Below are 144179 nucleotides of genomic sequence, written 5' to 3'. Positions count from 1 at the left end.
AAAGAAAGTATCCGACGTAGATTATATTGATTAATTATCATTGAAGGGTCATGGGCGTAGCGGACATGACTATTCTGCGAAAGATCCTGCTCTTTTCATTGCGCTTGAGCGTTTTTCAGACTACTCGTTACAATGGGCTTCTAAATTGATTAATTGTGTATACATTGCACGAGTATGGAAACATAATGAATTGCGAAGAAGCACCATTACACTCACCTGCTGCGGGAAAATAATCAAATGATTATATAAAATGAAATGAAATTACTTGAATTCTTTTGCATCAAATATTATGGCATAAAATCACAAATTTAGTAATTTGAACCATCAAATTAATGGCAAGGTGAATTGTATCATTCTAAAACAGGAACAAGCGATTATCGTGCATTGGTGGAAGAAATAGTTAAGTTTTAAGCAGGGTTAATTAGATATATATGAATTCTTCCACCTTGAAACGTACTAGAAGTATTTATAAAATCATTTATTAGACAGTTTTTGGCTAAATATTTCGTACATTTATGCCTTTATTTCGTGTCGGAGCAGAAATAAACACAAGCGATAATCGTACATTGTTTGAAAATACCGTAGATTATTGCGAAAGGCAGTCAGATGCTTTCCGCCTCATAACTATTTAGAAATCTAGGCCTATTTTATCTATTAACATGCCAAATATTTTGCGTCATTTCATGTCGGGTCGGATTCAAGAACAAGCTATCATCGTACATTGTGCGAAGAAAAGAAAGGTTATTTTATTTCCGCCTTAAAACTATTTTCAAATAATCTAGGACACATGTTATCTGTCAATGTTCCATATATTTTGTTTTCTGGTCGAATTCAAGAACAAGCGATTATCGTACATTGTTCAAAGAAATACGTAATTATTTCGCAAGTTTTATTATATGAACACGAATCTTTCCACCTAGAAACGTACCAGAAATATTTTCAAAACCATTTAAGACACTTTTTAGCCCAATATGTCATTTTTTATACCTTCATTTCTCGGTTCATTTCGTGCCAGAGCGGAAACAAACACGCAAGCGATAATCGTACATTGTTGGAAAATGCCGTAGATTACAACGAAAGGTAATTGGATTCTTTCCGCCTTAAAACTATTTAAAAGTATATTTCGAATAATCTACGACCCATATCTATTAATATTCCATATATTTTGTTTTATCAAATGTCTGGTCGAATTCAAGAACAAGCGATCGTCGGACATCGTTCAAAGAAATGCATAATTATTTCGCAAGTTTAATTATATGAACACGAATCTTTCCACCTTGAAACGTACCAGAAATATTTTTAACACAATTAAAAACACTTTTTAGCTCAATATTTCATTCTTTTATACCTTCATTTCGTGCCAGAGTGGAAACAAACACACAAGCGATAATCGTACATTGTTGTCAAATATCGTAGATTATTACTAAAGGTAATTAGATTCTTTCCGCCTTAAAACCATTTTGAAAGTATATTTCGAATAATCTAGGATCCGTGTAATCTATTAATATTTCATACATTTTGTTTTATTACATATCTGTTCGAATTGCGACGATTATCGTACATTGTTCAAAGAAATACATAATTATTTCGTAAAGTTTAGATACATGAATACAAATCTTTCCACATTGAAACGTACCAGAAATATTTTTAAAACCTCTTATGACACTTTTTAGCTCAATATTTCATTCTTTTATACTTTCATTTCGTGCCGGAACGGACCTAAAACTATTTAAAAGTAGGCCTATATTTTGAATAATCTACGACCCATTTATATATTTCATATATTTTATTTTATTAAATGTCTGGTCGAATTCAAGAACAAGCGATCATCGGACATTGTTCAAAAAAATGCATAATTATTTCACAAGTTTGATTATATGAATACGAATCCTTCCACCTTAAACGTACCAGAAATATCTTTATAACCATTAAAAACACTTTTTAGCTCAATATTTCCTTAATTTCCCCGTTCATTTCGTGCCGGAGCGGAAACAAACAGGCAAGCGATAATCATACATTTGGGAAAATACAGTAGATTACTATACGAAGGGTAATTAGATTCATTCCGCCTTCAAACTATTTAAAAGTATTTACGACCCATTTATCTTTTAATATTCCATATCTTGTATTATTGATTGTCTGGTCGAATTCAAGAACAAGCGATTATCGTACATTGTTCTAAGAAATACATAATTATTTCGTAAAGTTTAGTTACATGAATACAAATCTTTCCACAATGAAACGTACCAGAAATATTTTTAAAACCTCTTAAGACACTTTTTAGCTCAATATTTCATTCTTTTATACTTTCATTTCGTGCCGGAACGGACCTAAACAAACACGCAAGCGATGATCTTACATTGCTAGAAGTTACTATGTCCTATTTCATGTCGGGGTCGGATTAAGAATAAGTGATGATCGTACTTTGTTGGAAGAAATAGATCATTATTACGCAACGGAAATAATATAAAACTAATATCAATATGAATCTTTCCACCTCGAAATGTATAAGAATTATTTTGCTAAAGATCTAAGACACTTTTCAGCTCAATATTTCATACTTTAATACCTTCATTTCGTGTCGGGCAGACAAGAAAATCGCCTCATCGGTCGCGCACATTTCACCAACGGATTTAGAAAGCACATCATTTTGAGTACGAGTATTCGCCTGCAAGTTGACCGCGTGCAAGCTGCGAGAAGCGGCGAGAAGCTGCAATGATAAAATCTAGGATTAATGGGGCTGTTAATCTGCTTTAATCTGAGCAGCGCGCCGCCGCTAGCTGCGTCTAGCGGGGAGATACATCCTGTTCACTAATTACCGCAGCGGGGGTGTGCTCGCGGGGTGCACGCTGCCAATACAATATGGATGCGGTCCCTAATTGTAAGAGTGTACCTTGAATGATGCAGGGTCAACCTTTTCCTCAAGGAAGTTAGTATAGACACTCATGTACTGTCTGATCAAACCAATCCGTTCTGAGATAAACTTGGGTGATCTTCTCTTACTCCGATCCTTGATGCTATGCAGGATACTGTCAATGGCAAACTGCCACCTACTCCTCATACTGTATGAAAAGAAATAGAAATAGAAATTTCAATATTTCCTTTGTCATTATATAGAGACAGAGTGCATTAAGGAGAGATTGGTAAGGGGTTTTGTAGCACGGTTAAACTTCAGATATACTTTACTGATGTCTACATTGCGAGATGAATTTGAATAAATTTGCCTTTAAAATGATTCATGTAATGGGTTCTTATGATCATATTAATGGTAATGTTTACATTTGGTTAATCAAGATATGTAATACATATATGCAGACCTGCCAACCTCTGGGAATGAAAAACTGTATTCTGTGATAAAAAAAACTGTATTTTTCCCCAAAAAAGTGTATTTTGTAATACAGGCCTGTGAGTGGGGTTTCAAAAAAGTAGCGGAAAAATCTGAAAATTTACCTTACTATTTACTATCGCCAAGCCCCTGCATTTGCCCATCACGATTCACGGTGCTTCAGTCTCTGTATTTTGGTTGTTCCGCTGAACTGCGTTGGCTCACTCACCAATACATAGACTGAAGAGCTTGGAGGCCCGTACGTACAGACAACGTATTTTAGCAGTAACGTTAGATCTAACAGTGGAAACCCGATTTTCCGATCGTTTTTTTTTTAACATAAAATGTCACATTATGAAAAAGAAATCACATCCATATTTACGAAAAAATGTTTAAAATTCAGAAATATCGTACCTTAGACCGCAGTTACCGCTAATTCCTTTGAAATAATGATCGAAACATCGTCATCTTCGATCCTTTCGTTGGTCAACGTAAGTTGCCATCTTGGATGACGTCATCATCCTTACAGACGTATTTACCAGTCGCAAAATATCGCGATTTGAGCCGCTGCTTTGCGCTTGTATGCCAACAACGGCAACGGTGCACGGTGTGATCCGCAGCAGTTTCATAGTTACATAACTAAAAATTCGAAACTTCGCGAAGGCAAAATACAAGGCCCCGTAACGTGTATATTCACAACACACACATTCTGCTCGCATCCATTTACCTAGACTTGTTTTCCAGCCGTTTTGGATAAAATAGCGGAATTTTGACTTAGAAAAAACGGAAATGGAACACAGGAAAAAAGCGGAAATTGAAATCGGTCTTAAAAATGAAAATAGCGGATTTCCGCTAAATAGCGGAGATTTCACAGGCCTGGTAATAAAATGCTTGACGCACTCACTCATTGCGGCGCTCAAGCTGCATGCAAGCTAAAATGTGCACTGCTGTTGCAGAAGAAAAAAAAACATGGAAACATGTGTATATCTTCACCCTGGTTTTAATAAAATGATTGAAAAAAAAAAGAACAACCTGAAATCACATTGATCTTATAACCATATTTGTGTAAGTTTTATGAAATAGAGACATATAGAGATGATTTTCTCAATAAAATAGGACTTTTTTACAAAAAACATTTTTTAAAGAAAAAACGTACTGCCGTATTTTGGTTGCAGAAACGTACTAAATACACCTAAAACGTACTGGTTGGCAGGTCTGTATTATTGCATTAAAAATAAAATACCAACCCCTCCTTGCCATCAGGCCATGATTCAGGCCTCCATTTCTTGTAATGCCTTGCTTTCTCATTCCGTTCAAACTCCTTCATCAAGACTGTGATGCCTCTGTACTGATTCTCTGAGAGTGATAACGGAATCTTCTGCAGCGTCAGGTCACAGACGAAGCGTGGCGTGGTGCGGGATCGTAGAGGTAGGGCCGAGCCATTCCGCTGCAGTCTGGCTTCGGCACTCACAGGTTCTATGATGTAGTCATGTTCCTAAATATATATGAATAATACAGGTGAGTTCATCTATGTCACATTTATTGGGGCCACAAATTGTCTGTATGACTTTACAAGGGTAAATTTTGACGTGATAGAAATGAATATCTTGGGTTTTACATAGAGGCTTAGTAACTGATAATAAAACCACAAGACTCCAATCAATTAACCGTAAATTGATCACAATGTATAAATCAATTGTGAAAATGAATATGATTAGTCGTAAGCTTTGTTATGGGAGCTTAAAAATAAACACTGACTTTTTGTCAAATGGACGTCAGTTTACACGGAAGTTGACACTTATTTTTTATTTTTTTTTAAATGATTTTGCAGTGTACCAAACACTTATTCAAAATACACAATATTCTCCCTTAAGCAATTATTTCACTTAAGGAAGGCAAACCTACAAAATCCTTAATTGTCAAACAAAAATAAGCTTTCAATTAAAATATGGGGATCATAGTTTCAAGAAAGAAAACAGAATACATTGGTTGTTACATCAAGATTTTACAAATTAAAGCATTGAAATGTATTAATCGAATCTGAGATGAAATGTAACTTACCTTGATCAGGTTATTCGTTGTGCGGCATTTTTCACTCATCAACGCATCCTGAAAACAAACATAACAATGTAATCACTTGCTAGATCAATTTTTGCTATAGTGAAACAAGACTTTGCATTACAGGAACAGACCCGTCTTACAAAGATTTACCATTGATCCGATCAATCGTAACTCTATGGAAATCCATCAGTGTAATAATTTTTATACTGGAAATTTGCAAAATGTCCTTTGTAAACAAAGAAGAACACACCAAATTGTCAAGAAATCAATGAATTTATGGATATACATTCATATCTAGAAAATCTTATGAACAAACATGTATTTTATATGTTGACTGTGCTGGCTTTCCATAGCTGCGATTGATCGGATCAATCACAACTCTTTGTCAGATGGGGCCAAGTGCTCTGTCTTACAAAGAGTTATGATTGATCTAATCAATCTTAACTCTATGGAAATCCATCAGTATATTTTTTTTACAAGAAATATGCAGAATGTCCTTTGAAAACAAAGAGAAGCACAGTGAATTTTCCAGAAAACAATGAAATGCATGAATATACATAATAGAAAATATTTTGAACATGCATAACAAATGTTGACATTGCTGTCCGTCCATAGTTGTGATGATCCAATCAACCTTAACTGTATGGAAAACCAACAATGTCATAATTCATTCTACCGGAAATATGCTCAACGCTGTTCGTAAACAAATCGAAGCACAAGAAAAGAATGAGTGTATGAATATACAGCATATCTAGAAAATATTTTGAACAGATGTTGATGTTGCTGGCTTTCCATAGATCAATCGTAACTCTTTATAAGACAGGCCCAGTAATCAAGTACGAATATGCAATTGATTACAGGATCTATGATTGATCTGACTTTTTGAAACTCAAACAAATGAAATTTCTTCCTATGCCCCGTAGGAATAACATTGATACTTATAAAATATTTATTTATACTTAAACTATTGTAAATATGTGAGTAACGTTTTTTTTTTTTAAGGCTTGTTAAGCCATGTTTAGACAGGATTTTACAATGCCTCATTGATTTGGGAATAGGAAAGTGTAATTTATTGAGATCACTTACCCTCAGATCTGTAAGATCAAAATCCGAGACAGGGGCAGAGTCTGTATCCCAATAGACAGCAAAGTTCTCTAGACCAACAAGCTTGAACTTCATACCTCCAGAGGCTTTCTCCCCACCTGTCTGCCTTGGCGACTGTATGCATAATGACGCATAAAAATGAAATAGATCTTCATTGTGGAAGAATTTAAAGACATTTATTCAATCAAATTGGAATTGAATGAATGAGGCTAACAAGCTTGACTGCTGCTGCTGCTGATGATAAGCTTATAAAAAAAAAATGTCTGATCAGCACACTTTTAGCATTTCTCAGATCATCCCAAGTACAACTGAAACTTGAATTGCAATCTGCCTACCCCTTTTTTCTTATTCAGTTAACAGGATCACAGCCGAGGTGCCATAGCGGAGTGGTCTAAAGGCTCCTCACAAATCACATGAAAGTCTGGGGTTCAATCCCCGGTCACTGAACCTATATCCATAAGCATGGCATTCAATCAACTACTGGTATACTCTTTTATCATACATCAAAAAAGGGGAATGATATTGGCACTAAAGATACCTATGTGCGCACATGTTCAGGTTAAAAGAAAAAAGATCACATTCAAACATTCACTTCAAGGATCACTTACATAGTTCTCATCAGTACTGACTGCAGAGATGCTCTTGATAGTGATCCCAAAGGCAAGGGACATGCCAGGAAGAATGGTAGAATCTTCATATCGGATGTGAACATCTTTAATCTTCAACTGTAGAAAGTAAATAAATAATAACCAAAGATAATTAAAGGAGAATTAAACCTTTGGAACAAGATAACTTGTGTGAAAACAGAAAAATCAAAGAAACTGATTAACGAAAGTTTCAGAAAAATCAGACAAATAATGAGAAAGTTATGAGCATTTGAATATTGCGATCACTAATGCTATGGAGATCATCACATTGGCAATGCGTCAAAGATGTGTGATGTCACTTGTGAACGACTCTCCCCATTACTTTAGTATATATTTCACTTAAACTGCCTCTTTTATCACATCTATCAGTAGATCATGTGTTCTTTCTATAGGAGGACATTTACATTAATACAGATCTTCAAAGAATACACCATGGATAAAAAGTTTGTATCACCATAAGAAAAAGCAAAAAGATACATTTGGGGGTATTTTATAGTCCATCAAAGGGAAAGTTGTTTACACGTAAAATCACACATCCTTGTCGCATTGCCAATGGGAGGATCTCCATGGCATTAGTGATTGTAATATTCTTTCTCATTATTTGTCCGATTTTTCTCAAACTTTCTTTGTTCTTATTCCTTGATTTTTCTGTTTCGATACAAGCCTACCTGCACCAAATGTTTCCATTCCCTTTAAGTATGTATTAAAAATTTTATCCATGAAAATTTTGAATAGTAAAATAGTTGACTATTAAAATGACACTGCAAAATCTTGCTTCAGATCCCATGTTCAGAATGGTTATTTTAAATTCGAGCCATGGAGTGGCTAAAAAATATAAGAAGAATTTTTTCTAAATATTTTATGTGAAAGAAATATATAAAAAATACCACAGCATCATTCAGATATGATGTGACTTTAAACAATACAATGCCTTTGCATATGCTAAACATCAATGAAACAGCACTTAAAAAATCAATGAAACAATTAATATAAATCAAAATTTATCATGTCTAAATGTAATTCATGTGCATTGCATAAAATTAAACTGTTTTCATCCATCTGAACAAGACATAAGCTGGATACCATTTGTTATCAATTTCACAGAAATACAAATATTTACTTCTGCCTTTTTCTTGATTTGAATATCAAGGCAAAGGCTTATCTTGACCTTATCTAAACTTGATTTGAACTTAATCTTTGAACTACCTGGACTTTACAATAACTAACCTACATACAGCTGATACGAGATAAAGATATAGAAGTTTACACATTCTAGCATGCTCTAATTGATTTTCCTCCTACGTATCATGACACATGACCCATAGGGGCCTGAAACAGCAGGAGACCAACGCATTCATTTCAGTATACTGTAACTTGTAATTTTCAGTCTTAAATTCTAAAATTACAACTCTTACATCAATCAATGAACATTTAAGTTGTGCAATAATATAAATATATAAACATTTTATCATCATGGGAACCCCCCCCACTCCCCCAAAAAGGGGACTATTCAGATAATTACGGTAGTTTTAATGATGTCATCTTTACAACTGCAAATATTGATCAGTACTTGCAATATTCAGAGGAAATGTTTTTCTATCAAAACAACTTAGATTGTCGGAGTTAACCACATTAATTTTGATGCTTATCATCCTCATAAGAACATTTTACTTGTTTATGCATGATATATCAGGATGGTACATAAGCACTTGCCCGATTGCCTGGGGCAAGTTAAAGTTAGAGTCGGGCAAGTGTTTTGAAGTAAAGACCAAAACTACTTGCCCAAATTGGGCAAGCAAAATTCACAGTAGAAAGCAAAGTTCTCACAGTAGAATGACCAAATTAAGGTCGATATGATATGATATTTACCCTAATTTTGGTCATGGCAGGCAAGATAAAATCACTTTGGAAAAACAAATGCAATAACAAGGTAGATCAGTTCATGTCAATTGAGAGAAAAAGGTCAATGGTTTATAAAACCGCAAAACTTTCTTTTGAAGAGGTAAAACTTCTCTTTTTCAAAGATCTTTTTGGGCAAGTGAAATACATTTTTGGGCAATTGTATTCCAATTATTTAAAAATTTACTTGCCCGACCGGGCAAGCGCTTCTAAAAAGTTATGTAGCACCCTGGATATATGCAAAATACCATTTGTTGCAAATTTTCATTTCCAGGCAACAGCCTTGTAACATAGGCAATGTGAAGACTGTGCGAGCACATTTACTAATCTTATAAGAGAGGAGGAAATGTCTGTAAACAAAAACGACTTTCTTGTATCCCTTTTTTTGGGGGGTTTGTTTCGGTAACCAGAGCATGAGCATGGTCTCCATAGCTGTGCTAATTTCTGCCATTTTATCCATTGGAAACTGTTATTCTTCGCCATTGCTGATGTCTTACTTGCATGTGTTATGAGGATAAGATTTTTTATTGTTTTAATACTGAGCAAGTGGTGATTTAGTGGATATTTCATGGCTACTTCTCAAGGACATTAGACTAAAGGTTATCTACAGTCCCGTGTATTCAATTACATGTTTGCAGTGTTGCTGCTCACATTATAGTTAACTACATTGTTGCTGTCTGGTTTTGCTGCTCTTTGCCCCTGTTAACTACACTTCATTCATCATGGCCAGTTTGAACAGGTATGCTGCACTAGAGGTCGAAGGAGAGGAACCGGATATTACGGCTAAAATTGAGGAGGTGGTTCACAGTGCCATGGGCCTTATCCCCGATCGTAAGGGTGATGGTGGCAATCGTCGACTTGTTGGTGATATCGTGAAAGCAGTGGTGGCGGCTATGCTGCCCATGGTCCATGATTTGGCTTTAAAGATGGATCGTGGAGTGGCAATATCGGTAGTGAAAGCCCAAACTGTTGTCCAGAAGCATGACGACAGGTTGGATGACTTGGAACAGTATTCCAGGCGGGACAATGTTGTACTTAGGGGTGTTCCTGAGAGTGAAGGTGAGGCAACAAACTCCCTGGTCATCAATGTAGCCAAGTCGGTAGGTGTCGAGATGTCTGAGAAGGATCTCAGCACTAGTCATCGGTTGGGGAAGCCGCAGCCAAACAAAACAAGGCCAATTGTTGCTCGATTTATACGTCGAGATCAACGCACCCTCCTACTGCGCAACAAAAAAAAGCTGAAGGATGCATCAGATGAGGTCATGAAGAACGTCATGATTGGTGAACATTTGTCTCCTGGTCGTGCTAAGCTCTTGCAGGTCATCAAAAAAGATGAGTCAATTGATAAGGTGTGGACTATCGATGGCAACATTCACTGCATGACACGAGCTGATGGAAAAAAGCATGTCATCGGTAATCCACATGATCTCTTCAAGCGTCTAGATTGGAGCGAGGATAAGCTGAAAAATTCGGGTCTGTTTGTCGACATCTCAGAATAGGAAAAAACCGGCTCCCTTTCAGCATCAGCAGAACTAGCCATTGTGAGTCTGAACGTTAATGGTTTGAACAGTAAACTGAACTTAGGTATTTTAGATCTATACCTAAAGAACTTTGATGTTATTTGTCTTTCGGAAACTAAAAGTGATATTCCTGACCTATCTCAATCTATTCTACATGATTACGAGTGTTATAGTATGCAGAAAAATATACACGCTCAATTCAAATATGGGGGATTTCATGGTATGTGTATACTTATGAAAAAAGAGATTTTTGCATTTTCTGAAAGAATCCAAGGTACAGTGTCTGAATCGATAATTTGGATTAAAATTGATAGCAATGTTCTTGGTTACGATTTCGTTTTGGCTGCAGTTTATTTACCTTGTGAAGGGTCTATACATCACTCTAATGAGGTTTTTGATAATTTTGTCCATGATGTAATTGACATAAGAAGTAGATTTGATTTACCTTTTTGTTTTCTGGGCGACTTTAATGCACGGACTGGTACACTCAATGACTTTTTAGATTCGAAAGACAAGGTTTTGAACTTGACTGGATTTGACTTTTTTGATGATGATGATGATGATGACAACAGTATTCTTAAGGCATTGCAGGAATTTGGTATAAATACCAATCGCTATAATTATGATAAGCATGTGAACAATAACGGTAGTAAGCTTATTGACATTTGCCAGAGCTTTGATTTCAAAATAGTAAATGGAAGGTTTGGAGATGACAGGAATTTGGGGAACTACACATGCTTTAATAAAAACGGTGGTTGTAGTACAATTGACTATGCTTTGGTATCTTACCCACTCCTTTATCATGTAAGTGATTTTCGAATTGATACTTTTGATAAATGTTTATCTGATGTGCATTCTCCCATTATGATAACTCTGCAGTCAACTAGTTTTCAGGCTCATTCGTCTGGGAGTGAATTAGAGTCTGTACTTGCAAGTGATGAAGGTGTAAGTATGCCTGCAATGACTTTCAAATGGTCAAACAATGTCAAAAAAGATTTTTCACAAAATATTAATGATTCAGTTGGTACTCTTAAAAATAGTTTGGACTGCCTTATGGAAAATGTTAACCAAGAGGAACTTGACTTATTTTACTCGCAAGTCTGTAAGGTTTTCACGGATGCTGCTCAAGATGTTGGGGTATCTAAATGGAAACATCTCAAATCTAAAAATCAAAGAAAGAGAAGTGTTGAGAATAAACCGTGGTTTGATGCAGAATGTAATGCAGCAAGGAGTGAGTATTTAAACATTAAGAACCGCATAAGAAGAAGAAGGAAATTGAACCCTGAAATACACACTGATCTTGATAACGCCAGTAGACATTATAAAAGGTTTTTAAGAGGTAAAAAAAGACAATATGAGAAGAACTTAAATGACTCTCTTCGTTCTTTGAAGACAGATGATCCAAAGGCGTACTGGAAAAAGTTGAATGCTAGTGAGAATAAGAAACACTCTGGCATGTCTGGTGACAAAGTTTTGTTATCTGATTTTGCAAGACACTTTTGCTCCTTAGGTAATAGCCTGTCTGAAAACGATATAACTTTAGTAGACCTTGTAACTAATTCAGGTGATTCAAATGACGTATTGAATGCACCAATTACAATAAACGAAGTTGAAAAAATGATAATGAACTTGAAGAATGCTAAAGCCTGTGGAAAGGATTTTGTTACGAAATGAATTTTTGAAAAGTTGTCCACGAAGCATGCTTAAAATTTTAGTGAAATTTTTCAATGTTGTTTTGAATAGTGGCTATGTCCCCACAGAATGGTGTATTGGAATAATTGTCCCCATCTATAAAAACAAGGGGCAAGATACCAACCCAGATAATTATAGGGGAATCACACTGTTAAGCTGTTTAGGTAAGCTATTTACATCTATTTTGAATCAAAGGATTACGCAGTTCCTCGATGCTGAACAAATAATTGGGGAAGAGCAGGCTGGTTTTCGTTCAGGCTATTCAACGACTGACCATGTGTTTGCTTTGAAGTCTATAATTGATTTTTATGTTAAAAAAAAGAAACGTCTATACTGTGCTTTTATCGATTATAAAAAAGCTTTTGATCTAATTGATAGAACAAGTTTATGGCTTAAACTGTTGAAGTTAGGCGTTAATGGCAAAATATTTACTATTATCAACAACATTTACAAATATGCAAAGTCTTGTGTTACTGTAAATGGTAAATGTTCTGAATTTTTTACATGTAACATTGGCGTTCGCCAGGGGGAAAACCTTTCCCCCTTGTTATTTGCAATATACTTGAATGATTTTCAAGAACATCTGAGCAGATTCTACAGTGGTCTTAGCTCTTTGGTAAATGACGTACGTGGCTACCTAGATGATGAAGATGTAGAAACCTTTGTTAAACTTCACTGTCTATTGTATGCTGATGATACCATAATTTTAGCAGAAAGTCCAGAAGAATTGCAAAAAGCATTAGACGGAGTAGAAAATTATTGTAATACTTGGCAGTTGACTGTCAATACAAGCAAAACCAAGATTGTTATTTTCTCTAAAGGAAAAGTTAGAAATGTACCTAGTTTCACTCTAAGTGGTGATGTGATTGATGTTGTAGATGATTTGGTATACCTTGGAATTCGATTCAATTATAATGGTAGTTTTAAGAAAGCAATATCAAAGCAAGTGACACAGGCCAGAAAGGCTTTATATTGTATGCTGGTAAAAGCAAAAAGATTACAACTTTCAGTAGATACACAGTGCCACTTATTTGATCATATGGTATTGCCGGTATTACTGTATGGTTGTGAAGTGTGGGGATTTGAGTGCATAAAGCAGATTGAAATTTTCCATAGGAAATTCTTAAGGACAATGCTACATGTAAATAGATGTACACCAGACTGCATGGTGTACGGTGAAACAGGACGTGGACCGATATTGAACCAAGTCAAATGTAGAATGGTTGGATATTGGTTAAGAATAATTAAGGGAAAACAACAGAAGTATTCAAATATTTTATATAACCTGCTTAATCACATGCACACTGTCAATGAATCATCCTTCACATCACTCTGGCTAAAATGTATCAAAGATATTTTTCAAAATGCAGGGTTAGGTAACATTTGGTTGCATCACGGTAATGGACGTAGCAGTCAATGGATTCTCAATGTTCTGAAAACACGTCTTTCTGACATGTGTCAACAAGATTGGAAATCGTCAACCTGGTCTAACCGTATTTGTACGAATTATAGGATGTTTAAAAATGATCCTCATATGGAAACATACTTTTTAGTATTAAGCAAGAAAGATATTGTTACTCTGAGCAAATTTCGTTGTCGGTCACATGCACTACCTGTAAATAATAGTAGGTATGATTTAAGTTTATTGAAAGATACAAATTGTCCACTTTGTTTATCCTCAAACTCAGGTGATGAATTTCATTACCTTTTTGAATGTCCTTTCTTCCAGAAGGAGAGAAACTTGTATATACCAAGACATATCAATAACATCAGGTCAAGTGCACTTAAAATATCGAAGTTATTTAATTCTGCTGATACTTGCCAGCTTAAAAAAATAGCAAAATTTGCCAGAACTATCATGTTGCAATTCCACCAGTCTCCCAGGTCAAGTATTGAGGACGATGTGCCTAGTAACAAAAGTAATACCAATATAATTGTACGTACCCGTAGCGGTAGGATAATCAAACGGCCAGACAGGCTAGTCTTGTAAAACGTTTTCAAAATACAAACAAATACAAACTCGAAGAAAAAAAATGAAATAAAACTATACAAAAAAAAAAATAGCTCAAGTATGATACTAGTTTTGTTTATTTAATCTATACAATCCATATTAAACTCTTAATGCTCTGTGTTATATCATTCATGTACATTACATGTTGTATTTACTCTGTATTCTATATAGGCTGAATATTTTCATATACTATTATGTTCACATCTATTATGCTTGTATATCTTTTGTAAATATGTTTATATGTTTGTACTCTCATACCCCGAGAGGGGGTCGATAGAGTCAATAAATCTTATCTTATCTTATAAAGGAGCTGATCTAATATAAAGCAGTAAGATCTAACAACTTGCCATTTATCCGAAAATTACAGTCAGATTTTTAAAGAATGAAATCTTTGAAACAAGATAGCTTAATGTGAAAACAGAAAAATCAAAGAAACAGATCAACGAAACTATGAGAAAAATCGGACAATGAGAAAGTAATGGGCATTTGAATATTGCGATCACTAATGACATGGAGATCCTCACATTGGCAATGCGACGAAGATGTATGATCTCACTTGTGAACAACTCTCCCAATTACTTTAGTATAAATTTCACTTAAACTGCCTCTTTTATCACATCTATCAGTAGATCATGTGTTCTTTCTATAGGAGGGCATGTAATACAGGTAAAAAAAAATACATCATGGATAGAGTTTGTATCACCATGAGAAAAAGCAAAGAGACATTTTGGGGTATTTCATAGTCAATCAAAGGGAAAGTTGTTCACATGTGACATCACACATCCTTGTCGCATTGCCAATGGGAGGATCTCCATATAGCATTAGTGATTGCAATATTCAAATGCTCATAACTTTCTCATTATTTGTCCTGTTTTCTGTATCGACACAAGCCTATTTGTTCCAAAGGTTTCATTCCCCTTTAAGTATAGTTGCCAGATCTGAGTTCTTTTTAGACAACAAATGTTGACGAAACTCAACCCAGGGCCCCGTCTTGCAAAGAGTTGCAATTGATCCGATTAACCACAACTATGGATGGCCAGCAACGCCAACATCTAAAATTCAAATTTGTTCAAAATATTTTCTAGATATGACGTGTACTCATACATTCGTCCCTCATGTTGTCTTGGCAATTTGATGTGCTCCTCCTTGTTCACAAAAGGACTTTGTGCAAAATTTCGATTGGAAAATTATGACAATGACGGATATTTTCATATAGTTGAGATTAATCAAATCAAACGCAACTCGATGTACATGTAAGACAGGGTCAAGGTTTCATCTTTATGGTTGAAAGATAGAAGAAACTTACTTGAAGATTTTCCAGGACATTGTAGAAGATATTAGTAGAGTATGCGTACCAAGATGAATCCTCGTTAGGACCAGATGCTTCTATCTTTCTCTATCAAAATCATAAGTTAAAAGCATGCAGAAAAAATTATAATTAAAGCATTAAGTAAGATAACAAATGGAATAAAAAAGAACATTGAAATGATGCTTCAATCTATCTTTATCATAACAAGTCAACATCGATAAAGAACAAATATCTTAACTAACAATGATTCAGATACCAAAATAAGAAATATTTCAAATGATAGCAAAAATCTAGAATCTCTCCCCCCTACCCCCCCCCAAAAAAAAATGTATACTATTGTATCAGTCTAGCTACTAAATTAAGAAAATAAAATCAGGAGCAATGAGGGTTACTTATTGGTATATACAGATAATGCAGCAGCACAGAATGAAAGATTCAATCTCCGACCAGTTCAATGGAGCCTTCATGCAATACAGTTGTAAACCATCTAGAATTAACAACTTACATGTACCTACATTACACAGCACAAGACATAAGGATTAAGTAGCAACAAACATGAAAATAAAATGCTTGCCGGATAAAGAGAGTATACAAGATACATGTATAATGATACAAGATGTTGTACAGCTGATAGTCACGATTAACCGCAATATCATCAATGACTAGCCCTAGTTCGATAATCTTCTTACCTTCCATTGTGACTCCATAGCATCCAGCTGCTGCTGCTTTCTCTCCTGCTCCTGTTCTTCCTCCTTCTCGTCATACTTAGTCCTCAATGCAGGACCAGCTACCAGGTACAGGTTCTCTATAGATATCACCCATGGTTCTGTCTTGAGATGTCTGACTGGGATCTGAAGACAGATCTTACCGATGAAACCTGTGAGTCAATGTCAAAAGGATTCATGGTTAATAGTGAGAATTATCTTCTTCAGTAACAACGTCAAAGTAGATGAGTTACAGAGTCTCTGTAGTGATTGGCAGATAAAATACGGCATCTTGACAGGCAGTCAGAGCATTGAGGCTCATCATCTCATCTACTCTTCTATGCCAAGGTCCTTCTTATCATCTACCTATCGCTTCCAAGACTCAACTCATCTACTCTACTCCTTCCAATTCCTGTTCTTCCTCTTTCTCATATTTACTTCTGCAAGATTGTTCTTGAAATGGTATTAGTGGTATAGGAGTACTCTGTTTTATGTTAATAGTACTGATAGTCACCAAAGGTTCAATATGCCAAAGAAGCTTTAATGATAACAAGTCCCCTTCCCCCAAAGTGATATAGAAGTAAAGAATTCAAATTTTCTGCATAGGACATTGAAATATTGTTCACATGGAAAAGGTATTTGCTTCGTTAAATCAAGTAAAGCAATTTAGCAAAGCAGTCCTAGGCCCTGTGCCATCAAAGTAACGTGATGGTAACTCCACCATCCAATGGTGACCTACATGAAATCCTTGCTTTTGATTGGCTAGTTCCCATTTAATGGCAAAGTTACTAAACCAGCAAACATTATGCAACAGGGCCCAGAACGGATTTTCATAGAGCTTTATGCCCCATGGCTGTAATATATAGCAAGATTCAAGTTAAATCATACCAGCTTTGACTTCTACAGGAAGGTCCAATTCTCTTAAGGCATCTTTCCTCAATGGAAGATTCTCCAACTCAACTGCACCTGTATTCAAATAGAATTTTTTTAAGGGGAATGATTAGTGAGTAATCTTGGAATCAGGACTGCTACCATAATTTTATGAGTATGACATGTTTGCATCATTACAATTCAATTCCAGTAAATGAGCTGAAAGCTTTTGTAAAATGTTTGCTCATTGCAAGTGACTTACAGGTAATTACACTCACACCATTTTACACTGATAAACATCCTACCTCTTCATCTAATATGAGAGATCATGTAATTATAAACTTTTGCCAATATTTTTTTGTATGCAATATCACAGACAATCTTGAGTGAGTGGTGAATGAGTGAGTGAACGAACGAACGAGTGAATGAACGAACGAACAAATTAACAAATGAACATACCGGTGAGAAGTCCAATTGAGAGCTGATCCGTGTTGAGATTCTCCACATACTCTCCCAGGTATGTATTGAGAACCCATGCTGCCAGCCGTTCTAACATCACAGTTTGATTCTAATCTTCTGCACTGGACGATCTCTGATGCATCACTGGTAGACGATGGTCTGCGTATTTCATTTGCAAATATCTGTTATGAATAGGCCTAGTTATGAACACAAAAATATGATAGTGAATCTCAGGAGAAGAAAAAACAAACAGATGGATTCTCAACTGCACATAATCAATAACAGGATGGAACATGTGATGGACGGACGACTCAAGAACATGCCTCCGGCAACCACTTACAGTGGACTTGCAAGGGTAAAGTGATATAATCAGGAAAAGGAGCATTTGCAGTCATGTCTTGATTTCATACTCAGAAATTATCTTACAGGTCAAGCCCACAATATCAAAACAGATCTAAAACAAAACATTGCAATCGCAAGAATGTGTGGCCGGTGGCCGCAGCGATACTCGTGATTGCAGAAATGATGTCTTCAAATTGGCTGTGAATTTATAACTTGCAAAGGTATAGGTATGGGTTTTTAAATCACCAATTTTGATACTGATAGAAGTATGGACATGGAGTGAGTTTTTCATATTTTCATTACCTTATTACCTTACTACCGGATGTACTGGCAAAATGTAGAAAGCTGCAGCCAAGTTTCATCGTATTTTTTTCATATTTTTGTATCAACTTTTCAACATGACCCCCAAAATCCCACCTTTGTGAATCGATGGGTCAGTTCCTATGGACTGACCCTGGTGGTACGTGTAGTGTGGCCGTACTAGTGAAGTGTAGTAGAGCACACCCGAACCAACACATGAGGTAGGTCTGAAGGGCCACCTGAGAAAAATTTTGATTTGAACCGATGAAGAAAAATGCATAATGTTGTAGCATAATGCTACAAATTTCATCCCAATCGGATGTTGAATAAGAAAGTTATGATATTCTAAATTTTGCATATATATCACAAAACAGTTATATGCACAAATCAGTGACATGCACCTGAGAGTTGATGATGTCCCTAACATACTATTTCTTTTGTTTTTTCAATGTTTGAATTATACAATATTTCATTTTTTACAAATATTACCATGACAACCAACTTGACTGATTCATAAAATGTTGAAATAATGGTAATTCCAAATGTTCAGGGAGCAATAAAACTTTGTTTCATATGACAATGAGAAAATTAGAACGTTTCATATAATAACATTCAAAGGAAATAGTGATGTCATCAGTCCCCTCATTTGCATATCGACCAGGATGTGCATATACATGTATTGTAACTGTTTTGTGAAATTAAACAAAACTTTCAAATGTCATGATTTTCTTATTTTCGAAATTTGTTGTTAAGATTTTCTAGAGAAATGGTATGATGGCAATGTTCTTCACTTTCTATCACTTTTTTTTACGCTGAAATAAAAAAAAGTGTAATTTTACGCATTTTTCGACAGCTCGCGATTCCCATAGGTGCGCGTGTATTAACTGTGTTAGTGCTCGGCTTAGCCCCGCTCAACAACTGACTTGATTTTGTGATCATTTATCCTCAAGTTACCACTTTATCGCAGAAGATGGACTTTCTTGTAGTTGTATTCCATTAACTCCATTTTCTCATCACAAAATTTGGTGTATTTGCACAATTTTGTTTAAGTTTTTCACCTTTTCTCTCTGGTCGTAAGAAGCAAACAACCGATGAACGGTCCAATGCTCTTCATCGCAATTCTACGTAGCTCAGCCGTGCGATGCGCGGACTTGCCACAGGTATCGTAATATAAACATGATAAAATGATTTTATCATATTCATAATTTTCATATTTGGAATAGCAAGTGCGATTTCTTTCTTGATAATGTTTCCTCTAGTTGTCATTTTTAAAAAAAGAACTGAAATAAAGGTGTCCGGCAATAGGATATAGTGAGTGATCGTATTACCGACCGGCCTTGTATTACCGAACGCGCGCATCATATGCGTCAGAAAATAATCAAATACGCTCAAACCTTTGCAACTTCAATAGAAAAATGATGAAAAATTATCAAAAACACAATTTCGAAGTCTTTATACATGTTATATCCTCAAAACAATAAAATATGGTCAAAATAGCTCATAAGTGACTTTGTTGTTTTCCCAACTTTTCCCATAGAAAACACACGTTCGGTAATACGAGACCTTTTCAAGTGACCAAAATATTTCACTTGCGAAGAGGGGTCCGATTGGAAGCTGATGTCGTAAAAATGAAAAACAATTTCGGCAAAATTTCTGCATATTTATATTTTGTAGGTATTTGTGTATTTATGGTGAAAGTGTGGTGAATTTTATTGGAATAATGTGTTTGATATGATCAAATTCATGAAAAGTGTTCGGTAATACGATCCACTACCATTGTCATTGACCATACACTGCCATGATATAATTAAACGTAACGCTAAAACAGGACACACAAAATAACGGATGGGACCGAAAGCATATTTTGACAATTCGGCAAGATTTTCTCCAATCAAGAAATGGTAATATTCAGTATTGGTATGAACGGAAATTCTCATAATCAGTCGAAAAAATCTACATATACTCATATATATCTATTTAATATAAAAAGTGAACAAAGTGCTAACTTTACCCCCTAAATTAAATGTTACAGTCACCTACATGTAATTCAGCAAGGGAGCGCCGCTGCGTTATCTCTCGGTACGAAGAAGCTAATATAGAAGATACCCAACTGATGTACAGCCTGTATAGAGCCAGGCGAATCAAGCTCACAAAGTACATTCGCACGAAAGAAAATTTTCAAACTTAACACTGCATTAAAAACATAAAAAGCAATGCACAACTTTCATTTAGTCCAGGGGCAGATCCAGCTTTCGCCAATAAGGGGGGGGCCTAAAATATTTTCATCAACATTTTTCTTGATTGACCGCTATAATCTGATTTTTGGGTTTTTTTTCTGGGGGTAGTCCTAATTATAAAGACTAAAGTTTTAAGTTTATGTTGTTTTATTGTTATAAACAAGATAAGGTATCTCGTGTGGTCTTATTATAATTTTTGTCCTTACACCTGAAGATTCTGAGGAGATTTTATAATCATGAAAAAAGGATAAGTATCCAGCTAAACAATGCGAGCGCGAAGCGCGAGCCGAAATTTTACTATAACAACGTGAAAAGGGACTCAATTAGGACTGTTTTTAGTATTAATGAAGAGGATACAAGTATCACCAATTAAATAATGAGAGTGTGAAACGCGAGCTCAATATATTATGATATTCCGACCTGAAAACTGGACAGTCTAAGTGCGTTTTTATTCAATAAAGAAAAAGCTGCGTGTCTCAAAATATTAAATGCGAGCGCGAAGCACGAGCTTAATTTTTTGATGTACTGACATGATAAAGGAGCATTTTGACAAATTTTGGCAAGAATTTCCAAAGAGGATAAGTAACTCATAAATCAAACAAAAAATTTTACATATAAACAATTTGTGTAAATCAAATAAAATAATGAAAGCTTGATGTGCGAGCTAAAATATTGTGTGAAAATTGATTTCAGAACTGAATATATAAGTGCCATTTAATCCTCTTGAATGGGATTCATTAAACAGGCAATGCGAGCGCGAGCGAAAATTTTGATATAAAGTATATTTTCCAATTCTTCCCCTCACCTTTTTCTTGTTTCCTTTCGGGGTCGGGCCGGCCGTTACGAGATTGTAAATTACACATCATGGGTATGATATTCTTTCTTACTATTCTTTTTTTTCATAGTTTCTATCAAGTTAAAGAGTACACTTTTTTCTGCAGGTTGTCAAAAAAAGGGGGCCGGGGCCGGCTCGGCCCCCTCCTGGATCCGCGCCTGTAGTCAAAATGAAAAACTATTTTTACACAGGCTGGCTTCTCATGGCCGGGAAGTGGGGGTGGAGCTGAAGCACCCCCAAGATTTTCCCACAATATGTTGGTCATTTCTTCGTACATTTCTCCTGTGACACACCTACCAGAATTCCAGGGATGCAGCTGCCTATGGAAAATAATACTCGCAGCACCCATGGAATCATGGTAGGTCTGTCACATAGGTATGAAAAAATGACCAACACTTTTGTGTTAAATTCCTTTTGGGGGGGCGCCAAAGCGACATTCATTTAGCAGTCAAACCCTTTTTTTATTTTCAAATTCACATAGGCGGATCCAGGGGGTGGGTGACCCGGGTCCCATATTGGTGGAGAAAAAAAGAAGAGGAAGATGAATGAATAAAAAAGTGGAAGACTTGGAAAATAAAATTAAAAAATCGTTCATGTCATTATGAAAAAAAAAAAATCGCTCATGCTTAAATTTAAAACGCACGCACGCGTGTTCATTGAGATACACAGCTCACGCTTCTTTATTTAAAACATGCTTAATTTATAAAGTTTCAGATTAGAATAACAAAAAAATATTCTGCTTGCGCTTTGCGCTCACATAATACCCAATCCCCCATCCTGATCGTTATTTACAAAACATAAATAGAGTGGGACCCGTTTTGAGGTCTAAATCTCATTTTTTCCGCTCGCGCTTCGCGCTCGCATGTTTAGTTATATTACTGATCCTGTTCATGATTACAAAAAGTGCTTAGATTGTTTTTTTAGAACGGAATGTAAACACTTTTCAGCTCGCGCTTCGCACTCGCTTTATTCAATTAGCGAAATATGTATCGTCTTTATGGCTACCTACAAACTACATGTCCCTTTTCGAATAGTTACATACGCATCTTGTTCAGGATCTCAAATATTGCACGGAATATTACATTTTCAGGAAAAAAATGAAATTTTCAAAAGAATTTAGCTCGCGCTCGCACAATTTAAATAGAGCTTATGAGATTATAATTTGATGCTTTTATAAGAATATATATGACTGTTACCCTTCAAAGAAACAAGTTTTGCCCCCCCCCCCTCATTTGGCGAAATCAGGCCTACTTCAGCACCCCCAGCCAAAAATTTGTTCCCATGCAGGGCCCTGCAGTATATGTTCTTAAGTGTTCCCTTTTGGGGTCAGTTTCAAATGTTCGGCTCGTGCTTGCATTGCAATCTGATCCATTTTCCAAGCTGGATATTGATCATGGGAAGCGTAAACACATTTTGACCCGGCAACGTTGTTGACGCTTAATTGCCGACGATAGAAGGGCACGTTTTTAATTAGATTATGTCTCAATTAAGATAAGTCCACCTCAGAAAAATGTTGATTTGAATCAATAGAGAAAAATCAGACAAGCACAATGCTGAAAATTTCATCAAAATCGGATGTAAAATAAGAAAGTTATGACATTTCAAACTTTTGCTTATTTTTACAAAATAGTTATGTGAACGAGTCAGTTCAAATGAGAGAGTCGATGAGGTCACTCACTATTTCTTTTGTTTTTAATTGTTTGAATGATACAATATTTCAATATTTACGAATTTGACAATTAGGACCTCCTTGCCTGAACCACAAAATGTTAAAATAATGGAATTCCACATGTTCAGGGAGGAATGAAACTTCATTTCACATGACAATGACGAGAAAATAACAATATTTCATAATTCATAATGAAATACAAAAGAAATAGTGAGTGATGTCGTCAGTTCCCTCTATACCGACCGAGATGTGCATGTTTTATGAAATGAAGCGAAACTTTGAAATGTGATAAGTTTCTTGTTTTACATCCGATTTTGATGAAATTTTCAGCGTTATGCTTGTTGGATTTTCTTTTTTTATTCAAATTAAGTTTTTGTTGAGGTGGACTTGTTCTTAAATATTGAAAGTGAGGTGACTTAGGGAAATATTTTGAGGGTTTTTTCGGAAAATTTGCGTTGATCAGAGCACTTATATGTTTGCTTTAAAATGATGACTAAGGGGGGGGGGCCATGCCCCCATTTCCAGGTCCTTTTTTTATGATGGTGCTGATTTTAGGGGTAGGCCGTTTTTTCGTTACTCAATCACTGACCTTTCACATGCACGTACAGACACAGGGAGTGCTCAATATCATGATGTGTTCAAGCAATTTTGCGCCATCATTTAAAGGACAAGTCCACTCCAACAAAAAGTTGATTTGAATAAAAAGAGAAAAATCCAACAAACATAACACTGAATATTTCATCAAAATCGGATGTAAAATAAGAAAGTTATGACATTTTAAAGTTTCACTTAATTTCAGAAAATAGTTATATGCACATCCTGGTCTGTATGCAAATGAGGAGACTGATGACGTCATCCACTCACTATTTCTTTTGTATTTTATTACATAAAATATTCTAATTTTCTCCTCATTGCCAAGTAAAACAACAATTCATATCCTCCCGAACATGTGGAATTAGCATTGTTTAATACTGTATGGTTCAGGCAAATTGGTCCTTATTGTCAAATTTGTAACACATGAAATATTGTATAAGTCAAACAATAAAAAACAAAAGAAATAGTGAGTGATGGTCTGATGGACATCACATCACCAAGTTGTGCACATCACTGTTTTGTGAAAAATAAGTAAAAGTTTAAAATGTCATAACTTTCTTGTTTTTAATCTGATTTTGATGAAATTTTCAGCACTATGCTAGTTTGATTTTTTTTCTGTTTATTCAAGTCAGCATTTTCCTGGGGTGGACTTGTCTTTTAAACAATTGTTTCAACCTAAGAATAGATGGAAGCATCATAAAAGCGGGGCATATAGGCGGGGGGCGAAGGGTTGACTGTCAGGTTCAGGGGTCGTGGACCCCCGCCCCTTTCCCCCCAAAAAATATTGTACTAAAACGTAAAATTTGCAATCTGATTGTGATTTTTTGCATGGTCATGCAGGCCCCCAGGGGGGGGCAAGGATTTTCCACAGGGGGCAAATTCGTCCGCCCAAAAATTTGACAAGCAAAAAAATAAAAAAAAATGTCTTCATCCAAAAATAATGGTTTTCGCATCAGAAAAAAAATTGACAAGCCAAAAAAAAAGAAAAACAAGAAAAGGTCTTCAAGCTTGTCGGGGGGGGGGGGGGGGGCAGGGATACGTCCTTTGCATGGGTTGTCACTCGTCAGGGGGCAGACTACCCCCTCCCCCCGTAGGTACGCTAGTGTCCCCCACGACCCACCTAAATTTTTAGTTGATAACTTTGTTTTTTTTCTTATCATTTTTTTCCTGTGTCCCCCCTAAATTTTTTTGTTGATAACCTTTTTTTTTCTTCCGCCACCAATGTAAAGCCCCCCCCAAAAAAAATGGGGGTGCTGCGTGTATCATTCTCCATAGGTAGCACCCCCAGGTATTCTGGAAGATGTCTAGATGAATAAAAAATTGGGAAAAATACATATAGAGAGAGCAGGCCCTATAGCCTATATGTTTTTTTTTTCATTTATCAAATTTCTCAGGCTAATTTGACCTCAATTTTTTTTACTAAAAACCTTTTTTTCTTTGCTTTTCAAATTTGCATTCGTACCCCAGTACAAAAAAAAAATGTTCTCAGGGGGCCCTCGATATTATGGATTTTATTTTCAGAAAAGAAATTCGAGATTGCTATGCTCTGGCGTTTGGCGACACATAGCTAGGTCACTACAATACGGTAAATGCAGATTTTCACGAGTGAGCAATCTTCTTAATCATTTCTCTTACAATACATATTCTGCAACTGCAGTGCACAGGATCGGAGACGTGAAACACTTGCCTTCTGCCTGGATTTGGCGAACAATCAGAAATAAACCATTTGGTCCCATTTGGTATAACTTTGTCGATCCTGCTCGATAAACGAAGATGAGAGCATTCGTATTTTACTCAACCCTTACCTGTGTGATGCTTGTATCGATGTCCCATGCCTTATCTAAAGATGAAGTTCCTGCCGGTAAGTTTTATCGGAACCCTCCGTGTGATGCTCGCCGTCTCGCCGGCGAAGTGGACCTGGGGATGGACCGTATCTTTGCTTACCTGTCCGGCCTGGGTGCTAATGCTCTTTCGTATCCAGTCCATTCCACTGTACTCCCACTCTCCCATGCTAGGCGCGGTTCCAGGGCAGGGGACGAGATGGTTTGACGGAGCGGTTGCACTGAGTATAATAAAATGGTCCTCCCTTTAAAGGCTCTAAGATAATTTTTGGAAATTGGTTGCGCAACCTGTAAAATAGTGGGGTTTTTTTACGGCTTTCATGCCATTTACTTTTAACTTACGACTAAATTAGTAAATTATAAGAAGACCAATTTTAGCTCAGTTTTTTCCACAGATTTTATACCCTCATAAGTCATATGATAACATAAATGAATGGGTTAAGAGGAGCAATTTTTTCATGAGGAATCCGGGAAGCATTTGATATTTTTTTTGTCTTGTCAAGTCTAGTGGAACATTTGTTGTGTTCTGCTTGTTAAATTTGATTGATTGGCTGCTGTGATAATCCTATTGCCAGGGCTTAGGGGAGGGGGGGGGGGTGATTTACCTTGGAACAAACCTTGGAAGTAGACATAAAGTTAATTATCATAAAAGAATTAATATAAAAGAATTAATATGAAAAAAACTGAGGTACACAGCTATTTTTGAAACATTACCTACAATAGACTCTGTAGACCAAATCTCTGGTTTTATTCTCTGTTTTTTGTAGGTAACAGACAGTGATAAAAGATATGTGTATGATAGGGTGTCCAAACTTCACACACTTTTCAAAAATATTCATCACGCTTCATTTTTGAAGTATGGACACGCGTAAAGTTTGGACTTGATGGCAGTGTAAGATTGAGGGAGGGGAAAGCCTGAAAATACCCTTAGATTTGACCTGAGATTGAAAGATGATACTATTACATTAAATCATACATGTAGTTGTTAAATAATTAGGGTCTATTTTGTTTTGTAATTCCATCATCAAAGGACCATGGCCTGGGCCCATGGATGAGCATCGGACCCTGTCTGTAAATGACAATTTATAACGTTTAACAGCCACAAATTTTGCTTTCCTTCTCCTTTACTGTGTTCTGTGTTCAAAAAGATTGTAAGAAAAGAAATTCCCAAGAAAGAGAATACCACTTGATATTTAGAAACAAATTTAAGCCATGTTGAAACTTTCAAGATACATATCTGTGGCTTAAAAAAAATCCCATCAAAACAAACTATATAGCCTACTATGGAACTAAAATTTAGATGTTGTTTCTGGTCTCTCACATTTTCAGATATTAAAGTGAGCACTAAATAATTCATTTTTATTAAAATATCACACACCTGTAGGTGACAATTGGAACTTTAGAGCTAAGATTTTTAGAAGTTGAATCAACGACCCAAAAACCAATGCATTTACTGCCATTGAAAGATAATGATTTTTGTTTGATGTATTACAAATTTTTATTGAATTTTCCATTCTGACATTCATGTATCATAAGGTTTTGGCCTAGATATGAGACTCACTTTATCTATGAATTAACCCAACTAGCAAGGCACATTTAATTCCTATTTAGAGAAATGTTCATCTATTGAAGAGCAATCAACCATTCCTAAGAAACATTTGGACGCAGCCAGGCATACAATCTGATCCTTTTCAGTGAAAGTCTTACAGAGCCACGTCAGCAAAGAGCCACAGACAAGCTATTCTGCTATTCACTAGAATGGCCTTGGACAATAGAACTTAATACCCTTGCTTTTAATCCACTACAAGGTCTTGGAATAAGAATCTGAAGTCAATTTACATGTGTGTCATTGATGAAAATAATGGGTTAAAATATTTATGATCAGAATTTATGAAAATAATGACATAATAATGATAATTTAATTTTCATAATGATATCATTTTGATAGCAAATAGTAAATGCATTTGTAACCAAATTATGATTTGAAGGCTGCTTGTTCATGCATCATGTGCACACAGCAGAAGCTACATGTACAGTGTATGATAATAAATTTTATACAGTTAGTGTACTTAATGAAGAAACCGTCTCAAATACATGTGAAAGGTGAGAATCAGAATGTAAAAGCATTGAAATAAGCCTGTGGTCTAGCATTATCAGTTGTCATCATTGTGTAACCAGGCATTTTAAGACCAATTTTTAAGCACATTCTTTCAAAAGTACATTACATGTAGAAAGAGTATATGATATCTCACACAGGGAGCCTGTTTCATAAAACTTGTTATAATAACCAACTTTTGATATCAATTTAAAGCTACATGTATGTACCGAGATTGGTGGATTGATTGGCTGATGGTAAACTTGTTATAGAAATCGTGCATAATTTGTTATTATAACAAGTTTATGAAACAGGTGTCAGTGTATATCTGTCTTTCCCATAACTGTAACCTCTAAAATACTTGTCAATTTTAAGAAAAATACAAATTCCACATTCCATTTCTACATTCTCTAATACTCTGAAATGCCTTGATCATCTCATTAAGATGTTACGTGCAATGTAAGTCTTATTGTTATTCTTTCACTTTATTAATTATCTGTGTAGATCCTGTGTATGATAAGTATGAAGATATGATTGAATTGCCTGGAGGAAAGTTCACGATGGGGTCATCGAAAGCAGATGGTAAAGATGGAGAAGGTGTCCAGAGAAAGGTCACTGTGAAACCTTTTAAAATCAACAAGTATCCTATCACTTCTGCATCATTTAGGTAAATGTTAACAATATTTCTCATCTCATTTAATACTTTCATGTTCTTTAATTTTCATCACAACTTCTTAAAGGTGAAATTCACCCTGATTAATTCAAATATTTTTTAAAATCTCGCCTTTTAATTCTTTGTTTTTTCCTGTTGGTCTGTCTGAAAATGTTAAAGTTTTTTGTTCAACTAACTTGCTCTCATTTCTTTATTTTTAAATCAATTAAATTCATATTTGTTACGTAATCCTTGGTTAACTTATTACCACATGTGTGTTGTTGAGGATAAGGTTGAAGGTCATTTGGGGTCAAAGATCAACTTATTTCTTCATATCTGCATAAATATCTTGGGTGCAAATGATCTTTGGGTAATACCACATGTGTGTTTCTGAGGACGGTAAGGTCAAAAGGTCATCTAGGGGTCAAAAGATAATATTGCATACAAAAAATATTGATTGCAAAATCAGGCTCCTAAATCAATTTGATAAATGAAATGCACCATTGAGAAGCCAATCCCTGGTTGTCAATGAATTAATAAATGAATGGATAAATTGGTTGATGGATGGATTGGTGGATGGATAGGTGGATGGATAGGTGGATGGATGGGGGATGGATGGATGGATAGATGGGGGGATGGATGGATCCATAGATGAATGGATTGGGGGATGGATAAATAGATGGATGAATGGATGGATTGGTAGATTAGTGGATGAATAGATGGATGGATGGGGGATGGATGGATGACTTAATGGATGGATGGCTCGATTAGGGAATAAATGGATGGATGGGTGGATGAATGGATGGATTGGTGGATGGATGGATGGATTGGTGGATGGATGGATAGTTGGGTGGATGGATGAATGGATGAATGGATGGATTGGTGGATGGATGGATTGGTAGATTAGTGGATGAATAGATATATGGATGGTTGGATGAATTGGTGGATTGATAAATGGATGGATGAATGGATAGATTGGTGGATGAATAGGTGGATGGATGGGGGATGGATGGCTCGATTAGGGAATAAATGGATGGATGGGTGGATGAATGGATGGATTGGTGGATGGATGGATTGGTAGATGGATGGATGAATGGATGGATGAATGGATGGATTGGTGGATGGATGGATGGATGGGTGGATGGATGGATGGTTGGATGGATGGGTGGATGATAGTTAGGTGGATGGATGGGCGGGTGGATTAATGAATGGATGGATAGTTGGGTGGATGGATGGATGGATGGGAGGATAGATGGATTGATGGATTGAGGGATATATGGGCGGGTAGATGGAAGGATTGATGGATGAAGCGATGGATGGGTGGATGGAGGGATGGATGGGTGGATAGATGGATAGATGAATAGATGGGTGGGTTGGTGGATGGATGGATGAATGGATTGATGTTTGGATCAATCAATCAATCTATTTTCTAAACCCTCATTTATATGATCTACATACACTGCATACATACAATATTTCCTTTTAAAGTAGACAACCGAAGAATCAAAAGTATTTTATAATGACTTTTTTTGGTCATCATTGTAAAGGGGAAGTATTACTAATCAGATATATAACTTCACCTTTTAAAATAGTGATTAGAGTTTGCAGAAATCAGCTCTCAAAAATGACTTTTTTTCATGGCATATTTCTGCCTTCGTCCGTCCTCTGGCGAGCTCCAGCTGAGTGACGTCACACCACGAGCAGTGAGCAGCTGAGCTGACAGCAGCCCATTGAAGACGATCTTTCCAATCAGCGTTTTTTGCTCTTAGAATAGTTTATTCCTCTCAAGATTGGTCTTATTACATAGATAAAAGTTTGAATTTTCTGAACAGTAAAATGAAATGCACATTTAACATATTTTGGTAACCGATATTTAGCTTAGAAAAAATTATTTGTTTTCAAGAAATATACGTGAATAAACAAAGCATATTTTCACTTAGAAATCATGCTTGCACCACATTGATATTATTATCAATATAAAGCATAGACATTCGTCTTCACAACTGAATAAAAATTATGAAATTTAATTACGTAGCAAGTTCAGGAACCACAAAAAAACACGGCAATATATGATCGCGAAATGATTGGAATTGCACTTGGATTGCCGAAGCATTGCGAGGCAACTGCAGCGAACGCACTTTGTTCATATATCGTTATGAACACGGTCCATATAATAACATGGTCTGTGGACAAATCTGTACGCACGTAGGTTTTTTTTTTTTATGAGTGCGGGGATCCTGGTTCGAAACTCTTTGATTTTTTTGGTTCTGGATTTTTTTAAAATTATGTTCCTTCCCCATTCCTATCAGCTCTTTTTTCTCTTTTTATTTTCATGTGAGATTCTATTCAGTCCTGTATTTATTAAATCTTACTTCTTAATTGCTGCTTTTGATTTTCAAGTTCTTGATTAGATTCTCTACTTATATTATTTGGGCAGCGACTCACTCACTGACTGGAGTGGAGCAACACAATGACGACTGCAGTGGACAAAATTGGTCTTTACAGTCCACAATTCAATAAAAACGGGCAAAGGAACACAGTTCTGAATCACGTTTGGTCTGAAGTTGTCGAAAACAGAAATTGAATATCACATTACATGAAGAAAACGGTAAATTCGGAAGATATTGAACAGGTCAGTAAGGTAGGTCAGTAAGGTGATTCAGTGCATGATGCACAGAGAGATGATGAGCACGTCGATTGTGTGACGTCATAATTCTCGACCGTTTTCGGCTGCGTGATTGTCGGTCTGGGGGGCTGAGAAGGGTGTCTAATAATTTCATTTCTTGCATTTCCACGACATCTATAAGACTTTTTAGTGACATATTTGTGTATAAAAAGACAATACCTTTCCATCCATGTATAATTTGTCTATAATCATCACTTTCGTGAAATTTTCTTCGTGTGTCTCCTTTAAGAAATATTTTTTTACTTGTATTCACAAGTATTAAAGGAAGACCAGCTTAGAGTTGATCTCCAGATATGAAATTTCCAGATATCCAGATAGTGAAATATAATATCACTTTAATGATATGCTGGTAATTCTGTTTCTCTATTACAGGAAAAAAAATATTGAAAAAACTTATTTCTGTGATGAGTAAGAAAGAAACATATTTATGCAGGTATATGCTTTGTTCATTATCATACATCCTGGATAGACATGAAATGATTAATCCTTTTTGCATTTTAGACTGAAATTAAAATGCAAATACTTCATATGAATGTAGCCTTGTTTTAGATACATTAGATACATGCAGAAAGATAAGAATGTTCTGTGTTTATTAATATTTTGTATGATTTGGTAATTGGTAATATGATTTTGTTATTCACAAATAGCATGTAGACATGAGTGTGATGTTATAAAATTTTGCATTGGGATGAAAGATACGTGTAGGTTGCACTTCTTCAGTGATTAGGATGTCTTTTTTTTCACCAAATGTTTTTTAGGGGGTATATTGCAAGAATACATTCATGTAATGTTTTTCCATCCATTGAGGAGTTTGAGAAATTCATGAAAATACAGATTGGTGGTGATATTTTACCTGACTGCTAAAGCATGAATGCGTGTAAGCAAGCAAACAGAGGAGCGACAGCTTTAGGTCCTCTCCGAAGGACCTGGTACTGAGGATTTACCAAAGGTCACTAGCGCACCACGTGGGAATCGAACCCGGGTCACCGGAATATGAATCCCCGCTCTACCGACTGAGCTATCGCACCTCCTAGTTTTAACATGAAATGGGGAAAGAATTCCTAAATTCCATGTAATGAAATTGCTGAAGCATGTATCTGTTGATTTTGTGAATTGCATCCTGGATTGATAATCATTCAACAAGCTGTTACCATTCTACGGTTCTTTGAGATTTATAGTGAAAATGTGTGCAAACAAAACACCCTCTAATTAGATAATGTAGGTTTGCTTTATTCCCCCAAACAGTGAATATCAAATTTGCTGTGCAAACTGTTTTATTTATTAAAGGGAAGTGGTCTTTACCTGCTGGGCTGAGTTGTAAATGGAAGGACCCTCATGTACTTTGAAATTGAAACATCCTTTTACTCCTTCTTTTCTTTTTATGTGGCAGTCAGCCATAATTGACTCGTTTTACCATAAGCACTTGCTTTATTTAATTCCAAATTTTTATTTTCTTTAATGATATGATAAGATAAATTTGGCTAGATTTCTTCTAAGACCAGGGCCCCATTGCATGCAAATTACTATTATGTTAACTGCCATGGTAACTCTGATCAACAGCCAATCAGAACCAAGGATTCCATGCAATTTACTGGAATGGTAAACTTTCATGCAACAGGGCCCTGCTTGTTCAGTGAGGATCATTGAATCAATGAGGATCAGTGTCTGCAGACGAGAATAGGCCAATGTCCAGTTTCTATTATCCTTTTTTTGTCTTGCTACGTACAAATTTACAAATTCTAGATTGACATGAATATAATTTTCGTACATTTTGTTCATTATTTCTTTGTTATAGGAAATTTGTGAGAGCAAAGAAATACAAGACTGACGCTGAGAAATACACATGGAGTTTTGCATTTGATGCCTTTGTCCCTGAGGATATTAAGAATACAATTGAACAAAGGTTACCTGTAAGTAAAGGTTATCCAATTTTATTCTTGTAAAATTACGAATGAGATTGGTCCCTCAATTAATGGCAGTTGCCAAAATGAATTACATTGAATGGGTGCGTCGTGGTCTGGTGGTTCTGACTCTCGCCTGTCAAACAGAGGGTTGTGGGTTTGAATCCTAGCCATGGTGTGTTTTCCTTCAGCAAGAAATTTATCCACACTGTGCTGCACTCGACCCAGGTGAGGTGAATGGGTACCCGGCAGGATTCATTCCTTGAATGCACCAAGCGCCTTTAGCAGCTGGAGCTACAGCCGGGGTAATATATAGTGAATAGGCAACTAGATAGATCATTGCCTCATTAATGCTATATATCATTATTATTAATGGCAATAAACAAAAATTGTTTCTATTTTGTTTGTTCATCTTTGCCCGCCATGGATATTATCAATCTTGTGCACATTAAGTTTAGGGTGCAACATTAACAAGGGGTTTTGGATTGACTAAATCACCTTTAACTCTCTATAACTTTTGATAGTATTAATTTTGGGGTAAAAAGAAAGTCTTTGTGTGTACACTGAAATATGCAATGCACACATCACTACTGTGTTTGGGTGTGTGTACTATAGACCAAATGCACTCTGTGTGCATTGGGAATGAAATGAGACTAGAATCAAAGGTGGCTGAACTTCCACTAAGTGGGCAAGGAGTATAGCCCTAAAAGGACTAGGCTATTAGAGATGTATATTCTTTACCATGCAAACTACAAGCCAGTATAAAATTCCCGAAAATACATGTAATTATCTAAATTTATTATCAATAAAATACATGTATGCAAATTTATTAGTGAAAAACATTATTTGCATATTTAACACCCAATTTTACTTTTTTTCCAGTTGCATCTTTGTAATCTTATTTAAAGGTTTTCACAAAGAAAAATTTTGAAATCTAAATTTTTCCTTATGTATTTCTTTATTTTTCCATCTTTTGTTTTAATTTTTTTCAATGGAAATCATTATAGCCCATTTAACAACTAAATTGATTGAGTAAACCGATTAGAATGAAAAATTATCACCATTTCATGAATTTCATCTCCCATAGACTTTGTGCATCGAGTATGGAAATGAGCTATTTTCGGCATGACATTGTCTCATAAAGGGTCATGTGGCACTGCGATGCCAAACGTCGCAAATTTTGTCTCAAAAGTTGCACGAGACTTCAAAGAAAAAAGTACAAAGATTTTGCGGAGCTATCTTTTTTGTGTTCCGGAAATATCCAAAGCGTTTAGGGGGGCATTATGGCCCCCCAGTCAGGGGTGTGTGAGTTCAGATTTTTATCTGATTTCAGAATTTTTTTATGATTTTCAGCTTAATTTCAGCTTATTTTTGGCTTTCCTCTGTACAAAAACAATGGGAGCTCTTTTTATTTCAGACTTTTTCAACACTCTTCAGCTTTTCTCAGATCTTTCTATTTGTGACCACTCACACCCCTGCCCCCAGTCCTTTTAGGGTTATTGAAGCAGCCATTTATTTTTCCCCTTTTTATTTAGATTGGGACTTTTGTTTCTCCAGAATAAATGCACATTATGAAGAAGCAAAAAACAGAAACAAACAAAGAACATGATTGTCTAGTTCCTTTTTATTGATATGTAATTGATACACTGCGTTTTGTATTTTTGTACCAAGACACTCCATGAAATCTGACATTTTTCTTTTAATTTATTTTGAAATTTAGAGCACACCTTGGTGGATTCCTGTTCAAAATGCTTATTGGAGACAGGTGAGTCGTAATTAGGAATTGATTGTTTTCTATTGTGATCCTAGGCATACATGTAATCATTCATGTTCACTATTGAGCAGTATTTTTAGAATGTTTTATACTCTTGGTACAAACTAACTATCCATTTTCTTTTCTTAAAATATTGTCATGTTTAATATACATGTATTCCTTCTATTATCATGATGTATATGTACTATATGTACTGAACTATGATAAGTATGTCATTAATTTTGAATATGTTTAATTTATAGATTGAGTGCTTTTTATCTATGAGATAAAGGGATTGTGATTATAAAGACCGATGATCAGAATATTTAATAGCAAAAAGGATCATTGCAATGATTCTTTGTCCCAAGCTCGAAGTTTAACATTACTATCATTATTCTTATTTATTATCATTTGTTGAAATATTTGTAAATAAAATATGAGATTGTTTCAATTGTTATTAGCCAGAAGGTAAAGGAAGTGGGATTGAGAAGCGATTGAACTATCCGGCCGTTCATATCAGCCAAGTCGATGCAAGAACATTCTGTCAGTGGCATGGATGGAGACTACCTACTGAAGCAGAATGGGAGTTTGCTGCACGAGGGGGTCTGGAAGGTATGCATGTATAGACTAGCTAGTAAACCATTCAAGGGATGGTTCGGGCTAAAAATATTTTTATCTTAATACATAGAAGAGAATTCACTGAGCAAAATGCTGAAAATTTCATCAAAATTGGATATCAAAATATATGTAGTATTAAACAATGCTAATTCCACATGCTCAGGGAGGAATTAATTGTTGTATCACTTGACAATGAGGAGAAAATTAGAATATTTCATATTTCACATAATGAAATACAAAAGAAATAGTGAGTGGGTGATGTCATGGTCTCCTCATATATAACTGTTTTGTGAAATCAAGCGAAATTTTGAAATGTCATAACTTTCTTATTTTACATCCGATTTTGATGAAATTTCCAGCGTTTTGCTTGTTAGAGTTTACTCTTTTTATTCAAATCAACTTTTTGTTGGGGTGGACTTGTCCTGTAAAGACTTAGCCCATGTATAGGACAGGATCTATGGAAAACATAATATACAATGTATGTGTAGTTATACACCCAGTTTTGTGCTGATTAAATTTAGACATAACAATTGATAAATCAAAACTACGTAGCTTAGGCAATTTAGAAAATTGACGAAGATAATACTACTATTCTGTCCGTGACTCTTTTGAAAATTTAAAAACAATAGAGGCATGGGGGGTACATGTACATGTTTTTTTTGTACATGAAGCACTGATTATAACTCTGATTAAGTAAAGACAGAAAATTTTAAATGATTATTCTACCTAATTTGAGATACATTGAAGTCAAATAGGAAATGATGATATTTTGATGTTTGTTTGTATCTCAGCGAAATTTAACTTTTTATGTTTATGTTATCACCTCTCTCCCTCTTCTCGACCCCACTCTGACGTTCATGTATCTCTCTCCATTTCTCTCTCTATATATACCACAGGAAAAGAATATCCATGGGGGAACAAATATGAAAAGAATAGGATGAACATATGGCAGGTAATAGTCTATCATTCAGTCATTAATATTGTAACCAAACGTTAATTGAAATAATTAATAATGATGATAATAATATAGGATTTCTATAGCGCACGTACATGTATCCACCTTGCTTCATGTAGGTGCTGCTCAAGGCCACCGATATGTATATATTACCCAGGCTAAGCTAGTCTACCGATTCTGGAGCGCACAGCTTTTGAGGAATTACTTCCTGCCGGTACCCGTTCACCTCACCTGGGTCGAGTGCAGCACATTGTGGATAAATTTCTTGCTGGAGGAAAACATGCCTTGGATAGGATTCAAACCCACGACCCTCTGCTTGAAAAGCGAGAGTCAGAACCACTAGAGCACAACGCACCCCATTAATATTCGAAAATTAGTACATGTATTTGAAAAAAAGGGGGAAAAAAGAAATAGATTGTGATGTGCGATATAAAAAAATCTTCAACTCAATATCTACATACATATGTAATACTGAAAGAATTACCAGAATTGAAGTAGCATGTAGATTGAAGAATTAATGTAATATCTAATCCTTGCAATAATGTGATCCACTGCTATCTTTTTTAAAGCTGTTAGATGATAACCACAGTTCAGACAAGAATTTTAGTTTTAAAAAGTTATGTTTTTGGTATTTATGTTTTGTAGATTGTACCACTTTTCCTAATGGCCTTGGTGTGGTAGGAATTATTGGATGCAAAATTATCATTGAGAGAGTAACTCCTTTCAGATGAGTATGAAAGTACTTGTATCTTTAATATATGATACAATATTGTGGGTAGGATGCATTGATGAAAGCTGTTTTTTGCGAGTCCCGATGCACTTGTATTGATATGCCATTTCAATAGAATTGACAGGCCGTTGGGTCTGAATGATTCTGTAATAGTGATTGCACAATGAATCATTGCATCTTGATGGTCATCCATACATGTAAATATTCCCTTATCATTTCATATTGTACAACGCCTACTTTAATAGCTTGTTGTACGCGAGCAAATGGGAGGTTGAATGTCAAACATTCGTACCGTTGCACAGAAGACGTACTATCCAATATGTACCGTTGCACGGCTTTAGGATGTGACGTTACAATACCATTTAATTCATTGCACTCAGTAAAAATGAAGGTGAAATGCGCGTGTAAGCCTGCTGGCTAAATGCACAATTAATGCTGCCCAAGGTCATGTGCGCCTGTGGGATTTTGCTTTTCGCTTTCAGTATTTTTGCTCCCTTTTCATAGATTATTATAGAGACAAACTCTTGTTTTTTTTCATATTTTTGCTAAATTCCGAGGCGTTGTACAACACAAATAGCGAATATTCTTATTCGTGCAATGGTGCGAGATTTCGCATTCGGTGATAGAAAGAAACGCTCTATTCAACTTGGCTAATGCCTCTTTGAATAGAGCATCTTTCTTTCACCTCGTGCGAAATATCGCACTCATGCCTATTCGCTATTTGTAAACTGTAGGTATCATTTCTCATATTCTCTCTGAATATTCCTCAAAGCTGATGCTTCTTATAATGTGAGGTTAGAACTTTCATGCCTCCCCTTTACCTTATTTTACAGATGTTTTTTCCACAGACTTATATTGATATTTTTGTGCATCATTTCCATGTGTTTGTTTTTGTATTTTTATTATAAAGGGCAAATTTCCCGAAGAAAATACCAAAGCTGATGGTTATCATGGCGTTGCTCCTGTAGATGCTTTCGAACCTCAAAATGAGTATGGTGAGTGAAGCCTTTGATAAGAGGTAGAAGTAAATGTTGACCTGTACAGGGTGTCTCAGAAATTCAAATTTTTTCTTTATTTTCACTTCACCAAAATCAATGATAATAATAACACATTGCTTATATCGCGCATATAGCAATGATATAATCATGTCTCTATGCGCTTTAGAAAGAAGAATAGAAAGAATGGAGAAGAAAGAAAAGCCTGTTCACAGAGGAGCAAATATATTATCAATTAATTAGTACACGTACAGTGTATATCTTATTTTACAAAATGGAATGTCTTCAAAAGGGATTTAAAGGATTTTACATTATTATCTTGTTTTATTCCAAAGTTCACAGAGGACATTTTGAATGCATGAGCGCCATAGAATTGAGTATTAATTTTGGGAACTACTACATGTAGGAGAGATTTGTTGTTTGACCTTAATTTTCTGTGGGGTACATACTGTTAAATGAGTTCTTTGAGATAGAATGACGATTGACCTTGTAAGCATTGGTATCATGCCTAGTGTTCTGAGACATGCTGTATCACTTTTGATTAGAAGAAAAATTTATTTTTAAGTGGACCTTCTTTTGCTTCTCAAAATAGAAAGCTGAACAATTTCCATATTGGTAAACTGTTTCTTGATTTGACATTATTTGCCATGCAACAATAACAAGTATTGTGGAATGATAGATACCAAATTTTTAAAAGTTTAACTGAGAGTGACCTCAACTTGTATAAGTGTGGAGATCCATCTCGATGTGAGTTTGATCTGAAGCTACATGTGGGCGCGTCGTGGTCTAGTGGTTCTGACTCTCGCCTTTCAAACAGAGGGTCGTGGGTTCAAATCCTAGCCAAGGCGTGTTTTCCTTCAGCAAGAAATTTATCCGCACTGTACTGCACTCGACCCAGGTGAGGTAAATGGGTACCGGCAGGAAGTAATTCCTCAAAAAGCTGTGCGCACCAGAATCGGTAGACTAGCTTAGCCGGGGTAATATAGGAGCACCTAGCAAGGTGGATACGTGCGCTATACAAATACTATATTATCAATATTTAGAACTCTTAGAAAGTCAGGGTGGCACTACATACATGTATACAGCGCTTCTCGCCAGTGTATAATACGCATGGTGCAAACACCATGCGTGCGGAAATGGAGACCAAGTGGAACCATGCGTAAAATTTCAGCGACATGCGTGGAAAAATTAAATTGAAATATTCAGAAAAAAAATAATACACTCCATGAACTCATCTTAGAAATATCAACTTCATTTATCGGGTTGCACCAAAGTCCCACCAACTTAAGACCACTTACAGGCCTACTACGGCTAGGAAAGTGGCAAGGCGCCCAGCTAGCTCGCGGCTGCTATTGCGGGCATATGACGGCACGGTACGGTCGTTCCGTTGCCTATTCCCCTGTCTGCCCCGCACATCACACCGGCTATGCTCCATGACCTACCGGTAGCTGCGCTTACTGATATGATGGGAGTGCATTGTATATACAAGGATACTTGTACTGTATTTGTCATTTATCTCGCCCTCTATACACACAATGAACGAATAGCAAAGGAGTTGTACTGTGTTTGTCATTTTATCCCGCCCTCTCTGCACACAATGAACGAATAGCAAAGGAGTTTGAGAACTGTGCGTGACCGCTATGGTGCATGGATGTAAGGCCTGGGACGATTGTCATTTTTACCATTCAATTATTTCCTGAAAAAATAATCGAATGATTCGATTGTTCGTCGGGAATCAGGTCTTTTAAGTCACAATAGTTGACCTACTTTATGGTGAAATCTCCATCAAAGTCACATGTTTAGAATAAATGAAAGTAGGACCTTTTTCCCCTTCTCCATGATATTTATATCAAAAGAAACTACATGAAATGAGATTAAAACTTTCAGTTTATTGTTCCAATGAAAATCCTTCCTAAATCCATGCTGGTACTCTGGTATTATGCATGCATCCCTCCAAGTGCCACACCCCTGCATATGAATGAATCAGCCCAGATCAAAGTCCAAAGCCCAAAGATGTAAACAACTCATTCATGAACTATTCTTTGAGACTGACCCCAGGTGGAGCATTTCTTGAACAATTTCATCCCTTGCCCACACCATGTCCCCATGCCCCCACTTGTGGCACTGGCCACGATTCTACACATGTATTTCAAAAAAATATTTTGCAAAATATTTAGTTTGAAATACCTTTTAAAATTACGATTTTTTTATCATTTGAACCTACATGTATAACTGGGTCTATTTCTGGAGACTAGTCGAGAAAGTACCGGTGAAGACGGGCGCATGTTGGAATGTAGTTTTCATTGTGTGAAGGGGATAGAAAAAAGGTTGCATTATTGCATGTTTTGAAACATGAAAGGAATTGTCCGGCTCCCACCCTTATCTTTCTCTCTCCCTCACACACACACAGATGGGGGAGGGGTCAATTTATTTCTGAAGTCATGACCTCTCCTGATAAGGGAACCACTGCCTTCTTCTTTGTTTCCCCAAAAGTTTCATTGGCTATCCGAAGGTCCAATCAGCTCAAGTGAGATTGGTTGTGTGTTTTCTTATTGTTTTGTGCACGCAGACAATGAACTCATTTTGTGAATCGAGGGCAAGGTTGGGTGGGATTAAAAAGAATTCGGAGCGCTTTCATGTTGGTGTGTAACTGTGAATGTAATACAATCATTGATTATTTTTGAAAAATTATCTCGGTAACATAATTTTTAAACCTGTATGAAGTGTCATCATTGTTTTCTTGTCATTTTGTTATTATTACTTGGGTATTCGAGTTCTCCCAATGTCATAATCGGGATCTGCCGAACATTCGATTTGTGTAAATTTTGCTAATCGATTGGTGATTGGCGGCATGCCAATCGAACCATTCGATCAATCGATGTTTACTCCCAGGCCTAGCATTTATGTGCATTTGTGTGGGCTTAAAAATACGCCACAATGGGGCTTCCTTGGCGTCTCTATTTGATGAAAAGGCCGTCGCTTCCGCGCTCCGCACCCACCCCCCGGGAGTGGCAGCACAAGTCCCCGACATGGGTGAATTTTTTTCTGGCGAGAACGCTGCATGTTTACAGTGCTTATGAGAAAAGTTTCATTTTGGGGAATTTTTTTTCAAAAATTTGTTTTCAAATATGAAGGAGATTTTATCTTTGTGATTGATAAAAGCTCCCAACCCTTCTCTCTCTGATAGGTTTTGTCAGCATTTCTAACAAAATTTATATTTTTGAATTGATACTTATATTGTACTATTGATTGTATTATTTCCTCATTTTCACAACATCTTTCAGATGACATAGTTTGTTGACAGCATTCCAAAAATTGAGACATTTTATCAATACTCATTGTATAACTTCCTCATTTTCATCCTTCATTATCAGGTCTATATGATATGATTGGTAATGTTTGGGAGTGGACATCAACTAAATTCAGTGCCAATCCCAGTTCAAAAGATGACGCCCCTTCACCAGGAGACGAGGACCCCTCCAAGACTCGCTACGTCCTGAGAGGGGGGTCTTATATCGACTCAAAGAACGGGAAGTTTAACCATGCTGCTAGAGTCACTACAAGGTTTGTATGATGTATGAGCTGTGGGGCATGTTGAAGAAAGGGTTAGGATTGAATTTCCCTTTTTTCAAGCCTTTGAGGCTTTTTGGGATACCTTTTTCTTTCATTATTTTTTTTTTTTTAATCTCAATGTTTCATGATTATATTTGTATATTTATGTTCAAAATAATATATGATATTTGTATGTTTTTACTTGTATGATATTGAAAGAAATAAATGAGAGTATTTCCGCTCTCCCACAATCAATCAATCAATTACAAAATATATTATGACATTTTTATCGCAACTGCAAAAAATAAATCACAATTAAAAAATCGTTTGCAACATCATTTTCAACTGAGGAGATGCAGCACACATTTTCAACTTGCATTTGATCTTTGTTTAGATTTGCATTTAATCACAAGTATTCTGTAAATGGCTTTAGGGAGGGGTTGGGTGAGGTGGGGGGAGACATGGGGAGGAGGCATTTTTCTGGTGTATTAATGAAGTGGGACTGAATGTCTTAACTCCAATAAAATTTGATTAAGGATCAAAATTGATAGATGATAAATTTTTCAGTCAGATAGTTTAATACCAAGAATGTTTATCTACAGACACCAAATTTAAACTTTAGCTTGATGGCAGTCAAAATGATTAAGAAACTGATTTCTTAGTGCAGAAGATGGTGATCATCACGTAGTATAAATTGCTGATAAGTTAATTTGATCTCAAATTAAGGAGCGAACCAGAGTTGATTTCTTCTCTTGTTGATATCAAATATTGTAATCTTTATCTATCATGGCTTTAGTAGGTCATAAAATGAAGTTAAATTAAGATTTAGAAAATTATTATCCTTAATCTATTGTTTTGAACTTTTCTCATTGCCAGGATGGGTAATGAAGCAGATGCCGGCTCAGATAATTTAGGATTCCGCTGCGCCGTTTCATTACCGACTGGTACGAGTGAGAAGAAGCCAAAGGGAAAGAAGAAGAATGTGGATAAAATTCCGAAAGAGCAGACAGTTACAGAGCTTCCTGAAGGTGCAAAGGTTGTACGACCAAACCCAGCAGATTTAAATGGCAAAGGCAAAAAGAAGCAGAATCGAAATGAACTATAATGAAACTTTATTTTAGTAGATTTGTTATTAACTAATTCAATTTTTTTAGCAATAAGTTTAGAGAAAGAGGTTTTCAGTACTGTCTTTTTCAAAGATTTGTTTCTATTTCATTTAAAAATTATTTCAAAATCTGGGGATGTATAGAGATAACTAACAATTTTCATGATGCATTGAATAAAAAAAACAATCCATTAATTGTCCAAAGTATGAGGCACTTCTTATGGTAAAAGCTGTGCCCGATTGCTTGACTTTTATTCAGTCTATGTTCATTTTTCCTTTTGCACAACTACTTCACAAAGAAAAAGAGTAAAAGTTATGCTACGTTGAGAATCCTCAAATCCCTGTATCTTCTCACAAATATGATAGTTCTTGGAATTTGAAAATATTCAGAATTTGAATTGAAAGTTCAACCATTTTCATATGGACCAATGTTATTAAAAGGAGGAGGGAAAATTCATGTTTTTTTTCCAGTTTAAATTGAAGGAATTCATGTAGTTTATATTTATTACTTAAAGTCAAGTACATGTACATGCAGATTAATAAACAGAAACCTCCCATGAAACTTCATCTGTTAGACAGTTATTTATTTCTCTTTTGTGTTGTTTTTGTGGCAAATGCCACTCTTATTTTACATTTTGTCTTCTAATGGTGCCTTTAACATTTTACCAAAGTGAAACGGGTTTGTCTGGTAAATTTGTTAAAATTTGAAATACACCTGTGTATTAAATGTCTATTATTGTGAAAAGTATATTATCATATAATATTCTTTCCTAATTCAAATTTTAAACATGAAAGTGAGGATAGGAAAACTGGCCATTAGCACATTTTGACATAGTAGGTTGAATACCATGCTGTCTAAAAAGGTTTTTTTTTTCATTGTGCTTTTGTTTCCTATTTTGGAATGGCCATGCCCATATATGGTGATAAAATCTCAGCAACATTTTTTTAATGCCTTTTATCCCATTAACTTTGTACGCAAAATATTTTTGAGCTTTATTCAACCATATGTGAAGGAGGAAATACGAAAAAAATGTATCCCTTGTCCTCTGAGAATCTTACAAACTTGCCTTTATTTTCAAAAGTTCTGATTAGCGTTTTAATAAATCGCTTTTATGGTATGTGTAGCAGTATTTTCTGGTCCATTCCAGCGCAGTATAATGTATTTATATACTAGCTACGCTATAGAATTTTTTTGATTTTTATTGTTTTATTATACAGTGCGTATCACAAAAAACTTTACACTTTGAAAAAGCCCTGGGAATCGAAAAATATACAACATGTGGGTAATTTTTTGTCTCACCTGCGAAGCAAAGTGAGACTATAGGCGCCGCTTTTCCGACGGCGACGGCGGCGGCGGCGGCGTCAACATCAAATCTTAACCTGAGGTTAAGTTTTTGAAATGACATCATAACTTAGAAAGTATATGGACCTAGTTAATAAAACTTGGCCATAAGGTTAATCAAGTATTACTGAACATCCTATTAGAGTTTCATGTCACATGACCAAGGTCAAAGGTCATTTAGGGTCAATGAACTTAGACCATGTTGGAGGAATCAACATCGAAATCTTAACCTGAGGTTAAGTTTTTGAAATGTCATAACTTAGAAAATATATGGACCTAGTTCATGAAACTTGGACATAAGGTTAATCAAGTATCAATGAACATCCTGCATGAGTTTCACGTCACATGACCAAGGTCAAAGGTCATTTAGGGTCAATGAATATTGGACGAATTGGGGATATCTGTTGAATTCCCATCATAACTTTGAAAGTTTATGGATCTGATTCATGAAACTTGGACATAATAGTAATCAAGCATCACTGAACATTTTGTGCAAGTTTCAGGTCACATGATCAAGGTCAAAGGTCATTTAGGGTCAATGAACTTTGGCCGAATTGGGGATATCTGTTGAATTCCCATCATAACTTTGAAAGTTTATGGATCTGATTCATGAAACTTGGACATAATAGTAATCAAGCATCACTGAACATTTTGTGCAAGTTTCAGGTCTCATGATTAAGGTCAAAGGTCATTTAGGGTCAATGAACTTTGGCCGAATCGGGGGTATCTGTTGAATTACCATCATAACTTTGAAAGTTTATTGGTCTAGTTCGTTAAACTTGGACATTAGAGTAACCAAGTATCACTGAACATCCTGTGCGTGTTTCAGGTCACATGTCCAAGGTCAAAGGTCAATGAAATTTAGCCGAATTGGGTGTATCTGTTGAATTACCATCATAACTTTGAAAGTTTATGGATCTGATTCATGAAACTTGTACATAAGAGTAATCAAGTATCACTGAACATCCTGTTCCAGTTTCAGGTCACATGATCAAGGTCAAAGGTCATGTAAGGTCAATGAACTTTGGCCATGTTGGGGTTTTTTGTTGAATAACCATCATATCTCTGTAAGTTTATTGGTCTAGTTCATAAAAAGAGGACATAAGAGTAACCATGTATCACTGAACATCTTGTGCGAGTTAGAGTAGTATGCAAAGTTAGCACTGCTGCTATATTGAACCGCGTGATGCAGGTGAGACGGCCAGAGGCATTCCACTTGTTCACATATTATCTTGGGTTTGGGTCTCATCTATCCAATGAAAGTAAAAGTTTTGACAGAATGTTACGCTTGAGTGAGCACTGTCCATTTTTGTAAAGCTCGCAGAAATCTGTTTGCGCAGAAATGCTCATTTTCATACTGTGTCAAGGGGAAAGGGTGAAATCAAACTTACCCTGCAAAACATTTCTCTTACATTTCCCTTGCATTTTTAGTCACCTGAAATAAAACGGATACATTCAAGCATTTTGTAACAATTTTGCCACCCAAATTGAAATTTCAACACTTAGTAAGCACAACCTTTACCCTATTTGTGCCAGCTGGATCTGGGGGCATAACTGAATCTGAACAAAAGTTTACATCAGACATCTCCAGCAATTTTTCACTAAGTTCTTATCATTTAAAGTGGGTTTACATTTCATTTTTCATTTGATACTCGTTTCTCCACACTTTTCCCAAGCTTGACAATGATAAAATAAAATCAAGCCTAAGCCATTTCATGTAAATCACAGCTCTGTGTAAGCAAATATCGTCACAATGGCCTCGGTGTGTGGGGCGCAATGCACTCTTTGAAGTATTTTGCGCAAGGAAACAATTTACAAAAAGGTAAAAGATATTCTCAAATCAATTTTACTAGCTAAATTCCAAGTGTTCTTCATGATTAAGGTCTACTTTGATTCGCATAACTATTTCAAAGTTCTGCGCAAATCATTTTTCACTAACTTTTCAAAAATAAGTGGTGCTCACTCAAGCGGAAATATTTTTTGACAATTATAACGTCATTTGCTTAAATGGATCTGTACCAATGTTAAAATTTTGAAAAATCTACCCGATATTACAAATGCATAATTTTACAGGATTTTTTCTAAGTGTAAACTTTTTTTTGATACGCACTGTATATGTCATTAATTTAATGACCACAATTTTATTTCTGAATGTACATTATATGTGTTGTTAACAAAAAGTATACTTCTATGAAGGTGTTGGTTTAGAAAGTGTCTGTTTCTTGCAAATAATCCAATATTTGTATTTGCCCATGATTTTTTTGTTGTGAGGAATTGGGAAGGGATGGTTCTGTTACCCGTCTAATAAATGCTTAGCTAAAGCTGTACCCCTTATGAGGTTCAAAACTGGTATCCACTTGCTTGGCTGCATGTGGGATTTCACAGCTGTTTAGTATCCCCATTGTTTTGTAAACGTCCAATGGGAAGTGGAAGGAATCTGGGGGATTTTTGTGAAGGGAAATCCAACCCAAATGGATATTGTTAAAAAAAAACAGAAAATTGATAAGAATTAGAGAAGCAGATAGCTGAAACTAAATAGGACTGCAATAAGAAAGTCAAGAATTTTGGAAAGTTTGAATGAAAATTTGAAATTTGGGACCATGTTTCCTTTTGCTCAGTACACAAAATCTTTGAAATTATATCCTCTTAAAATATGTTACTCAGAATGATATTTTTATTTTATGAGGATACAACATGCTATCTAGATGTATGTGATATTTGATCACTTGGCTAGGTACCAGGTATAAATCCAATGATTCCTTTTGCTTTATACAAACTGCTTTATACTACATCAGTGCAATTCTGTAATGTGTTCTAAAGTGATTTTCACTGTATTTTCATTCATTCGCTCATTTCATTTATTTCTTTTTCCAACTATTACAGTAAAGTATGATTTGTTTTGGAATGTACATGTAGAATAGTTTCACTCTAACTTTACATTTGGTATGTACACCAGACAACTCCAAATCCAGAATACTTTGCCAGCAGGGAAGGTTCTCTCTAATGAGCCAGTGAAGAAGTCCCTCATAACCTGGTTCTGTGTAATAAAGCACTTGATAATACTCTTGTGAAACCCCCTTGTCTCCAGCTTTGCGTCACAGATCTAAAGCTGCCCATTTTGATGCAAAGAGATTATTTCTACATAAAACAAAAACTAAATAATTTTAATTATAGGGCTATCTCGAGCTAGGTTTTCAGGTAACGGTATTAGATTCTTGCCTTTTATAAATTTGTAGTTTGTTTTCTGGTAATACAAGTGGAGAGTCAAAGTCATATGTAAATCATCACCTTGAATATTTGATGGATGTGCATGTAATGAGGTACTGTCTACATCTTTTTTTTCTCCTTTTTTAATATTACAAATTGAATCATGAATTCACATGCAATATGGAAGTGACAATATGCGCCCACGACTCCCTGTGCGTGCGTTCATGTGAATTGTAATCATGTGATATAAAAATAATATGGATGAGCCCTGGTATACTTGTACATGTAGGTGCTGGAAATATTCCCTCAGGCCATATTCTGAAGTCAGGTTTAACTTAGACCATGGTCTAACCCTGTGCTAAAATTATGGTAAGCTATAAGTGTCAAAATGTTTATTAAGTTGTATGTTTCTTATGTTTACTGTGCTCATTCCTGATTCTTAAATGGTGAAGACAATCATCTACATGTATTCATGCTTCCTAGACAATTATAAATGATTTGAGGGCTAAGTGAGCTGAAATATGATGTCTCTGCTTTTAGTGATTAATGTAACAATTGGCTATCCATACTTAAACTGCAACTTTAAACCCGAGTTTAAGTTTAACCCGACTTCAGAATACGGGCCTAAGAAACGTTTGCCTAACAGAGCGCTTACAGTTTTCCCAGTCACATCTTTCAGATAGTCATTGTGATGTCATAACATCTATTTCAGTGTGCAAGCAATGCATTGTAGCATCGCCACCAAAATAAGCAGTTGTAACAGGGCCTCTGTTAGCGCATTGTTAGTGCTAACAGCGTTTCTATGCGGTCGGTACAGACTACATGTATTACTAAATGCAGTATGAATCTAGTGAAGGCATAAAAGTCATGTGGGTGTTTCATAGAGTTCGGAAGTTACAAGCAACTTCACGAAAGACTGGTGATCCTTTCTTGTGATAAATGATACATGTACACTCCAGATCTACATTGGTGTTGATTTAGCTCTTAAGAAAGGGTCACCAGCCGATCGTAAAGTCACTCTTAACTTACGAACAGCTTTATGATTTATGACATACCCACTTGACTTCCAAATAAAATTCATTTGTTACATGTAGATGCGAGAGGACATTGAAAATCACATTGCAAACTGCCCATTATGCATTCATGCTTTTATAGAATCTTGTGGTCTGCTCAAAATTTATCACATGAAAAAGAGTGTGTGATATGGGTACCAATGACCTGGGGCCCATCTTACATAGAGTTGGATTCATCCGATCAATCGCAACTATTGAAAGCCAGCAAAGTCAACATATAAAATGCATGTTTGTTCAGAAAAATTTCTAGATATGAATGTATATATCCATAAATTCATTGATTTCCTGACAATTTGGTGTGTACTCCTTTGTTAACAATTGACATTTTTCAAATTTCCTGCAGAAAAATTTGACACCGATGGATTTCCATTGAGTTACGATTGATTGGATCAATCATTAGACGGGGCCCAGGGGTTCATTTCAAAATGACTTCGAATCCTTCATGCTAACTTTCATTTAAATCATGATTTTGATTGTCTGCTGAGCCGTTATCATGGCAATGGCCAGTATGGCAAAGTTAACTTAAGGCACCTTGTCAAAAGTCTACGCCTTATCTTTTACGCAGGAATCTTGCATGCAGCTTTTCATTATAAACCATCATTTTCATTATAAACCATCGCAGTCAACAAAATGTGGACTGCAGGAAAGCTACAATGAAAAGATGCTGGATTTCTAGTAGACACTACACAGACCTCTGACAAGTGGCCTTGTTGTAAGATCTTTATGCTATTGGCATCTGATTTGTCTAAGAATTTACCTGTTTAGATGTTTTCATTTGAATATCAGTATTGAAATATATATGTATTATCGTAAGATATATATACAAGTACCAGAGGCCCATTGCAGAAAGAGTTTCAATCAATCACAACTCCAAAAATCATACGCAATTTTCAACCAATCAACAGCGTGCATTTTTGACTTGCGATTGATTTTTTGACTTGCGTTTAAACGCAACTCTTTGTGAAACACCCACCAGAAGAGGCTTCGCCGATATAATCATGTTATTTTGTACAACCAACAAATAAATATTAATTTTCATTCTTATATGTTCCTGTCCTCCCTTGTCAGTCTCTCAGCTCTTTATGAGAAAGTTTCTCTAGATGATAATGCTGATTCCGTGGGTCCATTGAGGTTCCGCTTTTGCCACAGGACGCCAAATTGAATGCTGACAAAAGCTTTATTAAGTCACATAAATAGTGGACTGGTTAATACTGCTACATGTACCTTAGTAACAAGTGTACATTTAGCTTTCTGAGGCAGTAGCGTACATTCAAAAATTTGGAGGACATCTCAATATACGTACACGCTGAATTAAAGTGGCACTCCAGGCTGAGAGTAGTAGGATTTGAAGATATAAAGTAAAATCAAATGAAACACTGAAAATTTCATCAGAATCGGACAAGGAATAACAAACATTTGACATAAAAAAATTTGCATTGTTTTGGTGGAACAGTATTAATGCATGTCTTCATGAATATTCAATGTGCAAGCTGATGTCATATCCCCACTTTTTCTCTTGTATTTCAATGTACAAAATTTATTTGAAATTTAACTTCAAAGAATGGGAAAATGAATTGACAATTGATTTAATTCATTCATTGCTGTAACTTATTTTATTACAAGGGACACGTTCAGGTGTATCATACATATTCAATAATCGTGATTACAGGCGACAGCATAAGAAACAGGAAAGTGGTGACGTCATCAGCTCACCTATTACATATTCATGAGGCAGTGCATATCACTGTTTTCACAAAATGTTTCTTTGTAATTTTGATGAAATTTTCAGTATTTTTGCTCAGGGAATTTTAGTCAATTTCTTTGAATATAATTATTTTCAACTCTGAGTAATCATCGAAGCATAATTGCGGGTGTAATCGTGATTCATGGTTTGAAATCTCGGATTCAAAACCATCTTTGCGAGTTTGGGCAATAGTTTATTAGCAGACACGTAGAAAGAAAGAGAATGATTCAAAGAATACAAAATATCAAGTTTTGATTTCTCAAGAACACATGCATATCTTGATTTTATTAGTATGATCATGGACCTACTAGCCTTCGTCATGCGCACACCACACTTATGTCGTAAGACAGTAGTAGGTCCATGGTATGGTTGAAATTCAGCATGATTTTATCCCAATACAAAGATTAAATGCAAACAACAAAAAAAAACCTTCATGCTAAAACAGAGAAAATAATTACATGCAGTCACTTTTTAACTGATACCCATTATCATAAGAACAATATTATTGTCTTACATGACAAAACACACCCAAGGTTGACATAAAGATATATTAAAATAGAAATTCAAATATAAACTCATCAATAAAAATTATAAACAAAGATACAAATATGAAATAATGATCTAGAGAAATATAAAAATTTCAGATGCCTTACAATGCCTCATCTTCATGTATTTAAAGAACCACCAATATAAAACAAGCAAGATATACAACATATATACATACTGAATCTCCATAAAGATCTTATCATATATAAAACCTGTTACATCAATTCTAAAAATGATACGCAGGCAAGCACATTTCAGATGATAAAACCATCATGGACAAGACAAGCATCATTGCATATTAATTCTAGGATAAAAATTAAACTATTCAATCTATTTCTAAATTCTTGAAGGCACATACGATTTCTATAATCATGAAAGACTATTCTTATTTATTCATTTTCTTCAATGAAAGTTTGATTTATCACTAGACTATAATTACTGGAATGAAAATCAAATGTAATACATAAAATAATACAGTCCCATAATTGTAAAATGGTCAAAAGCTACATGTTGGGCTATTATTCAGTGGAAGGAATGCCATTTATCCAGGGAAACATAAAAAGGTATGAGGGCTTGGCTAAAAATGTTCTCTTTAAAACATAGATACAGTATACAGTGTATGTGTTTTTTCAAATATGAAATTAGTTATGGAGATCAAAACATTTTTAGGTCTACGTAATAAATTCATTTTGTTTGTAAGTAATGACACAATATATAGGAGTACAAATATAATAACGGTCAAGTCCACCTCAGAAAAATGTGGATTTGAATCAATAGCGAAAAATCAAACGAGACTTACGGTGAAAATTTTATCAAAATCGTATGTAAAATGTACAGTGTAGGTACGTTACTACATGTAGAATGCCAATTTAAACTTTCACTTATTTTTCACAAAACGGTTATATGCATACCTTAGTGATATGCAAATGAGAGTTGACAAGGTCACTCACTCTTTTGCTTTTTATTGTTTGAATTATACATTATTTAATTTTTTTTTACAAATATGCCCATTAAGGACCAACTTGATTGAATCATGAAATATTAAAATAATTCCAAATGTTCAGGGAGCAATAAAACTTTGGTTCATATGACGAGAAAAGAAGAATCGTTCATATTTCATATAATAAAATACAAAGGAAATACTCATGTCATCAGTCCTCTCATTTACATACCGGCCAGGATGCACATGTACCTGTTTGTGAAGTTAAACAAACCTTAAAAATGTCGTGATTTTCTCATTTTACATCCGATTTTGATGAAATTTTCAGTGTTACTGTATGCTTGTTGTAATTTCCCTCTTTTTATTCAAATAAGTTTGGTGTTGGGATGGACTTGTCCTTAAAAATGTCTAAATATTGGTCATACATGTAGCATGGCTTCAAGTGATATACATATAAGACAGTAAATAGGACACACGAGGAGTACAGTACATGTATACAATCATGTAGCAGTAAATATTTTTCACTTGGTAATACAAAGTAGCTCTTCATTCATAACTGACATACAGTACAAATAATCCATAAACATGCAAAGGCTGAGTTAAAAAAAACGCCTCAAATTCAACCTCATATTGTGCTTTATCTCAAAATAATGAAAATGATACTTCTCTTTTCTTATAGAATAAGAGCGATTCTATTAAAATAATTCTATAACTTGAATCTAAGAAAAATTAAACAACTGACATTTTTCATTCAATCATATAAACATCAACATTATGTTATATGCATTGATCTTAAAACAATATATTTTAGACAACCTTGCAGATTTTATATAATTCTAATAGTTCATTCCCTCTTAATGTCAAATAGAGTGATCCCAGCTGAGCTGTGAATAATGTCTTTTAATTTCTTGCAGTTTACACCTCAGTCTTCTGCTCTATTTCTGACCCCCGTAATACAAAATGTGACGATTGATTCGATCAATCGCAACTATGGACGGCCAGCAACATGTTTGTAGTTTTCTTACTTTAATCTTCACATATGAAAGTGAATACATTAAATCCAACATCTTGATTTCATCTCCCGTATATTGAAAATGAAAAATCATATTTCATTGTTCAAAATAGAAATATTCCAAAAATATTCATTTTGCCAAATTGGTTGTGGGCCCGGCAGCCACTATCATTGAGTACACAATGGGTGCTTGGTGAGTTGCATTATTATTAATATTTCATCTATTATCACAAGAAAAATTATTTCAATTCCTAAAACTTGTTATAATTACATTTACAGTGATGCTTAAAAGTTAGCGAACCCCACCAGGAAATGAACATATTCAAAGTATTCAAATTCTGCCATCTTTTAGATATTCAATTGTGAAGTCAGGTGATAGAATATAACATTCAATCAAGTTTGTTTTTCTAGGTTTGCTGAACATTGAATTGTTGTTGTCTAGATTCAACACTCGGCAAGAGGGAGTGCATATTCTGGTGGGGTTCATTAACTGTTTAGCAACACCGTAACCCCTGAGTTTTATGGTTAGTCAACATAATGAACCTTTAAATATACATTTGTTTTTACAGCAATACCATGACTACATGTACATTCATTAGTTTTGAAAAACATTTACAACTTAGTACGAACAAACACTTATCTCTAGAACAAGATTGAATTGTTTCTTAAGAATATGAGGTATTTTTAGCCCAAGAACAGGCCACTAGTTGCACGTAAAGCTTGCATAACTTACAGTTTTATGAAATGACCCTTGGTCCATACTGAATCCAATATTCATTTCATAAGAGTTCACGTTCCTTGTGAGAGGGGTTGCGACAGGAAACAGGTGTGGGCCCATCACTGGTCCCATAAGATTGTGTTGTTCACGGAATGTGTTAGGAAGCTTGTCAAACTGGATCCCATCAAAGAAACCCTCGCCCTCACGATTCTGTTGTAGCGGTTCATGATCCTACATGTACTGGGAGGGGTTGTGACAGGGGGAAAGGGCGGAGCCCATCTCTGGTCCTTAAAAACTGAGTTGTCATTGGAATGGTTAGAAGCTGGTCTTACGGGATCCAATCAAAGAAACCCTCGGCATCAAGATTCTGTCGTATGGGTTCATGATCCCACTGGGAGGGGCCGTGACAAGGGAATGGGCGGGGCCCATCTCTGGTCCTAACAGATTGAGTTGCTCTTATGAATATTTTAGGAAACCGGTCTTACTGGATCCAGTCAAAGAAACCTTCTGCTTCAAGATCTTTGCGTATAAGCTCGCGTTCCTCTGGTGAGGGGTTATGGAGAGGGGAACGGGCGGGGCCCATCTCTGGTCCTACCAGTGACATGATGGCCTTGTTCACACCGGTATGACCACCTGCACAAACAATATGAAAAGATGGATAAGAGAGTAAAACAAAAAACAATTCTTTTCTTAAAAATCATTTATTCCTTTGCGCGATAATGATGCAATTTTGCACATTCGTACAATTAAATTCAACAATCGTAAAAATCGAATTTCTCTCCTACATTGGAATTCAATATTAGCAAGGCATTAGTTCTTGGATAACATCTATACAATAATAACAATTGTGATATGTGCTAAACAAGAACTAGTTATTATTATCATTATTAACGATCAATGGTGCAATATGGAAATCTTGAATCAAAGAAAGTAACATGGAAACAGTTGTCATCATTATCCCCCAAAATTAATTCAGCGTACAGAGTCCCATATCATAAAAAAAATTGATGCATCTTCATGGGATCTTGCTGGAATGACAAGATTCATTGGAAGATCCCATCAAGATGCATCGATTACACTGTTGTCATGGTAGTCGACATACCAGCAATAAGCTTTCTTTGAAATTGGGCCCTGGTGGCATCATAGTATGATACATGTACATATCAATTTGATCATTTTTTGATGGTACAATATTTATTACACTGAACATGGATTCATGAGTAAACCTCTCACATTGTAATGTATGCTGGACAGCACAAACGATAATGGCTTTAACCCTATCTAGGCCGGGGGGGGGGGGGGCCTCGGAGGCCTCGGAGCGCGCGATATTTTCGCCGTGCGAAATTTTTTGACCGCGCCGCTCGCTGACTTTTTACTTTCAAGTCTTGCGCAACTTTTGAGACCAATTTTGCGTCACCCGGGTACGTGGTTCCAAAATTACGCAACATTATGTAAGTGCATGTCAGACCGAAAATTGCTCAAAAACGTGATTTCGTGTACAAAGTCAATGCAAATTGTGTTTTCAACCAAAATTCATAAATGTATGATTATTTTTAGTTTTTCTAGTCTAAATATATTCATTTTATGCTTTTTATGATCACAGAAGAGTCCCCAACAAATTTCATTGAAAAAACAATGAAAAACAAAAGGTCAAAAAACAAAGAAATACATAAGAAATTGCAAAAACAATATAATACATAAGAAAATGATTTGATATCACAATTTTTTTCATGTACACTTGCTAAGGACACCACAAAGAGTGTCTATACCAAAAATTAGTACATTTAGAGCTTTATTTAGGGAGTTAGAGGGAAAAGTATGATTTCGCATACTAATTACGCATAAATTAGCATAATCGCTTAATAGCGATTCGCATGAAATAAATTACTATACAATCTTGTAGATTATGCCCCAGGCAACCCGCGTGCCGATTTTCGGCGCGATCGCGCTGTCGACGGCCGAGATCTTAGGGGGGGGGGCCGGCCATAGGAACTCCCAAAATACCCCGGCCTAGATAGGGTTAAACCCAAATAACATCCTTAACACAGAGCTACCAAGTCTCACGCATTTTGGACTCTTGTTCATCCCCTCAAATCTCTGTCTCACGCAACTATCACAGCCTATCCCCATATACATTGTACACAATGTCTGTGATCTCACTCAGATTCACAAAAAATCTCACGCATAGCTGGTCTTTGAACTTGGCATCTCTGTTAACAACCCAGAGTAATATATGTGAAACACAGCCAAAAATCACCAAATTGTTATTTCAGCTTTAGAGCTCTCCTGAAAGTACAGATTTCCAATGATATATGAGCCATTCCAATTAAATCTGGTATGATCCACTTGTAATCTAAATTGGATGTCCCATGAAATGTCAAGACAGACTAAACTATAAAGACCTACCGTATTTCTTAAGTACAGCCACAAGTGCTTGAATTCGGAACTGGATGAAACAAAGGAAAGAAAAATAAATACATTTATGTAAAAAAAAAACCTGCAAAGAAAATTGTTTAACAGATACATCATGCATTTTCCTTTCTAAAATCATTGAGATAACTAGCAGTAGATTAACCCTAAATCTCCCGGGGTATTTTGATTCTTGTCATTCCCGGGGGGGGGGGGGGGGGGGGGCCACTATGGCCCCCCCTTAAGATCTCGGCCGCCGATCGCGCGAGCGACGCAAAAATTTGCACGCTGGTAGTGTGCGATGTAATCTACAAGGCTGTATGGTAAAATTTTCCAAAATAATGAGATTTTATTTTATATGAATTAATTATACTAATTTATGCATAAATCATACTTTTTGCTTTAATTCACTAAATAAAGCTCCTAGAATGCTAATTTTTGGTAAAAATTTTCTTTGTAGCATTCTTAACAATCGTAATTCAAAAAAACTTTGGTTTGGAAATAAATTTCTTATGTATTTTATTGTTTTATGTATTTCTTTGTTTTTTTTACTTTTTGTTTTTTATTGTTTTTTCAATGGAAATTGTTCCAGACATAATTCTGATCATAAACAAGGCAAAATTAATTAAGTTTAATCAGTAAAAGTAGAAATAATGATACATTTATGAATTTTGGCTAAATACGCAATTTGCATTGGATTTGTACATGAAATCACGTTTATGAGCAATTTTGGGTCTGACATGCACTTGCATAATGTTGCGTAATGTCGTAACCGCGTACCCGGGCGTCACAACTTTGGTCTCAAAATTTGCGCGAGACTTGAATGTAAAAAGTCAGTGAGCTGCAAGGTGAAAAAATTTCGCGCAGCAGATATATCGCGAAAATTGTTGAGGGGGGGGCCATTATGGCCCCCCCCCCCCCCGGAGAATTAGGGTTAATATTATGAGCATTCTGGAACTTAAAGGAAAAATATTTTCATTTTTAATGAAAAAATAAATTTGAAGTTAGAAATGGATTGGCCAATAATAATAATAGGCATTTACATAGCGCCATCTATCTAGAAATATTCGATTCCGAGGCGCGTTGTTACTATTATTATCATTACCCTGGCTAATAAAATGTAAATAGATGAAATCTGATTCAAACATGAGAAAATGTTTGCTCTCCTATTCTGCTTACACAGCATTTCATATTATATTTCAAATTTAAATTTACATTACAAAATCTGATGGCAAAGAAGTTGGAGCCTTGCTGAGTCAGGGTAATACACATGTAAGAGCGTTATGAGCACCCGACAAGGTCGACAGGTGCAGAATAGTATACAAATAATGCACATAAGTGCATGCATGCAGGGCCAAATAATGAACAATGTGCGAGAAGAGCCAACGGATATACATGTACTGCATCGAGGTCCACAGGACCGATTGCGGTATATCCATTTGGTGAGTCAAGCACAGAGTTCATTATTTAGGTCCTCCATGCACAAGAATGTGTGCATTGTTTGATTTATACAACTCCCCTCCTACCCCATGTTACTGAGTTTCCCTGAATGCTATATTTGATCTAAATTTTAGATGATTCTAGATGATACCAGACCTCGCACTATCCTGCACTCTGACGTCAGAGTGCAGGATAGTACTTTTGGTATGCCGTAGAGTGCAGGATAGTGCATTTTGGATACGATTGTGCATTTCGCTGAATATCATGTGATCCGATTTGGACCAATCAGATTACAGAACATTCTTGGGAGTTGTATAAAAATAAACAGTACCCTATAAGATATCATTATCGTCATTTAACCAAAGTTCAATCTAGTAGATACTTACTTGTTCTTTTCTTGCAACAGTTATATCACCATCATTAAAGGCAGTATATAATCTATTGGCAACTCTGCCTAGATAGTTATAAGTACTATGAATGAAGATAAAAAAAAAATGGGAAGGTTAAACAAATGAAGGTGTTTCTCCTTTCTGCACAACTATCCCCACTGAGATGTTCAACAACAAAATTTGGCTGTTTTATTTTCTCCTGCACTCATGAATGGTACATGTATACATGTATAAGTATCAATAATAGATAGAGCACTGTAGTGAAATGAATATGATATAAAATATACATCAAAATGCTATAAAAAGATAGTAACATGTAGGCCTATACATAATCAACATTACAGGTGAAATGACAGGGAGAAGTGTAAAGTGCAAACTATGCGATTCGTTGCGATCCAAATTATCATTCCAATCAGAGTTCAGAATTGTGGTAGGACTAAGGAAATCAAAATTAAGTCTAGTTCTAACCTCCTTGTAGGAATAAAAACATATTCAAATTCATATCCAAATCATGATGACGAATTTGGAAGATTCATTAAAGAATCGTGTCGCAACGAATCGCATAGTGCAATTCAGGTTTAGGAGAGAGGGGAATGGAAGAGAGAATGAAGGGTTAGAAGGTAGAAAGGAGAGGAGTGGCGAGATGGGAGAAGCGGAAGAAGAAGAGAAGGAAAGAGAGAGAAAGGACAAAACAGAAAAAAAAAGATGGGAGAGAAAAGTTAGGGGGATGGAGGAAAGGCAAGAAACAGGAGATAAGATCGGGGAGAGGGGGAGAACTTTTAGAAGCAAAACAAAAGTTTGGAGATGGGGAGGGGGTTGCATGAGCAAAAAAAAATAGGGGAGGAAAGGGGGTTCCAGAAACAATGGATAAGTTAGGGGAGGATGGGGGGTAGCCAGAAACAATGGATAAGTTAGGGGATGAGGGGTAGCCAGAAACAATGGATAAGTTTGGGGAGGTTGGGGGTGGCCAGAAACAATGGATAAGTTAGGGGAAGATGGTGGGGGGGGGGTAGCCAGAAACAATGGATAAGTTAGGGGAGGATAGGGGTGGCTAGAATCAAAAGAATTCTTAGAGAGAGAGAGAGAGAGAATAAAGTAAAATAAGAAAAAATGTGATTCTAACCTTCCAATGAATGCCTCAACACCAACTGATATTCCTGGCAAGAGTTGCTGCTCAAAGAAAAATGAAATAACCAAAGGTCATTCTAATATTACCTGTTTGTAAACTTACACATGACCTCACAAATGACTGGAAAATTATTCTTAGGCTTACAATACAGGTGGTAAATCACTACATATTAAAACATGTTATAATAATAAATGTTCATATACATAAGATAAGATATTTATTCGTCTTTCTGTCTGCACATACATTTATCTTACAAGTGTGATTTCACATTCTACAAATGAAAATCAATTAACCATAAATCATTGTTACAGTAGAGAAAAAAAAGAAACACAGCAAATAACTAATTACGTATTGAGAGAAAGACAAGGAGAACCCCTGAAAAAGCAAGGCTTGTAAGGCTAGGGTCTCCTTTGTTTCAAGTACATGACTAAATAGTATTCAGTGTGTACATGTAATATCCTTAAAAATACAAGAGAAACAAAACAACTAAAAAAAAAGCAACAACAATAAAACACACACAAAAAAGAAAAACTAAAACTAATCAATGACAAAAACACACTAAAAAATAGAATACATTGCTTGAATGTACAATTATGAAGTCTAATAAACTAACAACAATATGATATAATTAAGGTATATATGATGGAACAAGGAATAAGTATGGATAACATGGCATGAAAAAAAGGAAGATCGTATGTAAAATAGTAAAGTAAAAAACAAAACATGACAAAGGTAAAAGATACACAAGAAAAAAAAAATCAATCAATCAATGTACATGTATATATAATAAATAAAAGATTCTGAAACCCTTTAATCTGATCGCAATAGACATTGTGCATTTGTTACTACTACAAGCCACACACATTCTAATTCATTTCAATTCCCATCAGCTAACAGTGAAATAGGATGTTCTTGGAATAAAACTCTAACTGTCAACTAGCATTTAAAAGGAAAGATTATTTCTTGAAAATCAGTTAGGTAATAATACCAAGAAAATGAATTATTGAATTGGATTGAATTTATTTTTCATACTTCACAAGATAACAAAATACTAACATAATACATTTGATTACATAGAAAATACAAAGATAATGGCAGTAAATAAAGTGAAATATGAAGGAACCTGCATGAAAAGCAGGTTATGGATATCAAGAAATTTAATTATAGGATTAAATAATAAAATGACTCAGCAGGCATATATTGCCATATTGGTACTTAATCATTGATGCCTTTAATAGAAATTGAGCAAGGGCAATAATAAGAACTGGGATTGTCAGAAACTCGATATGTAACATCATGATTACCTCATCACACCCGTACATGAATTGACAAGAGTCGGCATGGAGAGCGTAACATCGTCCATACTGGAAAAGGTCCGGGGATGAATACTTCATACCGCATAGGGTTGGTATCCGGCTGGATGAGAAGATTTCTTTCACAAGACTTTCCATGGTAACTTAAATTAAAGAAATGAAAAAGATATTTATTCATATACCAAGGCTCCACACTAACTTTTTATCTTGGTGGCCCGATCGGTCTACCAAACTCATCAATTTCATATTCTTGATGGCCCGAAAAGCAAATTTGGTGGCCCTAAAACAATAAAAAATTACAATTCATAAAAACTTTGGTAGCCTGACTGGGCCACCAATTGCAGGCTTTTAAAGAATTTTGGTGGCCCAACTCTCATTTTTGGTTGCCCCAGGCCACCGGACCACTGCTAATGTCGAGCCCTGCATTACAGTAGCGTAGCTAGGATTTTCCACAGGGGAGCAAAACCGCCTGCCGAAAAATTGACTAGCCAAAAAATAAAAAAACAAAAAAGAATTAAAAAAAAGGTCTTCAATCATAAAGGAAAATATATTGACAAGCAAAAAAAAAAGGGTCTTCAAGCTCATCAGGGGGGGGGGGGGGGTAGGGATACGTCCTTTGCATGGGTTGAGACTCGTCAGGGGGGGGCAGACTGCCCCCGCCCCGTAGGTATGCTAGATTTCATATATGTACATCCTTGCTATTGAATTCCACACTTGTATGATAAACAAAGACAAGATAATCTCAAATGGCAATTAATTCACTTTCATATTTGTTTTTCAAATTTGGCACGATTGAAGTTAGAAAATCATTGAACTAGCTCTGACAAGCACTTATTTTCTCTCTTCTGGAACACGCTGTGTATCGTTACATCGTAACAGTGTTTCTAAAGGTCAAGTCCTCCTCAGAAAAATGTTGATTTGAATCAATAGAGAAAATTCAGACAAGCACAATGCTATAAATTTCATCAAAACCGGATGTAAAATAAAAAAGTTATGACATTTCAAAGTTTCGCTTATTTTTAACAAAATAGTTATATGAACGAGCCAATTACATCCAAATGAGGGAGTCGATGATGTCACTCACTCACTATTTCTTTTGTTTGTTATTGTTTGAATTATACAATATTTCAATTTTTACGAATTCGATGATTAGGACCTCCTTGCCTGAGGCACAAAATGTTAAAATAATGGAATTCTACGTGTTCAGGGAGGAATGAAACTTTATTTCACATGACAATGACGATAAAATAAAAATATTTCATATTTCATATAATAAAATACAACAGAAATAGTGAGTGAGTGATGTCATCAGTTCCCTCATTTGCATACCGACCGAGATGTGCATATAACTGTTTTGTGAAATGAAGCGAAACTTTAAAATGTCATAACTTTCTTATTTTACATCCGATTTTGATGAAATTTTCAGTGTTATGCTTGTTGATTTTTTCTCTTTTTATTCAAATCAAGTTTTTGTTGGGGTGGACTTGTCCTTTAAGTACTTCACAGACCTCGGTCTAACTTGCTTGCATGCAATGTATGCACTTTCTCCATTCCCTGAGGAACATTTCATCAAGAGTTTCTGAGATCAACTGCTGAGGATAATACATTTCCATTTTGCATTACACAGGGTATTAACCTAACAATTTCTACAATGACATTATTCCTATAAAATAGCATCAGAACAATTTGAAAAACTCATAGGCCCGTATTCTGAAGTCAGGTTTAACTTAAACTCAGGTTTAAAGTTGTGGTTTAAGTATGGATAGCCAATTGTTACATAAATCACTAACAGTAGAGATATCATACTTCAGCTCATTTTGCTCTCAAATCATTAATAATTGTATTGGAGGTATAAATGGATGATTGTCTGCCCCATCGATGAATCAGGAAAGAACACAGTAAACATAATAAAAGACATACAACTTAATAAAAATTTTGATACTCTTGGCTTCCCATACTTAAACCACAACTTTAAACCTGAGTTTAAGTTCAACCCGACTTCAGAATATTGGCCATAGGGAGGTATTCTAATAGGTTTAACAACATTATTATTATAGGTCAAATCGGGTCACTTTGGTCATCGCTGAAGAAGGCAGCAGTTAGCAGCCGAAAATTTCGAGGTAATTCTCCCGATTTTTCTTTCTGTTGTGAAGAAAATTTCAAATTTTATTTATTTTCAACCAACACAGATGAGCTTTCATGACTGTAACATTATTAAACTTACATGCATCACTGCCAACCATGGTTGGATTGTGGTAATAGAAGAAAGGAGTTTTAGGAGCAGAAGCAGCTACTTCCTCCAAGAAATTCACCATACCCTCTGAAAAACAAACAAAAACAAGAATAAATATTCTGAATGAAAGAAAGAAGAATGCTTTACTACTAGAAATCTTAAACAGGAGGTGTACAGTATCTTTGGTCCACGGTATCTTGCAGGTGGGGTCACTCAGCCGCAGAGGGGGACACGTATGACCGTTACCACAAATGCAAGTGACCCCCTATTGCAGTCAATTTCAAGGACATTTTGTGAAATTTACCCCCCTATTTTCACGCAAAACAAGGACAAAATAGCGGGAAAATGGTACCTTGAAACAGCCCTAATTATAAGATTGTAAGGACACTTTTGCCCATTTCGCAAATTTACCCCTATTTACCGTATTTCAAGGACAGGGCATTTACACCCTTTCCTCATTAGAGGAAATTGCAACACAGGCGCCAGAGTGCTCAGTCCTTAAAGATGACCAAGAGCCATGTCATACTGATACAATAATCCAAAAGAACTTTATTTTTCTTGAAAAATAAGAAAAGTAGAATTCTTTGTAAAAATAAATGTAGAGTTGTCCATATAAAGATACAGACTAACAGAGCATGATGTGACTCGGCGATGGATTTTACTTCCCGTAATCGTTCTCCCCTTTTTCCTGACCCCTATTTCCATCAGATCGAGGACGGTGAGCACCCCTATTTTCACTACTTCGAGGAGTGTTCTGTCCGCGGACGTTCCGTGAAATTGACCCCTTTTCCCGCGATTTTGGTAACGGTCATGCGGTCCCCAAGTCATATTGAGTGACCCCACCGGGGGTATTTTATGCACAGTTCACATAATTTTCAAGAAAATTGCATATAGCATTGATACTATACATGTATATGGCATATTTCATAAAAGAATCACAATTGTAGAATGTCATAAAATATCCATGGTTTTAATTATTTGTGGCATTCTACATTTAATAATTGTGATTCTTGTATTTTTTTAGATGACAAACAAACCAAATTTCTATTTTATTAACATATTCCATACAGGCCTGAATATGACATCTCATTATGTTATTCTTTGATCTTTTGTAATTGTTATATTCTTTGATGGATTATCCATGTAATATCTAAATGTATATATTTAATAAAAATTCCAATATATGAAAATGAATAGAATACATTTTTGCCAATTTGAGAAGCAATAGCAGACTAAATTTTTCCTCATGAAAAAAATATCGCAATTTGAAAATCAAATTGTCAACTTAAAGAGAAATTCCAGTAGTTGCAGTTAACACTGATTTCATGAGAAAGTCTGTAAAACAAGGCTTAATTGCCAGTATATCATCGAGGATCTAGATCTGGTACAGTTACATTAACTGGACTTTGTGAAATCTTGAAATCTACGCTGAAAAATGTTCACACCGAAAATCCCCAACACAGATAAGCGCACGTGGGACAATGTATAATTATTGCTTAGGGCGTCGGGCCCGACGCCCTACCCGAATCCCGTGCTTATTTGCTGATTTCTCAGCAATTACACAATTTCTTCCAGAATCCTTTGGCACATGCGTTTTATTTATACAAACAGACACTTTAGTGGTCATTTCATTGGATTCTGTACGAACTCATTTTGATATCGTTACCAAAACTAGCATTTACCTTTAATGTTGAAACCTTGCCCTTTTTAATATCTACCTTTAGTTTTCAAATACATGAAAACCCATAGAATTAATTATATTGACAATTGTTGACAATTTGAGGAGCAAAATAAGATTAAGTGTTACCAATTTGAAGAGTGAAAGCAGATTAATTTTTTCTCATGAAAACTGTGTATCTCTATGAGTTCTTGCAGTATAAAAGCCTACTTACCTATACTAGATGGTTTGAAGAAAAGAGGAGGTAAGGTTGATATAGCACTGGCCCCTTGCTCTTCTGCATGCCTTCCCTTAATAAACAAAAGAGAAAGATAGGCGCCTGTTACACAAAGCTTAGCAATGATCGTAGAACATTTTTCTACAATTTTTTCAAACGATGTTTACATTGCAATAACTTTTTTTTGCATCCCTTAAGTCCCTAAATCTCCCGGGGTATTTTGATTCTTGTCATTCCCGGGGGGGGGCATTATGGCCCCCCTTAAGATCTCGGCCGCCGATCGCGCGAGCGACGCAAAAATTTGCACGCTGGTAGTGTGCGATGTAATCTACAAGGCTGTATGGTAAAATTTTCCAAAATAATGAGATTTTATTTTATATGAATTAATTATGCTAATTTATGCATAAATCATACTTTTTGCTCTAATTCACTAAATAAAGCTCCTAGAATGCTAATTTTTGGTTAAAATTTTCTTTGTAGCATTCTTAACAATCGTAATTAAAAAAAAACTTTGGTTTGGAAATAAATTTCTTATGTATTTTATTGTTTTATGAATTTCTTATGTATTTCTTTGTTTTTTTACTTTTTGTTTTTTATTGTTTTTTCAATGGAAATTGTTCCAGACATAATTCTGATCATAAACAAGGCAAAATTAATGAAGTTTAATCAGTAAAAGTAGAAATAATGATACATTTATGAATTTTGGCTAAATACGCAATTTGCATTGGATTTGTACATGAAATCACGTTTATGAGCAATTTTGGGTCTGACATGCACTTGCATAATGTCGTAACCGCGTACCCGGGCGTCACAAATTTGGTCTTAAAATTTGCGCGAGACTTGAATGTAAAAAGTCAGTGAGTTGCGAGGTGAAAAAATTTCGCGCAGCAGATATATCGCGAAAATTGTTGAGGGGGGGCATTATGGCCCCCCCGGGAGAATTAGGGTTAACAAGCATTGGCGTATGAAACCCTACCCTTAACAGGTTTTGGAAACAAAACGATACCCTTGGCTAGTACTCCCTGAATTGATCCCTAAACAAGTACAGCGATATTTTACTTGTTATATGTCACGGACGTCAGTTTTACTTTTACCTACATCATTGGGTTTAGAGTACGGCTCACCTCCCACACCTTGCGCAAATCGGACTCTAAACGCGTTGACTATGGGGGCAAAAAGTACATCCTTTATAAAACATTTTAGTCTTTTTTACACCCTCGCAAATATGACCCTAAATTCGTAGCTATCCTAGTGAAATAGATACCCTTTTTTCATTATTTGAGGGTTTTTGACACCCTTATCACGTACGTAACATGCCCTATCTTAAAAAAAGGTCGCTCATGGTATCCACTTGTCAATATATGTGGCCCCTCCCCCCCCCCCCCCCGGGCCATTTCCATGCACTCCAATGTATTTCACATAACAAGGAATCACTTTGTTTTTTGCTCCCCCCCCTCGACACATCCTCATTCCTATGGCTCCCACAAGCACTCATATTGGAAAATTGACAATAAAAACATGGGCATCAAATTGTGATATATACATTATATCATGGTATTGTGGTCTAACGCACACATCCTATTCTGTTCTATTCCATAATGATGAAATGTGTACAAGAACCTTCTATACAAAAACATATTGACAATGCGAATGGCCTTGAGTGCAATATTGTGTATTTGATTCATACACTAATGTGCATTTTATTAAAAGTTTCTACTCTACACAATGGCAATCAAGACGGAATGGGAATACTAATGGGGTTTTGTAATATTGTTGACTTTGATGAATGAGGCCCATGATGTATACTGTACGCAGTAGAATCATATTATCTTTGCATGAGGTTAGTGCATCAAGCTATTAAAATGCATGATTGGCCCTGTTGTACAGCATCTGCAGATGAATAAAATACTAACAATAATTACACTTGCTTAATACATTATCGTGCCTAACACTCAATTTATCATTTATATCTAAGTGGTCTACAGTAATGCAGTTAGCAGAGCAGCTGTGTTCAAGCATTTCAAGGGATGAATTCACACCACTTAGTCATTTACCTCAGCTTGGTTGAGTGCAGCTACACCATGGATCAATTTCTAGCTGAAGGAAACTATGTCATGGATGGGATTTGAACCCTTGACCCTCTGTTTCAAAATCTGGAGCTAATCCACTAGGCCACAGAGCGCTCTAAAATAAATTGCATCTTTATTTATTTTGATCGAGGATGTTCACATTCAATGGTTTACATCTACAATGCATCTCTAAAACAGGTTTCCTTTTTCTTTATATGCACTGTATACCTAGGCTATAATAGTATATGAGTTTGATATTATTGTTAATTGCACGTTTCATCAAGCTGGTCACGTTTGGATTGCCTATTGATTCAAGAATCAAAGCCTTGAACTTTTGATAATCAATACTCACTAATTCCTGAGTGTCCTTCAAATTTGCAGCTCCAACATGGACAATAACTGCTTGAAATCTGTTTCAAATTATGAACAATAAAAATGCAATAGAAAAAATAAACAAATAGGATGACTAATGGGGTTTTTCAAGAAAATATTTGCAAATATTCTATTTCAATTTTATCTCAGTGAACTCCTTAAATTAAAATCACCCACCCAATCTTACAGGCTTCGTAGTTCCCATGACACAATGATCCTCAGTCTCCCACCACGTAAAACAAAGATCACACTAGGTGACCGTGCCTTTTTCAGTGCTGCACCCAAACTCTGGAATAGTCTCCCTTCCTCAATAAGAAATGCATCCTCTGTCAACTTATTTAAAACTAAATTGAAATCCCTCCTCTTTCAAGAGAGTTTTTAATAAATAAGTCACTTTTTTGTCACATGTATGTATTTTGTAGAAATGATTCATCTTTGCTTATTTTTCTTCGATCAATTTAGCGAACTTAAATTTACTTCTAAAATTTTTGCGTATCCTGTTAATTGTTTTCCTGCTTATCTGTTATGTATTGTAATGCGTAGTTGATATCCAAATAGAAATTGCGCAATATAAATTTACAATTATTACTATTTTACAACTGATAGATCAACATTAGCTTTAGCAAATCAGATTACACTTCTTGTTTCAAGGAGCAGATTAGCAATCAATCACAAATCTGCAATAACTACAAAACATGTGATTGATTTAGGGACCGAAAACAGACTTGCAATTGGTCGCATTTTTTTTGCAACACCCCATTAGTGCATTGCCTGCCAGGGTATTTAATGGGGGGGGGGGGGGTACGTGGGCAAACGATGACCTATTATAGTGACATCATCATAGTGCTCAAATTCTATCCCAGCACATACATGTACATTACATGTTACACAATGTCTACAGCACCATCCCAGGAATTAATTCAAGTTTTAAGAGTGGCTGAAGAATGGATTAATGTTGTATAACAGTCAGGTTACACAAAAACAGGGAGGTGTGATATTCCATCCATGTGAGATGAATCGGTACCCAACAGGACGAATTCCCTGAACGCATCAAGCGCTGGAAGCAGCAGCTGGAGCCAAAGCCGGAGTAATGTGTGGTGTAATTGAATGGACAACAATTATTGATAACTTATGCTACACTATGATTCAGGATGCATGTACAATCACTGAGAATTACCAAAACAAACTAGACCAAAAATTTATGTCAGTTCTTTTAGTTTTGAGAATGCACTCTCATTTTCTCCATAAATGTGGGGGATTATTAAAAAAATGCATCAACAAGGTAGAGAAAAAAAAAATTACAAGCCTATGTGAGGCTGTAAGTTATAAAAAAAAACACTTTGGACTTCCAATTTAGTTGATTCTTTCTTCAACCTTCTACAGTTGATTTCCAGTGTATTTAAAGTGAGCTTGTTATCTTTTGTCTGAATCATGTGTCCATGTACGGTCATAGTGCGAGACAATGTGTGCTTCTCTAGGAGACAATAGAAAGATTTTTTTGAAACTAACAAAACAGACAAAACATCTTGGTTCAGAGTAAAATCTCTTTGCGTATAATAATAATTAATGATATTAATGATAATAGTGGTGATGTCTTACTGAGCAGTGCACTTAATATCATTCAGACACTCATGGCAGAAGCCCAGTGTAGTGCGACATACCTTGTCTTTCCTAGAGCTATCCATTTTTCAGCTGCTGCCTTTCTCTCCCGTACTGTCATGGATATGCCTTCACCCGTAGTCCCATTAACTGCAATACACAAGTGTTACACAGTTTTCAGTATCATGGATAGTTCTTCATTTTGAAATCAAAGAAACATTTCATAAAAAGACCCATCAGAAACAATGAAGGGTGCAAATACGGCAAAAACACAAAAATAATATCATGGTATTCTATATTCAACGTTCTGAAAGGACCTCACTCTTGCCTGTTGATAAACCAAGGAGATTGAAAATAACATAAAATAATACTTCCACATCATATTTTAACATTTACCAGAATGTAAAGTATCTAAAACTAACACCATACATTCATTCAACATTTATTCAATATTGGAATAGAATTTTAAGGCAACTTGTACAAAGTCTATGCCATCCCTCTTTCCCTTTTTTCCCCCACTCTTATGCACCAGTTTATTATGCCTTTCTTTGTTACCTGTTTGACCCACCTCTCACTAATTCTCTTGTTATTCTTCTCTTCCTCATACCCTCTATCACTGTTTTGTTCTAGATCCTGTTTGATGTTGCCTGCCTCATATCTTAATCCCTCCCTGCTTGAGGTCTTTCTTTGGCCTTACTCACACTAACTTCCCTTTGTGTCTGCCTACTCCTTTTCTTTCATCCCCTTCATTAACCTGATTGGTCATCTCTTCTCACTAATGCCCCTTTTGTCTCCTTGTTTCCAGTGTTGCTGTTGAATGTCTGTGGTCTATATTATGGTTGTTCCACCTTATATGTTTGTCATTTTGCCTCCGAAGAAGATTCTGCTAGGATCAAAAGCTTAGGCCCCTTTTGACTCTCCATGTCTTTTTCAGCAGGAATCTTGCTAAAATGACGATTCTATGGCCCGTATACTGAAGTCATGTTTCATTCAAACTCTGGTCAAAAGTTGTGGGTTAATAACTATGGATAGCCAATTGTGCAACAAATCTTGAATAGTACAGGTTTGATTTATCAACAGTTTTAACCTTCAAATCATTCTTAACTGTCGGAGGTGGATAAATTAAGGTAGTTGTCTTCACCATAAAAGAGGAAAGAAATTGGTAATCATAAGATAAATACTACATGACAATTTTATTGAAATTTTGGCTCCCCATAACTTTAGCACATATATTTAGACCAGTCTATTAAAGTTAAACTAGACTTCAGAAGACGGGCCTAGATGCATTTCTAAATTAAGTTTTCCTGTGTTCCCATTGTACATGTACCGTAAGTAACGGTGTATTAACCGCACCTTTTTCTCGGCGGGGTAGAAGCAAAAGTCGGGGGTGCGGTTTATACACGGTGACGGGTCTGAGCCAGCCCGCCGTAACCCCTCCCGTACATGTACGATGTCTGCCAGTTCACAACACATCGAGTGGCCGGGCGTAGCCGCCCAGGCAATGTCGTTTAGAGGGGTATGAGCCGCGGGTAATGGGAAGCGATTGTTGCAATATTCATTAAATGTTGTCCATAACAAACGCACCCACCTTCATGACACTAATTTTGACTTTATTCTCGATTCAAAGTAGTGAAGTTCCCTGGCTAATTTAAAAGAGACGCCACGCATACTCGGTAATATTTTGTCACCGCTGAGCGAGAGTTGAGCTTAGAGATTGCGTTGTAATGTGGTTGTAGTGCGACTTAAGCTGGCGCTATTCAAAGTCCCGTTTCGTGCCAGCTTGTTTTTTTTTCCTTCCTGTTTGCTTTTCATAAGATACCATGTCTTTGTTTCTTGAACCTTCCTATAATCCCGTATCCAAAATTCATGCTAAGACATCAAATTTCTGAAAGTGATTGTGAGATTGTGATGCAAGAAATGTGAATGTTTCTTCCTCCTACGCTGGGAAAGACACAGATCATAATTTGATAAGATGTACTGGCATGACTTGTACTGTATCGTAGTTTGCAATGTAATGGCAGTGCTGTGTGTGTACACTTACTGTGAGGTGAGCGAGTGTGTAAGTTGCCAATATTGTCGGGACCGTTCTTTCTTTCTAGCATTTGTAGATGAATTGATCAAGAACAGCATATTTCTGCATACCGGTAATCTCTTTGGATACTTTGGAAATCTGAAAAACTTAGATTTTGTTTCTTCGTACCTCAAATATGCATGTAAATGTGAGAAGATTTTTTTTTTTTTTTTTTTTTTAGTCCAAAGTTGGGGGTGCGGTTAATACACGGGTGCGGTTAATACACCGTTACTTACGGTAGTCTATGTTGAATGCGAATGCAGTTTAACACCAATGCTTGTACAGTGCAACTTACCAAACACATTATTAACACCACCAGCAGCTATCTTATCTGCATATTCTTCCATGATATCAAAGTTAATCTCCCTTTCAAAATAAAAACAAGAAAATAAAGAGAACACAATAGGAGAAATAAGAAATTAAATCACTTCATTTTGTGACTTATCCAGCCAATCTGAGACATGTACCCTGCAAGGCACCCTGCATATGGCACCTTGACAGAAGGCCTCCTTTACGATTTTTGCTCACTCTCCTGAAGACGACAAGAATACAACCTGTCGAAACGTCGAGTTTGGGTGGCCGTTTTCAGGACCAACAATCGCACAAGAAAGATGCATGAGAGCTACCATGAAAACCTACATGTGCACTGTACTACACTGGATCACTTATACATAAGTTATTTAGACGAACAACTATCATGCAAAAGATGAAAAAAAATAGTCTCATTTTCAAAACATGAATTTATAACTTTCAATTATACTTTTTGATTTTCCTCCATTCATAATCGCTATGAGTATACATGTAGATGGTACTGTGTAATTGCCATTTGGCCTACTTTCCATTTGGCCTAACCCCACATGGCCTTCCTCCAGTTCATCTACGACCAGTTTGTCTAAATGCCATTTGGCATATTTAGTTTAATGACTTCATCTAAACATCACTAAGTCTATTCGAGTCTGTCGATGAACTGTTCATGATCCAAATCTTTGTTTTTAAAGTGGAAAAAATTCTTTAGAAAAGTGGAAATGAGACCTTCTGGGAATTTGAATGATTTATCGATTGATTGACTGATTCATTTAGTTAGTTATTAATTCATTCATCAATTTCTTCATTTATTTATCTATTTATTCATTTATTAATCTATTTATTCATTCAATAATCTATTCATTTATTTAAAGATCTATCTATTTATTAATTTATTTTGTCATTTATATATCTATTTATTCATTTATTAATGTATTTTTTCACATATCGACAAGTGGAATAAATCTGTTGAAATTCTTACCCATCCTGCTTGAATGGAGTGAAGGGAGCTGCTATTGGTCCTTTAAGCCGAAGCTGGCTGATTCTTCCCTATAAAAATATCAAACAAACGATAACAGCATCGTGTGAATATCATCAAATACCACACAAGGGGGGAAAGATAACCGGCAGGATGATTGTAATAATATCTAATTATCTGTTAATAATTCTCTCAATAAATTGTGACCTCCCTTAAGTACACATGGCTGCATTACATTGAAAACCCTCTTCACCCAATAAACATGTTTTTCATAAATTCAAATCAAGCCATATCATGTTGGTCATAAAACAAGAGCTCTCAAAATGCAAATTAACATGAAGCATTGAAACAAGTGTGTTAGCTAGAAATTAAGCAAATTCCACAGTAGTGACTTAAAGGACAAGTCCACCCCAACAAAAATTTGATTTGAATAAAAAGAGAAAAATTCAACAAGCAAAACACTGAAAATTTCATCAAAATCGGATGTAAAATGAGATTAAAGTTATGACATTTTAAAGTTTCGCTTCATTTCACAAAACAGTTATATGCACATCTCGGTCGGTATGCAAATGAGGGAACTGATGACATCACTCACTCACTATTTCTTTTGTATTTTATTATATGATTATTTTTATATTTATTTCTATTTTCTCGTCATTGTCATGTGAAATGAAGTTTTATTCCTCCCCGAACACGTGGAATTCCATTATTTTAACATTCTGTGCTTCAGGCAAGGAGGTCTTAATCGTCAAATTCATAAAAATTGAAATATTGTATAATTCAAACAATAAAAAACAAAAGAAATAGTGAGTGAGTGACATCATCGACTCTCTCATTAGGATGTAACTGGCTCGTTCATATAAATATTTTGTTAAAAATAAGCGAAACTTTGAAATGTCATAACTTTCTTATTTACATCCGATTTTGATGAAATTTTCAGCATTGTGCTTGTCTGATTTTTCTCTATTGATTCAAATCAACATTTTTCTGAGGTGGACTTGACACTGGCTCGTTCATATAACTATTTTGTTAAAAATAAGCGAAACTTTGAAATGTCATAATTTCTTATTTTACATCCAATTTTAGTAAAATTTTCAGCATTGTGCTTGTCTGATTTTTTCTCTATTGATTCAAATCAACATTTTTCTGAGGTGAACTTGACCTATAATGGAAAACACAACAGAGATCTGACTCAAGATTCTTCTATGAGCCTTTGGAGAGTTAAGACCTGTACTGTATTGCATAAACTCAAAGTTGACCTACAGTGTAGATTGAGTAGATTCCCGAGTCAAACTCGCAGTGGGTGGGCTTGAAAAGGAAAAATGTGATTGAATGCTCTCTCGAAGTAAGCTGATTGATGTTTGAAAACTTGTGATTATGTCTGTGCGATTGTAGCTTTAAAATGAGATTATGGTGCATTTCATGACAAATTTGACACCATTCTGATATATATCACCAAGAGTAGAATAAGATTTATGATCAACATATGTTCATGTACTGCCATTGGAAATTGCCTTATGGTACACTTATCATTGGACACACCGCTGTGTGGCATTGTGAGTCTCCATGTGAAGTGCCAGGCCAGATTTGGAGGGTTGAGTGGAAAGATTACCTATTTTAATAGAAGGGTACTGCAGACCCATGCAAGGAAATAAAAGGATCATGAGCAGCTCTTTATTCAATTCAAGAGGAATGATGTGCATGGTCAAACCATGGTCAAACATTCATGGAGATTTAGAATGGCTGACCATAAATCAAAGAAATCTAAAACCAGGCTTTCAATGTATAAAATGGAGATATATATCTATAGGATTTATCCATTTTCTTCTTTTTATACTGGTAATCCAATAATCTGTTTCATTATTGTTGTGAAGCAGTGGCGTACCTAGGATTTTTCCCAGGGGGGGTGGCAAATTCGTCCGCCCTAAAAATGACAAGCAAAAAAAAGAGAAAGTCTTCAAGCTCGTCAGGGGAGGGGGTGGGCGGGGGCAGGGATAGGTCTTTTGCATGGGTTGTGACTCATCAGGGGGCGGGCAGACTGCCCCCCCCCCCCCCGGCCTAGGTAAGCTATTGTTGTGAAGGCTGCATGTATACAAATATAAAAAAGTTCAATTTTCACTCGATTGTCCTATGGAAAATAATACAAAGCTAATGTGGTTGAGTGGGTCAATCGCTTTCCTACTTCTACTATTGTATTTTAAATCATACATGTAAGTCCATGTACGAGTGAATAATAGTTTTAAGGAACTCTTTAAGAAAGGGTTGAAAAAAATCATAGGGATGTTAACTCAGAATTGGAACCTATTAGCTTTTCCTGAAATTTATTTGTTGTGTGTTCTTGTTTGAGTTATCTAAAACATTTTGGCCCATATTCTGAAGTCTGGTTTAGCTAAATTTTATAGGCTGGCCATGGTCTAACTCTGTGTTAAAACTACGGGAAGAGAAAACTTTTTAAATTGCATAAAATATACATGTTGGCTCTTTTCTTATGTTTCAATGATAAAGAGAAACTATTTCAGTAGTCCAGTCAGTACAGTAATATGAATAATATCAGAGCAAAATATTTTGTAAATGAACTTTACTGTTAGAGATTACATGTATCCGTCACAATTTGCTATTCATATTCGAAGTTCAAACCACAACTTTAGACCATATTTTAAATTAAACCGAAATTCAGAATATCGGCCATTATCTTTCTATTATTCACAGTTCAAGTCTGAAGTTTGAGTGTACTGGTAATAAGAAATCATTTCATACACCCACGAATCATCATAATGTTATACTGCAACATTCTGGTAATAAAGAACATGTAGATATATAGTCACATAAAAACCAGATACTATGATATTCAAAAGCTACCAGAACGTATGAATACATATATCAACAAAGTAATATTCTAGTCTGTGTACTTACGTTTCCATTGGAGGACATGATGTCTTTGGCAAGCTTTCTTTTCAGGTACCAAAATGAAAACTGTGATGTGGCAACTCTATCTCCGTCAGACCATCAATAGCTTCTACTGCTACCAGCACGCACAGATAAATACCTGCATGGATGATCAGCCGATAGATAATTCTAATCAAATGGATATGACATTGAATTTCGTACAGCATGAGTGACCTTGATAAAAGAAAGCACACAATAGGCAGGAATCCAACAAAAGAGTCCAGTCAATGAGCCATACGAAAAAATGGCCTCAAAGGAGAGGTGCAAGCAATTTCTGTAGATTTTGGAGTGTTTGTTTTTTAAGCATCAGTCCACTATCGAGTGAACAAAATCTGTTTGAAGAGTAATAGTGAGAGAGTGAAAGTGATTCAAACTGCCACTGTTCACCATGCATCCCTCTCAATAAATTGAAAAGGGAAAAAGTATTATTGCCTTCAGTATTACTGTATCTAATTAATCAGCCTTTATATTTTTTTTCAAAGGGAAGTTGCATGCACCCAGACAATAAGTAGATTTTAATAAAAGCAGAAAAAATTGAGAAAAATAATGGTGAACTACATGTACAGGTAGGTTTTAATGAATATCTTTTAATCAATGAAAAACAACATTTCTAAAGTTTTTATTGTGTGAAGTCAGATGAGCAGATCCTTGGTATGCTGTATGATCAATATTTTGGTAATTAAAAAAAGGGTGAAAGTGATCATATTTCATTGCATTTTCTATTTTTAATGCATGTTTATTTAAAAGAATTGAATTTTTGGAATTTCTATTTCATGATATGGTGAAGCTGCTTGTCAATATTGTAAACTTTTTTTTTTAAGTCATACATCTGAATCTGAATAGTTGGGTCAGCAAACGTAGTGAAGAGAGTAGCGCAACGTGTGTGGAATGACTTTCATTGAAGTTGATTCAGTTTAAGTTTAAATAAGTCCAGGGAGGGGCAATTTACAATCGAGGAGGGGAGGTTATTCCAGTCCTTTAAATACCGTGCTTACAAAGAAGGAATCTTGAAAAACCCTGGCCGTATGATGAACCTGGAGGAATTTTTGGTAATTCCCCCTTGTACGTCTTGTGTTCCGTTGAACGAAATCATTTATGTCTCTGATATTCTTTGATGGATCAAACTTTCATACATGTAGATCTAATATTGTCTGCTTTTATCAAAACCAATAAATTATCAAGGTGATCTTGCACTTTAATGGATGTTTCTATATGCATACAAAACCAATTAACATACCCTTTGTGATTAACCAATCAGATATAAGGATTTTAGTATTAAACAGAAATATCATTTGAGAGGGTCAGGCTTGGGCTCAATTACTTTCTTCCATTATAATTACATATAATTGACGAAATTTTATTACTTACATTACTTTTCTACCAAATTACATTTTTTTCAATTACAATCACCAATTACATGTACATTTATCAATTACCATTTACATACTTTCTAGAAAAGTCATAAAATATGAAATCAATTTGTAATCTCTATGTATTAATTAGCACCACATTTCACATAACTCTATATAAGTTACAGAGAAACTGAAAAGATGAAGGTTTTTTGTTTTTAAGAGCAAGGATTGCACCTATAACACTCTTTGATGCTACTGAGCAATTGACATGAAAAAGGTCATGACATCAAATCATAAATTAAAGGAAAAGTCCACCCCAACAAAAACTTGCTTTTAATATAGAGAGAAAAATTAAACAAGAATAACACTGAAAATTTCATCAGAATCGGATGTAAAATAAGAAAGTTATGGCATTTTAAAGTTTCGCTTCATTTCACAAAACAGTTATATGCACATCTCGGTCGGTATGCAAATGAGGAACTGATGACATCACTCACCATTTCTTTCGTATTTTATGAGATATGAAATACTTATATTTTCTCGTCATTGTCATGTGAAATGAAGTTTCACTCCTCCCCGAACACGTGGAATTCCATTGTTTTAACATTTTGTGCTTCAGGCAAGGAGGTCCTAATCGTTAAATTCGCAAAAATTGAAATATTGTATAATTTAAACAATAAAAAACAAAAAAAATAGTGAGTGACATTATTGACTCTCTCATTTGCATGTAACTGGCTCGTTAACTATTTTGTTGAAAATAAGCGAAAATTTGAAATGTCATAACTTTCATATTTTACATCCGATTTTGATGAAATTTTCAGCATTGTGCTTGTCTGATTTTTCTCTATTGATTCAAATCAACATTTTTCTGAGGTGGACTTGACCTTTAAGTAGGTTTATTGTAGAGTAATAGAATATAATAAAAAATTATTATTGATAGTAGTTCAAGTCAAAATTATCATTTTTTCAATTACAATTACTTTCCCTTTCAAAATTTATATACTCAAAAATGTAATTAAAATACGTAATTGATCAATTACCTTGTATTTGAACCAAAACCTGGTGAGGGTATAAACTATCCAGCAGTGTGCTACATGTACCGTACCGTACATATTTTTTTAGAAGAGCGCTTGTCCGGTAGGGCAAGTGAATGTTTAAATAGTTGGAACATACCAGCCCAAAAATCTACTTTACTTGCCTGGAAATATCCTTGAAAAAAAAAGTTTAACCTCTTCTACAGAAAGTTTTGCTGTTTAATAAACCATTAACCTTTTTCTCTCTCATAACATGAACTGATCTACCTTGTTAATGCATTTCTTTTTCCAAAGTGATTTTATCTTGCCTGCCATGACTAAAGTTATAGGGTCAATATCATCATATCAACCCTAATTTAGGTCCTTCTACTGTGAGAATTTTGCTTTCTAATGTGTAAATTTTGCTTGCCCAATTTGGGCAAGTAGTTTTGGTCCTTATTTCAAAACACTTGCCTGACTCTAACTTTACTTGCCCCGGGCAATCGGGCAAGTGCTTATGTAGCACTCTGTAACCTAATCGTTAAAATAATCATGAAGTCTTATGATTATCCTCTGAACACTATTTAGTTTGCAGGTCAGAATATAAATTTAGTTTTAAAGTGGTCTGAATTCTCAGACTATATATGTATACCTGCACTATTTTAGGATTGACTGTGCATGTGACACATTTATTGACACCCAACTTTTGAACTGTTGATTTGTCTTTAAGGGGAAGTTCACCCTGACAAAAAGTTTATTGTAAAAATAGCAGAAAAATAATAAAAAATATTGCAGAAGGTTTGAGAAAAATTCATCAAATCATTAAAAAGTTATTAGAATTTCAATTATTTGATTTGTGACGTCATATGCGAGCAGCATTCATACATAGCGAATGGTAAAAAATCAAATAAATGTCATTTTCTCAGAAAATTGAAAATGGTTTTCACTGTACCTTTTGTATATCAATAGACAAATCATTTCACACCCGATCATGAATACAAAACAAAATTAAGTCATCAGGAACCATGCAAAATTTGAAATTCATGCATTTTATATTACATAACACATGGGGCAGCTGCTCGTTTATGACGTCACAAATCCAAAACTTTGAACTCTAATAACTTTCTTACTTTTTAACGGATTTTCCTGAAACCTTCACCAATATTTTTTACTAATTTTTCTGCTATTTTTACAACAAAGTTTTCTTCAGGGTGAACTTCCCCTTTAAGATCCGTTTAGTGAGTGTTAATTAGGTACATGTACATTCAGATGCTGGGCTTATCAAAACCACATCTTCCATTTTACTGCTGTTAAAAGAGACCTACATGTACATGTAGAAGCAAACAGCTTTAAACATTCTAATACACACTAATAATAATAAGAATAAGAATAGTAATAATAATAATGATAATAATAATAATTATATAACAAATAATGATGATGATAACAATTAAACTTAGCTCTACATTTAACTGATTTACAGGGCTATGATTCAAAGTATCAACTTCACGACCAATCGCTTACAAAAGATAATGTAGAATATTTATCAATAACTTCTCAATAACATCAGGTTGGATATCAAGTTTATCAACCAAATATATTGATAACAAAGTCCTACAATTTATGCATGGACATGTAAGCATAGGCGGCGGAAGGGGGGGGGTGGGGGGGACGTGTCCCCCCCTAAATTTGAGGAGGGGGGGACCGTCCCCCCCCTAAATTTGTTTTTGATGACCTTTTTTTTTGCTTGTCAATTTTTTTTCCTACGTCCCCCCTAAAATTTTTGGGTTGAGAACCTTTTTATCTTTTTTTTTGCTTGTCAAAAATTTTTTGGTTGTTCCCTCCTAAAATTTTTGGCTTCCGCCGCCAACGCATGTAAGGTTCCAAGTACTTTCGCAATAACATGATAAAACCACATAATCTGTCGTTATCATCTCAAGACCATGACCTTAACTGTCAAAGTTATTTGGTTTTGTATGTTTGTAAACCAAACACAAATACAATAAAAGATGCATAACGATCTGCATTTCTGAGTACTTGTCAAGGTGATTAATAACAAGACTACATGTAAACATTGTTCATGCTATTAAAGATTCCACCTGTAAGTGGCAATTCACCTTATAATTTGGTTTTCAAAAATGTAAGCAGGTTACATAACTAACAATGTATATTTTGTATAACAGGCTTAGTGCCCCATTTTTACAAATAATAATGCACTGTATTGGTTACATATATGGTTGTAGACATCAGATCCCATTTTTTCATGGAACTTGTATCTCAGTTTCCTTGATATACTTGTTCGTTTAAAAACCTCCATAATTATGCTGTCTTGGATTACCAGTTGTGTTTTTTAATCCTATCAATAGTTGTTTGGAAACCACTTCATATCATAGCTTGTATATTTTGTTTTGTCTACTTTATTTACCAAATCACCCATCTTTGTTTAGATCACACTGATATTAAGTCATCACTTTGCCACATTCCTTTTTTGGGGGTGAGGGGGTAGGTTTTTTTTATGGTTGTTATTTTGTCTTTTTTTGTGTAACTAACTGTGTTTATAAAATGTGATTTGCAATCACCTAATAATTATTTGTAAATTTTGTGATTTATTTCAATTCGTTATATATAAAACAGGAAAAAAAAATTCCACCTGTAACATGAAAGTTTTTATGGCAATGAACCCTTTCTATCATCTCTGGGACCCGAGTGTGATGGTAAGTGGGTGGATCTCGGCACAGTTTTTAACGAGAAAATCATAACCTACAATCAGGGCAACAATTGACATGTGAACTTTGAAGTGTACGATTAGCAGATAAAGAACCCATAAACTTGCAGGTACATGTACCATTGTTTCCAACTTTGTACGAGGAAGGTGTTCTATAATCTATAGTGATATCAAGACCCATTTTCAATACTTTGGCAATATATGCTCTAGGCCTGACAAGAACTTCAGTATTAAGTTATTGACAACTAACTTCATCTTCCATCGAAAGCCCTTGAGCATTATTCACATGATCTTCTATTTAGTCATACTTCCTCCTTCACCTAAAAAGCAACATGACAAATTGGCATAGTTGTGCTTGCACATTTCATTTAGTAAAAGGGCTAGGTTAAACAGGTGTGACATTATTGACCATATTAAACAAAAGCTATTTAAAAACTTTAGACAATGAGAGTAGAGTTTGAATATTGAAGAGTATCACACTTTAACACAGAGAAATAGACAATCCAAAGATTGTTTCAGAGTTCCTAAAAATAAGGCTAACAGTATAGTCATTCAAGTATATTTTTAATCCATGGAAGAAATTAGCCTTATAATGTAATCTTGTTATTCAGTGGTCAATGAATTAATTCTTTTGTTACAGTATACATGTACATGTAGTTAGAAGACACACAAAGCAAAACAAACGCCCCAAGTCATTGTTTTTGGAGTAATAAATTAAAATACAGAGGTGATTATCATGACTTACTTAATGGTGATTTACATGTAGTTAGGATTAATTGGTAATTTCCTCATCCACCTAATGTTAGTTTTTTTAATAACAAATGAGATCTACGATCAGAATATGCTCACCCTCGGAAAGTGCGTTCACACCCACTCAATCAAAACAAAAAACAGAACACAAAACAAAGAATTAAGATGTCTAATAAAGATGAAGGGACATGGAGGCGGGTTTGGAAGTTTGTGTAAGGAAGAAAATTAATCCATATCATGCACGCATGGAGGACATAAAAAATTAGACATCCCAAAGACATGATGTACATTATAAAATAGGTGTATTATTTCAAGCATCACGATTGGCCAATACTTGTCACATGACATCCAACTTTTTTGTGCACTGCATGGCAGTGCAAAAAGTGCGCAACGAAAATTGACATTGCATGCTAACAGAAACCAGTGGGTCGAAGTTCAACACAAGTGGAATGCCTCTGGCCGTCTCACCTGCATCACGCGGTTCAATATAGCAGCAGTGCTGACTTTGAATACTACTCTAACTCGCACAAGATGTTCAGTGATACATGGTTACTCTTATGTCCACTTTTATGAACTAGACCAATAAACTTACAGAGATATGATGGTTATTCAACAAAAAACCCCAACATGGCCAAAGTTCATTGACCTTACATGACCTTTGACCTTGATCATGTGACCTGAAACTCGAACAGGATGTTCAGTGATACTTGATAACTCTTATGTACAAGTTTCATGAATCAGATCCATAAACTTTCAAAGTTATGATGGTAATTCAACAGATACACCCAATTCGGCCAAAGTTCATTGACCTTTGACCTTGGTCATGTGACCTGAAACGCGCACAGGATGTTCAGTGATACTTGATTACTCTAATGTCCAAATTTAATGAACTAGACCAATAAACTTTCAAAGTTATGATGGTAATTCAACAGATACCCCCGATTCGGCAAAAGTTCATTGACCCTAAATGACCTTTGACCTTAATCATGAGACCTGAAACTTGCAAAAAAATTTCAGTGATGCTTGATTACTATTGTGTCCAAGTTTCATGAATCAGATCCATAAACTTTCAAAGTTATGATGGGAATTCAACAGATATCCCCAATTTGGCCAAAGTTCATTGACCCTAAATGACCTTTGACCTTGGTCATGTGACGTGAAACTCATGCAGGATGTTCAGTGATACTTGATTAACCTAATGTCCAAGTTTCATGAACTAGGTCCATATATTTTCTAAGTTATGATGACATTTCAAAAACTTAACCTCAGGTTAAGATTTTCGATGTTGATTCCTCCAACATGGTCTAAGTTCATTGACTCTAAATGACCTTTGACCTTGGTCATGTGACATGAAACTCTGATAGGATGTTCAGTAATACTTGATTAACCTTATGGCCAAGTTTTATTAACTAGGTCCATATACTTTCTAAGTTAAGACGTCATTTCAAAAACTTAATCTCAGGTTAAGATTTGATGTTGACGCCGTCGCCGCCACCGTCGGAAAAGCGGCGCCTATAGTCTCACTTTGCTTCCCAGGTGAGACAAAAACTGTAATGTAACTTTTTAAGAATTTGTTTCTGTGTTGCTATTTCATAAAATAAGTAATGCACAAGTTTGCTCTGTCGTACGTAAAAAGTAAATGCAGAGAAAGCTTGGTTTCTTCAGATGGTGCACACTGGGCACTCGCCACAGGCGGCTCGTGCACAGTGCGGCACCTATAAAAACAAGTGGAATGCCTCTGGCCGTCTCACCTGCATCACGCGGTTCAATATAGCAGCAGTGCTGACTTTGAATACTACTCTAACTCGCACAAGATGTTCAGTGATACATGGTTACTCTTATGTCCACTTTTTATGAACTAGACCAATAAACTTACAGAGATATGATGGTTATTCAACATGGCCAAAGTTCATTGACCTTACATGACCTTTGACCTTGATCATGTGACCTGAAACTCGCACAGGATGTTCAGTGATACTTGATTACTCTTATGTACAAGATTCATGAATCAGATCCATAAACTTTCAAAGTTTTGATGGTAATTCAACAGATACACCCAATGCGGCCAAAGTTCATTGACCTTTGACCTTGGTCATGTGACCTGAAATGCGCACAGGATGTTCAGTGATATTTGATTACTCATATGTCCAAGTTTAGTGAACTAGACTAATAAACTTTCAAAGTTATGATGGTAATTCAACAGATACCCCCGATTCGGCCAAAGTTCATTGACCCTAAATGACCTTTGACCTTAATCATGAGACCTGAAACTTGCACAAAATATTCAGTGATGCTTGATTACTATTATGTCCAAGTTTCATGAATCAGATCCATAAACTTTTAAAGTTATGATGGGAATTCAACAGATATCCCCAATTCGGCCAAAGTTCATTGACCCTAAATGACCTTTGACCTTGGTCATGTGACGTGAAACTCATGCAGGATGTTCAGTGATACTTGATTAACCTTATGTGTAAGTTTCATGAACTAGGTCCATATATTTTCTAAGTTATGATGACATTTCAAAAACTTAACCTCTGGTTAAGATTTCGATGTTGATTCCTCCAACATGGTCTAAGTTCATTGACCCTAAATGACCTTTGACCTTGGTCATGTGACATGAAACTTTAATAGGATGTTCAGTAATACTTGATTAACCTTATGGCCAAGTTTCATGAACTAGGTCCATATACTTTCTAAGTTATGATGTCATTTCAAAAACTTAACCTCAGGTTAAGATTTGATGTTGACGCCGCCGCCGCCGTCGGAAAAGCGGCGCCTATAGTCTCACTCTGCTTCGCAGGTGAGACAAAAACCTTGCGTGCTCTGCATTTCCACTAATGCACTCGGCTGCATGCATTATTTGTATACAATCAATTCACCAATTGATGGACTCGATGGGAATAATAATAATAATAATAATAGGCATTTATATAGCGCCATCTATCTAGAAATATTCTATTCCGAGGCGCACAAGAAAAGAAAGAGAAAGTTTGGATGAGTGTCAAAGTGCCAATAACTAATACTGTTAGAAAAGATAAGATTTCAGTTTTGATTTAAAGGTCTCCAGTGATTGTATAATTCTTAAATTTAATGGCAAATTATTCCAGAGAGAAGGTGCTGAGGCAGAGAAAGCTCGTGCACCATATGCAACACGTGTCTTGGGAGTCTTAAGAAGTTGCTGGTGTGATGATCTCAGGCTTCTAGCTGGTGCATAAGGCGTGACAAGCTCTTGTAGATATTTTGGTGCCAAACCATTACACACTTTCCAAGTGAGAAGAAGTATTTTAAATTCTATATGCTTCCGGATTGGCAACCAATGTAACTTTTGGAGAATTGGTGAGATGTGTTGATATTTTGATGTACCAGTTAAAACCCTGGCAGCTGTATTCTGAGCATACTGAAGTTTATTAACATTGCGTGAGGTTATATTAAAAAGAAGAGCATTTCCAACATCTAATCGAGATAGTACAAATGAGTGTATAAGCATAGCAGCAGACTTATGGTCAAGGACTTTCCTCATGCTGTTAACATTATGAATATTATAGTATACTGATTGACATATTTTCTTTACTTGTGCATCCATAGACATATGTTCGTCAAATACGACACCGAGATTTCGAACTGATGACAAGGCTTTAATCAAGGAGTCCCCAACCTGTATAGTCCGGTCCTTAATCAAATGACTTTGTGATTTAGAACTAATAATCAACAAGTCTGTTTTACTTTCATTTAATTTCAACTTATTCTTTATCATCCATGACCGCATATCATCTATTGTATTTTGTAAACGAAGCCTGGCAGACAACTCACTAGCAGGGTCAGTTGGATCAAATGACACATACAACTGTGTATCATCCGCATACATATGAATGTCTATGCCATGTTTATGCGCAATTTTTGCAAGAGGACTGGAATAGATGGCAAAAAACAACGGCCCGAGAACTGAACCTTGGGGCACTCCAAAAGGAAGTTTAACAGGAGACGACATATTTTCACCAATCTTGACAACCTGTGATCTATCATGAAGATAAGATGAAAACCAATCAAGAACAACTCCTTCTATGCCACAATATTTCAACCGATCCAATAGCAAATCATGGTCAACAGTATCAAATGCTGACGAAAGATCAAGCAGAAGGAGGAAAACAGCCTTCTTGTCATCAACAGCACGAAGAATATCATTTGATACACGAACCAAAGCAGTTTCTACCCCATGACATTTCCTATATGCAGATTGGAAAGGTTCAAACAAGTAAATTTAATTTAATTTAAACAAGTAAAATGGGAAGGGGAAAGTGCAGACTGGAGCTAAGTTTTTCATGAAATCTCCAGTCGAAATAAACTGATTTGTCGGTCTACACCACACCACCAACCAACAAAATGATAACTTGTCAATGAAATAAAAACCAAATCATAGAAATTTATTTGTGAACATTCTAGATCTATACCGCCACTTGCGGATATATAGGCTCCTGTGCACTTCAAATTACTGCATCACAGAACCGTACGCAGGGTTTTTAAAAGGGGAAGGGTTCCGACTGAATGAAAGAATAAAAAAAAGCAAAAATAAAGGTCTTCACCACCAAGTTTAGGTCGTTTCCTACCCCAACAAAAATTAACAAGCAAAAAAAAAAAATTACGGGGAGGGGGATTGGCTTGGGTTTCAAGAAAATTTAAAGGTAAATGCTAGTTTTGGTAATGATATCAAAATGAGTTCGTACAGAATCCAATGAAATGACCACCAAAGTGTCTGTTTGTATTAAAATAAAACGTATGTGCCAAAGGATTCTGGAAGAAATTGTGTAATTGCTGAGAAATCAGCAAATAAGCACAGGATTCGGGTAGAGCGTCGGGTCCAACATTCAAAGCTATGATTATACACTGTCCCACGTGCGCTTATCTGTGTTGGGGATCTTCAGTCTAAACATTTTTCAGCGTAGATTTCAAGATTTCACAAAGTTCAGCTTATGTAACTGTACCAGATCTAGATCCTCGATGATATACTGACAATTAAGCCTTGTTTTACAGACTTTCTCATGAAATCAGTGTTTTCTGCAACTACTGGAATTTCTCTTTAAGGGGGAGGGTTACTTTGAACTCCTGGTGTGCACACCGTCATTATGGTCCAAGACACTCATTCTATGAAGGTTATAACCTTGTTCTCTATTACTCCTCCCTGTTTGGTGAAATAAGGTTGGCAATATTTGGCTTGTTTTCTCTTTTTATTTGGGACAAATGCTTGATTTTTTTTACACTGTCAGGTTCCATTGCAGCTATTCATCATTATTGGCTCTTATGTACGTAAACTTGATTCTTTACATTATTTTTCTTCATCAAAAATAGAGATTGAAAAAATGATCCTGTGTGGATAATATGATATATGAGCTAGTTGATAAATTACCATCTGCACAATAATTATGCAAAGTTGACCCTCCTTGTCTGCGTAGGCGCATATACGCGCTGAGCTATTTAATTTCTAGTAAAAGAAGATACACAATTTGCAACAAACGTAAACTTTAAACATCAATAAATAGACAGACATTCATTTAAAAAATCAGATTAAAAAATGGTGGAAAGTAATTTTTGGCCATTTCTTCTGACAGCCTCAAATTGCAGCCTTTCTCATCGAATTCCCTGAATCGTGTGCAAAGTGAATGGGTTCGGACTCATGCCGGAGCACTATTTATTTGTTCAATCCATATTAAATGACTGCCCGAGGCCGAGGCCAGGTTTTTTTCCAAGTCCCAAGAAAATCGTTATTTCTTTCAAATTTTTATGAGATATTTGCATGGGCCATGGCACAGTATTGTAAGGAACATTGCATTATCAGCTGACAGATTTTGTAAAATAAAAATAAATTCATTGTTATTGTTAAATCTAAGTCAAAATTGTTAATAGGTGCGCACATTATGATTGGGGACCTTGATCATCTATTAGGCCAGGGAGCCGGGAGCTCCGGCCCGCAAAGGCCAAAGCATGGCGGAGCTCCCTGGCCTGGGTATACGGTACCGTACCGGTACCGTACCGGTACCGTACCTACTTACTTAGGTTAGGAACCACCAAATTATCAAAAAAAAAAAAACCTAGGGGCCTAACAACTAGGCCTATAAACGTTAGACAGTTCCTTAATATAAGATTCAAGTAGAACTACAGGTACGGTACCTTAGATCTGCTTGACTGCTGGCCGAACTCGAACTCTCGTCTCGATCACTTCTGCATGGATGAACGATAGATATGATGCCTGTAATATGTCAAGTCACGAGACAGTATCTGTCATGGGATCAGCCCCCGTGCCGGCCTCGCTCGCCTCAAGCTCCAGCCCGCCGCGCCGCTCCGTAGCCAGAGGACTCGCACCGCCTCTCTCCCAATCAGAATCGCGAGTGCGTCGTTGAACAGCTGATTCTTTGTTTACAAATATTGATAGTCTTTACAAACCGTACCGTAGGATGGGGGTCGGGTGTCCGGACACTTTATATTTTTGAGTCCTTCTTTTTTTTCTTTGGATTACACAAAAAATATAAATTCAATAGTTGTAATCATCTTTTGTTTTGTTCTTTATAACATTTCCTAACATTTTGTACTAAAAATTGGTGAAACTTCACTTGTGAATTTTTCCAAATGACTTTCTAAAATTGATCGTCCGGACACACGACCTGTCCGGACACACAACAACTGGGTATACCAGTGACATGTTTAATATGAACCTTTGCTTTGGAAATGTAGATACATGTAACAAAATTAGTTGTTACAATAACAAAAGTGATTTTGTTTTGGTAAACATTTTGCACCATTCTTTATTACCGGTATCTCCCTTTCACTTGTAAAATTCAGGCATAGTAGGGGAAGTTTTTAAAAAGCAGGAAAATATATACAAATATATTGGTGGTTGATGAAAATCAATCACAAGAGGTAAAAAAATTTATAATTTTAGACGATTTTCATATTTGACGTCATATATGAGCAACACCCCATATATCATATGATATATATTTCATTATGTCTTTCTTTTTTTTCAATGGAACATGATGATCAAAAATATTTTCGTATAGAAATTTAGGAAAAGAAGGTGTCTGATCATATGTTTACCACACAATTATAATCAATTTCAAATGTTTGAGAAAATTATGTTTTGGGGGAATTTATATCACACAATATATAAAGGCACTGCTCATCTAGCTGTGATGCCACTAAAATAAAAACTTTATATACAAGGGGGTCTGAGGAAGCCACGCTCGTTCGGAAGGTTCGGTTATTCCGAAGGTTCGTTAGTCCAAAAATAAAATGAGGTTCGTAATTCTGAAGGTTCGTTAGTCCGAAAACGAAGTGAGGTTCATAATTCCGAAAACGAAAATGATTAACAAACCTTATTTCATTTTCGGATTAACGAACCTTCGGAACATCGAACCTTATTTTGTTTTTGGATTATCGAACCTTCGGAATAACAGACCTTCGTAATTACGAACCTTCGGAATTACGAAGTATAACCCCAAACCCACCTTGAATAATGTACAAACACCAGCTGACATTAAGTGATGGTTAGTTTTTATTAATTTACTTACAAAACAAAATCTTTTACTCATACTCATTGACATCAAGGTACACGATCAGTTGTATTATAATACCAAATATTATGTAAATCCAATAGCCAAGAAATTGGACGGAAACCACGAGTACACATCCATTCATTGAAAATTCAAATGATTGAAACACACTTAAGTAACTAGATATATGGTTAGATCCCGGTCCCATAACACAAAGGTTAGCAATTAATCAGAACATTTCTGAAAGAAAGATCAAATGAATAAATAAACATGATTTGAACTGAAGGAGGTAGTCTAATTTACTCATGAACAATACAATAACACAATTAATAACACAATTTCAGTACCTTAATTCAAGAGGCTTTCTTTGCCATTGATAATATATGTTTTTTTTTATAAAACAGCAACCAATATTTGTATCAATAAAAAGGAAAATATTATTACAATTAAAGATTAAATTCAAAGTGCCACAATTTTTTTTTATTACCATATTAAGCAATACCAAAACAGCAAATAGACACAAAGTATTGCACAGGATAAAATCTATCTTTAAAAAAAAAAGAAAAGAAAGATACAATGTAAAATACTTACAAATTTGTTTTCAAAGACTAAAGAAAATATGAGGTAAATGAAAGACAAACCTATATAAAAGTAACATTTTTCTTTCAGGATGATTACTTAAAGAAGAAGTCCAAGTAAATTATTTTTTGTTGATATTTCACACTAATTCAAAAGCAAAATTACATACAACAGGCCGACATATCAATTTACATTCAGTTCTACTGTCACAAACTGTAAAAAATACTTTCTAGCTAATGGCTACATTAAATCAATGCATAACAATCAAATTACATTTAACTGTGCATAATAAATTATCACTTCATAATAAAGAACTATTTTATATATACATTCAATTTCAGTTCACACCAATGATATACATTGTATACACTTTTAGACTGATAATAAAGAGAAAGTGTGGATGTCATTTGATGTATATTTTTCAGTTGTTAGAATTGAAATTTGGTCTCTGGTAGAGCCTTCTCTTGTTAATAATCTTGTTTTCTTTTAAGACCAGCCCTCACTTTAGCACTTACTTTACAAACTTATACAGAGAAATTTTATTTTGATCTCACAGTGAATGATTGCTAGATCAAAATAGGGAAAAATGGATGACGGACATTCAAAAATGATTATTTTCATCACTTAGATACATGTAAAACTTTGATAATGGTAAACAAAAAAATGACAGCTTATATCATTGATACCCTGTTATACCAAAACTAATGTGACATGGTGATACAACATAAAAGCAAATAAAATACATTGATGACGATACTTGAACATTCAGAAGCAGAATACATGATCAAAACTGGAACCCCAAATTCCAGCCAACAACCCCATCCCATAAACAGAAGAACATAAACTTTTAAAGTTTATTTATTTATTTATTACTATTAAGTTCATTAGTTTCCTCTCTTCTAAATCTAAAGAGTTCATTTCTCTTCATGTGCGTCTGCAGGGAGATAAATACAGCTCACTGAAATGACCAATATAAAAATAAAATAAATTACTGTACATCTTATGGTATCCTACAGTTTACTTAAATACACAACTCCTTGAAATGAGAAGGGGAACAAGTATCATCAGTATAAATATCAATACCAAAAATTGTTTCAAAATATATATTTTTCAGCTCTCACTCTAATATCCGTTCCCTGTTATGAAAAGACTGGTATTAGAAAACCTATGTCATGTCACTATTACAATGGGGTACTACTACTTATAATGCAATCTATGGTTAAATACATCATCAATTCATAATACCACATTCATGAACAATACTAATTTGCAGCTAACTCATTGGGGGACTGAAGTTCTCAACCCCTATCTTAAGATCAACATAAAGTTGCGCTTGATTTGGCCCAATTTTAAAGGGCAAGTCCACCCAAACAAAAAGTTGATTTGAATAAAAAGAGAAAAATCCAATGAGCATAACAATGAAAATTTCATCAAAATCGGTTGTAAAGTAAGAAAGTTATGGCATTTTAAAGTTTCGCTTCATTTCACAAAACAGTTATATGCACATCCTGGTCGGTAAGCAAATGAGGGAACTGATGACATCACTCACTCTCTTTTTATTTCGTATTTTATTACAATGAATTTGAAATATTTTAATTTTCTCCTCATTGTCCTGTGAAACAAGGTTTTATTTCTCACTGAACATGTGGAATTATTGTTTAACATTGTATGGTTCAGTCGAGTTGGTCCTTATTGTCAAATCTGTAAAAATTGAAATATTGTCTAATTCAAATAAAATACAAAAGAAATAGTGAGTGAGGGACATCATTGATTCTCTCATTTGCATGTGACTAAAGTGTGCATATAACTATTTTGTGAAAAAAAAGCAAAATTTTAAAATGTCAGAACTTTCTTTACATCTGATTTTGATGACATTTTCAGCACTATGCTTGTCCAATTTTTCTCTTTTGACCCAAATCAACATTTTAATTTTAATCACCTCATTAGGCCAATACACAGCAAATTTCTGCTTTGAATTCAGTTATCCAAATTGAATCACAAATCTTCAGAGAATGGGCTTCAATGAGATTGTATGGTATGTATAAAATAAGTAAATATAATAAAACCAAGTGATTTTATTTATAACTTGAAATGAAATTAAAACACAAATTATCAAACATTTTTTTCTTCCATCACAATCAATAATGTAATATAGACTTCATCTCAGCCTTCTTCTTTGTTTCCATGAGACATTAAAGCTGAAAAATTCCAACAAACTTCCTAGGAATAGTGATTCACGTCAGTCAACCATAAATACTATCAAACTAAGTGTCCAACGTAAAACTGTCCAGCTCACTTTCATTGCAAACATATGCAAGGTGTATATTTCGAAAAATTCCTGAGATAAAATGGGTGGTATTCTCATACCAATGGTTACGTTAACCTGAGGCAAACTTCAGCCACATATCTATGGAGTGCCATTTGCTACCTCATTTATCAACAAATCGATTCAATGATGTAGAAAAAAAAGCTGCATGAAATTGAAACAATAATCAATAATATAATAATTTTGTTATGAAGTGAGAAGAATAGAATACTCTGAATACTCAGTGAATTTCAATCAATTATTAAAGAAGTACGACAGCATTCCATGAGAGTGCGGACTCAAATTCTTGTGAAGCCTGGAGGAGCTACATGTAAACCTTAAGAATATTACCTAGTAAATTTGCAGTGTATGAAACTGAGTACAAAAATATACACTGTACATAGGCAAAGAACTATCCACTGCCACACATACATTTACTTCTTTTTTTTACAGTCATGAAGCAAATCACAATTCTCATTGTTAACAAGTCACACACAACTTTACATTCACAGAAAAATGTTCAATCTGTACTATTTACAAGACTTGAATACAAATCTGAAAGACATCTAGTATTGAAGATAATTAGCAGCCCTGAAACATGTCAAAACACTGGTACAAGATTTCATCACTTGTTTCATGAACTGGCAGATACGGTGTACTCCTAATCAAAGGGTTATATACATGATGTAGATATAAATTTTTTATATTGTAAATTCAGATACTTATCCTATAGCATGGCAAACAATTTTACCACCTACACTGCACATGTATTGAAAGTTAAGATTTTAAATTTTCAGATTATTCAAGCCAAGCTATTCTTCATAAATGCCCTGTTGGAGAAATTTGGATTAAACTTGTGAGTAAAATTATGGAAAGGAAGTTTTGATACCACTTGCTCTTACATATTTTACAAAGTGAAAAACATGTACAAGACATGATTAGCACTCATCACAATGGGCAAAATTCATAAACAACTTCCTCTTTTGTCTTTTTTTCACAAAGCGACAGATTTGTTGAGTACATTTAGGAAATCGTTTTGTGAAAAAGCAAAATCTTACTTTTCAGGCATTTTCATTTTCACACCACATGAAGCATATCATAAAAGTCTAAAACTTGTGATATAAGTCAAAGAAGTAAGTTAAAGATCTAAAAATAATAATGATAATAAAGTAAACCTTGAAAAAGTATGAAATTTTACCAGTTGCTGCCAGTTCAAGAAACAAAAGATTTACAAATTCCTCTTTTCAAAAATTGCTCAGTACGATCACAAAATAAATGCACTTTGATTTTACAAGTTCATATCACTAATAACCCTATTAAATAGGAAGTAAATCAACTAAAGTTTGATAAGTAAAACATCATCGCTACCAAATCTCAAGAGTAAGTACTTCAATATCTATTTCACATTTAAATTTCAATTAATTCTAAGTAAATGCACTGTACTTTTGCAGCTGAAAGAGTATATAAAATGATTTAATGAAAACAAGACATATACTGTTTTATTCAATGACCATCGATTCACAGTGCAGGGAGACCAAATATCCCTTTAATGGCCAAATGCTGTATTGAAATATAGTGTATACCTAAAATACACAGAGATGCACAAGATTTGAATATTAAAGTAACCCCTCCCAAATTCATCATATACATGTATGAAAGTTCAAAGTACTTCTAGATACTTATGTTTCTTCATTTTACATTCATTTATCAGAATGCATGTACATGTATGTTCACATGATGTTCTTAGTACCTCAAATATGCTTGTAGATTTCTTCATGTTCCTCAGAGCAAAAAAAAATTTACCTTTTTGTTCAGCAACATGTATTTTGTGTCAGCCTAAAAATGATGAGCATCTCTGTATCTTAGAATCAAGATCAAATACTACAGCAGAGTAAACTCTCCTTAGAATTTTTCAATACCTTAACCCAACTATTGTCTTAAATAATACACATGTAGCATATCAACTTACATATAAAAATACTCTCCTTCATATCATTATAAACTTTACAAAATTGATGGAAGAGTCTCATGATACGATTACCACATTGCCCGGGTGGTCGTCCTAATATTCATTGTCATCGTCATCCTCATCGTCTTCATCACCTTCTTGATAAAGCTCGTCATCGATGTTGGTATCCTGCATCTGTGCTGTGACAGCCTTGGCGTTTGCGATCTGTTTGTACCGCGGCTCGTTAAGGCAGTTATTGGCTGATATTGTGCGAGGGTGACCCTCTCCAAACACCTATCACAAGAAGATAGAATTTAAAGGGGAATGAAACCTTTGAAACAGTAGGCTTGCCTCAAAATGGAAAAATCAAAGAATAAGCACAAAAAAAGTTTGAGACAAATCGGACAAATAGAAAGTTATGAGCATTTGAATATTGCAATCACTAATGCCATGGAGATCCTCCCATTGGCAATGGGACAAGGATGTTTGATGTCACATGTGAAGAACTTTTTCTTTGATAGACTACAATGTATAAAATACCCCCAAAATGTCTCTTATTGCTTTTTGTTATAGTGATACAAACTCTTTATCCATGATGTATTCTTTAAAAATCTGTATTACATGCCCTCCTATAGAAATAATACATGATCTACTGATAGATCTGATAAAAGAGGCAGTTTAAGTGAAATATATAATAAAGTAATGGGGAGAGTTGTTCACAAGTGACATTACACATCCTTGTCGCATTACCGATGTGACAATCCCCATAGCATTAGTGATTGCAATATTCAAATGCTCATAACTTTCTCATGTTTTGTCCCATTTTTCTCAAACTTTCGTTGATCTGTTTCTTTGATTTTTCTGTTTTCACACAAGCTTTCTTGTTCAAAAGGTTTCATTCTCCTTTAACATATATCGCTTGACCGAGTGACAATGATTTACTACATTTTTCAGTTTAAAACAAATTATAACACAAGGAAAGAAAATGAAACGTGAAAAATGACAGCATCAAACTGCCACAAAACAAGGAGAAATACTGTCTGTTTTTAGTCATTACACCATGCATTTAATTCAATTTCAGGCAAGATTATTTTGAAAAATGTGCAGAAATGCTGTCTGTTTTTATTCTTTATACCACTTATTCAATTCAATTTCAGGCTTGATTATTATGAAAGTTCCAGTTAGGGCCTTTAGGATGCATATTTATACCACTGTCCATAAAGGACAAGTCCACCCCAAGAATAAGATGATTTGAATAAAAAGAGAAAATCCAACAGGCTGAACACTGACAATTTCATCAGAATGGAATGAAAAATAAGAAAGTTATGACGGTTTAAAATTTTGCTGAATTTATCAAAACAGTTATATGCACATCCTGGTCAGTCTGATTTCATCATCCAGTTACTATTTTTTTGTATTCTATTTTATGAAACATGAAATGATCACATTTTCTCCTCACTGTCATGTGATAAAAAGTTTTATTCCTCCCTGAAAATGTTACCATTTTGTTAACATTTTATGGTTCAGTCAAGTTGGTCCTTACTGTTTAAATCTGTAAAAAATATTGTATAATTCAAACAATAAAACAAAAGAAATAGTGTGAGGGACATCACTGACTTTCTCATTCGCATATCAAATATCACTGAGTTGCGCACATGTTTTGTGAACACTAAGCGAAACTTAAAAATGCCATGAGTTTCTTATTTCACATCCGACTTTGATAGAAGTTTCGGTGTTGTGCTTGTTTGATATTCTCTATTGATTCAAATCAACATTTTTCTCAGGTGGGCTTGAACTTTAAATGGAACAATGTGTGTTGCTAAGAAGGTCTTTATTTCTACTTACCTCAATACACAGCTGATGCCATTTAACAAAGTAATCATGAGCTGTATAATAATCCTGAATGTCTTCGTAGTATATACCAGTATTACTGACTATCCTCGTCATCAGTTTACAGTTCTCTCCAAAAGCTTGCTGGCATTGTTCCAGAGATATTTGGTACCACTTTGAAAAATTAAAATTTAAGATGCAAAGTCAGATATCAAACTGCAATGCTTTGAGAAACACATGTGCAAATCAAATCAAAATCAATTCTTTCATTATTGAAAGGCAATTCTATTCACTGAATATCAGAATAGTAATAGTAAGAAACCACTAGTAATGCAATAAAAATGCTGAAAATCACGAACACAAACATTCAAGGGGAGGTTCACATTTATATTCGGACATGGGGTCACATCAAAAGATGAAATTTACTAGCATCCTACATTCCTGTATTATAGTTTACAGGTACAGTATTGTCATTCCTACATAGCAGATTACACTTATAATAGGAAGAAAACAAGAACTGCTAGCTGCAAATACTTGAGTTAAGAAGGAATCTCTAATGAATCAGAGCGTAGTTCTGACTTTGAAACAGAGGGTCGTGGTGGGTCAAATCCAAGCCATGGTTGTAATTTCCTTCAGCAAGAAATTTATCCGCATTGTGCTGCTCTCAACCCAGGCGAGGTGAATGGGTACCCGGCAGGATTAATTCCTTGAATGCATGAGCGCTGAAAGGCAGCTCGAGCTGAAGCCAGGGTAATAATAAAAACACTGTGCCTGGGAATAGAATATTTCTAGATAGATGACGCTATACAAATGCATGTTATTATCGTCATCATGATCATCATGTTCATCATCATATTCATCATTATCATCATTATAACATGATTACCTCTTTCTGTTCTTCACTTCCCCTTTCAAAGAGAATAGCTTTGGTCATACTGGCTTCAGCCTCCTTTCCAAGGTCTCCAATCTGAAAAGAGAAAAATAAAGTAGAATGAAAATGCTACATCGGGGGGAGGTGCTCCACATGGAGGTAACTCAAGTCATGCTTAACTGTCGACGGGCATATGATACGTAAAACCCTAACCCTTTGCAATTTTATTGATAGTTATGCAGTAGCGCCCGTTCTCTAGCACGTTTTGACCTATGCGGCGATGCACTGTACAGCACAGCAACTCTGAATTTAAGTGCAACTCTGAGTAACACTTAAATAGTTGTGAAACACCCCTTAGAATGTCAACCCTTGTGGTGCAAAAAACTCAAAAACACAAGGAATCATAAGAGCAAAAACACGGAATTTCAAACAAAAATAAGAGAATTTTGTCAGCATGGACCTTAAATCTAGGCTGAGAGACTTCTGAGGAGAAAATGTAGAAGTGGCTAGATAATAGAGTTTTAGGAGCAGTGAACGAGAACAGCGTATCAGTCGTCTGATCGTTTGAGTCAACATCGTCTTCTGCCCTTGTTCACTACAGATTTCACTCGACTTGTACGTGAACGTACGTCCACGTGGAACAGCACGATAACCAGCGGGTCATAACACGCTGCCCGACCCGCAAGATTTGGCGTACCATCGCCTGGCGACCTGGTCGGGTGATGCGAAAGTGCAACTGTGCACACGTGGTTTGATTCCTTTTTACACGAGTTAGGATATATATCAATATATATTTTGGAGATCATAAAGCAATTTCAAATATGATAAACATAATGCATCGTACAACTTGCATTAATTTCGTGAAAAGTCACTGAAAACTTGTGTTTTAAAAGGGAAAGGTTGATCTTCATGCTGAGCTTGAGCGGTCAAAATGATGTCACTCACGTGCACATCCACTGTGATGTAGGAGAACCGCAAGATGGATGTGGCGAGCTCCTCGATTCTGATAGTGGACGTGCGTGACAACCTGCGGCCTACAACGTCATCTCTTACTAGTTGTCTATGTCGACGTACGTTTCACTCTCATAGCGTCTTCACACTGGCCTCAAAGATCACTACAGTCCCGGGACTGTCTTGACACTGTAGTGGTGTTGCCAAAGTTCAGTGTGAATTCCAGAACCACAATTAACTATCCCGGGACAACTTTGACTTGCTATAACTCCGCGAGTAACTTTTCCTAGGCAAGCCATAGTAATAGCAGTGGGACAGCCCTGCGACTGTCGCGGTGTTCCTTCGGTGTGAAGACACACCGCTACAATACCAGGATATACCACTTGTGATATATTTACTATAATGTGGGGATCTTGTGGTCTATTGGCTACATGGTCACAAGCCCACATGTGTTTTGTTGCGGAGGCCAAAAAAAATCACCTCCTACAAAGGGAATGGATACATCAAATTTATCCTGGAACTGTACAGGGATAACTTTACTAATATAAATGCAGTTACAGAGGGTTTATAGCAGTGTCGCCATCATGCTAGAGCACCGGGACCAATTTACCATATTATACGGGATTACATATTCAATACTTGTTTCCTTTTGCCAAGGTAGGGCAGAATTTGTTATATCGGAGCAAGAAAGCCCTTAGAAAAAAATTTTTGCGCACCCCATCAGAATGCCTTATGCAATGCTCTTAAGATCGATGCTAAGGGCATTTTTGCGCGCATATGATGCACAAAAATGTGGGGTTAAGGGCTATCTTGCACCGAAACGATGAATTGCTACCTCTTTGAACATCTGGATGGAGGATTCAATGTGTTTCTTGGATTCGTCGTAGGCTTCAGCGGGCAAGAGTGTGTTATCACCTCCACATTCCATCCATGTATTCAGAGAGAAAGCCAGCCGCATCAACGTGTTTGCTAATTTGAACTGATAAATGAAAGAGAGTGAAGATCAAACGTTCATGTATTTCATAAAAAAGGGTTGTCTTCACTATGGATGAATCAGAAAAGAGCACAGTAAACATACGAAACATACAACTTAATAAAAATTTTGACACTTTTGGCTTCCCATAATTCTAGCACAAGGTTAGACCATGGTTTAAGTTAAACCTGACATCAGAATACGGGCCAACGAGTTATTTCATGAATATGTAACATTATGTTATAGTGAGTGGAGTGCCTCTGGCAGTCTCATCTGCATTAATTGATTCAACATAGTAGCAGTGCAAACTTTGAAAACAGATATCAAATAATCATTCACAAAAATCACAATTCATATAATAATATGTTCATTGACCCTAAATGATTTTTGATCTTGATTAATATGATCAATAATATTTGATTACTCCTATGTCCACATTTCTTGAACTGCAGTGTATATCCATAAAATTACAAATTTGTGATGGCAAATTCAACAATTACATGTACATGTACCCCCAACATGGCCAAAGTTCATCAAACTTAAATGACTTTGTACTTTGGTCATGTGACTTGAAACTCAGACAAGATGTTGAGTGATGCTTGATTACTCTTATGTCCAAGTTTTATGAGCTAGATCCATAAACTTTCAAATCTACGAAGGTAATTCATCTAATACCCCAACATGGCCAAATTTATCGACCCTATTAAAATGACGAGATGGCGAGACAAAAATTGTGCATTTGCTATTATAAGAATTCTTTATGAAATGGAACCCAGATTTCTGAGGTCCCTGGGGATTTGACTTGGGTAGATTCTCCTATACCAGAGCTGCCAACCTGAACAAGAATATTTCAGCTCTTCTATACACATACCTTGTGAGAAGGTCCTTCTAACGTTTCTCTGATCGCGACAGCTTTCCTGCAGTAGTCTATGGCTGGTCTAAGATCAGAAATCTGTTCTCTTGTGATGAAATCATGAAGCTTAGCAATCTATCAGGGTTAAAAAAAAAAACCCACAAACAATCAAATGTTGAATTCTTCAAATTTCATATCCCCCTTACTGAATACAATCCATTAAACATGAGCTAATGATATTACATGGTCAAAATTGGCAACACGATGAAAATTAAAAAGTATTCTTTTAAAATGCACAATGGCAACTATTTGAAAACACTTCTTTAATCATTAATTTTGATTCATGTAAGATCCACTGTACATATATATATATATATATAGATATATATATATACAATTTCAAAATGTGAAAATTAAGGGAAAATATATGAATGTTGCAAGTTTGAGTAGCAAAATACGATTGCTTTTGATGTTGTGAAAGCTAGGTCGGTCACCTCTATGAATTCACAAGTTGGTTTATAAAACCAATGGTTGAACCAATGGTTTATGCAGATTTCATGTACATGTATAAATTATGCTTTTACAGCATATTTTATACAAATGTGCAATGCTGATGCATGCTTTTGTCACAATGTGCCGAAATGACACCTATTGCCATGGTTGTGTGGTTGTGTACGGTAATTAGTCATGAATCTTCCGTTTTGGAGAGTGGAATAATCAATTCAAAACAAGGGACTCGTGGATACAATAGCGTACGTAACCGTGGCCATAGGCGTCAATTTGGTGCACTGTGACAAGAGCGTGCATCAGCATTTTACATTTTTCCGATGTACGTGGTAAATTAAGCGTAACCTACAATGTATACAGGAAATATGCATCCCAATGGTTTTCAAAACCACCTTCGTGACTTCGGGCCTATGGGTTAAAAGAAGAAAGCGCTACCTTACCTCATCAAAGAGTTCACCACAGAGATCATAGATCTCCACCAGTCTCTCAGGTTGAGAACCTAATTCATCAGTCTCTATAGTTAGGACCTTATTGATGATACCCTGCGCTGCTTTGTACTGACCAGCTTGCGTCCTGTTTCACACAACACATGAAATAATATAGGATTCAATAATATAATAATATAGGATTTGTGCACGTATCCACCTTACTAGGTGCTCAAGGCGCTCTGATATTACCCCGGCTAAGCTGGTCTACCGATTCTGGTGCGCACAGCTTTTTGAGGAATTGCTTCCTGCCGGTACCCATCACCTCACCTGGGTCGAGTGCAACACAGTGTGGATAAATTTCTTGCTGAAGGAAAACGCGCCCGGGGGGGCCACTTCCATTCACGAGTGGATACCATGCGCGACCATGGGGTCTCGAAAAGCACCCTAAACACGTAATTTCCATATTCTGAAAATGCACCCCTTAACAAGTATTGACGTGTGAAACCCTACCCTTAACAAGTATTGGAAACAAAACGATACTCTTGGCAAATATTTCCTGAAATGAACCCCTAAACAAGTAAAGGAATGTTTTATTGTTACGGGTCCTTTGGTTGTCGGCTTTACCTTATTTGGTTTAGTACGACCCCACCTTCTACACCTCGCGCAAATATAGGACTCTAAACACGTAGTGTTGGGGCAAAAAGGACATCCTTTATAAAACATTTTAATTTTGTTTTATCATCCCCGCAAATTGGACCCTAAACACGTAATTTTACTAGCGAAATGGATACCCTTTTTTCATTATTTTTGTGTTTTTGACACCCTTTTCACGTTACGTACGTAACGTGCCCTATCGTGAAAAGGACATCCTTTTTACGTGTTTTTTTGGTCGCGCATGGTATCCACTCGTCAATGTAAGTGGCCCCCCCGGGAAAACGCGCCATGGTTAGGATTCGAACCCACGACCCTCTGTTTGAAAGGGAAGAGTCAGAACCACTAGACAAGGACCCACCCAAGATATACGTTCAAGTCTTCTTTTATTTATTCACTTATCAATTTTTTTATACAGTGTAGCATCACAATCATCATTATCATCAATCTAAAGTTTTAAATGCGGTTATGTCCTAGTGAAGGGGTTGGCCGGATTCACCTCATCCTTGCAGCAATCGCCTCTTACACCTTCCTTCAACTTTGTCTGATTCAGTGCATCCTCCATCCTCAACCCTCCTACTCTCCTCCCCCTAACCCCACCACATTGTTTTCCACTTTGAAACAAAAAGTAGTTTTTTAGAGGGAAAAGTATGAATTTCAGCCAAAAAAGTAAAAAAGAGTGTGAAATAGATAAGTGCTTTATTCATGCACCGTCTTTAAATATAGTAAAGACATGATAACAACATTGTTAGTCCAGGTATAGATCTTTATTCTTGTCATAGTCTTTTATATGATGGATGCATAATAAATGTGTGGATACAAAATTATCGCACTAAGTTCGGACTGGGGTAAGTTGAGCCAAACAGCATGGGGCAAGTTGAGCCATGGTAATTCTTATGGTAATGTATCTTAAAAAACAAACAAACCATAAAAATCGATTGAAATGCAGGCTGAAAGGAGCAAATTTATATGACTGCTCTTTTCCTTTTAAAGGATGTTAGTATTCATAGAGAATTAGCAAGTGAAAAGACTTTAAACAAAAAATTTACATGCTGGTTCTCCCCCCATACATTTTGTACGTAGTTTTTGTGTCTCAACTTACCCCATATATGGGGCAAGTTGAGCCATTTGACATCGTTTTTCAAAGGTCACGATGACTTTCAGTGTGGGGGTAGAAAGTTATATGTAGGTGAAAAACATTTCCCAAGAATCAAATTTAAAGGCAAGGTACTTATTTCTACAATAGTACTAGTAATATCAATTCTAACATGCAAAATGCAAAAAGTGTCACAACTTACCCCGACTTCCCCTACTCATTTACGTTGTATGTATACATGCATCTATTTCGATTATGATGCGATGCTTTTGGTTTTGAATTAATAAACTTGAAACTTGAAGACATCATAATCTACAAACAGCTTTATGAAACCATCGCCGGGGGGGGGGGTGATGAATTGCATGAAAGGATCGTAAGGTGATAAGGTTCATACTTACAGAATGTGTGCAAGACAGCTAAGCTTATCAGCAGTATTCTTATGATCATCACCTGTCATACCTTCACTCATCTCTGTGAATTTAGAAGCCATCGTGTCGTATTTCTCATCCATCTACACAAAACAATCAGAGGAGATATAGGTCAAATTTTCAAATGAGTCAGGCTTAAAATCTTGTATTTCACTGTTATCATACATATAGCTTGGTAAAAAAAAAATATATGCTCATATCATCATATTCTTGTCATTTCACAAAACAATCAAGTTTTTGACAACTTTTTTTGTGAAAGGATCAGTGTTTTACTTCTATAGTGAATGAGCTAACATCTGGCATGCCATAAACGTGTAGTTGGATTCAACATACTGTCAGGTTAACTAAACTATTTTTATGAGAATGTGGTCTTTTTATAGACAGGTGGTCCCTTCATTTTATTTGACCTTACCTTTCTCCAGTAAGATAGCAGCTGTGAGCTGTAGTCTTCATCATACAGACCCTCGATCATATCCCAATCACAGATGCACTCTGTCAAACGCTTCTTGTCTCCAAGCTTGATTAACTGGTATGGGTATTCCTGGAAAGAAACAAAAATAATTTCACAACAATAAGGTTTTTAATCCTGTTCGTTCATTAGTTTTGTCTCGTATCCATTATTGCAATGGGCTCCTTTCTACAATTCCCTCAAATCAATTAATCCGTGTTCAACGACTACATGATTAATTTTACAGGTTTCCCGAGATCATCCTTCCCAACCACTCTTTAATTCTCTTCACTGGCTTCCTTTTTAACAGAGAATTACGTTCAAATTACTCTTGATTGTCTACAAAACACTGAACAAACAGGCACCACAGTATTTAAGTAACTGCTTGAATCTGTATACACCAACTAGAGCTCTTAGGTCGGCCAGTGATCACCTTCGCCTCACATATTCATTAACTCGTACATTAGCTGGTGACAGAACTTTTACGGTGTCCGCTTCAAAATCCTGGAACGACCTGCCACTAATAATTATACAGTCTCCATCATTAGCAATTTTCAAAAAGTCATTAAAAACTCATCTCTTTCGTACTCTGTAGTTTTAAAATATTACATTTAATCAATTCATTGTAAACGCTTTGGGTCTAAAGGGAAAAGCGCAGTACTAATAATAAGAAATAATAATAATTCAAGTGCTTTCAGAGGGATGCAAGCAGTAACAATTATTCAGGGGATGTCTCTCCCCCCCCCCCCCCCGAATTTTGAAAATTGTACAGCAGTCTATTGAAGAGGGTCATATTGTGCCCCTCTGCCAAAAAAAAAATCCCCAGAATCCACATCTGCTATGACAGGCAATGTATCTTGGTTATGAACTTGGTAAAATAAAAGGTTTATAATATCAATTTAATATTTCTTAATTTTTCAAATTCCCTGTTTGTTATCAATTTGAAGCTAAATGTACTGATAGAAAAATTAAAAGCTCATTTTCTGCTGAAGATTTTTTTTTGAGGATTCAAAATTATATTTTGCTGAGGTACACCATAATATGTAGATTATTTGACAGGAAGAAAGACAAGTGGAATGCCTCTGGCCGTCTCACCTGCATAACGCAGTTCAATATAGCAGCAGTGCTGACTTTGAAAACTACTCTAACTCGCACAAGATGTTCAGTGATACATGGTTACTATTATGTCCACTTTTTATGAAATAGACCAATAAACTTACAGAGATATGATGGTTATTCAACAAAAAACCCCAACATGGCCAAAGTTCATTGACCTTACATGACCTTTGACCTTGATCATGTGACCTGAAACTCGCACAGGATGTTCAGTGATACTTGATTACTCTTATGTCCAAGTTTCATGAATCAGATCCATAAACTTTCAAAGTTATGATGGTAATTCAACAGATACACCCAATTCGGCCAATGTTCATTGACCTTTGACCTTGGTCATGTGACCTGAAATGCGCACAGGATGTTCAGTGATACTTGATTACTCTAATGTCCAAGTTTCATGAATCAGATCCATAAACTTTCAAAGTTATGATGGTAATTCAACAAATACCCCCAATTCGGCCAAAGTTCATTGACCCTAAATGACCTTTGACCTTAATCATGAGACCTGAAATTTGCACAAAATGTTCAGTGATGCTTGATTACTATTATGTCCAAGTTTCATGAATCAGATCCATAAACTTTCAAAGTTATGATGGGAATTCAACAGATACCCCCAATTCGACCCTAAATGACCTTTGACCTTGGTCATGTGACATGAAACTCATGCAGGATGTTCAGTAATACTTGATTAACCTTATGTCCAAGTTTTATGAACTAGGTTCATATACTTTCTAAGTTATGACGTCATTTCAAAAACTTAACCTCAGGTTTAGATTTTGATGTTGATTCCTCCAACATGGTCTAAGTTCATTGACCCTAAATGACCTTTGACCTTGGTCATGTGACATGAAACTCTAATAGGATGTTCAGTAATACTTGATTAATCTTATGGCCAAGTTTCATGAACTAGGTCCATATACTTTCTAAGTTATGATTTCATTTCAAAAACTTAACCTCAGGTTAAGATTTGATGTTGATGCCGACGCCGTCGGAAAAGCGGCGCCTATAGTCTCACTCTGCTATGCAGGTGAGACAAAAACTGGTTGATATGTCACTTTAAAGCTTAAAATGTAATTTTTCAAGTTCGATGAAACTCTCAAAATTCATTTTTGGCAAATTATTGCCAGTTTGGGGGGTTGCTAGTCACATTTATATTTTATCATGTACGACTAACCTCCACTTTCCTCTCAATATTGGAGACATTTTCAAAGTAATCGGCAAGCTTAGTGTTCCACCATCTTAGCAGGGTTTCGTTCATTGCTGCACCACCGTCTTCATCCTCGTCCCCCTCCCCAGCCAGCCGGGCATTGAAATACTTCTTCCTGATGGCCTTGCTCAGGGAGCGGTGATAGAAGTCGAGACGTCCTTCCCCGCTATCCCCGAAAGGTCGCAGGAAGGGTCGCAGGGCGCGGTAAACCTGGGCCCATTTTACGGCAGGTAGGGGTTGGAGCTTGTTGGATTTCTCCTTCTTTTCACTTGCACCTAGATGTTTAAAACAACAATGATGAAGGGAAGACTTAAGACTATTGACAGGGAGATTGATGGAAAGGGGATTAGAGGAAGAGAAAGATGGATCATTAACAATAAGAAAAACTTAAAATGGACAGTCTGTCGAAAAAAAATCTAGAAGAGAGACAGAAATAAGAGAACTGGGTGTAGTCTTCAAAGAGAAGGCTAGGAGTCCAGGACTGTGGCATTGGTAAAGCAATGTGGCCCAGTGGATTAGTCTCTGGACTTTGAAACACAGGGTCGTGGGTTCGAGTCCAAGCCATAGCGTAATTTCCCTCAGAAGAAATTGATACACATTTTCATTCATTCCCTGAAATGATTGCGCAATGAAAAAAGGCTTGAAATGTAATCATTTATTGCCAGGGTAATAATAATATAAAGTTCCTTTAGAAGAGTAAAGAGATGTAAGATGATAGCATGACATGTGCTATAAAAGAACCGATTATTCTTCTTACTATTATCCCACTGCCATCCATATTTTGCTTTTCCCTGATGAAAATCGTGATTACAGATAAATTCTAGTTCTGGTAACGATCTCAAAATGACTTTTTACAGAATATAATGACCACCCAAGTGTCTGTTTGTATGAATAAAAAATATTTGCCAAAGGATTCTGGAAGAAATTTTGTCATTGCTGAGAAATTAAAAGCAAAAAAGCAAAATAAGCGCGAATTTGGTCACTTCCGTCGAGTCTTTATTCCAGCAATGATCATACACTTTCCCACGTGTGCCTATCTGTGTTGGCAATCTTCAGTGTGATCGTATTTCAGCTTAGATTTTATGATTTCACAAAGTTCAGTTTATGTAACAACCAGATCTCGATCCATGATGAAGTCATACTTAACCTTGGTTTTACAGACTTTCTCTCGAAATTAGTGTTTTACTGCAACTACTATCATTTAGCTTTAAAAATGATAAATACTGAAAATGTAAAATATAAAGACGTCTCATTTTACAAACCCTTTTCTTTGTTGTTTTCTCCATCATCTGAAGGCATAAGGTTATCTTCATCTCCAAGAATGGCCAAGAGTTCCGCTTCCAGGAGACCAGATGAGGAGCATTCCAGAAGACAAAGGGTCGCTACCATCAGACTCCCTCCACTTTCGTCTTCAAATCTCTCCAGGACTTGGGCCAGGAGCCTTGAGGAAGGATGGAAACATGAAACAATAACATATTCCTACATAATTGCAAGAATAAGAATATTCGCTATTTGTGTTGTACAACGCCTTGGAATCTAGTGAAAATATGAAAAACAAGTGGAATGCCTCTGGCCGTCTCACCTGCATCACGCGGTTCAATATAGCAGCAGTGCTGACTTTGAATACTACTCTAACTCGCACAAGATGTTCAGTGATACATGGTTACTCTTATGTCCACTTTTTATGAACTAGACCAATAAACTTACAGAGATATGATGGTTATTCACCAAAAAACCCCAACATGGCCAAAGTTCATTGACCTTACATGACCTTTGACCATGATCATGTGACCTGAAACTCAAACAGGATATTCAGTGATACTTGATTACTCTTATGTACAAGTTTCATGAATCAGATCCATAAACTTTCAAAGTTATGATGGTAATTCAACAGATACACCCAATTCGGCCAAAGTTCATTGACCTTTGACCTTGGTCATGTGACCTGAAACGTGCACAGGATGTTCAGTGATACTTGATTACTCTAATGTCCAAGTTTAATAAACTAGCCCAATAAACTTCCAAAGTTATGATGGTAATTCAACAGATACCCCCGATTCGGCCAAAGTTCATTGACCCTAATGACCTTTGACCTTAATCATGAGACCTGAAACTTGCACAAAATTTTCAGTGATGCTTGATTACTATTATGTCCAAGTTTCATGAATCAGATCCATAAACTTTCAAAGTTATGATGGGAATTCAACAGATATCCCCAATTCGGCCAAAGTTCATTGACCCTAAATGACCTTTGACCTTGGTCATGTGACGTGAAACTCATGCAGGATGTTCAGTGATACTTGATTAACCTTATGTCCAAGTTTCATGAACTAGGTCCATATATTTTCTAAGTTATGATGACATTTCAAAAACTTAACCACAGGTTAAGATTTCGATGTTGATTCCTCCAACATGGTCTAAGTTCATTGACCCTAAATGACCTTTGACCTTGGTCATGTGACATGAAACTCTAATAGGATGTTCAGTAATACTTGATTAACCTTATGGCCAAGTTTCATGAACTAGGTCCATATACTTTCTAAGTTATGATGTCATTTCAAAAACTTAACCTCAGGTTAAGATTTGATGTTGACGCCGCCGCCGCCGCCGTCGGAAAAGCGGCGCCTATAGTCTCACTTTGCTTCGCAGGTGAGACAATAAGAGTTTTTTTCCCTGCAGTAATCTATGAAAAGGGAGCAAAATATTGAAAGCGAAAAGCAAAATCCCTGCACGAGCTGGGCCCACAAGCGCACAATATCTTGGACAGCATTGCGCATTTAGCCAGCAGTGGGCTATACGCACATTGTCACCTCATTTGATACTGAGCGTAATGAATAAATTGCATTGTGACGTCACCTCCTAAAGCCGTGCAACGGTACATTTTGGATGGTACGTCTTGTGTGCAATGGTACGAATGTGTGACATTCAGCCTCCCATTTGGAGGCGCAATAGCTCAGTCGGTAGAGCGGGGGATTCGTATTCCGGTTACCCGGGCTCGATTCCCACTTGGTGCGCTAGTGTCCTTTGGTAAGGCATTAATCCACAGTACCAGGTCCTTCGGAGGGAACTTTAAGCCGTCGGTCCTCTGGTTGCTTGCTTACAAGCATTCATGCTTTCTTAGCAATCAGGTAAAAAATCACCACCACCACTTCAGGCATTTGCTTGCGCACAACAAGCTAAGTAGGCGTTGTACAACTTATCATATCTTCCAGGAGAGCCTTTCATCAAACATTTATTGTTGGATAAGCTGTCAGATTTGACAACTTGTCACTCCACACGTGATACCCCTCTTTGTCAGACAAACTCGGAATAAGTAAACATTTTTCACTGAAGACATTTATAGCACTTGGTTGCCTGAAAAGGGTTCCTTTTTAATGCTGTTCCTGGACTAGAGAGCTTGGTTGACTATGTTGAGACTGACCCCCTCCACCCCTACCCATCCAAGATGCAACAAGTACAATTAAGAGCTTACCCCATCTCTTTTAGAGCACAAAGCAAGTGTCACCCTTCTGATGACCCTTGATGCTGTTGCTCTACTGCAGCCGTGGATAGTGGCTGAACTATCCAGCACAGATCCTGTGACATAGTTCAGCGCAGTGCCACAAACATTGATCGGGTCAGTGCAATTAAGTCTATGGGGAAGCTTACTCCATCTCTGGTAAATCGGTATTTTTCAACATATACCTGTCATCATAGAATTCAAATGGATTTGATCTGTCACAAAATACACGCTCCCTCCGCAGAGCAGCTCCAACAAAAGCATTCACCAACGCCATCTTGGTTGTCATGGGCAGTGGACTTGTCGGATGAAATTGGCATTTATCGGCAGGTAAAGACCGACCAAATTCAAGATACTTGTTGGATCACATTAGAGCACTTGTCGGATTTTTCATCTGACAAAGTTCCATGAAATGGAAAGTTGTAGGACAAATAAAAGTTGTTGGATAAAAAAGGACTTGTCAGATAAAACGTCTGACAAGTCCTTTCATGAAACGCTCCCTAGGATGCCACAAGTACAAGTTGTGGAAACAGTCATGCCCACACTCATTCCAAGGCTCACGTGAGACAAGAATCAGACCAAACTGAATCATCACGGTAATCAAATCATAATTCAAATACAAGAATCTACTTTATCATGATTTAAGATTCAAAATAACTTATAAAGGTACTTTGTCAAAAGTCAGAAGAGTCTCTTCCCCGTAGGAAACCTGCAAGCAGCTTCTGATTCTATTACTCACATTTCAACATAGACAAAACAATGGGGAAAATGCGGGAGAGCTGCTACGAAAAAATGCATAGTGACTTTGTAGCAGGATTTCTGCCAAACAAACATGGCACAGATTTTTGACAAGGTTCCTAAACTTACTCTAGGAGACCATCTGCTAGGGTGTTGATCTTGTCTGTGACCTTGGCAAAGACACCGTAGACTCTGAGCTCTTCACAAGCGATGGACAACCAGAGAGGATTCTGGGATGCTTCCTTGCTGAGAAGGCTTATCATCTGTTCTTCATCAAGACGCTTGTTGAACTTCCCAAGGATCTCAGAGACAATCTCCTGTTAAAGGTAAAAGACAGTAGTAGCAGCAAACAATTATTTCATGAGAAATTCTTTAAAATCTAGGATAATTGCCACAATATTATCATAGATCTAGATCATAGATTTCATAGATGCAGGCCATGTTACACTGGAAAACACTTCATCCCTTGGATAGGATGTTAAATGGAGGCGCCGTGTAGAGAGTCACCACCTTTGCACGTTAAGAACCCACAGCATTATTCGTAGAGTAGGGGGAAACCCTGGTGTAGTGGTCCACCTGCACTCACCCTCCCCCCAACCAATCTGCGGGTCATAGTGATTCAGATCGCTTTTTGCCTCCCAGGCACAGGTGATGCCAAACCAATAATAATAATAATAATAATAGTCTTAATATCTCAGAGGGCACAGGATTAGAGTTAGGTTTATAATAGAGTCTTGGTATGGAATAATGTAATGATAATGATAAGGGCATATTGAACTTTGGAGGTATATCTATGGCTGATTTTCCACCATTGGAGAAAACAGGATTTAATCATGTATTCTGAATAATACAGTCTGAGTTCTTATCTGGCCTCCCCTTATCTGTACCTCTCTATTATCCGGACGCACACATGGCCAAGATTTTTTTTTCAATGTAGGAGTCTACGTGGGGAAATGAGATTGGAGGAAACAGGATTGAATCATGTATTCTGAATAATACTGCAAGAACATTGAGACATACCCTTCTAGATTCCATATCAAGTGGAGTAACAGGTAGTTCTACTGGTTTGTTCTTTCTCTCTCTCAGCATACGATGAGGTGGTGTCTCATTGATCATAGAGAAGACGCATCGAACCTGAGGTGCTAACTTAGATGGCAACCATCTCAACGTTGAAGCAGTTCTGTCTTCATCAAGCTGAAACGGCAAAAGGGAGAAATAATCTTGGTATAATGGAATTGAAGGTATTTTGGATAATGAAGGTTTGGACAAACTGTATTGAGAATCCTTGAACATTGTTGCTAGTTGTGTTGTGTTAAAAACCGGGCCAGAGTTAAGTAGTTGACGACTTGAGGTTGTGCCATTGGGGCTGCTAGTTTGTATCTGCTTTAATTAACCCTATCTAGGCCGGGGTATTTTGGGAGTTCATATGGCCGGGGGGGGGGGGCCTCCCAGGCCCCCCCCTAAGATCTCGGCCGTCGACCGCGCAATCGCGCCGAAAATTGGCACGCGGGTTGCCTGGGACATAATCTACAAGATTGTATAGTAATTTATTTCATGCGAATTGCTATTAAGTGATTATGCTAATTTATGCGTAATTAGTATGCAAAATCATACTTTTTCCTCTAACTCCCTAAATAAAGCTCCAAATGTACTAATGTTTGGTATAGAAACTCTTTTTGGTCTTCTTAGCAAGTGTACATGAAAAAAATTGCAATATCAAATCATTTTCTTACGTATTTTATTGTTTTTTGCAATTTCTTATGTATTTCTTTGTTTTTTGACCTTTTGTTTTTCATTGTTTTTTCAATGAAATTTGTTGGGGACTCTTCTGTGATCATAAAAAGCATAAAATAAATACATTTAGACCAGCAAAACTAAAAATAATCATACATTTATGAATTTTGGTTGAAAACACAATTTGCATTGACTTTGTACACGAAATCACGTTTTTGAGCAATTTTCGGTCTGACATGCACTTACATAATGTTGCGTAATTTCGGAACCACGTACCCGGGTGATGCAAAGTTGGTCTCAAAAGTTGCGCAAGACTTGAAAGTAAAAAGTCAGCGAGTGGCGCGGTCAAAAAATTTCGCACGGCGAAAATATTGCGCGATTCGTTGAGGGGGGCCTCCGAGGCCCCCCCCGGCCTAGATAGGGTTCAAGGAGAATCCAACCCAAATAAAAACTTGTTTTTACAGGAAAAAAAATCAGACAGGTTGATAGTTGAAAATTTGAACAATTTCAGACAACAATTAGAAAGATATGAATTTTTAAGTTGTAAAAATTGGTAATCACTATATCCATAGATACTTCAAATTGGCCGCATATGTGATGTCATATTCATGTAAAACAAGGACTACTCTTCCATGTACTCCAATTTATAAAATGGCTGAAGTTTCATTTTTCACAAGTTTTACTTCAAATCATAATTTTTCTTTCATGACAATACACAAGCTAAGATATATTTAGATTACTGCCCCTGGGAATGGGTACTTTAGGAGAAAACCAAATTCCAGATAATAAACTACACGGCCTATGGGAAAGTTGTCCTTGCCCCTTGTCATAATTAACTCACATGTACCCAGTTGCCAATCAAAACCTACAGTCTTAAGGATCCCACTTTTAAAGCAGCCATAACTTTATTATTTCTTGTTCAATTTTCTTTCAAACTTTCACCATTCTGTTTTATTTATTTTTCTCCTTTCGAAAATACATTTTTCGACAAGGCTGAATTCCCCTTTAATAGGACAATGTTGATTATAAACACTATTCCCTGCTTTATTTACATGTAGCATGTTTTACGCAACAAGTACTAAATTATTTCAAGAACTGAAAATTAAGTTAAGTATTTCACACATTTTTGAAGGAGGCAATTCTTGAGGATTTGTATCAATAAGAAATATATATATGATCCTAGCAAACACAGAATAAAATACTGAACAAAAGGAGGAAGAGGGGGAAAAGAAGAATGAATACAAAAGGAGGGAAAAGAAAGAGGAGAGGTTGGATGAAAGATGGAAGCAGAAAGGATGAAAGTGATAAAGGGAAAAAAAGAAGGGATGATAAGGAGAAGAGAGAGGAGGCCCGGGGGGGGGGGGGCACTTCCATTGACGAATGGATACCATGCGCGACCATGAGATCTCAAAAAGCACCCTAAACACATATTTCTACATTCTGAAAATGCACCCCGTAACAAGTATTGACGTGTGAAACCCTACCCTTAACAAGTATTAAACAAAACGATACTATTGGAAAGTACTCCCTGAATTGAACCCTAAACAAGTACAGCGATATTTCAATGTTATGTCACTGACGTCGGTTTCACCTTTACCTACATCAAATCGTACGTAGTGTTGACTCCTGGGGCAAAAAGTACATCCATTATAAAACATTTTAGTCTTGATTTTTTATACCCTCGCAAATTTGACCCTAAACACGTAGCTTTCCTAGCGAAATAGATGCCCCCTTTTCATTATTTTAGTGTTTTTGACACCCTTATTACGTTACATACTTAACGTGCACTATCTTGCAAAAGACATCATTTGAACAGATTTTTTTGGTCGCGCATGGTATCCACTCGTCAATGTAAGTGCCCCCCCCCCCCCCCGGGAAAGGAGGAAAGAAAAGAGCAGAAAGAGAGCAACAAAGGATAAAGAAGGAAGAAGAAATGATGAAAGAGAAGAAGGAAAGGGTCAGAAGGAAGAATTTTAAAAAGGAAAAAAGAGGACAAAAAAGAAAACAAGAAAAAGAAGAATTAGAATAAAGTATTATCTGATTAAATACCTGATTTAGGGCATCAATGACAATAATAGTTGGCTTGGTGTTTGGGTTTGAGAGGGTGCTACTAGCAATCTGACATGCTGATTCGTAATCCTTCGGCATGTTAGAATCCTCACAAAACAAAACATATATGGGATGATAAGTAATCAAAAAAAAAAAAAAGAAACACTTCTGAAAAACCATGTACAGTATTGTGGCCCTTATTGAAATTCATTTGATTTATCTAGATATTCTAATCTTTAGTATTGGTATAGTAGGGTAGTACTGCTATCCTTGGAGGCCTTGAAAAAATTAATAAAAATGGTTACCAACAGATAGAAAATAAACATAAACAAGAATATGACTTCTATTAATGGTGGAAGAGTGACTTTTTTAGACATTTTTATTTTTATTTTTGAAGCTCACTGTTCAACTTCATCTGGCAACTTATTCTGGGCTCTGAGCTGGGTTTTCACAAATGAATAGTGAAACCTGTACAGAAAGACCAAGGGAGACAAGAAAAATGGGCACATTGGTATTCATGGACCAGGGGGGTGGTTCACAAAGATTTAAGTATGACTTAGGTTGCACTTAAATGCCGATGCGTATCTGAAATGCAACGCGCAATCTTATTGATCAATACGCAGTAGTGCAAATCCTCTTTGCATGATTTGACAAATGCGGTCAGGCCTTTTATACCTCGCGCAACTAGACATTTAAGTGCGACTCTAAGTCATACTTAAATCTTTGTGAACCCCCCAGTTCCATTCATGTTTTGATGGTAAATTATATTCAAAAGTAACTATTATGAGGTCTTTTCAGACAAGTGAACAGAGTGCTTTTCTATAAAGACCACCTGACAAAGACCAAAAAATCAGGTCTTTACTCACAGCTTCCTTTGAAATACAGTATGTTTCAATGAAGTATTCATTGACAGGGATCCAAGTTTGTGATCTTGTGGTTCTCTTATACAGTTGGTCACTAAACTAGTATTGAATGTAATTTCATTGCAAAGTACTCTTAAGAAAAATGATCTCTATGAGCAGATGGCCTTTCTTAACAGTTTCCTTTATGGAAAGGTTCTTGCAATACATACTTCAATGGAAAGCGAATGATTTGTTTTCTCTTGAGACAGGTGGTATAAGCAAATCAGGTTTGAGGGTCTACTTGAATTGTAGACTTTGAAATCTCTAAGGCCCGTATTCTGAAGTCGGGTTCAAATCACACTCAGGTTTAAAGTTGTGGTCTAAGTATGGACAGTCAACCGTTACATAATCACTAGAGATATCATACTTTCAGCTCATTTGGCTCTAAAATCATTCATTATTGTGTAGGAAGTATAAATAGATGATTGTCTTCACCATCAATGAATCAGGAAAGAGCACAGTAATCATAAGTAACATACAACTGAATAAAAATGTTGATACTTTTGGCTTCCCATACTTAAACCACAACTTCAAACCTGAGTTGAAGTTACACCCGACTTCAGAATACGGGCCTAAGAAAAGTGGGCTCTATGAGCATATGGTCTTTATGGACAGACTCCTTGAATACATGTTTCAAGGGAAATAAACTTATTTGTGGTTTTGATAGACAGGTGGTCACTAGAGCAGCTTTGACGGTGTACTCACATTGCAGACTTTAAGTTCTCTCAAGAGTCGTTTGATCATTTTCTCTGGGTTTGTGGATCCGGGGATGGCCCCTACAAAGTGATAGAATATGTTCCATGGTCCCTGTCCACTGTAGAAGAATAAAAAGTAATAATAATAGCAATAACGGTATATTTACCCAGGTTAGCCAATTCAGTTCCGAAAACTGTTCTCCTAGCGAATAATGGTTCATCAAGGTGTCATGTTTGCTAGATTTACAGATTTGCACCAAATAGATATTACTATTTGGGCTGCTTCACAAAGTATCTACACATAACTTTGACACCCTACTTGTTTGACCTTCTTGAAATGACTGGTATCTTAGGTTTGAGTTCATTCAATAGTTGTAACACTTTCATGTTATCCCAGATTGATCAGCTCATGAAGTAAAACAAGATTAATATTTAAAGGTAAATGCTAGTTTTGGTAACGATATCAAAATGAGTTCGTACAGAATCCAATGAAATGACCACAAAGTGTCTGTTTGTATAAATAAAACGCATGTGCCAAAGGATTCTGGAAGAAATTGTGTAATTGCTGAGAAATCAGCAAATAAGCACAGAATTCGGGTGAGCGTCGGGCCCGACGCTCTAAGCAATAATTATACATTGTCCCACGTGCGCTTATCTGTGTTGGGGATCTTAGTTGTGAACATTTTTCAGCGTAGATTTCAAGATTCACAAAGTTCAGTTAATGTAACTGTACCAGATCTAGATCCTCGATGATGTACTGACAATTAAGCCTTGTTTTACAGACTTTCTCATGAAATCAGTGTTTACTGCAACTACTGGAATTTCTCTTTAAGATCAGGGGCCCATAACACAAAGCTTAACAATCATCGTAGAACGTTCGTGACCTACCACCCCAAAACCATCAATAAGTCGCCAGGTAAGGTTCTCTGTCCATAGCCAAAATAGTAATATAGTCTCCAAAATCCAAAAATTATAAAGTCAGCTCACATGAAAGAGCAATTCTCCTTCTTCATACTGTGAAAATTTGAAGTCTTGAAGTTGAATAAAAGAAAAGATACAAGGGTCTCTTGGACACTACTTTTGCAGACTGCTTGGACATTTCACTGAGATTGCACAGTATCCACATCTCATGCTTGAGTGAACCACAAACTTCAAACCATGTTTTCTATTTATTTTTAAGCTCTTCATGAATTTCCTCTGCATTCATTCAAAGACTTGTCATGGTTATTGTTGGTCAATTTTAACATATTTTATATCATATTAAAGCTTAGGAAATGAATTTTCAAGCTCAATGAGATACTCGATATTCATTTTGGCCAACTTATTGTTGGTTCTGGGGTGGAAGGTCACATTTGTAAACGATTGATTGCACTGACCACAATCAATCGTGAAAATCAAACATACAATTAATTGCTAACTTTTGTGTTACACGAGCCAGATGTACAAAATGGTTTATAATTTCAAGGAATTGGTACAGTGACTTACTATTTTCCGGTTACCCCTTTAAGAAGAGCAAGTCTGTTCTTCTAATGAACTAAGTCAATAAATTATGGGTAATTTCATGAAACAAGCATTTTCTTTGTTTGTTCAACCCCTATTTTCCTTCATTCTTACATCACTTCACTGCTCAATCCATGACTTGAGAGCATTACAAATTTTAATAAGAGCCAGTCGACAGACACAAATTATTTCAAGGTCTAACTTACAACAGGTTTGACATAAACATTTCAGGGACTTGCCATGGTGTAAAGTGAAATGCATTTTTCTCAGAACATACCTTGGTATATCTCCCTTGGCAACCCTAAGGCATGCTACATCGGCAACGCGAGCTAGGAGAGAAGACTTTCCGCTCCCTGGTCCACCAAGAAGAATGAGAGCACTGCATTTCTCTTTGTCCATGATATATGATTCAATCTGCAAAATAAATATTGATATGTAGATAATCAAAAATGGCGAGTCAACCTTTCATAGGGAAACTGAAGTTTTTGTGTTGCTGTCTGAGGTAATGCCAAACAAGCAGAGCTGACAACCTGAAAAAGAACATTTTAGTATTTTTAAAATTGAAAATCAGTATTTCGGTGAGGAAATTAGTATTTTCAAAAAATACCATAGGACAACACAAAGCTGAAACTTTAGTACATTACATTAAACTATCGGTATTTTTCTCACTTTTCAGTACTAAATACTGAAAATCAGTACTACTTGGCAGCTCTGAACAAGTGATCATATCATCATCATCAGTCCAAAGTTCCTTGCAGCAATCGTCCTTACCCCCTCCCTTCTACCTTGCCTGATTCAGTGCATCTCCCATTCTCATCCCAACCCTCCTACTCTCCTACTCCTCCACTTGCCTCCACCATATCTTCTTTGGCCATCCCCCCTCCCTCCAATTTGCCCACCTTGAACTCAAAAGCCCTTCTTAAGACATGACGGTCATCCTTCCTCAACATGTGCCCATACCAATGCACCCCGCTTGCCTTCACCGACCAGTCCACCGCTTCTTCCAAACCAAACACCTGCATAAAGTCATCTTCCTATCAATCAACTTCACACCACCATAACACTAGGGAGTTTTCGATTTGCACGTCGACTAGTGGACTGCGACGAAAGTACGTCATAATAGTCTGCTTTGTGTTGATGGTATACAAAGTCAGTCGAGCACATGATTGAAAGACACTGAGCATGTGCAAGCCATTTGTGACACGTCAACTTCATAATGACCGTGGATTTCGCTCAGATCACGCTCGTTCGAAATGTAGTAAACGAGCAATCAAATCCTTGCCCATTTATTGAAGCCACGTGGCGATTTACTCCAGCGGTTCTGTATACCGTAAACACAAAGCAGACTATTATGACGCACTTTCGTCGCAGTCCACTAGTCGACGTGCAAATCGAAAAACTCGCTACTATTTTGAAGTTAGTTTTCTGTTCAGTTCTCACCAACCTTTTCTAAGATATCCTTCCGTCCTAGGAGGATGCTGCTTCTGCTCTTCATGAAGGATTCATGAGCTTCCTTGTCCTGTTCATAGGGATCTAACTGTCTACTCTCATCAAGGGGATACTGTTCTCCGATAGCCTTCTTGAAGAAATCAAACACCTGCAATAATAGTTTAAACATAGTTAAAGGTCAGTTGTGGTACCGATATCAAAATTAGTTCGTACAGAATCCAATGAAATGACCACCAAAGTGTCTGTTTGTATAGATAAAACGCATGTGCCAAAGGATTCTGGAAGAAATTGTGTAATTGCTGAGAAATCAGCAAATAAGCATAGGAATCGGGTCAAGCGTCGGGCCCGACATTCAAAGCACTAATTATGCACTGTCCCATGTGCGCTTATCTGTGTTGGTGATCTTCGGTGTGAACATTTTTCAGCGTAGATTTCAAGATTTCACAAAGTTCAGTTTATTTAACTATACCAGATCTAGATCCTCGATGATATACTGACAATTAAGCCTTGTTTTACAGACTTTCCAATGAAATCAGTGTTTTCTGCAACTACTGGCATTTCTCTTTAAACATAGTTAAAACATGATGTTATACTCATAATGACAATTTTAATACAGTGTTTGTGTAATTCATTCAACATAGTGTAATACAAAATGAATATTCAGCAAGCAGTTTGCATCACTGTGTTGTGCATATTTAACTATTTTGTAAAAGATATGCAAAAGTTTAATTTAATTCAATTCAATTCATATAGATATTACTTTCTTTATTCATCCAATTTGGATGAATTTTTCAGCCTTATTGCTTGTAAGATTTTTCTACTCTTATTCACATCAACTTTTTGTTCGGGTGGAATTTACTTTTTAGGATATTATTCTTATAATTTTCATTATTCTTATTATTAACATCGTCAACTTCATCCTCCTCCTCATCATCATCATCATCATCAAAAATCATCATCATTAGCACCATCATCATCATCATCACCATCATCATCATCACCATCATACTCATGAACATCATCATCATCACTACCACCACCACCATTTTCATCATCATCATTTTCATTGTCATCATCATCATCATCAACATCATCAATAACATAATCATCATCATCATCACCATCATCATCAATAACATAATCATCATCATCATCATCATTAATATACTATGATACTTTGCTCACCTTGACCTTAAATTCGTCCAGATCTCCAAGATCGACCTTACCAGTATCAATATCGATCCCATTGTATGAACATGAATACTTGAAGACTCTATCGAACTAGAAATATTAAAGGAAAAATACCTCATTTAGATCATGAATATGGTTTTATCATATATTAATGGAAAGGATATGAACATTATGATTATTGTCATTCTAAATTTTAGAAAATAACAGTCAAATATATTTCTGTACATGAGCGTGACCCCAAAAAATGTTTAAAGGGGTGTTTTTTCAGTTTTGGAAGCAGGCTGTGATGCACTCGTTAAGGGTATTAAAATGATTTTCAAGAAAAAGGGTGGTTTTGAAAAACTTGTCAATGGTCAATCGCAGGGTCAAACTTAGTTAGGGTATGTTTCTTTTCCAAAGCCTTTTTTAAAGACTAGCCAAACGAGTTTGGGAGCTGTTTTTTCCCTGGGGTCATATTCTAGCGACTTGTTTAGGGGCCAAAAAGTGTAAATAATGAATATTTTGCGCACACAGAAAAAAATCCTTTAGGGGGTGTCTGGAAATAATTTGGTCACGCAAGTGTAAAGCAATACATTTGACAGGCCTAAAAATTATAAGTAAAGATATAGTTAGTAGATCTGATTGTTATTTATTTACAATTTACAAAGTATTGTATCCTTACAAAAGTTGGTCTATTCATTATCTTGCATAATGCTACTGCTCAGCAAATATTATCATTTCCATTTGTATGATTACAAAATAAATTCTTAAAGGGATTACAACATTAACAGCCTATACATTCAAGAAAAAAATGAAGATATCCCGCTTGGTTATATCATTTCCATAACTCTATTTGGTCAATTAAAGATTTGTACATATAGCATCATGCAAAAGTTAAAATATAGATCTAAATTTAGAGTCAAGTTCTTAAAGTGGTTGATACATGTATTCGTAGTCTTTGGTGACAAAGAATTTCTTACATATTTTTTTATTTTAGCGGTCTACCAGCCTGGAAGATAGTGCACAAGTGCGACTTGCCAACAGTATGTACTCAGTAAATGAAGAGGCTTTAATAGGAGGAAATTATAATTTGTTTACAAATTTTCAGCATTACTCCTATTTTTTTTAAGATCAGTGAGCTTGATCTGTAATGAAAATTAATCGAGTCAACAAGATTAGCGCCAAAAATGGTTATTGAAAGTATTGCAATCTCATTCGGGTCTTAAATAGAGCAACCATTATAATTAATTGATTGAATAAAGGAACGTTGTTTATGTTGTTAACGACACTCCATGTTTTGCGTAAATCAGATTTTACAGCTCTGAATTGTTCAAAATTATTTTTCAAAAAATTTTCAAAATAGATAGGAGTAATGCCAAAAATTTGTAAACAAATTATAATTTCCTCCTATTAAAGCCTCTTCATTTACTATCTATTGTCCATGGCGGACAGCATTCGGATACTAATGAGTCAGAAAGAAGAGGATCGAGGGTATTTAAAGTCAAGTTCCTCGTGGCTTAACCGTGAACCAGAATAGCCTGGTGGTTAAGTCGCTGCCCAGAAAGCAGTAGATGGCAGGTTCGAATCCCACTGGTTCCAATTTATATTGACTTATGATTTTCATTGCAGATCGAGCTTACTGATCTTAAAACAATTAGGAGTAATGCTGAAAATTTGTAAACAAAATTATATACTCAAATTTAGAATAGTTAAGCTTTCGGAAAGAAATCTGTTGTAACTTACCCCAAATCTATTCTGCAGCATCTCCTTGAGCATCTTGAGTTTATGGGTTGCTATGGGGTTGCTATCAACAAATTCCTGTTTATATTTCTCAGGTATCTCACTGATGAAAGACTCGTCTCTCAAGGCAAACAGGGCTAAAATACATGTATAATGTAATTAAGAAGAAACAAAAAACAGATTTAATATCATGAGGTGTCAAAACTTCATATCTAAGAGTTTTGAGAGGCAGCTCACAGAAAGCTCTATAATAGAAATATGGTGGCAACATCATTTTGTCTGAAAACGTCTCCTTATTCCTGTCAAGCATTCCCTCTTGGCAAAAAGGATGTTCTTATCATTTTAGCACACGTTGGTATTAGATGCGCGCAGGTCATAAATTTACGCACTCAGCATAGGTTGTATAGAGAGAAAAGATAGGAAGAGATAAGAAAGTTTTCGGAATACCGCCCCCCCCCCCAGGATTTGAACTTACAGTTTGGATTTTCTTTGCGATAGGCACCATGCATGATCTCCATCTCTGTGATGGATAAGCCATGAATCCAACGATAATCGCTCACCACACTCGATGGAACTTCCTCCAAACCTGGGATCCATCCACATCTTTCACTGTCGTCAGAAAATAACAGAAAAATAGATTGGAATGGCAAGTTAAACATGGAAGTACAGGTAGCATCAACTTCATTTCTGGCTAGTAATGCAGACTGATTTTGAGGGAGGTGGTTTGCCGGGATTGTTGGCTCCCTCAAAACAAAGATTTGCAATTGATTTAATCAATCTTAGACACCGTTCTCATTACACTTTCTAAAACTGGTTTACTGGAACCCAGTTCAGGAAACTATTTTGAAAGAGCCCTTTGCTAGCGTTCCCATTTGATTATCCGAAAGTGGTTTTCAAACCCACTTGGCGTAAAGTGGTCTTGTTGCTATGGGAACACTCTCAGTTGGTGACATGCTTCGCGCAAAATTTGAAACTGCAGCATCGGCATTCCACATACAGCGTGTGGAGTAGCACGCTCAAAATGTGAGATTATTTCCTGAAGAATGGTTGTGTCCTCACTCACGCTAAAACCAGTTTAACGAGGAAAAGTGATCTTCAAAACTACATCGCAAGGTGGCTTTGTAAACCGGTTTGGAAGATCACTTCAAAGACCGTTTCAACCTTTCTCATTACACGTTAAACTAGTTTCCAGTAAACTAGTTTAAGAATGGTAATGAGAACAGTGTCTTAATTGTTGGAAATCCAAAGGTACCTTTATTTAGATGTATATTCAAAGATATTAATTTTCTCCAGAACTAGGCCCAAGCATTGGTCAGTGTTTTGACCAACTGTCATACCCCTTCGTGTTTTTGTGCTTAGAAAGGCCAGTAGTAAGCGCCTTATTATTTACAAAGGGACAGAGTATACACCTCCTAGATGGACAAAGATTAACTTCAACAGATAAAATCGATTGGATTGATCACAGCTTTTCTTTGTGAGAAGGGGTCCAGGTCTACTGCATGATTGTTCATGAACACTACATACTTTGTTGAGATTATTCCTAGGATGTACTTAAATACTTTCAGCACCCTAAAATTGCAACAACAAAAACGGAAAAAACATCAAACAATTGCTATAGATTTGAACCAAACTTGGAGACTTATAATAAAACCTCGATGGTTTTAACTAACTAATTAATGTAATTTTCATTGATTACTCATAAAATAAGATGAAGATGGGTTAATTACCTGGTCATATTAAGAAAGAAAGGCATGATGTTTTCTTGATAGCATCTATCGATCTCGCTCAGACATGTCCTAAGAGTCTCTTCAGTTGTAGTATCTTTCGGTACTCCCTACGAAATAACAAACAATATCATCAAGTTTACCGTAGATCTAAAAGCACATGTTCACATATGTTGGGACATATGTATGTAACAAACATTTGGATATACAGTATGATAGTAACGATGGTTAAGCATTGCACTTTATAGTCATTTATGTTCTGACAATTTGTCTTATATCACAATCAGAATAAAGAATTCTTATAAGTCAGATATCTCCTGCAATTAACAAGATCAACATCCAAGGAATAATAATAATTGGATTTATATAGCGCTTTTTCCAGAGGATACAAAGCGCTGTTAATTGCATAAGACAAGTTAAGGTTTATGATTATATATAAGTGTGTTTTGAGATGTTTTTTGAAGAGGTTAAGAGAAGAGAGGTTTCGAAGAGATGGAGGGAGTTTGTTCCAAAGACGGGGGGCAAGAGATTGAAAGGAGTTGAAACCGGCCTGTTTTCTGGACTTTGGAATTACATAGGAAGGAGCAGCAGAACGAAGAGAGTAAGTAGGTCTTTGTTGCTGAAATAATGAAGAAATGTAAGAAGGTAGTGTGGTTGACAGAGACTTATAGGTTTGAACAAGTATTCGATAATGTATTCTATCAGTAAATTGCTACCCTGCTAGAGATCTTTTTGACATCTTGATATATCAAGAAATAGAGAAGCCTGTGACAGCTACACAAGTTAAACTTCACAGGTTTTAAATTTTGGTATATTGAGGGCAAGATAACTTAAGGCCACCGTTCATCTTACCATTGGCTGCGGAAGCCAAAAAATTTAGGGGGTGTCCACCTGAATTTTTGGGATGGACACAGGTAAAAAATTTGACAAGCGCTCTCAAAAAAGGTTATCAACCTAAATTTTAGGAGTTGCTAACAAAAAAATTTTGACAAGCAAAAAAAAGACCAAAAAAAAACAAAACAAAAAAAACAAAAACCTCATCAACGTACATTTTAGGGGGGGGACAACACACGTTTCAGGGGGGGTCCACGTGAATTTAGGGGGGATGCAGAAAAAAATTGACAAGCAAAAAAAAAAAAAAAAAAAAAACGACGACCCGACCGGTCGCGCCGACTGGCTTGCGACTGGGTGAGGGGAGATGTGACGTCACAGTGCTTGTCAGCTTCAGAGTCGCAGACCAGTCAGAGACAAGTCGCAAGGAAAATTGGAAGGATTTGACATGTTGAATCCTTATGACTGGATCGCAAGCTCAATCCAACCTCCAGCCAATCAGACAGTAGAGTTGCATAATGCGGGTCGTAAGGTGTGCGGTGGCCTTTAAGAGACATCATTTTATTCCACCACAATTGGGAAAATTGAATAAGGGTACAAAGATAAACAAGGCCAGTTAATGGGATATTAAGGCCAATTAATAGAGCAACCCAAGGTCATATCCATGAATAGCCTTGGATTATGTTAAGCCATGCTATAAGTATTTTTACCAAAACTAAGTCATTTTCATTAAATTTCAGTTCCAATAATATCTTGCATCAATTTACTTTTCTACATGTATCAACTATCATGGCATTTACTATTTGAAAAAAGAAACATTTAGATATGCAATTCTACGGTCAGAAATACCTTAACGAACATCAAACGATTTCATACCACTTATTGCTATGCATAAAAATTGTTAGGCGGTCGTAAAGGTATTTGTGACCATAGCATAAGGAATTTCTTACCCATCTCAGATCACATTCTACAAGATGTAACCTCCTCTTCTCGCACCACTCTCGTAAGTCAGGAAACACCTGTCAGTCACAAGATAAGACTCAGTCTGTAATGTTGCCTTCAATCTACCATACTTTAAATGTGTTTATGCTTTGTTTGCAAAGGAAGGATTGAAACACTCATCGGAAGCGGACCTCTGTTCAGTGCTTCGGGGGGGGGGGGGGGAGAACGTGTTACATGTTGACCAAGGAAAAGTCAAGTTGGCAAGGGTTTTTGAATGAGTATGTTGCCATTTCAATCAAACTGGAAACACATTCAAACTTACATCTTATACATTCTCAATTACTCGTAGATATTGAAATGAAATGAACAACTAGTTTGGCAAAAGCATCATACACAACGGTAAATGCATCTGTTTAAAAGGGGTGAGATTCATGTGTTCTTAGTCTTCTTGAGCACTTACAGTCTAAAACCAAGACATTTTACCAACAACTTGATTTTATAAGAGGGCTGTGTTCAAAGTATTTGATATACAAAAATAACATATTGTTATAACATTCTATATATTAAATGTCCTTAAGAAATATCTAATAATCATCCAAACTGTTAAAGCCTGCTTGTCAGTACTGGCATCATCATGCCCTTTGTACATCTTGTAAAATCAAACATCATGTTTATTCCTTTCATTACCTTTCAACTATTGTATATTTATATACGTTTTTTGATAAAGCTTCATAAATGACTGTGCTCTTTATCTTTTACCTCTTTGACCAAGACATCCCGCTCTGAATGAAAGTCACGGAATGTGGATGACACAAATACTCTTACAGTCTTCCAGCCCGATCGTCTGATGGTGACCCGATTCTGTCGACCCCTCGACTCGATGGTTTTCTCTACGGATTCCCATTGCTGACTGACTTCATAAGGGTAACTCCTAGAAGATCCGCATCCCATGATAACATGCACTGTCTATGCCTGTTTCTGTAGTTTTTGCATGGGTCCTGTAAAAGAAATTACAGGTCTACTCTAATTATTGTTGTCCAATACAATAAGTTTGAGACATGCACCATAGCATACATGTAGGCATTTTCCAAAATATGGCATTGAAATTCCTAATATAAGTAATGGAAATGGTGGCTTCACCTTTCAGGCATCAACACTATTATAGTGAGCAAATAACAATGAATTGCAATTAATTGCACTAGACTACATGCCAGCAATGACAATCAAAATGTCCATGTGAAGCTCCCCTGTTTATGCCTTGGCCTACATCCTATGGACCTATAGTTACAAAAAAACATGACTTACTCCCTAGACTTGATGTACAATATAGGGTCTAATTTTGTAGACCTTAACTTAGCGTTAGAATGATTGCACAAATTTTTGTTAAATTAATAATTATTTAAAATGTAGAATCTAGATCTGACTCACTCAAGGGTTCATCAAATGCCTCCGCGCACAGAAAAATAAAGCTGAAGTTGTGTGTTGTGGACGCCAGAAGTGGTGTCACACCACATGCAACCCACCAGCTAGAAATCCATCACCAAACGCGGTTCTTTGTACGATGTTAGTATAATAATACTAACCTCATACTAACAAAGTTAGTGTGATTAGATAACTAATACTGTTACTTAGGGGGTGTTACAAGTAAATATTTGCGATCAATTGCAAATATTCTGTTATAATTTTACAACTGATAGTTCCATGTTAGCTGTAGCAAATCAGATTAAACTTATTGTTTCAAGGAGAAGAATAGCAATCAATCACTAATTTGCAATTAACTTCAAGACATATAATTGATTTTAGGACCAAAAATAGATTTGCAATTGATGCAAGTTTCTTGCAACACCCCATTAGTCTATTCTAACATCATTGATCAAAACAAAAAAAAGGGCTTAGAGTAGAGTTCCCAAACATTGGACGGTTCCCAATATTGGACAAAAATGACTTCAAATCCCTCCCCAAAACTACCTGGACCCACACTGGCAGGGAACTTGCATGCATGATATGCATGAACATACTTGCTATTGATCTGTACAAAGAGAAGATCCAGGTTGCTGCTCAAAAAAAAATATTCCAGGGGTTAAATCCAGGGGTAAAATCCATGATTTTGACTTGCAGAGATTCTTATGACCCTCACTAATTATATATGGACTCCAAAAGATTGATGACCAAAGAAAATCTCATCAGGGGGAAGTGACTTCGGCCGGAAATATCGCTGCTGAGATGGCACATGTTCCATCTATTGCAAAAAAAAATCTGCAATGGCCGCTGTGGGGAGCCCCCGTGAGTCCGCTAGCCTACCCCCTTCCAAATATGGCACTATCCCAAACATCAGACATATCAGCCGCAGCCAATTGAATAGGAAATGCGTGCTGTTGAGGTGCGCGTGCTTGTTTTTAGAACAAAGTCACACGCAGCTGAGCAAAGACATCCGATGTTCAGAGCCGAAAGAGGTCTGTTTGGTACATGTAAGTAATCATTATTAACTGATTTCTATTTCAAAATCATTATTAGCTATGATTAAAATCAGCATTTGCGCATCTAAAATAAGTTAATTTATAAACAATTAAACATTTTGGGGGTTTAGATAGACCAAAAGCTTCGGTCTCTGTTTTGTTGGTTGTTCAGCTGAACTTCGTTGGCTTCACTCACCAAATACAGAGACCGAAGTTCTAGCGCGATCTGTACAGGGGACTCAATGGCCATATGTTTATGTACTTAAGATCGGATAAAACGGGAAGTGAATTTGTGCGACAGCCGAGGTAAGTCACCGTTTTTGTTCCTTTTAACTTCATTTTTCTCCGTTTTTTGGCAATTGATGCCAAGAGGGAATATAAATTTGCACTATGGTCACTATAATTTTCGAAATTTTTATTTATTAAAGACAAAAATTGAAAAGCCCCGACGGGGGGATTTTGCATTGCAAGTCCCCTAATGGTGGCTGCACGATAGCGAGCCGTCTGTGTACGAGGTGAAATAAAAAAAAAGTTAAAAAACTCCTCGAAACAGACGGCTGCCAGCTGTCTAGGGTTTAGAGTGCAATTTAAATCGTCAAAATTTATTGTGGCACACAACTCTACCTGTACAATGTTTGGACACTGCGTCCGATTTTCGGCAAAAAACAACCTTCTGCCTTTTTTTTTCTGGTAATATTTCCATTTACCACAATTCTATTTTTTAATTTTATTAATATAACGTTACTGACGCGTAACATTGGGGAAGAACAATAGGAAACAAGATGGCAGCATTAACATCAGGTGAGCCTTCCCTGACTTTTCATATTTTTCCTTTTTGGATGAATTCTAGATCTATTTCTTGTTTTAAAAAAAATTGATGGCATATGCCTAATGTCAGAAATGAAGTTGTGTCCCATTTACAGGATTTGGGGCTAGATCTTTTTTAGAAGGAAAGTAGAAATCTTGGGGGTGTTAGGTTTTTAACAATGTTTAAAAATTCCTCGAAACAGATGGCTGCCAGTAGAGGCGCACGGCCAATATTGGAGACTGTCTCCAATGTGGGAGATTATCTCCAATATCAGAGACTTTTGTGTAGAATTTGGGTATCCAATTTCGGAGACAGTCTCCAGTTTTGGAGACCGATTTCCTTTGTTTACATTTGCGGCAAAAGGATTACCTTGGCGGCAAATAAAAATGTGATAAGCAGATTCCTCATGAAAAATTACCCCTTTGCACCGTCTACTTTAAAAATTCACCCTCTACTTTTGTTTTGATAAGGATTTTTGTTGTCAATCACACACAAAACAAATGGCTTCTGACCTCAGTGAGACAAAATTTTGGGTGGAAAAAATCATGCTTTTGTTGGTGTTGTTTCTTTTATCCTTTTGCAAAGCAAGTCTCCAATGTGGGAGATTGTCTCCCCTATTATTGGAGAGTCTCCCATATTGGCCGTGCGCCTCTACTGGCCAGCGCTGGCAGCCATCTAACTTAAATTAGAAAGAAGCCTCCTCCTGGCTAGCCTGTGTGTAGACCTTACTTACATATAACGTTAGTGTTACTGTTGTAAATCATGACATACGTCTTCACTCAACGTGTCAAATTCAGTCTGTCGATTAGCGTTTTTATTTGGGGGGGTAAAACCATACATACAATACTACATGTGGGACTGTCACTAATTTTCCATGCAAATGAATTTTGTGATAACGAACAAAAACAAAAATACTTACGAAGAAACAAAGTCGAGGAAAGGGATACTTTTTACTTTCAAATAATCAAGTTGTTTAAAGAAATTATGTAATGAAAAATGTATCATAATCCCCTAAATATGAAACTCAGCCAATTGGATTCCGTTGTCTGGAGACGCCAAATAAACAACCAACCAGAGTTATGTAGTCTGCATTTCAGGCATAGACCCACTGATCTCTATAAAAAAAAATGCATAAACTAGACCCTCATTGAAACTTCGATCAACAGACAACAGTGCGCCTTCACATAAGAATAGGACTTAGCGTGTGTGAGGTTGAGATTGTGTGTATTTGAGTTTTGTCCGACGTGTATCAATTTCAATCAATTTAGACATGTATGGGGCAATTTACCCTAGATTCTGCTAGGATCGAAAGCTTAGGCCCCTTTTGACTCTCTAATTTACTCCATTGGCTCTTTTTTAGATAAGCAGTTTTCAGCAGCTTATTTTTGCCTTTAAAGTTAATTTGTTTAGATATGGATTTGTTGAAGATAATATATTCACTATCTTGCTAATAAAGGTTGAACTGATATGGGTAATTTTCATATTTGAATTAGATGAAATAAAGGACTCGAATTGGCGGGATATATTTGTTGGTTTAATTGAATAAGAATTGAATAAAAGTTTAATACTAAATATGGTGAAATATATATTATTTCTATTCATAAAGGAGGGGGTATTAACAAGCACAAGGGCGGATCCAGCTTTTTATAAAGGGGGGGGGGGTTGGGATGGTATGCGAGGGGGTGTCCCCCCTCCCACAGTAGGGAAAATTTTTGAAAATCTGTGTGTGAAAATGGCGTTGTCTTGCATCTAAAACACCACTATTTTTGGTATAGAGGTCGTTGCCAAATTAACCCCCATTAAAATTTGTAAAATTAAGTTGCATTTTCCTGCAATGTAAGGCCAGTTAACAACACAGATACAAAGAATTGGGTCCTTGGAATAAGCACTGTTAGCCTAAGAAGAAATAATTATAATAATGATAATGATAATAATGATAAATGAAATAAATACATAGAAATAGAATAAAATAAAATTGCAAGTTTTAAAAAGATAAGATTTTAAAAAATGGTCCCCGGATTTTTTTTTTTTTTTGGGGGGGGGAGGGGGGGTTCCAGCCCCCCCCCCCAACCCCCCCCCCTCTAGATCCGCTTCTGAAGCATTGACGATATACATAAACTTATTTTAGAATATAAGGATCAAGAAAAGGAAATAGCTATTAAAATGGGGAAATTAGGGCGGCACTTGCAAAAATAGGAAACAGTAAAATTATGAAAAGGTTAAGTTAAGTTTGTAAGTCTTTATTTACTTTCAATAAATGTAATCAGTGGCGTACCGTACGTAGGTCACGGCATTGGGGGCACCATCAAAAAAATTTGAGTCACCCGGTGCCGGCGCGAGCGGCGCTCAGTTGCCAGGCATACTGACCTACAAGACACATTTTAAGGATTGTGCCAGTAACGGATGTATCTAACTGATCAAATAATGCGAGCGCCAAGCGAGAGCTGAAAATTTTTTACATTCAGACCTAGAAAGGGATTATAAGCAAATTTTTGTTATCATATTACAAACCTGTCTCGCTAAACAAAAAATACGAGCGCAAAGCACAAGCTGAAATTTGTGTATATGTTGACCCCAAACAGGGAAATTTTTACCCTTTTTACACACGCTAAAATTTCTTTAACCCCGTACTATAGCTGGGGCTAGAGACTATATTACAGGAATCAATTAAGAGTATACATATCTCACCATATTCATCTAATGCGAGTGCCAAGCGCTTGCTGATTTTGTAAGAATTATATCTAAACACAGGAAGCACTTGTAGTCATTGTAATCATGATTAACATACGCATCTCACTAATCAAATGTTGCGAGCGCGAAGCGCGAGCTGAAATTTAGGAAATTCACCTGAAGAGGGGCATTCTAAGGCTTGTTTGTAGGAATTCACTAAGACCACATGTATTTCACTAACCAAATGATGTGAGCGCGAAACGCGAGCTGAAAATTTTTGATATTCAGATCAGAAATAGGGAAATTTTGAAGACTATTTTTAAGGAATCCATTAAGAGTATACATATCTCACCAAAGTCATCTAATGCGAGTGCCAAGCGCTTGCTGATTTTTTAGAAACACGTGAATCACTTTTGTAGTCATTGGTCCGTATTCTGAAGTCGGGTTTAACTTAAACTCAGGTTTAAAGTTGTGGTTTAAGTATGGACAGCCAATTGTTACATAAATCACTAACGGTAGAGATATCATATTTCAGCTCATTTGGCTCTCAAATCATTCATAATTGTCAAGGAAGTATATATAGTCTTCACCATCGATGAATCAGGAAAGAGCACAGTAAACATAAGAAACGTACAACTTAATAAAAAAATGATACTTATTATGGCTTCTCATACTTAAACCACAACTTTAAACCTGAGTCTAAGTTAAACTTGACTTCAGAATACGGGCCATTGTAATTATGATTATCATATATACGTATCTCACTAATGAAATATTGCGGGCGCGAAGAGCGAGCTGAAAATATAGAAAATTCAAACCTGAAGAGAGGCATTCTAAGGCTTGTTTGTATGAATTCACTAACACCATACGTATTTCACTGACCAAATGATGCGAGCGCGAAGCGCGAGCTGAAAATTTTGGATATTCAGATCAGAAAAGGTGATATTTACGCACTGATTTTAGGAATTCATGAATAGCAGACATATCTCACCAATCCTTTAATGCGAACGTAAGCACGGACAGGAAATGTTTTATATTAAGACCTTAAACTGGTACGATCACTTTAAGTAGTCATGAAAAGGAAGTATATGTCACTGCATAAAACAATAATTGCTCGAAAAGCGAGGAAACATATTTGGTGTATATTGACTTCATTTGACAACGTCACGTCTCTCAAATATGAACTACAGTATTCCGAAAAAAATATTTGATCTATTATATCTAGTTAAACAGACAATGCGAGCACCAAGAACAATGAATTAAGGCATAGGCCCTGAGAAAATATTTGTTTTATAAAGTTTATTGATGTAATATACAGTAATATAACATAATTATAATATAACATAAAATTAATCATTTCTTCTTTCCCACTACGTTACTCTTCCTTTCTCCCTCTTTTTCTCCTTTTTTCCGTTTTTTGCCCCCCATGCCCCCCGTAGTTAGGTCACTTTATGTGCTTCTCCCGTGAGCTTGTTATATTCAAAATTGTTCATCGAATTGTTTTGTACTAATAAACATGATTTATTTATGATGAATGTGAGCAGATCTTCTGGACAGTGGTGTGTTGTGTGTATGTGAGTGTGTGTGTGTGTGTGTGTGTGTTGGGGCGGGGGGGGGGGGGAGTTTGGTCTTTAAGCATTTTTATAATAACTGATTTCATTGTTTTCTTTTAAGATATATATGATTCATGATTATATTGAGTTAGTGAAAAGGGTGAAAATATGAAATGTAAAGTATTATATAAGATTTGAAATGTTAAATTGAAATGTTATGTAACTTTTTGTTCATGAAATCAGAATAAAAACAGTATTAAAAAAGTATCAGTAAGATATGATTATTTACATCTGGGACCGACCTTCAACGTCACCATGAATTGTCAGTGCTGACAATTTCAGTGAAAATCTTTGGTTTTGATTGGCTGAAATTAAGGTACTGGCTCTGACTGTTACTATGGTAACTGTCGGAGAAAGGAAACTTTCATGAAACGGTCCCCATGCAGGGCTCGAACCTCTGGATCAATTTGTAACTTCCCCGCATTATAGCTTGCACTACAGGGGCACGCCACAATGTCCAGTTAGCCATTGAAAAAAAGAGGAAAATAAAATAAAAAAGAACAGACAAAAAGAAGCAGAAAAGAAATGAAAGGGAAAAGCCATTCAAATATTCAAAGAAAATAAAGCTTAAAAAAGCAGTGGCAAAAGTAGTCATTTCTTGACTGGTTGCCAGCCAACAAAAAAAAAACCAACAAGAATAAAACTCTTTCTCTTTGCTCTCTAACTCTTTCTTTTTGCTTTGTTGGTGTTGATTTTTTTTTCTGGGGGGAGGGGGAGACTTTTCTCATTGTTTCATGATGATCAAAATAGTATAAAAAAATAAGAGAAAAAAAAAGTACATCAGAAATGAAGATTTTTTTATCTCAGTTACCTAACAGTGTGCATGAGGCAAAATAAATTGCCAAATAAAAATAAGAAATAGATTGATGCATGCAAACACGATCATACAAACTCTTCTTATTATAAGCCTATATTTGTATATTCATTTAATTCATTTATAAATTAATTAATTAATTTTCAAGTCAAAATATCCAAAATTTAATGCTTTTCTTTTCATGATTACAGAAACTACATGGAATATCCGATTTTAAGTCTAAATATTAAAAAGAAGGGCTCGCGCTTCGCGCTCGCATTACTTGTTTGATTACATACCCATCGTGTTCATGATTTAAAAAGGATTTATAATGTCCAATTGTCTGGTTGTAAAATCAAATATTTTCAGCTCGCAACAATAGCTTAGTTCTATTCCCATCCTATTCATTCACGGTCAAATTGCTTTAAATGTCCTGTGTTTAGTTCTAAATCTGTAGAAAAATTCAGCTCGCGCTTGTTTACTGTGTTCTGTATTTTTTTTAATTGCTTAACCAGTCAATTTTTTCAGGTCGAATATCTCAAAAAATTCAGCACGCGCTATTTGATAAGTGACATTTTTTCTATTCACGAATTACTGCAAACAGTCATTAACATATTCCTTTTTTAGACTAGTTTACTATTGCATAATTATATACGTATATCATTCATACAAATAGTGCTTATAATAAAAACTTTAAGCTCGCGCTTCGCGCTCGCATTTTTTGATCCTAGAGATATTCTATTCATTGATCACTGTGAATAGTCTTTCACAAGTCTAATTTGCAGACCAGTGTATTAAATTTCAGCTCGCGCTCCGCGCTCCCATGGATCGTTCATATTCGAATCCATGAAAGCTACTCAAAATATTATATTCTTAATGTTGGATCTATATCTGTATGAAATCGAAACCAGCTCCGAAGTGCTATTGTTTTTTATTCTTCTCGTGATTGACTGTGGACATAATATGAAGAGCTTGATTTCAAAAGGGCTTAAAGGGGAAGTTCACCCTGACAAAAATTTTATTGTAAAAATAGCAGAAAAAATAATAAAAAATATTGACGAAGGTTTGAGAAAAATTCATCGAATAATTAAAAAGTTATTAGAATTTCAATTATTTGATTTGTGACGTCATATGCGAGCAGCATTCCTACATAGCGAATGGTAAAAAATCATTGAAATGTCATTTTCTCAGAAAATTGAAAATGGTTTTCACTGTACCTATTGTATATCAATAGACAAATCATTTCACACCCGATCATGAATAGAAAACATAATTAAGTCATCAGGAACCATAAAAAATTTGAAATTCATGCATTTTATATTACATAACACATGAAGCAGCTGCTCGTTTATGACGTCACAAATCCAAAACTTTGAACTCCAATAACTTTCTTATTCTTTAACAGATTTTCCTCAAACCTTCACCAATAAATTTTACTATTTTTTCTGCTATTTTTACAACAAAGTTTTCTTCAGGGTGAACTTCCCCTTTAATCTACTTTTGACCTGAAAATGATTTTGAAATATAAATATTATGTACACATGGGGAATATATTGTACCATCGCATATGAAAATATTTTGGGGAAGGTTGGCAAAACTGATTTCAAATTCGGAGTAAAAAAATATATTTGTCGAATAATTGTCAATCTGTGTTATTCCTCGAAAGCTATTTCATTTTAATATCCAATTTGCATTACTTTGTATAATGTTACATGTGTATTCTTTTTTTTTTTTTACTTCAGTATGCCTATTGCTGAGACTTAAGCCAATTACTTTTTATTCTTATCTGATTTATATTACTTTGCAAATGTTGCACGTATACGTGTCTATTATACTCAAAATGCCCAATCAAGATTTTAGCCCTTTACTCTAAATTCATTATCCGATTTACATTTCTTTGGATACTTTTTAATATCCATCTTTATTATCATATAGATCTACTCGATTTATACTTCATGTATATTATATAATTCTCGCGAACTTTATAAAGTATATTAAGCATAATACGCTTATCTAATGATCTTAACTTTTTTTTATTATAGTTAGACATACATTTATAACTGATTGCCATTTTTTCACTCGATTTTCTATTGTGCCAGAATTATTTCATTGTTAATTGTTTTTATCAGCGAATAAATTATACAATTAGTATGTTTAAAATTAGTTACTGTTCCCTTTTAATAATTTAAAATATTTTAGTTTGATTCATATTATCATTTCAGTAACAATATTTGTTTATTTATGTTACTAAGTATTGTTATATTATAGATTTTTACTTTATTTTTCATGTATCTTTTCTTCTGTATCTTTTCTTCAGGCCATGGATGAAAAACAGTTTTATACTGATCTTTTGTACCTGATTAAATATGTTCTAATAAATAAATAAGCATATATGCTTAAAATACTCGCTTAAGATTGAAGCTATTTAAGCTATGTTCATAACCAATTCAGACTACTTTGCATACTTTATATTCTTCTGTTTGTATGCTTTACGTTATGTTAAAATTAGAGTTATAGCCATGTATAGCCATGTACTGAGGTACACTGCAAAATCTCCGGTGTTGATTTAAATCCTGGAATCTATATGTCCACACCAGAGAAGTGTTAAACAACACCGGCTTCATTTTGGTCTAACACCATAAAGGTGTTTATACAACACCAATTAGCATCGGTTTGATTCTAAACTGGTGTTGTTTCAATACTTCTCTGGTGAGGACATAATCCTGGCTGGTGTTAAATCAACACCGGAGTTTTTGCAGTGTAATAAAGATGAATATTACCTTGCAATGTTATATTCACTTTTATTACCTCAGTACTACTCGATTTAGACTTCGTGCATATAGCCTACGTGTATATATTCCACCAGCTATGAAATGAGCCTCTCTTGTTTACATACAGTCAATAAAACGATTTTTTAAAACCATTATAGGGCCTAAATATGAGGCTTATGGCCAAAGTCATTCTTGTATTGCCTCCCCGGGGGGCCACTTACATTGACGAGTGGATACCATGCGCGACCATAAAACACGTAAAAAGGATGTCTTTTTCACGATAGGGCACGTTACGTACGTAACGTGATAAGGGTGTCAAAAACACAAAAATAATGAAAAAGGGTATCTATTTCGCTAGGAAAATTACGTGTTTAGGGTTGAATTTGCGGGAATGACAAAACAAAATTAAAATGTTTTATAAAGGATGTCCTTTTTGCCCCAACACTTCGTGTTTAGAGTCCGATTTGCGCGAGGTGTAAAATGTGGGGTCGTACTAAACCAAATAAGGTAAAGCCGACGGCCGAAGGACCCGTAACAATAAAACATTCCTGTACTTGTTTAGGGGTTCATTTCAGGGAATATTTGCCAGGAGTATCGTTTTGTTTCCAGTACTTGTTAAGGGTAGGGTTTCACACGTCAATACTTGTTAAGGGGTGCATTTTCGGAATATAGAAATTAGTGTTTAGGGTGCTTTTCGAGACCCCATGTCGCGCATGGTATCCACTTGTGAATGGAAGTGCCCCCCCCCCGGGATTGCCTCGTATACTGTTCCTCCGATCTGATCATCGTCTTTACAATTACATGTACATGATAGCTTCACTATCCCGGGGGGGGGGGCACTTACATTGACGAGTGGATACCATGCACGACCAAAAAATCACGTAAAAAGATGTCTTTCACGATAGGCCACGTTACGTACGTAACGTGATAAGGGTGTCAAAACACTGAAATAACGAAAAAAGGGTATCCATTTCGCTAGGAAAATTACGTGTTTAGGGTCGAATTTGCGGGGATGATAAAACAAAGTTAAAATGTCTTATAAAGGATGTCCTTATCGCCCCAACACTTCGTGTTTAGAGTCCGATTTGCGCGAGGTGTAGAAGCTGGGTCGTACTAAACCAAATAAGACCAAAAGCCGACGACCGAAGGACCCGTAACAATAATGCATTCCTGTACGTGTTTAGGGGTTCATTTCAGGGAATATTTGCCAAGAGTATCGTTTTGTTTCCAATACTTGTTAAGGGTAGGGTTTCACACGCCAACACTTGTTAAGGGGTGCATTTTCAGAATATGGAAATTAAGCCTAGGTCACATAGCCCGGCCGGTGTCCGGCATCGGTGGAGCTCGGTGGATTTTTGAGGTGTCGCCGAGCTCCCCTCATCGGTGGCATAGCTCGGTGACGTGACCGGGCTCCGTCCGGAAATCTACAGGCGACCGACCAAACACCGGCCGATGACCGTCCGGAGTCTGTCTCAAAAGTGGAGATTTTTTTCGGCCGATGTGGCAGCAACTACCGGCCGATGTCCGGCCGATGGTCGGCCGGACATCGGGGGGTATACGGCCGGTACCCGAGCAGGTTAAAGGACACCGTGCGATCACCGGCCGGGTTGTTAACGGGCTTCGAACACTGCCCGGCCGATGTTCGGCCGGTGTACCTCGGACTTGGGGGGCCGATGGTCAGCTATTCCATACCTGTATATATATGTCCACCCTACCTGGAATGGTCAGTTCATCACTATGGCTGCACCGAGAAGACTACGAATGGCGTTGTTAGAACACGAGCTAGCTCAGGCGAGGTTCCAGTACAACTTGGTCCTGGCAGCACTGCTCGAAGAAGCCGAGAGGGAGCGACAGAGGGCCGGCAGAAGAATAAGACGTTGGTGGGTGCGCGAGTGGATCCTACGCAGACCTCGTTTCGGCCAGTATGAGACGCTCATGAGGGAACTCGAGGCCGAGCACGCTGCCGACTTCAAATCCTACCTCCGCATGGTGCCACAGATGTTCTATGAGTTGCTTGACCGAGTTGGCCCCCGCATTGCCAAGACCACAACGTAAGTTTACACTTTATGAACCTACTGTCAAATTGTGCTGAAATGTCTTCCATCCATATTTATTCTAGTTTGATTTTATTCATATTTCACCCTCTTCTGTTGCAGGCATCGAACCCCCTTGGATCCTGGGCTGAAGCTGGCGATCACCTTGAGGTTCTTGGCGACCGGAAGCAGCTATCATGATCTGGCGTTCGCGTTTCGTGTCCCACACAACACCATCTCTCTGTTCGTCCCCGAGGTCTGTCAGGCCATCTACGACGAATACGAGGACGAGATGTGGGCCACTCCCCAGACAGAAGATGAGTGGCGCCCGGTAGCCGAGGGATTCGGAGACAGATGGAACTTTCCCCACTGTTGTGGCGCGATCGATGGGAAACATGTCGCCATCAAGAAGCCCCCCAAGAGCGGCTCACTTTACTACAACTACAAAGGCTTCTTTTCCATCGTCATGCTTGCAGTGGTAAACTCTGACTACAAGTTCATCTGGGCGGATGTGGGGTCACCAGGGTCGTATTCCGACGCCGGCATCTTTAACCGGTCGCGACTGGAGCCAGGTCTGCGTGAGGGAACGATCGGACTACCCCAGCCGGATCCCCTACCAAATGACGACCAGGACACACCCTACTACATGGTCGGAGACGACGCCTTCCCCTACGGCCATACATGATGAAGCCTTACCCTCATCGGCACCTGAAACGGGACGAGCGGATCTACAACTACCGGTGTTCCAGGGCACGCCGTGTGGTTGAAAACGCGTTTGGTATATTCGCCAATCGCTTCAGATGTCTGCTAACAACCCTGGGATTGAGACCGTCGAAAGTTACCAAGATCGTCAAGGCCTGCATGACCCTTCACAACCTCATGAGGACTCGTTACCCCAACCTTCAGAATGCTGACCTCGACCGGGAAGATGAGCAGGGTCAGATCATCGCGGGTGCATGGCGAGACCAAGCCGTGCTCGAAGATGTGCAAGCAGCAGGGCACGGGCCAAGATTGACCCGACCAGGCAAAGAACTGCGCGCATACCTCAAGAATTACTTTTGCAGTCCTGCCGGGAGTGTGCCATGGCAAGATGTGGCAATAAACCAGCAGTAACTTGTGTCTAATATTGTTACAGTATACCGGATGCAGCCACAGACATTCCATTATTCTTCTCAGGACTTAACGCATTTTTGATGTGTTATACTTTCCATTATTCAGTATGTTGTTTGCAAATAAATCTGTTATTGGGTAATCTTAAAACATTGCCTTTGCTCTTTTTAATTTGAACACTAGTAATAAATGCCAAAAGAAATCAAACCTGTTTGAAAGAATAAATCAATATTAAAATACACCAGTATGAATAAGATGAGATGTGTGTAAATAATACAACAGCAACACATTCATTGTGATTGAATTATTTTTAATCAAAGAATAATCGTCATTGTATCTTTTCTTTCACCTTTAAAAACTAACCTTTCATAAAGAAAAACACTTGTATCAACCAATATGATTAGCTTTGTAATTTTGTAATAGGCTTCAAATGATTGCCCATTAATATGTTTTCACCTTTTAAAAAGTATGTGTTTTTTCATAATGAGGAAGGATCTCCATTGTTTACATATCAGATAAAGTCTTACGAAATATTAATTTTTACTTGAGTACTGTTTAACTTTTGATCTATGCAACTTTGTTAAAATTAACCAATTTTTATGGTGTGTTCTATAAAACCTTCTAAATGACATTTTCTTTCCTTCTAAATTAACTTTGTTTTACCTTTTGAGTTCTCAGTTTATTGCTCTAAGATGTTAAAAAGATAAAAACAATAAAGACAACGACAGAACTTTAGTTTTCATACCTTGGATGTTACCACATACACAATAAATATGGCAATAAACATAAACTGGCACGGGACACCGGCCGATACTCGGTCGTACACCGGCCGATGCGTATTCCGATGTGGTAAGGATGGGGCTGCGATGAGGGAGCTCGGTGAGAGCCCGTCGAATTTTTAACTCCGAAGTTAAATTTCGCCGAGCTGCCACCGATGCGGTTTTTAGCCCCAAACGCCGGCCGGTGACCACGGGAGTCCGGCCGGTGTCCGGCTAAAATCGCATCGCTGGCTCATCGGAACCTCATCGGCCGGGCTATGTGACCTAGGCATAGGGTGCTTTTCGAGACCCCATGGTCGCGCATGGTATCCACTCGTGAATGGAAGTGGCCCCCCGGGTTCACTATGCAAATCTTTTATACATTTTATTAGGGTATGCAGGGGCGGATCCAGCCTTCGCCAATAGGGGGGGGGCCCGGAATTTTTTTTTCAGCCATATTTTCCCCGATCGGCCACTCGAATATGATATTTGCCGGGATTTTTGGTTTCTTTAAAGGGGTAGTCCTATTAGTCACTTCTTAGCTTTATTCTTATGAATAAACATAAATATATAATACCATAATCATTATTATATAATGCGAGCGCGAAGCGCGAGCTATTTTTTGGGGGGAATCTTATGTACTTTTTTTCTAAAAGTTTTGAACATTCTGGGCAATCCTGAAAAAAGATGTGTATGCAAGTGAATAATTATTACGAACGTGAAGCGCGAGCAGAAATGAACTGATGGAAAAGGTACTGTTAAGGACTCGCTTGCAGTTAGCCATGAAGACGTTACATATTTCAAAAAATCAAATAATGCGAGCGCGAAGCGCGAGCTGAAATTTTTTGACATTTTTACCTAAGGAATGGAAATTCTAAGCACTTTTTGTAACTTAACAGAATAGGTATATAACTAACCGATTGGTGCGAGCGCGAAGCGTGAGCAAAAAATTTCGATTTAGACCTACTGAACAAGACACTCTATTCAAGTTTTGTAAATCATGAAAAGGATGAGGAAGTGGGGATCTTCCTTACATTAATAATGCGATCGCAGAGCGCGAGCGGAAATTTTTTTTATATGTTTTGAGCTGATCGAAAACGTATTTGTTATGGACTGCTTGAACTTAGCCATGAAGACGTTACATATTTCAACATTCAAATATTGCGAGCGCGAAGCGCGAGCTGAAAATTTTTGACATTTCTACCTGAATAATGGAATTTTTAAGCACTTTTTGTAATCGTGGAAAGGATAAGACAAAAACTGAACATTATTGATGCGAGCGCGAAGCGCGAGCGGAAAAATTCTGGACACTCTATTCATGTTTTGTAAATCATGAAAAGGTTAAGCTATTGGAAATTTTCATACATTAATAATGCGAGCACAAAGCGCGAGCAGACAATTTTTTTGTATTGTTATCTGAAACTGGATTATTATTTAAATGGAGAACAAGCTGCGTATCTGAATAAACGTGTGTTTGAGATATCGACCTAGAATTTGGGTATTCTAAATACCTTTTTTACCATGAAAACCAATAAAGCGAGCGCAAAGCGCGAGCTAAAAATATATGATATTCAGATCTGAAAAGGGGTCACTTTGAGCTCTGTATTGCAAGCACTTTGTGGAAAAATTGTGAGGTGAAGAAGGATCACAGTTAAAACAGAGCTGATATTTTCAATTATTGTTACTTTGAGTTTTGACATAGGACCGGGATATTTTATAAGGACATTATGTCATCATAAGAAAATGATGACTATCTTCCTATTTCTCTTCCTAAGCATGAGAGCGCAAACTCTATTAATATTATGGCCTGAAAATTGGACATTTAAAGCACGTTTGTAATTATGCATAAGATGCATGAGCTTAAAATCTATCAATGCGAGCGCAAATCGCGAGCAGAAATTTATGATTAATTGTCATCAAATGATGATTTTATGTAGTTTGTTTTAGAATTAATATTGAGATATACATAACTCACTAATCAAAATGCAAGCGTGCAGCGCTAGCTGATACGTTTTGACAATCTGACCTAAATATAGGGATATTTTGAGAACTTCATGGAATACAGGAAAATAATAGGTACCTGACAAATCAAATTTTGCGAGCGCGCAGCGCAAGCAGAAATTGTTAATATTCAGACCATAAAACAGAAATTTTTACCCTTTAAAAAATCAATTTGTAAATAAAACAAAATAATGAAAGTTCAATTTCCCAGCTGAAATATGTTTTGTATATTGACTTCAGAATTTGATATTTTAAGGTCCATATTGAGCAAGATATCACCTAAAAGGCAATGTGAGCGCAAAGCACGAGCGAAAATTTTATATCCCGACATGAAAGATTAAAAAAAAGAAATAATTTCCAAGTCTTCCCCTTATTTTATTTTATTCACTCATCTTCCTCCTCTTATGCTTGCCTTCCTTCTTTTCTCCTCTCTTTTCCCTTTTTCCTTCCTTTTCCCCTTTTTTTCTTTTTTTGCTCCGCCAATAGGGGGGGCCCGGGCCCCTCGGGCCCCCCCTGGATCCGCCTATGGGTATCGAGTATGATGCAATTATTTGACATGTTATAGGGTAGGAAAAAGTACGCATAAATGTTTCGGGTACTGTGGGGTCGAGTGGGTACTAAACTTACTTAGGGTCTATGTTCAAAGTCCACGTACGAGGATATGGTGTTCACCCTAGGCCTAATGTTTCTCAGGAGGGCGCTATACTCATGTTAACTGCATCATTATGAAAGATTTCTGCCTAAATGAGACAGAAAATCGTGTTCAACTCTTGAACGCACACACAGGTCACGGAGTGACCCTGAATGCAAACAGCTGACTGCGTTACAACTTAGGGGTTATACATTTTCACAATAGTGGTGATCAAACTCACTGGAGGGACTTTAATTCACTTATAACAAAGAAATGTGTACTACAGTACTCCTGTTGAATGCTCTGATGAAAATTATATGAGTTTCACATTCATTTGAACGGGAGGACAAGATTATTGTATATATCGAGTGCATTATGCATAAATCATACTACAATTGCGACCCCTGCCGGCCGATGTTTCAGGCATGAAGATCCTGAGTGACGTCACCGATAGAGACCTCAAATGCCAGGAGAGCCTATTCGACAACTAACTTCATCTAAAAACACGTATTGAAGATAACATCCAATGAGGAAATGGCTTTCATTTTCATGAAATATACATTCCATTCTTTAATAAATCTTTCACCTTGTCGTTAACTGCCCATTCATTCTCGAGCAATGGGGGAATGAATACAGAGTGTCTCAAAGTTTGTGTGAAAAAAGGTGCATTTTCCATAGAACATCTGCCAAAAAGCAATGCGTAAGGGAAAGATTAGCCCCAATACACGAATAATTGAGTTAATCAAATGGGATGAATCATAAAAATCAGTGAAATATAGTGTCTCCTTCACTCATAACTGAATACCCCGACTTGATACGATTAATTTTTCCCCCTCTCCATCAACTTTTAAGAAAAAGGGTGCATATTTTCATAAAAATATCATGTGCTATATCGACGGACGCCCGTGCGTACGAGCAGGAGAAAGCCAAATGTTTCTTATTTTTCATAATGAATTTAAAAAAAATACCCGAATTGCCCATTTCGTAGAATGAAAATTAATGAAGGGCTAGTATTATTCTCTTTTGCTAGGTCACGAAACATTGAAAATTGACATCACAGAATCTTTTAACAGGTTTAGTTTCATTCATCTTGCCAGGAAAAGAAATCACATTTTTATCATTCAGGAGAAAATATTGTTTAGAAAACTAAATCGTTTCTTTCAAAACTGTCGAAGATTCTAATTGTTTCACAAGTCAGTATAATTTATTACAAACAACACGTAAATATAACTGAAATAAAGTTCAATGTCAATCCTTTGTATATTTTACTACAACATCGAACACTATAATGCTATGTCTAGTTCCCGCTCAAACTCCGACCCTTAAACTTAAACTTTTTCGACAAATTACACGCTTTTGTTGAGTTCGGACGTGCTCATTAAGGTTATTCCGAAGTAAATGTTAAACCCGGAACACTACACGCCCGCTCGACTTCCCTGGGATCGCTCGAACTCAGATCAAGTTAAAGTGCGGGTCATCGCGGGACGTGTCAACACCAACTCCCAAAATGCATCTTCGACAAATGTTAGTTCTTGCAATCACCATCGCCTGCGCCCATGGTCAAGGACCAGCAGGTCCAACAGCACGTTACAGCACGAAGACTGGATACGAAACGAGCTTCGAACCGGGAACCGACGAAAAGGCCCAGCGGTTGAGGGACTGGCAGGCGATAGCTCGAGATGTCGGGGAGAGCGAGTCGTTGACCGGCTGCAATCCAGCAGGCGTCTATGTAGTCCATCGACATGGACTCCGCTACCCAAGCGATGGCGATATCGAAGATTACAATGCCATCTTGGCGAGGATGAAACTGACCGGCGTCAACGACGAGTTCGACTACCTGCTCAACATCACGGATAACCTCTATCCGATAGCTCTGGAAGGCTCTCTACATCCTGCTGGGTTTGCTGAAATGGAAGAGTTGGGTACAAGAATTAAACAGCGTCTTCCAGAATTGTTCGTCGAAGATGGTCTCTCTGGATTCGACTTCCAAGGCACGTACCGACAGCGGACGATCGACAGCGCTCAAGGTTTCATCAACGGTCTTCAAGGTCCGGAAGCAAATTGTACCGTCTCGAGCAAATCGTCAACAAGGGTAAGTTAATTCAATCCATGAATAGAGCCCAATATACAAACTGCATTATCTTCAATATTATTCTGGTAGCATGAACAGAGTGTCAGTCCCAATAGCTGCCCCTCTTCAGGTGTGTGACAATTCAAGCTCGCACCTTCATGACCTTGGCTCTACCTATTTTAACTTTTTTAAAAGCTGCAAATCACTTGAAGTCCATTAATGTTCCAAAGTTCAGTTGTAGTGTCAATAAAACATAAAGAGCGAATCATAATACAGTTTTATTAAAATCACATCTTCCTTTATGATTACAACTTTGACGTTTGTCTCGATCGAGCTGTTTCTCAATTCAGTTCAATACTCCATAAATTGGACCTTGTCAGTTGATATTTTGTTCAAAGTGGAAGACGCAGTCGTGTCTCCAGTTATATATCCAGTGCATATTGAAAAAAGTTATTCGAACTTTCCTGAGGTAATCTATATAGTCCTGTTGATATTAAAGCTATGTTGTTGTTTTTTACATAGAAACAGGACACTGCATAGTTATATGGCGAAAATATGCATACTTCTCTCATATCATACTCATCTCATGATCCACTGTCTCAGTATCTTTTAACATGTTAAATTAAAATATAGTAATGTGTGTGTGTGTGGAGGAGGGTGGGTGCGTGTGTGTGTCGGGGGGGGGTGAGGGGTGAAGGAGGGGGATGGTTCCCGGGGGGGGCCACTTCCATTCACGAGTGGATACCATGCGCGACCATGGGGTCTCGAAAAGCACCCTAAACACGTAATTTCCATATTCTGAAAATGCACCCCTTAACAAGTATTGGCGTGTGAAACCCTACCCTTAACAAGTATTGGAAACAAAACGATACTCTTGGAAAATATTCCTTGAAATGAACCCCTAAACAAGTACAGGAATGTGTTATTGTTGGTCCTTTCGGTCGTCGGCTTTACCCTTTTTTGGTACGACCCCCCCCCCCCCCCCCACCTTCTACACCTCGCGCAAATCGGACTCTAAACACGAAGTGTTGGGGCAAAAAGGACATCCTTTATAAAACATTTTAATTTTGTTTTATCGTCCCCGCAAATTCGACCCTAAACACGTAATTTTCTTAGCGAAATAGATACCCTTTTTTCATTATTTTTGTGTTTTTGACACCCTTATCACGTTACGTACGTAACGTGCCCTATCGTGAAAAAGACATCCTTTTTACGTGTTTTTTTGGTCGCGCATGGTATCCACTCGTCAATGTAAGTGGCCCCCCCCGGGGGATGGTTGCCGCTGCCCGTTCCTGTATGGCTGAGCCTAAGCAGCATGCATAAGTTACCCTTAGCATGGTTTTACTTACATACAAGTTTATCAGTTACTGCCGGGATATTATGTTATAAAATGAATCTGCCATTGATTATGACGTTTAGGGCATGATGGGACTCGTTTTCAAAGGGCATCCTATTTCTATCAATATACACTTCCTTTAAACATGATAAAGCGTGGAGCTACATGTATGTGTTAATAGCTCCTTTGTTAAAGAATAAAACTGCGTTATGAGAACAAACATGACAAAGTTATATGGTGAGGGGAGGGGGGGGGGGGGCATACGTAGGAAGCGCTTTTGGCTCAAATTGCAAGCGGATATGATATTTCCGGAGTGTTTTTTTTTTTGGGGGGGGGCGTTTAACATGCCATTGTGATTGTTTGAAGTGAATTGAAACGAGCAACAGTAGA

At 36.4% G+C, this 144179-nt stretch overlaps 6 protein-coding genes across 7 annotated transcripts in view; 3 read left to right on the top strand and 3 right to left on the bottom strand.

The window, feature by feature from the left end:
• LOC121427645 (vacuolar protein sorting-associated protein 13D-like) overlaps positions 1-20361 on the bottom strand; it is a 110245-nt gene extending 89884 nt beyond the window's left edge. Inside the window, exons 1-10 of one of the 2 annotated variants that reach the window (XM_041624150.1) lie at positions 20284-20361; positions 17602-17798; positions 17161-17238; positions 16258-16445; positions 15566-15655; positions 7099-7215; positions 6473-6604; positions 5387-5434; positions 4573-4820; positions 2894-3062 (exon numbers count right to left, since the gene is read on the bottom strand). In XM_041624150.1, coding sequence (XP_041480084.1) covers positions 2894-3062; positions 4573-4820; positions 5387-5434; positions 6473-6604; positions 7099-7215; positions 15566-15655; positions 16258-16445; positions 17161-17238; positions 17602-17698 — 1167 coding nt within the window. In that variant the 5' untranslated portion in view covers positions 17699-17798; positions 20284-20361. Of the gene's footprint in view, positions 1-2893; positions 3063-4572; positions 4821-5386; positions 5435-6472; positions 6605-7098; positions 7216-15565; positions 15656-16257; positions 16446-17160; positions 17239-17601; positions 17799-20254 lie in introns of both variants that reach the window. The other variant, XM_041624151.1, reaches the window with a different exon arrangement.
• A 4847-nt stretch (positions 20362-25208) lies between these two features.
• Positions 25209-43670, top strand: LOC121427539 (inactive C-alpha-formylglycine-generating enzyme 2-like). The gene is made up of 9 exons (XM_041623984.1): positions 25209-25439; positions 28019-28181; positions 32648-32762; positions 34474-34518; positions 34968-35118; positions 36021-36076; positions 37720-37804; positions 41179-41368; positions 42233-43670. The coding sequence occupies exons 1-9, from the start codon at positions 25352-25354 to the stop codon at positions 42459-42461; spliced, it is 1122 nt and encodes a 373-aa protein (XP_041479918.1). The 5' UTR covers positions 25209-25351; the 3' UTR covers positions 42462-43670.
• A 9829-nt stretch (positions 43671-53499) lies between these two features.
• Positions 53500-86300, bottom strand: LOC121427537 (N-acetylneuraminate lyase-like). The gene is made up of 13 exons (XM_041623982.1): positions 86196-86300; positions 74158-74290; positions 71248-71315; positions 70258-70328; positions 67954-68041; positions 66273-66330; positions 63849-63924; positions 61948-62043; positions 59715-59866; positions 58405-58451; positions 57279-57363; positions 55450-55489; positions 53500-53676 (listed from the first exon to the last, which is right to left on the bottom strand). The coding sequence occupies exons 2-13, from the start codon at positions 74173-74175 to the stop codon at positions 53525-53527; spliced, it is 951 nt and encodes a 316-aa protein (XP_041479916.1). The 5' UTR covers positions 74176-74290; positions 86196-86300; the 3' UTR covers positions 53500-53524.
• A 4183-nt stretch (positions 86301-90483) lies between these two features.
• On the bottom strand, positions 90484-127128 carry LOC121427381 (telomerase protein component 1-like). The gene is made up of 23 exons (XM_041623744.1): positions 126922-127128; positions 123498-123736; positions 122747-122815; positions 120969-121075; positions 119717-119850; positions 119245-119378; positions 117517-117612; positions 116327-116479; positions 115160-115296; positions 113393-113501; positions 111786-111893; positions 109023-109196; positions 108132-108319; positions 105028-105206; positions 103733-104040; positions 101407-101535; positions 100965-101077; positions 98832-98964; positions 97903-98019; positions 96894-97037; positions 95123-95203; positions 94252-94410; positions 90484-92700 (listed from the first exon to the last, which is right to left on the bottom strand). Exons 2-23 carry the CDS (start codon positions 123687-123689, stop codon positions 92521-92523), a joined length of 3144 nt encoding a protein of 1047 aa, XP_041479678.1. The 5' UTR covers positions 123690-123736; positions 126922-127128; the 3' UTR covers positions 90484-92520.
• Positions 127129-135151: 8023 nt separating this feature from the next.
• On the top strand, positions 135152-136567 carry LOC121427844 (putative nuclease HARBI1). Its single transcript, XM_041624413.1, has 2 exons — positions 135152-135900; positions 136006-136567. Exons 1-2 carry the CDS (start codon positions 135488-135490, stop codon positions 136565-136567), a joined length of 975 nt encoding a protein of 324 aa, XP_041480347.1. The 5' UTR covers positions 135152-135487.
• A 5109-nt stretch (positions 136568-141676) lies between these two features.
• The window catches only part of LOC121427923 (multiple inositol polyphosphate phosphatase 1-like), a 15619-nt gene continuing 13116 nt past the window's right edge, over positions 141677-144179 (top strand). Inside the window, exon 1 of the mRNA XM_041624501.1 lies at positions 141677-142474. Within this exon, the coding sequence (XP_041480435.1) occupies positions 141890-142474 (585 nt within the window). The 5' untranslated portion in view covers positions 141677-141889. The remainder of the gene's footprint in view (positions 142475-144179) is intronic.

This window comes from Lytechinus variegatus, chromosome 14 (assembly GCF_018143015.1).
Source record: "Lytechinus variegatus isolate NC3 chromosome 14, Lvar_3.0, whole genome shotgun sequence".
NCBI lineage: Eukaryota > Metazoa > Echinodermata > Echinoidea > Temnopleuroida > Toxopneustidae > Lytechinus > Lytechinus variegatus.
Note: the sequence above shows the minus strand (reverse complement) of the source record. Positions and strands in the feature narration are given on the sequence as shown.

Bases quoted from the DNA above. Each gene is read 5' to 3' on its own strand.
- LOC121427539 (XM_041623984.1), top strand. From the start codon at position 25,352: ATGAGAGCATTCGTATTTTACTCAACCCTTACCTGTGTGATGCTTGTA. The intron at 25,440-28,018 runs GTAAGTTTTATC...TTATCTGTGTAG, and splicing joins TAAAGATGAAGTTCCTGCCG to ATCCTGTGTATGATAAGTAT. The intron at 34,519-34,967 runs GTGAGTCGTAAT...AATTGTTATTAG, and splicing joins AAAATGCTTATTGGAGACAG to CCAGAAGGTAAAGGAAGTGG.
- LOC121427537 (XM_041623982.1), bottom strand. The intron at 62,044-63,848 runs GTAAGTAGGCTT...TTTGTTTTTCAG, and splicing joins CTTCAAACCATCTAGTATAG to AGGGTATGGTGAATTTCTTG. The intron at 55,490-57,278 runs GTAAGTATCTAC...TGTTTCATCCAG, and splicing joins CTGTTGCAAGAAAAGAACAA to TTCCGAATTCAAGCACTTGT.
- LOC121427381 (XM_041623744.1), bottom strand. From the start codon at position 123,689: ATGGGATGCGGATCTTCTAGGAGTTACCCTTATGAAGTCAGTCAGCAA. The intron at 108,320-109,022 runs GTATGTCTCAAT...TACCTTTAACAG, and splicing joins TTGATATGGAATCTAGAAGG to GAGATTGTCTCTGAGATCCT. The intron at 105,207-108,131 runs GTAAGTTTAGGA...TCCTTCCTCAAG, and splicing joins CTAGCAGATGGTCTCCTAGA to GCTCCTGGCCCAAGTCCTGG.
- LOC121427844 (XM_041624413.1), top strand. From the start codon at position 135,488: ATGTTCGGCCGGTGTACCTCGGACTTGGGGGGCCGATGGTCAGCTATT. The intron at 135,901-136,005 runs GTAAGTTTACAC...CTTCTGTTGCAG, and splicing joins CGCATTGCCAAGACCACAAC to GCATCGAACCCCCTTGGATC.